We start from the raw sequence: 129,034 nt of genomic DNA, 5'->3' as shown, positions 1-129,034 counted from the left end.
TGGCGTCGACATATAGACACAAGATTACTCCCCCTCCCCCACCATAGCGATAGTACACACATTTGCCAGCTTCATTCACAACAAAGCCAGCAGATGTGAGTGTTGTGTCAAACTTCTCATGCCATTGCTTAGATGCTTACTTGAGGCCATACAAGGATTTCAACAATTTACACACCATTCCCTCCTGACCTTCTAGTACATAGTCATCTGGTTGATCCATATAGATCTCCTCTTCTAACTCTCCGTTTAGGAAAGCTGTCTTAACATCTATCTAATGGACGAGAAGACCATAAGAGGCTGCCAGAGCTAACAGTATCCTAATAGTGGTCAAGCGAGCAACTGGTGAGTAAGTATCAAAGAAGTCCTCGCCTTCCTTCTAGGTATAACCCTTGGCCACAAGCCTTGCCTTGTACTTTTCAATTGTACCATCAGGCCTAAGCTTTTTCTTGTAAACCCATTTGCATCCAACAGGCTTGCACCCATATGGACGCTCAATGATTTCCCAAGTACCACTAGACATAATAGAATCCATCTCACTGCGTACCGCATCCTTCCAATAGTCAGCGTCAGGAGATGAATATGTCTCTTCTATGGTTCTTGGAGTATCATCTATGAGATATACAATGTAGTTATCTCTAAAAGATTTTGCAATCCTTTGTCTTTTACTCTTTCGAGTATCTACAATGTTATTCTCCTCGGGATTTTCCTCAACAGTTTGATCATCGTCTTCTATCGTTTCAAAGTGTCATGGGATGCAATAGGTTCTTGACCAGAAGTTCTAGGTGTACTCTTCATAGGAAATTCATTCTCAAAAAATATAGCGTTTCTGGACTCAAAAATTGTACCTACATGCATGTCTGGTACATCAGAGTTTACTATTAAGAATCTATAACCCACGCTGTGGATAGCATAACCAAGGAACACACAGTCAACGGTTTTTGGTCCAAGTTTTCGCTTTTTGACTATAGGTACATTCACCTTTACCAAACAACTCCATGTGCGTAGGTAGGAGATATTTAACCTCTTCTTTTCCCATTCTCAAATGGTGTTACTTCCTTGTGCTTCATTGGAATTTTATTCAGGACATGACAAGCAGTCAAAATTGCCTCACCCCACCATTCCTTAGATAGTCCCGCGGTATCTAACATGGCGTTCACCATCTCAGTTAGAGTGCGGTTCTTTCTTTCGGCTACCCCGTTTGACTGGGGTGAATAGGGAGACGTCCTCTCATGAATAATTCCAATCTCTTCGCAAAAGGATGTAAATTCATTGGAAAAATATTCTCGACCTCTGTCAGACCTCAAACGTTTGATTTTCCTCTCTAGTTGGTTTTCTACCTCAGCCTTATAAATCTTAAAGTAATGCAGTGCTTCATCTTTTGATTTTAACAAATACATATAGCAAAATCTAGTGCAATCATCTATCAGTGCCATGAAGTATTTCTTTCCACCTTTAGTCAACACACCATTCATTTCACACAAATCTGAATGAACAAGTTTTAGAGGTGCCAAATTCCTCGCCTCTACTGCCTTGTGAGGCTTGCGAGGTTGTTTCGACTGAACACAAGTATGGCACTTGGAACCTTTGGCTAAAGTGAATTTTGGAATTAAACTCATGTTGGCTAAGCGCATCATACAACCTAAATTCACATGACAGAGTCGCGAATGCCACACATTGGACTCATCATTCTCACAAATATGGTTCACAACCTTATTATTACACATATCATCCAAGGAAAAGCGGAACAAGCCTCTGCTATCATAGTTTTTACCAATAAAAGTTCTATACTTAGAAACAACACATTTATTGGACTCAAACACAAGTCTAAAACCATCTCTACACAGTAGAGAGCCACTAACTAGATTCTTCTTTATCGAAAGGACATGTTGCACGTTCTTAAGTTGCACGGTCTTTCCTGAAGTAAACTTCAGATCGATCGTACCAACACCATGAATAGCCGCAAGTGACCTGTTTCCCATCAACAAGGAGGAACCTCTCCCGACCTGGTAAGAAGAAAATAGGGAAATGTTAGCACACACATGAATATTAGCACCAGTATCAATCTACCAATCAGGTGAATGAAAAACAGAAAAAACAGTAGGTGAAAGATTACCATACCCCGATGTTCCTCCGTCCTCGCTAATGACCATGTTGGCAGCCTTCTTGTCCTTACGATCAGGACAGTTCTTGGCCTAATGCCCAGGTTTCCCACACACAAAGGAGTCACCCTTGGTCTTTCCCTTGCCTTTCTTCTTAAAGGCAGTAGTGGCGTTTGGTTTGACGTCAGGTTTGACTTTCTTCTTGTTGTTGTGGGATGCATGAGGGTTTTTCTTCTACACCAAGTTGGTGCTAGAACCTCCCTCTACCTTTTTGTCTTTGCTGTCCTTTGCCCTTGCCTTCTCCTCAACACCCAAGGAGCCAATGAGATCAGTAATATTGAACTCCTGTCTTTTGTGTTTTAGAGAAGTAGCAAAATCTGACCAAGAGGGTGGCAGTTTGGCAATAATGCCATCAGCCACAAACTTGTTAGGCAATTCACAGTGGTTGTTCTCAAGTTCCTTTGCAAGCATCTGAATCTCATGAGCCTGTTCCACTATAGAACGGTCATCGACCATTTCATAGTCATAGAACTGCTCCATGACATACAGCTCGCTGCCAGCTACGGAAAGTCCGAACTTGGCCTCAAGTGCATCCCACATCTCCTTTTCCGAAGGCATGTGCATATACACGTCCACTATGTTGTCGGTCAATACACTGATCAATGACCCACGGAACAGGCAATCCGCCAACTCAAATTTGGCCTCTTCCTCAGGTGAGAACAGGTGAGAAAGGCCTTTCGGTTGGTTTGCCCCGTGAGACAAAGAAGCATTGTATGGCTGTCAACCACAACATGCTTTCCATCTCTTATATAGTTTGAACCATCAAACTATAAGAGTATGACCAACTTGGAACAAATGAAGACTACTACAACATATTACTTGTGTAGTAAAAGATAGTACAGAGGCCCGTCAAGGAAAACATACGGTCGCCATTTGGCTCTCTGTGATGCCAGAGTTAAAAAATAAATACGTAGTGTCCATTTCGTACTCCATTTTTGATGTCAAATCTTGAAAAAGTACAAACGAAAATAGCCATCTTATCTCAATCTAAAAAAGAGGCCACTGAACTAGAACTTTTTCATATATTTTTGGCTTCTCGCGTCTGCTTTGCCAAACCTAGACACACATCAAAAATATATAAAAAACAAATTATATGGTTGCACAAACTTGTAACTGGAGTTGCAGAAACTAGAGCTAAAGTATAATTGAAAATGGTAACTACAGCAATTGGGAAATTCAAGAGGTTTAGTTGCAGCAAAAATCAAAATATCGCACTAGTATTCAGGGTGAATATTAAAGAGATCACCAAAAATATCTAAATGAACCTTGGCTATTAATTGTTTAAGACATCAGAAGCAAAATATACAGGAACATAGCTTTTGCTTCTAAAAATGCACATGAAAAACGATGTAAAATGCTGATTATTCGCCAACGTCTTCAAAAGTTTACTGCAGAAAATTTGTGCGTGAGAGTTTTGGTTAAGATTTCCAGCAAGTTCTTGACTGAGACTAGTTAAATTTATGACGTAGTTGAGGATTCAATATTTTGAAGAAAATATTTATAACCGTGTACATTATGTTCAGAACACCATCCTTCAAAATAGAAGGTTCAGAACCGTGAACATTATAGGTTCAGAACCCTATCCTTCAAAAGAGATGTTCATAACCTTTAAAAGAAAAGGTTCAGAACTGTGCACATCATGTTCAGAACCTTTGAAGAAGCTTGAGATTCAGATGAAATCGTAGCAAAGTTGGCATGAAGCTTACTTCCTGCTAGTATTATTTCTACTTTCTTCTCAGCAAAGATTGACACGTGTTCATGCAAGAAATAATACTACCTCCGTCCCTAAATATTTGACGCCATTGACTTTTTAATGCACATTTGACCATCCGTTTTATTCAAAAAATTACATAATTAATAATTATTTTTATATCATTTTATTTATTGTTAAGTATACTTATATGCATATATATAACTTTACATATTTTTAAAAAAAATTGAATAAGACAAATGGTCAAACGTATATAGAAAAATCAATGACGTCAAACATTTAGGGATGGAGGGAGTACATATTAAAACGTTTCAGTGTGATAACGAAAATATATCGTTGTTGTTAATGGATGGTAGTTTCTCATGAAAAACATATGCTCATGTGGTGGAAGGGTGCATAGAATGTACTATGTATGCTTGTAATATATCTACAGTAATGTATATAGAATTATATAAAGGCCCCGTTCGGTTTGAGGGGCAGTAAGTTAACTTATTTGGCACGGAAAACGTAGTAATAGATTAGTACATAATTAATTAATTATTAAAAAAATATAAAATAGATTAATATGATTTTTTAAAACAACTTTCCTTTAGAAAAGTTTTGTAAAAAGTAGTCGTTTGCTAGTTCGGGAAGTGTGCGCGTGAAAAACGAGAGAGTTAAGTTATCGTATGGTTATGGGGAGACATTTGGTTATTTGGGACCCCAAACATTGCGCTTCACACTTTTGCCATTTGAAACATGGACTTCGTAAAAATAGAACTCCAAACATATGATACTTGATTTCAGTGTCATTTTTGTGTATTTCCTATATTTTCTCATCTCTTTATGTTGTATTTAGAACCTGAAAAGATATTTTTACGACGCATTGATCTGTACGTAACGTAACGTACGTACTGCTTGCCTTGATCCTTCTCCTTCTTGCCGGATGAAAACCTGCCCCATGATCCTCCTCCGCTTGCATTGATCTGTGTTGCGTTGATAGGTATCTGCCGCCGTCGTTTGCATCTGTACTGCTTGCATTGATCTGTACTACGTCCAAATACAGATTTACAAGAGAGAACGCTGCATCTGCCCTCACGATGCGCCGGCGGCCATGGACGGATCAATGCATCGCATCTGCGTTCTCTTTTTTTAATCGGGCAGAAAGAAAGCAGTGCGTAATGTACGTACAGATTTAGAAGAGAGAAGGGTAAATATGTCTTTTCAGGTTCCAAATATAGGAGTGAAATCAAGTATCATATGTTTGGAGTCCTATTTTTGCAAAGTCCATGTTTCAAATGGCAAAAGTGCGAAGTAATGTTTGGAGTCCCAAATAACCAAATTTCTAACCTGGTCGGGGGCAAACGCGGCCAAAGAAACCTTAGCTAATTTCTAGACCTCCTCGGTTTGCTTAAATAGTACTTCTTAACAGAATGATTCTTCTGTGTGTCTACTACTTCTATCATATTATTACTTACCTTTTGCTTAGACAGTAGATTCATTATTTATATTATATTCTTAAATATGATGGCATATTCTTCAATCGCCGCCTTACTTTGTGATAAGCAAATATGATACCCTAATACTTACAGGTAAAATGCAATAGCGGTATTCCATGCACAGGCAGATTTATTTGTGATCATATCAAATACCAACAGCTAACCGGTGCAGACTGTTACTATCTTGGTGTGGAGAGCTCTTATCAATATATTAATATTGGACTAGGGCTCCGTTCATTACTTCCTCCTATTAACAAGATTCCCTCGCTTTTACGCGCGCACATCCTAGACTACTAAACGGTGTATATTTTATGAAGATTTTCTATAGAAAAGTTGCTTTAAAATTTAGATTAATCCATTTTTCTTATTTTTTATATTTAATAATTAATTAATCATGTCCTAATTCTGCGTTGGCTTCCAGGATGCAGCTAGCAGAGGCATGGTTGTTGCGGCCCTCCTTGGAGCATTGTCACCACCAATCCGCCATTGCCCCTTGGCCCCCAAACGCCATCCTCGAGGAGGAAACTAGTGGGTGTTGGATCAGAATTGGAGGATGAAGATGAGACATCAAGGAAGGGGGGAGACAGGCCAAGCTCACTACTTTTTGAAGCCCAATCGGGATGTGTATATATTAAAGAAGGGGGAAAATTTACGAGATCCAGGTGGATCGGAGAAGAGGTAAGGGGGGAGGGAAGCAACTTTCGGCGGAGATGGTTAGACGGCTACATTACAGGAATTGGGGTGCCTTCTTGACTGTTTGTTGAGGACGCGGGCAGGCCCCTAGTTCCAGCTAAGGCCCATAGACTTGCTTCATGTGCAATACGGTCCATCAGTGCCACGGCCAAGCTCACTACTTACGGGGCACCACTCGCTTGTGCCGCTACTGGTCTAGGCTAGTGTTGCTTCCACCGTCACCTACCTCTCGCTGGTTATGTGTCTTGGAGAGAAAAGGAAAAGATAAGGAAGATACTTGGTGGGTGGTTGTGGGAGGAGATAATTAGGAAGAACGGTTGATTAATTGTTGGAAGATCGAGTCAGCTCGTTGCACAATCCGGTGGTTGAATAGCGAAGGAGATGGAGAGCTTGGCTTGCTCCACACATGGCCGCACTTGTGTGAGCATCAGGAATGTATGTACGGCCTAATTAACTGTCAGTATTGCGATCACTACAGGAGCCACAACACAAAATCTCTGTTCCTAACCACACGTTAGGGACACTACTCTACAAACCTTCGTACAAGCGGCCAAAACACATCTTTACTCGCAGGAGTGTAATCCAAATGGAATAGATTGCCTGTGAAGATGGAGCATCTTTGCAAACGGCTCGCCAGTGTCATGGAGAAATAAATAGTCTTGGCATACAACTCACCCCATGAGCCGCCTGCAAAGATCATCATCGCAGGTGACACACCCCATGAGCCGCCTAGGAGATGCATTTTTGTGGGCAGCACGTCTACCTCAACCAGTGGTAACTAATTCTTTGTAGCCTGTAGGCGGTGCTAGTGTTCACCACCTGCAAAAATGCACACCCTGCAATGCATAATTAAAATTTTCTATGTTAGGCAGTACATATATAATATCAACTGAATTGAAATAATAATAAGAGATACAAATACAGACGAAATCAGTTTGGAAAGGGAATTATTTTATATACAAATGAATAAAACACACTAATTAAATTCACTATTTATTAAATACAACCATATTACTTCGAAACATAAATTGTCCATATGAAATGTCCTATTATGAATTCGAATTCAATGGAACACTAGAAAGTCCTAGTTGATAATTCCTTTGTACTTCTATATTAGGTTTTCTCCCTACCCATAGTAGATCTAGATATCCATTCACTTTGATCTAATTTAACAGAGGAAGATGATATGTTTAGATGGAACTTTCATCAAAATGGTCATTTTTCTGTTACATCAATGTATTTAGCCTTAATTAATAATGGGTACATAGAGAGGAATAAGATTATCTGGAAGCTTAAGATGCCCCTTAAGATTAAGATTTTTATATGGTATCTGCTTAAAGGACTTGCTTTAACAAAAGACAATTTGGCTAAGAGGAATTGGAATGGTAATTTAAAATGTTGCTTTTGTACGAAAAAAGAAACAATTTACCATCTTTTCCTAGATTGTCATTGTTCTAGATTTCTTTGGAGATCAATTCAATTCTAATTTGGATTATACCCACCACAAAGTATCTCTCATATGTTTGGGAATTGGCTGGTGGGTATCAATAAAAAAGTTAAGAAAATTATTCTTGTAGGGGCTTCTGCCATATGTTGGGCTCTTTGGCTTAGCAGAAATGATATGATTTTTGATAAAACACCATCAAAATCATATTTGCAGGTACTTTTCAGGGCCAGGGGCGGATCCAGGAAAAAATCATAGGGGGGCTGAACAAACCGGCTGCCCTGTGCGGGTGCGTCACTGTCGCCCTCCGCCGTGCCACGTGTGCCGGGCTCCCTGTCACGCCACGCGCCGCTGCCGACCCCTACCGCGTGCGTAGGCCACTCGCCGCTCGGCCCGCTCATACGCACTCGCCGTCGGCTGCCAGCTGACGACCGCCTCCGCCGCTCTGTGCATCATCGTACATCGCCAGCCGCCTGAGATTGGGTGGGTGTGAGTGAGGATTAGGATATTATGGTGGGGAGGGGGTGTGGATTAGGATGAGAATGGACGGCTTGGATGGAAACGGATGAAAATGAATGGCTGAATGTTGATGGCTGTGTTCTTAGTGGGCTAGGCCAAGGAAACAAATTTACTAGCCTTCTTTTCATAACTGTCCAACTAACTTCATCTTCTACTTCCAACCACGAACTGAAGAACTCCATCCCCTATCCCATGAAACCATAGAGAAAATTTGTAAGGGGGTGTTAAGAGGGGGCTTAGGGGGATCTCCATGGGATCGACGCCGGTAGTGGGGGCTGAAGACCCCCCAGCCCCCATGCCACCTCCGCCGTTGTTCAGGGCAATATATTGGCTTCGGGGTTGGGCCCCACTGCAAAGGCATGATGATGATATCAAGTTAATAAATGATGCATGTCGTAAACTAGAGTCGACGATTATGCACCTTTTTGCCAACTTCGGATGGAGATTCTCGAATAGAATTAAGTAATTAAGGGTTCTTTTATCTTGTGTTGGTGTCTTTTAGTTTGGAGTTTCTCTGCATTACGTCAGTGTGGGTGAAATTTATTCGTATACGGATTTTGTAATAATTGGCCATAGCTCATTGAGCAATGACCGGAATGTTATTCCATTATCTAAAAAAAATCCACTTTGATCTATACTTATGCATCACTAATTGCAATAAAAATCATATATATTGAGTGAGACTACAGCAATAAAGAACATTTGCACAAAAAATCTATATGGCTTGGAAATTGACAACTACAAAATCATGAACATTTCCAATAAAATACTCCTTTCCTTTTTGTATGTATGAAGAAAAAGCTTAAATTGCATAAAAATAGGAACATCATAGGAGATAGATCATTACACTAACTTTGGAGAGTTAAATCTATTAAATGATTCGAAATGAAAACCTACCCCTTTTTTGTCTTATCTCGAAGGAGTGAAGGCCTAGAATAGAGTGAGGTCGGGATGAATAAGAGATAGTAGCTGGGGGACATCAGAGGTGGTGCATACCTTCAGCCACATGAAAAGATACATTTTTGTAGGCATCTGACGCTATGAGCGAACTACAGAAGCCTATTTACAACATCCAATTTATGCCCCTTGCACCACCTGCGTAGTTGGTTACCACCGCTAGGCAATTGTGATCTTTGTAGGTGGCCAAGAAGTAACTCACCTACGACCTACTTTTTGGTCTACGTGCAAAAAGGATTTCTAGCCTAGTGGAATCATTTCGTGTTGCCTAGCTACCTAGCTCTCGATATGCAACTATCACACGCATTGTCGTTGCCACACTAAGTTCCCATAGTTGTAGTCCTTGTTGCTATTCTATAGATGTGCCTCGATATATCAACAATTATCATGCAATATAGATTCTTGATGCATCCCAATCCCGATCAAACTACCTGACCTATCACCTATATATATGAATGTGCGTAACAATAGTGGTAATGGGCCAAGGCCCTTGGGTTCTTTAACAACCCTGTTTAACCTTTAAAAATTTTTAGGTCAAAACTCTATACAATTTTATTTTAAACTTGTTTTAAACCTAACCCTTAAATTTTATAGAAAAATGTTAGGCTTATTATCACCCATATGTATAACTTGAGACCATAGTTGAAACAAGAGTGATGTGTTATCTATGTGATATATGGTACGTAAGTATTTATATGCCCAACATCATTTTATCTCTCTACCTACACACAAAAGACAGTTCTGGTTTATTCTCTTGTTTTTAACGGAAAGTTTCCTGTTCATACGACCCAACATTCACTTTAAACGCACCCTTACGACACGTACAAAGGGCTTTCATTGTCGTCTTTATGCTGCATGCTCACTGACATGGAAGAGATACAATAGGAGAAAGAAAATGAGTTGTTTTGCATAGAGTCAACAAAACATCAACTCTTGGCGCATAAAACAAGAAGACAACTAGAAAATCTGCTTTGTACATGTGTTGACTCTAATCAGATGCGCCGATCAGTTGGAATGCTAATGAGAAATTAATTAGTCTATAATTAGGAAGACTCAGCTTGAGAGACGGTCCTTTGTACGAGGAGTTTTTTCTACTGATGTGACTTGAGATAGAGCTTATAGTGGGTTCTGCCATTGAACATGCCCTTATATGGCCCAACATATTTTTTACAATGTCTTACCTCTAGAAATATGAACGTTTTCCACTGCCATTTTATTTTCGTTCATTGAATTACTGGCAATATATGCGTTACATGTTATGATAAGAACGTTTGCCATGTAGCCGTGTCCACCCCGCACGCTGCATCCGCTCCTCGTGCCCGCAACCGCTCCCCACTCCGTCGCCTCACGCCACCAATAGGTGGGAGGACTCGATCCTCCCTACTTTGCCGATGTGCTAGTGCATCTCCACCTCAGCCGCAACCGCTGCCGCCAGCTTGACCCTTTAAAGCTGCTCCACCCTTCTCATGTCACCGCACTCGCTCCTGCTCTCACTCACGCACCCGCTCAACGTTGACATCGGTGAGCCAACGCACTCACCCCCTTCCTCTCTCCCTCCCCGCTGTGTCCTCACCGCCTTTGTGACCACGCTACTCGTGCCCGCGTCATGCCACCGCTCACATCGTCGTCATGCCACGCGTCCGTATCATGCGCTGGCCGCGCTAGTCCCACACACCCATAGTTGGTCATCGGCCACGCATCACGCCTTCACGCCATTGCCACACCGTTGAGGTTGCCTACCCATGCACGCTTTTGCGTGCCACTGCGCCTGCATCCGCTCACTGACGTCATGTATGTCGTCACCACCGCTGTGCACGCTATAGCCATGGCTCACCAGCCACCGGTTGTGCCACTGTGCGCCTCACTGCCGCGTCTACACTCCTCACAGTCATGTGTCGTCATTGGCTCGGCTTGACTATGTGCTGCCGACCGCCGTCGTCATCGTGCACTGCCGTCCACCGCCAAGTCCCACCACACCATTGTCCGCTGCCATGCCGTCATCCGTCAAGTGTGGTGCGATTGGATAGGGAGGGTTATGCAATAGTTTCTATCATGGTTCCTTTATGATGTGTCATGGTGGCACAATCGTGCACGCTAATGTGTTGTTGGGCTATGTCCTATGGCTACAATGGTACCTCTGATCGTAGTAAAATTTTTTGAATAACCGTGCCCGCGATTATGGGTGATCTACATGATTCACCATGATTAGTCTCACCTTTAATATTATGCTTCAATTGGAATTGGTGTAGTTCATATGGTGGGATGGGCGTGTTGCAACGTGATGTAACATTGAACAATGGTGAATTTAACTGTTTCCCTCATGTGCGACATGCTAAGTTGTCACGCCCAGAAATTTACACCAAATTTCTGAACAATAGCATGTATTAAATCTCGGTCCAGGCATCAGCCCGAGTACACACTATGACAAATTAATACACGGTTCCACGTCTTAAAAACAAATAAAAACAAGTATCTATCGAAATGCAGCGGAAAGAGGAAGACAAAACTAGACCATCTAATCTTCAGCTTCAGCTGGCGAAGACGGCTCCACACCACAGGCACTCTCGACGGCGGACTGAACCTTACCTCAACCTTCGGAACAACCTTCCTCTGACACAGGCTCTGGCACTTGCTCTGGTGGGGGAAAAAGTAAGCAAGGCTGAGTACAAACCACCGTACTCAACAAGTAACACCCAAGAGAGGGAGAATAATGAATGCAATAGGGTAACAAGGATAGGCTAAGGTTAAATTGCACAAAAGCTGCAGTAATTTAGCAAAACAGTAAATAAAATAGACTGAAATAAAAGTGAAGTAAACATTTAAAATAATCATCCACTGTCCAACGTTACACCACGTTGCAACAGGCCCCAGACCGCTGTCGAACGTTACACCACGTAGCGACAGGGTCAACCCTCTGTCCAACGTTAAACCACGTTGCGACAGACCCAAACCACTGCCAACGTTACACCACATTGCGCAGAGTCAAACCAGTTCCAAGATTAATAAAATTATTAAAGGGGTTCAACTAATCCCAGTGAGTCTGTCAGTTCGCCCAATAACCGCGGGCACGGCTATTCGAATAGTTTTACTCTGCAGAGGTGTACAACTTTACCCACAAGACATGGCTGCCAAGCATGTTACCATGCCCCAACGTATCACCACGATACCTCAGTACGGAAACCATGATAAGACCTTTCACCCAGCCCTCCCTAGACAATCGCACCACACTTCAGGTTTCACCCCCTCCTTTACACCAAGTCGGGCAGTCCCCTCTTGTGCCTTGGTAGATCCGGAAGCAGGAGAAGCTTTCGTTACACCACGATTGCCCGTCCATACTCCATCACGCCTACCCTTGCCTGGGTACGTCGAATAGGGACAAGCTAGATTACGAGTCTCACCGTTGCCCATTCTGGCTTGTGGTTAGTACGTGTAAGACCTTTAGGGTTTCCCGAGAACCGGTCCTTAATTGCCATGGGCACGACTCTCAAAACCATGCACCCACAGCCCACCATAAGCAATATTTTAGTTGTATTAAACCACATCGGGAAATGAATAATGATAACAACCATTGAAGGTGTACCAAAGTGCAACAATAATTAAATAATAATTGGTGAGCTAGTTGAACTAAGCATGGCTAAGCATTGACTAACCTTAATTCTAGTCAAATTAACCCTGGGATGACAATAATAAATGGGAATCAACGGATATAAAGGTAAATGCCCAATAGATAAATACAATAAATAGATTTGCATAAAACAATGCATGTTTGAATGTAAAAGCGGGGGATTTTATAATCATGGGTTCAATATGATCAAAGAAGGGTGCCACTTGCCTTGCTTAGACCCACGAGGAACTTCGGCGACGACTTCGGGAACGAACGGCGCTGCGACGGGGTCAAAACCTACGACAAACAAGGCAAAACAAACAAAACAGGCTAAAAAACTACTGAAACAGAGAAAGAAACTATTTTTAATGGATTCTTGGCATTTTTCTGGATTTAATGAAACTTGAATGGACCTAAACGGAGACTAGATGGATTACTTATGAATTTTAGAAGTTTTCTGGGTATTTTAGCTAAACAGAAAAGTCCTAAATCAATTATTGCGCAATTAATGGGGCTGCTGACGTCAGCGAGGAGAGAGGAACTGACGGCTGACAGGTGGGGACCACCTGTCAGTGAGAGAGAGGGGGAGGTGGGCGGCTGACACGCGGGCCCGGGGAGGAGAGAGAGGAAGGGGCTGGCGGGGTGGCGGCTGACGGGTGGGTCCCACTCGTCAGCGAGAGAGGACAGAGAGGAGCGAGCAGAGCGCGCGGCTCGCGGCTCGCGGCGCGACGGCGCGGCGGGCGGCGACCGGCGGACGGCGGCGCGGACCGGCGGGTATGCGGCGGACGGCGGCGATTGGCGACGGCGGCCGGGAAGCGAGGACGTCGGCGGCGCGAGCAGCGGCGCCCGAGCGCGGCGCACGACGACGACGGCACGGCGGCACGGCGACGGCTGAGGAGGAAAGGGGAGGTGGCGATGGCGATGACCGGCGGCACGAGGGCGTCGACGTCGGCGACACCGACCGGCGACCGAAGGGCGACGACGGCGTCGGCGAGGAGGAGGCAGAGACCGCGGCGGGGTGGCGCGGCTCGGAGCGGCGGCGGAGCAGAGCGGAGGGAGAGGGCGGCTGAGCGGCGGCGGAGCGGAGCGGCCAAGTGGCAGCGATAGAGGAGAGGAGAGACGGCCTCGACGGCGGCGCGGGGACAGCGACGGCCGGCGACGGCTCGACAGCAGAGCGGCGGTTGGTGGTCAGCGGAGGCGAAGGTGGTGACGAGAACGGCGACGACGAGTCGGCGCGGACGAAGACGGCAGGTGGAGGGGCGATGGCGATGGCGCCGGAATGTGGAGGCGACGGCGGGCGCAGGCAGCGAAGGCTTGGTGGCCGCGCGACGATGGTGGCGAAGGGCGGAGATGCAACGGCGAGCACCGGCAGCGCCCGACACCAAACGACGGCTCGCGGGATCGGGTGGCGGCGGAGGACGTCGGCCGACGGCGAGTGGCGGGGCGCACTTGCGGTCGCACGAAGAAACAGAGGAAGGGAGGAGAGCGGGCTCACCGGGGTGGCGCGGCGACGACGGCCGATGCGATGAGATCGGTCGGTGCCGGGCGACGGTGGCGCGACGGCGCTGCGGAGCGGCGGCGCAACCGGATGCGGCCAGAGGAGCTAGGCGGGAGCACGAGGGAGGAGTGGGGTGGAGTCGGCCAGGCAGCGACGCAGCTTGGCGGCTGAGCGGCGGACGCGACCGGAGCGGCGGCGCAACCGGAGCGGCGGCGCACGGTGACGATGGCGAACGGCACGGCAACAACGGCGTGACGGCGACGACGAGAAGGCGACAAGCGGTGACGCGGCGGACGGCGACCGGCACTTACCGTTTGCACGGGGAGGTCGGCAGCGGCGGCGAAGAGGGGAGAAAGAGGGAGAGAGGAGCGGAGCGCTCACCAGTGGCGACGAGGAGCGGCAGCAGGTCGGCGAGGATGAGGCAGAGGTGATGACGCAGACGAGCGACGGCCTGCGACGTTCGGGGGCGAGATCGGCCGACGGCGTCGAGACGACGGGGCACGGCGGCGGAAGGGACGAAGGGGCGGCGACGAAGCTCGGCGACCACCGGTGGCGACGAGGGCCGGCGGAAGGTCGGCGAGGACGAGGCGGAGGTGGTGACGCGGGTGGGCGGCGACGTCCAACGGCCGACGGGGAAAACGGCGGCTGACGGCGACGGAGGGAAGCTTCGGCGGAGAGGGGGAAAGTGGCGGCGGGGCGGCGGCGCGAGGATTTTATAGGTGGTGGCGCCGGCTAGGGCGGAGCGGAGGTTGGAGACCGAGTCGACGACGCGGCGAACTCGGCGGCGGCGGTTGCGGCGGTGGTTGCAGCGGCGGCGCGGCGGAGGACTCGGGGCGGCGGCGGACTCGGCTGGCGCGACGCGGAGGCGGGGGCGCTGGCGAAACCTGGTCGCTGACAGGTGGGCCCCACCTGTCAGTGGCGCGAGGGGAGGAGGGAGGCGAGACGGACTCGCGGCGAGCGCGGGCGCGGACGCGCGAGCGAGCTGGGCCGGGCGGCGGCCCAGGCGGAGGCGCGCGCGGGCGGAGGAGGCTGGAGCGGGAGGCCGGCTCGGCTGGGCCGGCCGGGCGGGGAGAGGTGGGCCGGCTCGGCTGGGCCGACCCGGGAAGGAGGAGAGGAAAAAGAAAAAGGAAAAAGAAAAGGAAGGGAGGAAAATTGGACTTCGGCCCAATTTGAGAAGGAAGGGAAAAAGAAAGGAAAAAGGAGGGAAAAAGGAAAACCCCACTTTTGCCGAATTTTAAATTATTTTGTTTGGCCAAATTTTATACTTCTGCAATTTGAATTTAAATCCAGTTAATCGATTTGCGAGCCTCGATTTAATTGAATTAGGTTCTTTTTAGAGGGATTTTTCCTGAGTTAATTAAGCCAATTGTTGCTTACGAATTTCTTTTTACGATTTAGGCTTGGGATAAAACCCCGGGCGTGACATAAGTACCATGGTTAGTACCTAGCTTTGCTCAATTTTCCTCTACCAGAGTTGGAGTACAAGTCAGTTGGAGGCAATTCGCAGCAGTAGGCTTCATCCTACTATCGAGACTGCCTATGGTTTGGAGTCGCCACTTTGCAAGATCAAGACTAGTCTAGATGTTTATTTTTTTTTCGCTGCATTCGCAAGACTATTTTATTTGTTTGTAAAACATGAAACTATATGTCAACTTTGCCATTCGTGTAGCCCGGCTGGTCTTGGACTAGGATTTAATACACATTTATTTTGGAAATTCCGGTTCGGAGTTTGTGGGCATAACAGTATTGCAAGTTTAGTTATCATCAAAGACAATATGATGAACATACTCCATGCATTCCATACTATAAGGCTTTTATGAGTTTGTCAAGATTCATCCATGTATCAATGTATATTTGTATGTGTGTCTATATTTGTTAGCATAAAAGTAATATAGACATGGCCAAAAAGTCTTATAATGTGGAACGAAGGGAATACATTTTAGTCAGCTAATTTGTTTAGTACAGGGACTAGTGAGAATTCTTATACAAGAAACTGTAGGTGTAGTGCAGATACTGGTGTGACTGGCCTTGGCATGCTTGTGCTACAGAAGATGGTATCCATCTCCGATGAGGTTGGGGCGATCGCTGTGTTCGTTTCGCCATGTTGAGATGAACTGCTCCTCGTTTTCCGTTAGCATGCTTTTCAAATTACATCATTTTGTGCGAAAAATTTTTATATAGAAACAATTTTAGAAGATCAAATAAATCCATTTTTCAAATTTTTAATAAGTAATACTTAATTAATCATATATTAATTACATTTATCATTTTCCGCATTGCTAATCAGCTTTTGCAACAGCCTTTTTCGAACGCAGCCGACATGTGACCCAAGTGCAGCATCAATTCCTGATGTCTCCTGTTCATAATTGTGTGATACATAGATCGATCAAATGTGTGCAATGCTACATCAGTTCAAATCAACATATCAACAATTCATCACTTGGTAGTAGACTACTAGCTAGCTTATACACTGACCGTTTTTTGGAGTGCAATGATTATATTTATTGGCTTCATAGTTACATGGCCCCGGTCTAGCTAGTACCTCTCTAATCTGCTTAGTTATGCATGTGTATTTATGAACACAGATTTGCACTACCAGTAGTTGGCAAAGGGTCAATTGTTGGCACCTTGCATCAATATACATTGTCATCCATGCATGTTACTATTATGTAGCACTGCTTCGAAAACGGTTTTTACACGTGACCAAAACACTTTTTTATAGGTAGCTGGGTAGCCACCTGCGAACATACATCTTTGCAGATGGGCAACTCATGTGCTATCTACAAAAATAGTTTTTACAGGTGGCCCGTGCCATCCACCGCCTGCAAAAATCAATTTTCACAAGTGGTGGATAAAGAGCACCGCAAGTATAATCATTTCCCACAACACAAAAAATCCAAAAATTCCAATTTTTTTTAAAAAAATCGTCTAATCCCCCATCCTAACGTCAACGTCAGTCACTGGCTCATCGTCATGATCGACGCCATCATTACCATCTTCGCCACCTTCACAGGATCCGACCTCCCCATGGTTGTCGTGACAGGATCCGACCACTGTCATTCTCACAGCCTCCACCGGACCCCACACAGCTTACCGGCTTCGTTGTCATTGCCAGATCCCTAAGCCAAGGTTGTTGAGCCACCATCCTTGCCTAGCCGTCGCGCGCCGCTGATAAGAGAGTTGTGTGGATGAGAATGCATGCAGATGTGGCTGTCATCTGATCGCTTTCTCACAATGTAATACATGTTATTTTACGCGCCACCTAAAAAATGTTTTTTTGTGGGGACCCTTTTTTGTGAGCCATAAGGAGGGCCATCCATAAAAATATAGGTAGTGCATGATGTAACCATCCTTAGATCATTTTCTGAAGGAGATTAATGATTCATCTGCCTATAACTTTCACTCCCCATTAGGTGGTCCGCCTGTAAAAAATCATTTTTATAGGTGGCCCGTAAGGTGGTCCACTTGCAAAAATCAACATGTACACGGACCACCTTATGGATCGCCTATATTTATAGGTAGTGCATGATGTAACCGTCCATGGATCATTTTTTGCAGGAGAGTGATGATTCATACATCTATAACTTTCACGTCTAGTTGTCTACAAAAATCTTTTTTTAGTAGCGTACACAGTGTAAATTGAAGTGTCAATCGGGATATCATCGTGAACATTATATTAGTCCGCTTCATGCACATTAGTATGAATGATATGAATTTTTTGAGTAAACTATATTTTCCATTGCAATTCTGTCATCTTGCATAAAATGAGTTTCCTAAAATAAAATAAGCAACCTAAATATGGTTGATGATATACATATTGGACATATCAGTTGATGGAGCAACTGATTGAATAATAATTATGGGATGATAGAGGGTGGTCATGGATGAGATTTACTAGGAGTGCGACCCTTTACATATGTCCATAATATAAGGATTGAAACAACTCTCACTCATGTTATTGGCCTATATAATTGTATCAACCATATACTCGTTGAAAAATAGGTGGAGCTTAGTATATTATCGAGTCATTACACAATACATAGATATGTAGTAATAGCTTGGGTGATGAACAAATCCCAAGACAATGTCGATGGAGTGCATTGATGGGCATATTGTAGCACGGTGAGGTGGAGTGTAATGTACGGAAATAAGGGAATGTGTTTTGTACTCTAAGTATTGCAAATACACAATTTATAGTATTTGGAGTAAATATGGGTAAACTAGTACAAGCATGTGGAGCACTATAATAAATTGTGATTCGTCGATGTCTCTTGGATTAGAGGCTATGGGAGACTTTTTGGAGTTCTTTGTCATTATACAAGTGAATAGTAGTGTTGATGTTTTGTATCGGCAATAATATATAGGGCAACACATGAGACCAAAAGGACAATGGTGCACAAGAGACAAGGGTTTACCGAGGTTTGAGCTCTCAAGTTGACATAATACACTACTTCTGCTTGTATGTAGATTGCTTCTCTAAAACCCTAGAACAGGCTTAGCAATGATCTATTAGATTATGCCCCTGAGGGACCCATGCCCCCCTTACATACTGGGGGACATGGTTACAAGAGATAGCGGCATGATTTGATAAGACTAAGCCTAAACTGACTCGTGCCCAACTGGATATGGAAACCTAGGCACAGAATACTAATCTATGCATAGACCCAGTCGTTACAACTTGGTATTTATCTTTACAACTTTTTTTATAATTCAGAACCCCCTTTCCTATACATATATGTGCAATACACGGGATACCCCATATTCGAGTATTCCACAGGTAGATTTATAAATTAATTATGGACATTTCTCATAATAAATATATTTATGAAAATGTTATATTTTGAGGCATGATGAAGTGAGATGGCCGGAAAAATATCATATGTTACATTTTTGCTATTAATGTTTCCTGAGTAGTTGTACTCACCATTGCTATTAATCCTCCTTTATAGAGGCAAATCGATCTAAGCATACCAGTGATGGTTCGGAGCAACAATATGCTTCTGAGTATATAGAGAATCAAGAAGGGGATGTCTATAAATATGATGTTGTGTATGGAGTGTTGGGATGAGTAGATGCATGCTTGGTAGCACCCTAGAATCCACTACCTCTGTTAGTGACGAAATCTTTTATTAAATAAACCATTTTAGCAAGTAATTTTATTACTAACCACCGGGCAAAATTTTTCCAAAACTGAACCTTTTGGCCACGCTAGTGCTGGTGGCCTGACAAGACAACACTGCCACGCAGCCTGGTCGGCATAGCATGGTTTGGCAGGCCATTTCGCCATGTCAATGTTGGTGACGTGGGCAAAAGGTTCATACGGTGGAAATATTTTCCCCAGAGGTTTAGTAATAAAATTATTTATTAAAAAGTTTTAAAAAATAAAAAAATCGTTAGTGACGAACCTGGCTATAATGTAATGTATCTACATACTGCTAGCTTGCTTAGTAAGTTGTAATAATGGATTAACTTGTTAACCCTGTTGGAGACCTTAGCCCTCCATAGCATGGATATGAGTAGAACCTTTATGAATTTTCTGCAGCTATCTCTAATGACGTTGGATCAGTATTCGTCTAAGGATGAATTTGGCGAATAGTAATCCGTGAGCTAGTGATGTCATTTTCTATAATGACCGCTGATATCTTTGTACTAATGCGATGCAATGGTAAAAACTTCATAATGAGGTGGCTTAGTTCATGTCTTGCTCTATAGGAGTTAATGCCATTAAGTGGGTACAACTATAGAGAGAGAATTGATTCATGAATTATATGCCTTCAGGGTAGAGGTAAATCCCCCCTAACTATGAGCTATTTAGGTCTTTAGGGAACCCCCTGCTGGTTCTGAATTGAGTTTCTAATTTCTAGCTTTTAGTTCATTTTTTTGCATTCCACATCTCCAGATTCTCAAAAGTTCAGTGTTGTTTAGAAGATCATTTGATTTCTAAAGATTACGTGAGAAGTTGCAACTGCCAGAAACTTCCTCAAACAAGCACTCAAAGCCCCAGCCACTAGAATGAATTCAGTCATAACAACACATTATTTTGTATATGGTGCATGTTCTTTCTGGTACACATTTTTCTCACTATTTCACAAAGTAACTTGGGAGAGAGGAACACTTCATGGCCCTGTGGAATAAGTTGTACTGGCGACTCAAACTAAAGATAATTAATTACAGATGCAACCTGCACATCAAACATGTGTAACATGCTAGAACGAACGGACAGTTCAGCCGGCAAGGTTTGATCACCGCAAGGCTATGGCTGATGGCTCTGCGTCCACTCTACAGGGCGTCATCACGAGCGGCTTTCCTTGCTGCATTGCCTACGAGCTCAGCGTCACTAAGCTCACACCCAACAGCAACTGCATCAAGATGCTAACCTCTACGGCCCTTGTTTTCACTGAATCAGAAATTTCTGAGACCTTCCATGCCCAGCAAGATATTTAGACAGCTGAGGCACTTACCACAGAGCACTGGCTTGCATGTTAGTGTGCCAACCATGCATATATATGAATGAGCAGGGCAGAGACATGCCCGGCCTTGCTGTCTATTAATTACTACAAGACAAGCAGCCTAATATTATCCTATCTCGATGATCATCAGGAGTTGTCCCTGATCATCGAGATGGATAATATTCGGCTACTGTAGGTCATGTGACACCGATGCTCTTCAGCCCAAACCACTACTTATCAAAACAACATACCACCGTTTACATTTAAGTGACCAAACTCGGATTTGATTCCCGTGCAATGCCTAGGCCAAGTTCGGCTGAGGGTTACATATCCGGCATGGAAAAATATAGTACTACCTCCGTTTCATAATTTAAGATGTTTAAGTTTTTTGATTATAATATTTGATCATTCGTCTTATTCAAAAATTTAGTACAAATATAAAAAATAACAAGTCGTGCTTAAAGTTCTTTTGATAATAAAGTAAGTGATATTTTCATAATTTTTTTAATAAGACAAATGATCAAACATTCCAAGAAAAAAAGTCAAACATTTTACATTATGAAACGGAGGAAGTAATAGATTTGTATATGATTAATTAATTATTAATTATTAAAAACTGTAAAATAGATTAATATGATTTTTTTAAAAAAATCAATTTTTACTATAGAAAATTTTCAAAAAATAAACTGTTTATCAGTTCGGAAAACGTGCGCGAGAAATTCTAGGTTAGTAAGGGGGAGAAGAACGTGGCCCTAGTATGACTGTAACTTAAATGGTCACACTAGAGCTATTATATCCAAATAGTATCCAAAGGATGAGATTGAATGGGACACAATTGTGATCACCTACTGTCATAACTATCTGACCACGGGCATCGATCTGCAGCAACAGACAAAATTGAACGAGCAAGATATGGAAAGGGCGTGCAAGAGATGTTGGACGCCATCTTGTTAGGATCACCGGATCAATACACATAAACATACGGTTATTGCATACTAAGTGTTCAGCCCGTTCAAGCCACACTGAATTTTTTTTGTCGACAGATAAAGGAAAGGATCTCTGACTACACGTCGTGTGCGACAAAGATAGGCAACGATAACACTTTTCATTTGCTAGGGGTGTTGGGTTCTCTCGGTATATGTTTGGTGCTTGATAGCTTGGGCTAAACTCCTTGTGTGTAGCTCCTTCTCTTGTTTGTTGCTTAAATATTGTTGCTGTTCTTAGATCTTGATAGCCACAGAGATGAATGGTATCTTCTCTAATTTCTATTGATGTAGCTCATTCTCCTGTTGCAGTGATAATGCATACATTGTTCCTGTATGATTCATCTTAAATTTTATACTTGATATCCATTAATCAAAATCACCTAATAATTTTTCATGAGCCATGTGCTGATCTATGTCTGCTACACATAATCCAGGCGGGGTTGATGGCACTGATGCTTAGGTGGACTGATCACACGAGATGGCTAGGCCTCCCCTACTCATGAAGGTCTTGGCTGCTGGCTCTTATATGTATTAATAATGTTATAACATATGTGAGGCTGTCAGCGGTTTTAATTTACCCATGGTAGGTTTTGTAACTTCTCACATGGTGATGCTGTTGCTAGTAGTAATAATACCTATACTATTCTTGGCGTGCAATGTAATGGGCATTGAAAAAGGCTTCTCCAACTTGTGTAATGTATTTCCCTATCAGATTAAGATGCATTTCTGTTATCATTTGGTTTTGTTCGTGCATGTATTTCCCTTGCTGACTGCAGGCGCGCATGCACTAGAGATTGCTTCACTAATGGAACAGAAACTTGTGAAGGGTAGATGTTGGTTTGCTGTGGGTAGGATTCATGGGTTGGCATGTGGATTTAACTTATGGGTTGGATTGGTATGGGTGGAAGGAGCATGTGGTTTGGGCTGGATTGGGTTTAGAAAATAATTTTATGGATTGGTTTGGGTTGGTAAAATAATATGATATGCTTTGGGTTGGAGTGGATGAGGGGTGGACTTCAATCCACTGGCAGGACTACTCGTGGAGGGGCGTGATTGGTGAGCCCTTATTGGCAGTTATATATTTTATTGTCTTTAACCACACTGACAATGTGCACGTCATGAAACACGTGTGTTTGGTACAGTGGGTTGCAATGCCTGCAGTACATCTACAGTAATAATGGACCAAGATTCTTAGGTCATTTTACGACCCTACTTAATACAACATACTATAAAATATAAAATTTTAGTACATCCTATTTTAAACATTTTGTTTAAATTTTACGGTCAAAAAACTTGTGTCAATTACCACCCCCCAAGTGCATCATGTCAAAGCAGCCATCCATATAGATGTGCACGGGGCCGCGGCTGCATTGCGGTGACTGGCGGCGGAGGTTGTCGATGGGCAGCATTGTAGGAAGGGGCGATGGGGCTGACAAGGTGGAGGGTGAGCACTGAGGCGACGAGCACTATCTCACTGATGACGCACGTCGACCGCCACTAGCTTAGCTCTGTTGCTGATGCTCTCAGTCACCGCCGTGAAATGAGAGATTGAGCAGCGGATGGGAGAGAGGCCCGAGGAAGTAAGCATGGCCAGAGGGAGGGAGGGATCTCAGGTTTGGGATCGGGGTGCCAGGATCAATGGAAGAGGGACTATCACAATTCGAGATAGAGGGCTGGAAGTGGATAGGGATCTCGCTCCTTTCTTCCTATGACAGGAGCTCGCTCTCTTGCTCCGGCCACGAGGATTCGATGCTAGGTGGGACTGATGAGTTAATTAGCGTGGCCCACATGGCACTCTCCTGTGGTCTAGTGCCACCCTAGTTAATACTAAGATTTTGCTCTTCAACTTAAATATTGGATTTTTTTAAGGTACACTTCTATAATTATGAGCCGTCCGTTACTTTAGATCCAACGGATCTATTTTTTTATATTATGTTGATAATAGTGTAGTAGAAATTTTATAGGGATAAAATTTAAACTAAAATATATAACATTGCAATAAATTTATGTATAAAATAGATGAATTGCTAAATATATCTTATCAAAGTTTCAAATAAAAATTTTAATATACTTATAAAAATATATGATTAGAATTAAATTTTACTACACTACTTCCTTCTAACCTAAGTACCGTAACAATGCCCTAAATATTAATACAATGTGATTTCTGTAAAATATACAATCAAGTCATGTCTTCATTTTACAATTAGCTAGGGTCAAGTTATGAAAATGAAAATGTTCATGTCAGTTACTTCTACTTGCACAAGTATCGCATCCTCTCCTGTAATTGTCTTAATTTAGTTCAGAGGGGACATTGAACTGGACGGCCAGCCCAACAAGGAGAGCTCCATCGCCGCTCGTGCACAGGACACACTGCCACTGTGCCGGCCAGGCCCGGGCTGCCCTCCCTCCGTCGCCGCAGCCGCTGGACCGCCCCACCCACCACTGCCGCCGACGCCCGATCTTGGGGCTGCCACCAGTAAGGAACGAAGGCGCTTTTATAACCGGAACAAATGAATCCTCGATCTTGTATCTCCGTCATTCAAAATGACAAAAGTTTTATTATTTTGAAGCATTTTTTGGGTAAAAATAGATCTAAACATTAGAAAAATAAAATGATAACTTTGCATTTGATATTTAGTAGTCTAGAGTAGCAAATTTCACCAAAAAGTGCATAGAACGCGGATCACCTCTCACTTTTGCCAAAAAAATGATAACTTTTACATGCCTCTAAACACCAACTTGCAAAAATATAATGCCAAAACTTTTGCCATCAAAACTTTTGTCATTTGCCATTTATCATTTCAAATGCCTCTAAACATGGCCTAAATATTCGACAGTATTCACTTTTTTATACATGTTTGACTATTCCCCTTATTTAAAAAATTTACATAATTATTAATTATTTTTATATCATTTAATTTATTGTTAAATATACTATTATGTATCTATATAGCTTTACATATTTTATAAATTTTTTTTGAATAAGACGAATAGTCAAACTGTATAAAAAAGTCAACGGCGTCGAACATCTAGGGACAAAGAGAGTATAACCCAACACAAATAGCTACATAAAAAAAAACCTGACACAAATGAGTTCCTGCCTGTTTTGTTTTGGATGTGAGACAAACTCTTATTTGTGCCAGGTATTATATATAAGGGCACAAATAGCTATTTACGAAAAGACCCAGCACAATGACTTCCCACCATTTTCTTTTTTGATGTGAAGCAATATATTTTTTGTGCCAGGTCTTGTATATAACCGGCACAAATATTTACTTGGAGAAAAGGGGCACAAATGACTTCCTACCCATTTTCTAGGATGTGAGAGATTTTATTTGTGTTGTGTATTTACTAGAATCTTTTTGTTCTGGGTAGTATGTAGAACAGGCATATATGTCCCATCATATCTGTTAGTTCTTATTTTGACACATAGAATGCCCAAGGGTGGGGGGCTATCAGTGCCGAGTTTTATCATCCGGCACTAATAGTCTTTGTGTGGTACTGTCAAAAAGCTGATTTTTAAGGGTTCTTTTTGTATTTTCCAAAAAAAATATAATTAATACGTGGGTATATATTACATTAATTACAAGTGTCACGCATGTGAAAGATGGTAAAAACACTCTAATTCAGGTAAATTAAAATGCGTCCTTCATTACGAGTATAGACATGCAAATGCAACAGCACGTCTGTATACCTGTACGTACCGGTGTACAATCATGCATCTTTCGTCACAGAAAACAACAGCACTGTTTGGTGTGATTTTGGGAGATGATCAGGCCCTATTTAGTTCTCAAAAACATCACATCAAATCTTTTGACACTTAAATAAAGCATTAAATATACATGAAGATTAAAAATAATTCAATAGTTATAGGAAAAATCATGAGATGAATCTTTTGAGCCTAATTAGTATATGATTAGCCATAAGTACTACAATAACCAGCATGTGCTAATGAGAGATTAATTAGACTCAAAAGATTCGTCTCGCGGTTTCTAGCTGAAATCTAAAATTTATTTTATAACTAGACTATATTTAATACTTCAAATATGTAACCGTACGTATCGATATGACATCTCTCGCAAAAATTTTTAGAAACTAAAATACCTTACACACATGGTGCCTAATTGACAATCCAGTCGGCAATAAAGAAAAAAAAGAAATTAGCTCGGTCCCTACGTCATATCATCGTTCCTCTCTCTACCTTTCTCTATCCTGTTTGCTGGGTTGTCGGCTGGCGGCATCAGATAGCAGTGGATGTTTTTGATCGTGGCAATATTATTGGCGTCGTCGTTGTATAGGACGGCGTCACAACATGAACATAGCATTATCACGTAGAGGACTGCGCCAATATCGTTGGCACGATAAAAAGATTCATTTGTGTAATAAATTTTTTAGAGGTATATTTATAAAATAAGTTTTTCAAAAAAACCTAAAATGTCAAAATTCCACTACGGTGGTGCATGACAGTGGGTCAGTGGCAAGTGCCGCGAAGCTTGCGCGAATGTGGTTTCAGCGGCGTTGGAGGCGGAGCTCGATGTCCACCGCCCACTGTCGATATCTCACCCAATCCTCAATCCTCGTAACGTCTTGACCTCAGCGAGATAGGTCACCATCGCCTTCTCAAAAGCAACACTGGTCTCATCTCGGAAGAAAAGAACATATCGATCTAAAGGTCACCTATGTTATTTTATTATAAATTAATTTATTAATGTAAAGACTATAAGAATGATTTATAATTTTACATATTTACATTAAAAAAATTGAATAGATCTAAGGTTAATAGCATCAACTTAAAAAATAGAGAGGGTAAAATGGACAACAAGACGCAAAATAAAGCTGTAGGAAGAGAGAACATGCCCCCGTAGCAAAAGCAAAGCAGATTGGAATCCACTGAGGTAGTATAAATCTAAGATTGGTTGCTGCAGCAGTTAGTATTTGAGATATTTTTACACCGTTGGATGAAAACAGAGGGCTCGGTTTGGTTGCTACAATGTTTATCACATTTCATGATTCCCCTCATATAAACAGTACACGTTTACAGCAATGTAGACGATCCAGATCCCAGCGAAGCAGAATTAGCAATGGCAATGAAGGAAGCTGCATGCGTACGCGGTGCAAGGGAAGAGGCAAACACATGATGAAGGTAGAAGAACTACCATTGCGTGTATATGTGCGCATCGTGTTCCTCATGCCTTCCAGGCCCAGAGCACACACCAACTTTGAGTGTATATATATATCACTATAGGAGAACCTGGCGTGCACACTACTACTGTATCTTTTAATGTAAGATGTTTCAATTTTTTGGTTGCAACATTTAATCATTCGTCTTATTCAAAAATTTAGCACAAATATAGAAAATGACAACTCGTGCTTAAAGTTATTTACATAATAAAGTAAGTCACAAGCAAAATAAATGATATTTTCATAATTTTTAAATAAGACAAATGGTTAAACATTATAAGCAAAAAAATCAAACATCTTACGTTATAAAACGGAGGGAGTAGCAAGTTAATTAAAGAGTTTTTTTTTTGCTCTTTTCTTTATGGTATGGATAGCTTTGCGAAAAACGGAACTATTTCTTGTGATTTTTTTATTTCATTTTGAATGGAAATTCTAATTTCCATGAGAAAATTATGGAGTGCGTTTTGATTTGGGCACTGCACAGTACCATATTTATAGGGGGTATTTGTAAATTTGTCACTTGTTTTATCTAAATTGCATGAATGCTACTCGAATGATAGTTCCAGTGGTATTTTTGTAATTTTCTAGTGGCAGTTTTACAATAATATTTTAAACTAGTGGCAAATTTGCAATTGTCCCTGTATAATTGTCAATATGGGCACTATGGGTACCGTCTCGTAGCTGAAGTACTAGAGGCACTGAATTTTGTGACACATAAATTATATTTATTATACTCGTATCAAAAAGTACTTTCTAATGGTTATGCCATATATTTTGAAATGGACAAAGTGTCATATGAAGCATGGTAAGATCACTTTATTTACTGCTCAACTAAGTTAAAATGTGGCCATTATAACAAGCACTCCTGACACCTGCAACTCCACCTTCTGTATACCTATACACATTGTGTTCATCTTCGGCTTCATAACTTCTTATGTAATAGAAACTTTATCAGGCAATTTTTCTTACACTTAGTTTCAGTTTTTAATATTGATATTACTCTTCTTTCTAGGGTTTTCGTATTTGCTCCTGTTTTTTTAACCAAACAAACGGGAAACCAAACAAACGGGATGCCTCTCTTTTGGATGGAAGGACTAACGGTGGTAACTCAAAGGCTAAAGTACTATTTTACCATTTCTCGGGAATTTATTTTTATCCCTGTTTTTTTAGTTATTTGTGTTGTTGCTCTCCATTCTAAATTATAGCAATATATATGCAACAACAAAAGAAATATTATTGTTAATTCATCTTTAGTTTAATATAACACCTAATTTTTTAAAAAATTGTCGATGATTTGGATGTCAGCAATATATATGGGGTGGCTAGCGAGGCGTAAAGATCGATGGTTAGGATGAAGATACAGGGTTACCCATGTTCAGGGTCTCGACTAGCAAGATAATATCCTACTCCTGCTTGGCAATTATATTGGATTGTGGACAGATCAAACTAGAAGATAGCCGATCTAAATATGACGTCTCCCATGAGGGGTGCCCCTATCCCCTTATATAGTGGGGGATAGGGCTCACAGGTAGAGTCCTAATCTGATAAGACTAAGGTCTATCCTAATTCGGTTACAACTTGGATCCGGTACGTGCGGCATGTAATCCGACAGTAACCAAACTCCGGTTGATACCATACAAATATAATCTTCTTCCTATTCGGTACTCCTACGACTGTATGAATACATGTAGTCTACAGATACACCTAGTACAGGTATTCCACAGCAGCCCCCGGAGTCGTACAAAGCCACGCAAATCGTCCGTGTAGATTGTTGATTATCAGGCGTATCTCCGTAAAGTATGCTTGACGTTATCCGAGTGCTTTCTGGGCGCTCCCCAAGTGCTTCTCGAGTGATCCTGAGTACTCTGTGATGATTGTAGAGACTGTGGATGGCTCCGAATGGAAGAAAGCAATAGGTGTATCAAAGATGCACCTATTAGGTGTAGCCCCCGACTCTATGCTTAAATGTGTAACAATTAAACATAGAGTCTTTTATGGACTATTACCCAAGAGATGTTTCTCGAAGTTTCGAGTTTTTCGACTCGAGCAATACTGTTCTGAGTGCTTCTGGACCCGAGTGGTACCCGGCTCTGGTTGCTCTCTCTGAGCTATTTGAACCCAAGTGGTTTGGAGATGGTTTTTGTGTCGTGTCTCCCAAGACATGTAATTTATAATAACATTGTGCTCGTAGGGTAGGTTATGCAGTATTGTCTAACCGTTTGAGCCGAGTAGTTAGTACCGAGTATATTCGGGTTTACCCAAAGTTTAGGCACAAGCTGAAAAGCGCAATTAAGTGCCATGGGTGATATCAAATAGTGCTTGTGTAAAAACAGTTATAGCCCTATCATACGGGCGCACCGTTGATTCCCGAAATATGAGAAATAATGAATTTTATGTCACCGTTTGGGCGAATCATAAACTTGCAATGTTCTTGTTGACATGGTGTCCACTATGCCAGCACCGAATTTTACGCATCGGTCCGCTAGGCCCACGGAGGCACATAATAACACTTAGTCAATTTTGGAGATTTGGAGCTATTGAACTGTTTTAGTTCAGCAATTTTGGAGATTTGGTGCAATAGAGCACTCATGGCGCAGTAACCGATATTAAGGCCAAACTTAAAGTAGTCAAGGCTACTCGAGACCGGTTTGCTTCTGCAGCCTTGGTAATCTTCAGGTCGTTCGAGACTATGGCGACCGGCATCAGCTCTGTGCCACCCAATAAAATCCTTGAGAGGCTTTAAAGAGGTACCCGGGCGCGTGGCCGAGGAGGTGAGGGACATGGCAATGATTGCAGCTCGTCAAGCCTTCGCCATAATAAAGTCCCTTTGCCCCTGGGTAGTCTTTTTAGCCACCGTCAAAGATTTTATAGCCAATTGCTACTCGAAGAAGGTGTTGGCACTAGTGGAGGAGGCTGAAGCTGGTGCCGACTCCATAGTTTGGACCTTTGACCTACAAATAGGAAATGTAGTTAGCAGTAACTTGTCTCTTGTAAGATTTTCGTTTGTCTATATTGTTTTGCTATTGCTTTAAGTCTTTATTTTGATTTAGATCTCGCAATCTGAAATGAACTATGTAAACTTGTGTTGTGTACCCTCCCGACAGCCCCTGAGTAGATTTAGCTAGCGCGAAGCATAGCGTATTACTCGGTTTGGTACAGTAAATAGGGCATAGCCGCGAAGTTTGTTTAGCTTTATTCAGATATTGATCTCATGATAAAAAGAGCTTTTAAATAATAGACTTTTAAAAGAACCATATGACGTGATACAGTTTAGCCCCCCGACTAGCTTGCTGAGGATGAAAACCACTCGGCGTGAGCAGTCGAAGGATAGAGAAAAAGAAAACTCGGCGTGCGTGGGCAATCGAAGGGTGACCCAACCCTACCACGGCTTAACCCCAACGACAAGCGAGCACCAGCTCATGCTGTTGCAGCCACCGATAGCCTTGGCCTACTCGCCAAGTGATCCGGATGACACCGCCCTCAGGGAGCCACTGGGTTAGTCTCTCCCTCAAAACCTTAGACCCTCCGTGCGCTTGCCACGTCTCTTGCTCCTTGCCGGCATGGACAGCGCAGCCATACTTGTGCATGTCTTGTTCCTGCCAGCTCGAGACCACCCTTCCACGTCGCCTCCTTTCCCCTAGGTGCACGGTCGCGTCCTATTGCTGTCGCCCACGGAGATTGCTACCGCTGCGTGTCGCCCCTCACTGCCATTTGGCTTATCTCCGTCACGCGTCATCGGCCGTTGATCACACCTAGGGTCAAATGCTCTAATGAACACTCCGTCGGGTATAAATTCAAAGGAAGAAGACAGAGAAGGAATATTGCATGGTTGCTAAAGTACTTGGACGGCTACCATGTCAAACAGTACTTGTGCTACAGTGTTATTTGTGGATTTTGGTAAATTGTAATAGGTTTAGAAATATAGAGATTGAGTCCCAATAGGACTAGGACTTCTACTCCTAGTTGGTGATGGAGTTTTTGGTATAAATAAATGAGGGGTTTGATGAGGACATCACTTCTATGGATACACACAAACCCACAGTACATTTCAAGTTAATATTCAAGGCTCAATCACTAGAGTTCACGTCCGCTAGTTGAATTTATAGGTGAGTTCGTTTTTAAATACTTAATTTTGAGAATATATTTACTACCTAATGATGTTATTATGCTCAGGGACATTGGAGAGGATCATAAAGTACTTAGAGAGAGGTGTGAAGTCGGAGAAAACAATCAACGACATCCAAGTAAAGCAAGCGGCGTAGTCCAACTAGAGTTTGAGTCTGCCTCATTCTCCAAGACCAGTTTGTAGTAAAACAGATGCCCAAATCACATACGGACTCTATTTTTTATCACCCACATATGCATGGAAATATAAATTTATAATCTATCCAACGGCTTTGGTTTGACATTTAATTATATCACAGTCAACGTAGATCATCGAAACAAGTGTTTAGGATCTGCCAGGGTGCTGCGACACCGTCTTCTGGGTCGTTGGGTTGTGTAACGACCTGCCCGTCCACGGGACCACATCCCGAACACCATATATTTAGTCGTCATCCCCTAATACATTAGTTTTTTGGGTTTTTCTTATATTAATCCTGCCATCCTAGTGTCACCAATATTTAGGTTTATGAAAGCCAACTCTGAGTATTGGCTCCAATTGAGTTGCTATCTTTCTTATTATTGCTTGTGTTTTTTGATTTGTATGCTGGGATTAACCTTCTTGGCATGATCAATCTTGTTTTGGCTCAGTTGATAACCAAAGAAGATGTGTTGTTGCAATTGTACGGTTTAGATTATGTTGATCGAAAGCTAGATCACGCGTGCCAGATTTCCGCCAAATCGATAGTTATCATCACTTGCCGGAAGATCGAGCACCCCGTTGCCATTAGGGTTTAGGCCCTAGGGTTAATAACTTTTGTAAGAGAGATAAAATTAGCATTTGATAGGAGTGATTTTTATGCACTTTGTAAGCGCATATTTGTGCAATAAAGTTAATCAAATATCAAGTTGTGTTCTCATGTTCTTGAGCTGTCGGACCGACAATATAAGATCAATTAATATCGATAGGTTAGTCCATCAACTTTGGGGCTCTTTTATTTTCGCTAAAAGATTTGATTGTTTTTGTACCATTCACCCCTCTTGAGTAGTCTCAGCCGTGTTTTTCGGTCCTACATCTCTTGATATCGCTGTGTTGGGGATCACTAGATGTAAGCAGTTATTGCATTGCATTACGCTGTCCAACTCGGCCACTGAACTCTCTTGTTAACAAAGAAACAAGGACAGGTGGTAGAGCACATGTTGCCAAAGCAAAAGCGTCCCAGAGAGGCAGAGAGAAAGCTGAACTAGCTAGCAACAGTAAGGCATACGTGCAAAGCAACACAAGGCGGCAAAGAGGTGAAGAAGCCCAAAGGAGCACTGTACATGTGCACATCATCTTCCCCATGCCCGATGCCTCCCACAACTAATTTGCAGCCGCACGTGGAGGATAGCATACCATCTTCATATTTACATTGCTCGTCATTGTTTCACCTCTGTGTCCACGTATATGTGTATTTATAGGTGTTTTACGGTGCTTTTTACTGGCTGTATAACCAATCAAAACCATTTATATCAGATATATTTGTACTATAACATCTACCGAAAGTAAAACACCTTTTCTACTAAACTAATACTCACTTTGTTCTATTTACTTTTCGGATTTATCTAGATTCATCCATGTATCAAATGTATATGTTTTGTTTACGTGTCTATATTTATTAGCGCACATATAAATCTAGATAATGCCATAAAGTCTTATAATATGGAACGGAGGGAATAGTTCATATTCTTCTAACGTATGCTAAGAGTAAAATACTATTAATAATAGAGAGCACTGCAGTCAAATACATGTATTTATAACTAGCTGCTGCAAACTATATATCTTTGCGTTCTTTCTGCGATGGATGAAAACAGGCACTTCAGCTAACGGCAGAAGGTAGGATTCTGTACGAGCGGACGTGTGGTACAATTTACATTAGTTTTCATGTTTGAATTAAGAAGGGAAAATAATAACCTAGGGTTATTACATATATAAGGTCAGGTCAACCAGCCCAACCTGCATCGAAGTTAACAACTTGCAATGAATGGGTGTGATGGTTATGGTATATTTGCAAAAAAAAACTAATTTATAAATAAAACTTATATAATACGTATTCTTGGTGACCTAAAAATCAAGGCTAAAAAAAACTTTAGTAAAAAAACCCTAAAATGCCAATGAAAATTAATTTAAACTTACTATTAACTTTAAGGTCGTGCAGCATTTTAATTAATTTAACCTTCATAGCTAGCGTACGGAATAACTCAATGAAAATTATTGCTAGGAATAACTCAATCGTTCTTCTCCTGCCCGACCAAGCCTCCCTTCAAAATTTAGCTATACTCATCACTACTAAAAAAAGCACTTGGCCTAAGGGGCGACGTGCAAAGTGGCCCACCTGAAAAATCCTCCTAATTTCTTCACTAGATCCTTCAAGCAATCAGTAGGAGGCCCTTGACGAAAGCACTCGAAAAGATTTCACAAGGAAGCTAAAGGCACTGCCCGAACCAAAGTTCTTTTTTGCAGCTCCGCTATGAAGGTTTCAGGGCTACCGTGGAGGATGTGGGCCACAGGTATAAATATAAATCATGAAGCCATATCCGACTACATGGAAATGAGATGGACGGACTAAATCAAATATTTCAATTTTCTTGACCACAAGGAAATGAATAGTTTATAGCCCAACGTCCTGGCCATTTCATGGAATAGGTACGGGCAAAGCTTTTAGTATGGCATGATGTTTATGATATATTCTGTCCGTTTTCAATTATAAGGTTTTTTTAACTTTATCTACATTCTGTGTCTTAATATATATATATATATATTATATGTATAATTAGTACATATATAAATATTATAATATAAAACGAAGGAAATATCGGCCACTAGCCCCCGCCCACCCCTGACCCCTACCCCGGCAAGCGGCAAGACCATGGCACGACGACGGCAACGCGGGCATGGCTTGCGGCTACGAAGAAGGGCCTTCGGGCCGAGGCCAATCAGCCACTGAGCCATGGCCCAACCCAACCCAACCCAACCTGTGCAGAGGCCCACAGCCCAATAATGGAAACTCCAGGTGGTGTGCGGACCTTTTGAAAATTGTGAAAATACACGCACATATATATGCAGCGAAAAAACAACATAATACAAACTTATAGTACAATCCATTCAAATAAAGTACGTTTGCCAGGGATGGAACAAAGCTGACACTAACCTTGCCCATTAAGCAAGCAAGACACCATGATTCCTTGTGCGCTCTAGGCTTTAGTTTGTCCCCAGCTTCTACGTAGGAAAGCTTCGTAAGCTTTATTATTCGGCTTTTTCATTGAAAAAAAAAAAATCAAATAGCATATTTACAAACAGATAAGAATAAAACTTTTATGCATGTATTCTTAGCGATCAAAATCAAAAACTGAAAAGTAAACTAGAATGAGAAAAACCTAAAATCAACTCTAAATTTATGGTTGAAATTTTAATTTTTACTTATAAGTAGCAAAAGCGAAAAGACGAGAGTGTCAATTTCTAGTGAGTCAATAAAATGCTGAATAAAGTCCCAGCCGTTTTGATTCATCTAGGATGGATAGGAATTTCTTCTTTTTATTATTTTTTGCTAGGGAGAATGGATAAATCAATTGTCTAGCGGATCACATAACATTCACTAGGACACGTCGGTCATCAGCAGCCAGAATCCAACGACACAGCGGGAAACTGTGGTCTATCACCATGCAGCCATGCCACTGTCAAGACCATATCATCAGCCAAATTTTGCAGACGAAAAGGAACAATTTTTCCAAGGGTTCTAGAGTGGCAGTTTTTTGTGTCAAATGATTAAGAGTGGCAACCTTCGAAGCAAAGTAGCTTCATTTGTTAATTTACATAATACAAAAGATTCCACTCAGCATATTATTGAATGGCCTCCTTTTTTTTATTCCCTTTGTTTTCTGCTGCTCCTCCAATCCAGCCCCTCTTTTCTAGTCTTCTTTAGTTCTTCTCCATCCAAAACAGTTGGTCTTGGCATGCACACCCATCATCCATGATTAGACGAGATCAGTTCCTCTCCTTTTTGTAGATACATGCACATATGCATGCACACCATCTGATCTTAAATAGTGAAGATACCATGACTGGTAGTTGTAATATGTAGTAGCGGCGAACCTAGAATTTTAATACCCATGTTAAAATTGTCATATACAATTTGGTAAAATTTATTTTAGCAAATCGATAATAATTATAAAATTGACAACATGATTCAGTAATATACACTAAATAATATGTATTTGTATTTACATGAGATTTTTAGAAATACGTATATATATCGAATATGGAGGGCAGGGTATGCTAAGTACCATCTAGCTTCCCCCTGGCTCGTAGCACCTCATCCATCATCCCTGCTTTTCTCCTTTTTTGCCATGTTGATGTCCACTTAATTCTTCCACACTAAAGCTGGCCTTCCAACCCTTTTCCTCTCTTTTTCTTTTTCACTTTTGCTATTGATCAAACGTTTAATTTTTTGTTTTTCTGTCAAGCACGCGCGTAATACATGGGGACTGTGAGGGGAGGACGTGTATGATATTTTTAACTTGCGTGCATGCCTTTAAATTATCATCTAACAATAGTGACTGGATTTGATTAATAAAAATAAAATTTTTAAACATTTGATCCCTATCCGGACCCTTTCTTTTTTCTTCTCTGCTCTTTGTTGAGTAGTATGTTTTTTGCCCTATCCTCAGCAGCACACACTTCTTCTACTGAATTGCAAAAGAAAATTAATCAAAGTGACACTTTTGCTGCTCACTGCCTCCCACTCATGATCACCTCCTCATGGCCATGGGCGCGGCCTCACTGCCCTGCCCTTCGTCCTCCTCCTCACCTCACAGCTAGCGGTCGCATGCACCCAGTGTTCCATCGCCGACAATGGCGACGGCGTCCTCCTTGCCGGGGTACGAGGTGTCCGGCGGCGCGGCGGTGGCCGCTCGGCGCGCCCACCACCACGGCGCCGGCGCGGGGTCGGTCGGCGCGTTCTTGGCCGTGCTCGCCGCCGTGGTGGCGCTGACCGTCGTGTCCTGCGTCGTCGGCCGGGCGTGCGCGGCGCGGGCTGAGGGGCCCGACGAGCGGTACCACTGCGCGGGGCTGGCCGGCCGGGGATGCTGGCGGTGGCGGTGGCGGCGGGAAGCTCGCCGGCCGGCGGAGGAGGCGAAGCAGCCGGCCCCGCTGCCTTCGCCGGAGCCGAGCGACGAGTGACGGGACACCAGGCACGGCGCTCTACTGCTTCTTGCAAGGTTAGTAACTTAGTATGCATGGTAGGACACAAAATGAAAGCAATTCGCATTTCAAAGACACGTGTATATGATATATAAAATATAATAGCCTTGTGATACATATTGTAACACCTTTTCACGTCCATTTGAGACCTGTTTTCTTTTAATGGTTTAAGCTTGATTTGGCCACAAGTTCACGTTCGCTCACCCACCTTTTCGTTTATGCTTATATTTTTAAGTAAAAAATTGGATTTAACCTTAAATTTAGAATTTATTTTTCGGTCTTAGCTTCTAGGGTCGTTAAGAACACATATATAATTTTTTTTATTTACAAATTATGTTTTATTTTTTGTTTCCACTGAAAAGCCAAAAGATGGCCTTCATTGTTTGTTAAATACTCCATCCGTTTTATAATGTAAAATGTTTGACTTTTTTGTTTATGATGTTAGAACATTTGTCTTATTTAAAAAAATTATGAAAATATCATTTATTTTGCTTATGATTTACTTTATTATCAAAAGAACTTTAAACAGGACTTGTCATTTTTTATATTTATATTAAATTTTTTAATAAGGCGAATAGTCAAAAGTTATAAAAAAAATCAAACATCTTACATTATAAAATTATAAAACGGAGTTAGTAGCAGTTAGTCATGTTTATTTCTGAAAAGAGAATTGGTGCGTATGTCAGAAGGTTGGCTTCATTCAATCAATGAATTCATTTGTGTGAACGCCAATTTCCTTTCCATCACTATTTGCATGTTTTAATAAGCTATCTTGGTAACATAAGAACAAGCACACTGCCCTGCACAGATGAATGAAAAGAAAAAAACAACACATGAATAGCTGCTTTAAGTCTCATCAGATACCAACATACAAAGCAAATGTAACATCAGAATGCCCAAATCCACACGTTTATTTCAACATACTTCCATGTACGATCCATTCCAATTAAAGACTGGAGGCAGTCATTATTTCATCACAATCCTTACCACTATTTGTTTACAATACACTTGAGGGATAGCAGGTAAGGGGGAGTAAAAAAGGCATAAAACAAAATGAAATTCTACCATCAAGTTACATACATCTAGAGGTATGAAAGAAAAGAAAATAATACACCACCCTAAATTTAAACTTTACATCAGGTGCTCTCTTGGTCATCCTGTGGTCTATCTACGAAATATTCAGGCCTTGCTCTGTCTACACTAAAACTCCACAAACATCACAGAAGCAACAATCCAAGAATGTCCCCGAGTTCCAATTAGTCATTTTTCAGGACAACAACATCCTATAAGCTGTACAAGGACACAAAATCTAAAGGGAAGAAAAAATTATCCCTGAACTTGTAATTCGGTTTCCTTCGTTATTTGCATAGCCTTGCCATCACGGCGAGCAGAGATGCCAACCATCCTCTGGTGTGACGATGTCCGGTGTCGCGATGACAATTGTCTTGCCACCTCTGGATCTTCAGCCTTCCCCAAGTATCTTTTCCATTGAATCTTGTTATGGAACATAGGGAAGAAGCGGATCTGGATTGCGGCATAGCTAAAGTAAGGGATGAGTGTTGCCATCACAGCAAAAAGTGTCACCAACCAATATGAAAGTGCTGGAGCCATTTGTTCAATGAAGACCATGTAGGCTGATTTTGAGAACCTCGGGTCCACAGCACCATAGGCCAAGAGGAAGAGGTACCATACAGCAATGCTGCCCCATATGAATATGTGCTGGATTATTGTGAAGTAGTTCACAGAGAGTGCCATTTGGCAGTTCACTACCCATACCACACAAGTGTACATCAGAACTCCTAGGGCATCCAAGCCAGCGACTTGGCCATCCTGACGGAATGCCTGGATCCCGTAGGCAGTAGTGCAGAAGTAAAAGATTAAGATGGCATTGATTATGCCATTAAGCATCCAGCCAAGTATCCGGCACCAACTGAACAATATATTCTGCACACCTTCTTGGTAGAGCCCTGGATACTGCAAATTAACAGGCAGAACAGATGTTAATAGAAAAGGCTTAGTAAAGTCAGTGGTTTCTGGGATAAACGTTCTTGTAAGACTAATTTATCTCCTACGTGTTGAGACAGATAGCAAATAAATGTACTATAAGATCTAAATTATCATCTGGTTTTAGTTGTATGTATAACTGCATGATCAAGTAGCCCACCTAACATATGATCCTGACCCACCCCACCTATGTTATAAAGGGTTAATTAGATTCATGCCTTATAAATTTATCTATTTAAAAAATATCATTACTATTCGACTAAATGGAAAGATGTCATTACAATTTCAGAACTATTCCAGATATGCCACTGCGTAGCCATTCGGTACACTAAAAAAATTGGACCATATTGTTCTCTGTGTTGTTCACCACTCCCTCTGGAAGATTGTTGTAAGTGCAGAGGGCAATTTGATCCAAAAAATTTCTAAATGCACCGAAGGGGTACACAGTGGCATATCTCAAATAGTTGGGATATTGTAATGGCATACTTCCAATTATTTGAATAATAATGGTATTTTTCAAAACAGACAAATTTATAATGGCATGAATCCAATTAACCCTTGTATTATAAATGTCTAAATATATAACCACAAAAGATCTCCTTGACTAAGGTTGGGGATCATTATCGACCCTATCATTTCCTTTTATAGGAGAAACACCACCATCACGTAATCATATCAAATAAATGTATTACCTTACTATATGACCATTTTTACTAACAAAGAGGAATGTACTTAGAATAACTTTATTGTGTAAGCTGGATCTGAACTAGACTTTTTTGCCAATTTCATCAAAAATTTAAAGATAGTAGCTTTTATCTCAAATATTTTGACATTAAGGTACCTGCAGACACAGCCTTTGAGACACATCTTGGTCAAATACTCCCAACGCAATGACAGGGAGAGAAGTGAAAATGACATTGTATAGTGATAAAAACCAGTCATTATAAGCTGGCTTCCCTGAGAAAGATGCAAATGCTTCGTAGAGAAAGATAGTGACTCCAAAAGTCACATTCTTGTAGAAGAAATAGCATATCTGCACCCAAAAAAAAAAAGATCAACATGATGCTTGAATTTCAAAAGCAAATTTTAAACAATAATGAAAGCATACCATCACTGAAATGCGACGATAACACCAATGCCCATGAACAAGCAGCAACCTTTCCAGGAAGCGGAATTGAGCAATTGCAAAATCACTTGCCATGACAGCCTAAAACGTTGTCAACACGAACAGCATGTCAATAAAATAAGCATTATAGTGGCACAGGTACATTGACAAGATTCAGAGAGTATCAAATTTGTAACCTGCATTCCCTCAACACCACTAATGCCAACACCTATATCAGCTTCCTGGAGCATGCCAACATCATTAGCCCCATCACCAATTGCTAATGTCACTTTATCTGTACGTTTAACCAGTCTTGTAACCTGCAGTCATTACCAAATCATCTTCACATGCATACTTCTAGAATAGTAGATTAATATGAACTTCAGAAAATAAAACACTGACCAATGCCTTCTGCTTTGGTGAAGATCGACAACAAATAACAGAGGCACACTTCAAAGCAAGATCCAAGAACTTAAATTTGACATCATCTTCCAAGGCATATGTTAATGATTTACCATCAATGATCAGTGCGAAGGATTCAGTACTTAACTGACTTGGGGGTGGAATTTGTTTGATTCCATCCTCTATTTGATCCATTACCCTTTGCTTTGATTCCTGGAGAGCCGATAAAGAGTAGCAACTATCAGGATTTTTATTTTCTACTATTAACATGTATAAATAAATGTGAGTACATATTTCACTGCACCTACAACTTTTTATAACATTTGGGAACTATCAGCGACAATAGTATTGTTCCAAAATTACAGTTCATCTATAAACAGAACACTTCATATCTAATGATTAAAAAAAAAGGGTAATGCAATCATTTACTCACTTTTGCAATTGAATACTTGTCTCCAGTTTTCTCCAATGCAATTATGTCAGGTGCTTCCAGCGTAACAATTGTTTGTGTCATCCCTTGTCTAAGTAAGCTACATGCAAAGCTGAAGATGAAGAACCACATGAATCAGAACAGAAAATAGCCATGTTGTACTAAAAAATTTGTGCTACACAGTCCACACACAAGAAAAGAAATAGACATACCCAATATTGATAGCTGTCTCCATTTTGTCACCTGTCAGGACCCATATCTTGATTCCAGCTTGTGCAAGTTTGTCTATGCATTCAGGTACCTGAATATATATGTGCATGCACATAAACAAAAATATTAGCTTTCACTTGAATGAATCTGAATAGAAAATATGGCAGGAAAAGATAGCCTGGTCAGAAAAGGGCATACCCCTTTCTGGAGCTTATCTTCAACAGCAGTGGCACCGAGAAGAAGCAAGTTCTGCTCGATGCTGTCAGCAGCCTCCTCAACTTTTTCATCTCTGTCAGCACTTACAGATGTTCTGGCAGTGTTGAATTTATCACTGAATTGCATGTACTCGTTCTCATCCAAGACACGGTACGCAAGAACCAAGGTTCTTAAGCCTGAGTCAGAATACTCATTTATGTGCCTTTTAGTCTCTTCCTCAAATTTTCTTCCAGATGGTGCAAGCCTCTTGAACATAACACTGTTTAAATGGAGAAGACAATTAAGAATCCTTGGACAACAAATTAAAGATTACTGTAATAAAAGCTGCAGAAATTTAGAATAAATGGAATACTGACCTATCAGCGCCCTTGCTGAGAAGTAATATCCTTCCCTCTGGTTCCTTGACTATCACAGACATCCGTTTCCGTGAACTAGTGAATTCCAATACATTCAGGAGCTCATACTTTCTGTAAAAAATATGCTAAAGGTCTCAAGCTTGGCTAATTAGAATTATCTAACAGGGAAACAAAGAAATTTGACTTACCTATCTTTTACAGTATTTGTAATCAGATCATGCTCACGAACAGTTATACTTGACTGTGTCCTACGATAAAACTCAAACCCCAACTCTCTTGCTGCAATTACAAATGCAGCTTCATCAGGGGACTCAGCTTCATATGACACCTTATTAGTTTCTTCATCCACTTCAGGTATACATGTATGACAGATGGCTAGCAGACGGAAAAAGTCCCTAATCATATCACTATTCGGCTCACGAATCCAGTTTCCATCCATAATACGTGGATCCTTGAAATTAAATCCTTTAACATGAGTAATTTCACTTTTGTCAGTTATTTTTTCTATGTTCTCTGCTTTTATATCATCATTCTGTATATCATCACCTAACATGGCCCCTTTCCTTAGAGCCATAGCTTTCTCAACTTCTGTGACACCCTTACCATAGGCAATGCCAGCAATCGAACACTTAATGAACTCCATCGTATTACATGTCAATGTCCCAGTCTTATCAGAAAGAATTGTATCAACTTGACCCAGTTCCTCATTTAGATTCGAAGTACGAGCATGGGTTGGCTTATCTGATTCTTCATGATACATTTCAATGTCCGAGTTGATGAATAGAGCCTGCAATATCTTGACCATCTCAATAGATATGTACAAAGAGATTGGGATGAAGTAGCTGTACAACATCAAGGCTGTCAACAAATGGAAGAAAGAAGCCAGAGCTGCTCGCTTTGGATCAAAGAAGACAGACGAACGATCTGGCCGAAGATACCACCGTTTCATCTCGCCATTCATTAAGTCTTCTTTGGTCCAGATACCAAACAATACTGAACCAAGTAATGCAATTAAGAGTAGTGAAGACATCAGCAGATAAATGATTTCATCCATTTTCTTCTCAATTTTGCTTCTTTTCGATGGTGGGTCAGTTGCATTTTGCATTACTTTTGTATCATGGCCTGTGAAGATCACAGCACCATATATGTAATCTGTGTTCCTTAGTTTCGAGTCTCGAAGAAGAAGTTGGTGTGGTGACAGATTGTACTGCTTGTCTCTCCATTCCATAGTACCGATAAAAGAATAGAGATTTGCATTTGGATCTTCGCATTTAATCGTCTGTCTAAAATTTATGAAACTACTGTCCTCTTCCAAATGCAATGTCACCTCAAGAGCTTGCTTAATTTTCAAATTCGTCTCACCATCAAGGTTCATAGTCTCTACATAACAGATTCCATCCGGATAGTTAGATGAAAGTAGAATCAAGTCGGCAGGAAAAAAATTATCCTTCTCCACCTTTATTACATCACCAACTTTGATATCCTTCCATTTTGTCTCTTCAAAATTCCCATTGCCTCTATGCACCTTTACTATCCGATTATTGAGTTCATGATCCTGGGTGAAGTAATTACATATATCCAATTAACATATACCAATAGCACTTAAAATATACACGAATATCCAAGCTAACTAAATCTTGATAGGCTTGGCAATAAAATTTAAGATACACATGTCAGCATGAAGACTATCACTCTTCGGAGATTTGAACCATATAAACAAAAAGAAGTTGATTATAAATTTACCCCAAGTTATAACATAACATCCAAATGAGCTCAATATTGATCCAGTACAGTTTTTTTTTTTCTAAAGTGAAGTCATAAGCTACAACTTATATTACAAGTGTTTGGTAATTCAATTCACCAGCTGCCTTCTAAGATGATCAAATTGATTTTACAATCACCATAACCAAAGTTGTTGTTCTGCTTTCAGCATAGGATTCTTACATTAAGTTATCAGTGGTCTATTACGCAAATCAGAATTTAATCATGTAGTACAAAAAAACAAATTCATATTTTTTTCTGCATATTGATAACCATAACTTGTTGGTTTATAAAGAAAGCCCATTTAGCAACTTTGTCACATCCCTAATCATGCAATAATGCAACATCATTTACCTTTAGTGATGCCAAACTAGATGTGTATAGGAGCTGGGAAAAAATATTAGCAAAAAGCCAGATGACAAAACTGTTTGAACTCACCAAGTAATTCATGAAAGATCATTGTTATAGAAGATTATGTTTATAAGGCCAGTTAAGTTCTTAGGCGACACAAATCAAAACTCATATCCACATGAATCAAAACAAAACTGAACTACCTGCTGTTTCCTCCGCCAATCCTCGACGCCTTCTTTCCCCATTGTCGCCGCGATCACAATACACAGCGGCAGGAGAGCGCTGACCGCGGTGTACGGCGCCAGCGGGGTCAAGGCGAGGATGCCCGAGACCAGGAAGTAGAAGTTGGCCACCCTCCTGAACTGCTCAAAGAGGGACTTGGGAATGAAAGTCACCAGACTGTACTTGGTCGTCGACACCTCGTTTGGGTGGTATCTCAAGCCCTCCTCTTCATGCCTCTCGGGCTCGTTGACATAGACAACTCTGGAGAACCCCGCCGTCCCAATCCGCGAAGAATGGTCCTCGGTGGATCCCTTGCTGCACAGCGCAAAGGCGTACAATTCGCTGAGCTTCAGCTTCCTGCTCCTCCTCCTCCTCCCAGCCATCTCCCAAAACTGGCAGGCCAAATAACTGCTACACCAAGACCGCTTCTGCACACACACCCCAAGGAGCTCGCCTCGAACAACAAGGAGACAAAACACGATCTTTGACGCCCCCAAATTGCTCCAAGATGGTTGAATTTGTGTGGGGTGGGGGCAAGACAGGAGCACGAAGTAACTGAACCACCTCAAATTGGTACTGGGCTCTTCGTTCGTCTGAGCAAGAACAAGTCAGATTCAGGCAAGAACAATCCCCTCTCCTCCTCCTCCTCCTCCTTTACCGAGGAGGAGACAAGCTCGCAATAAATTGCGAGGCCCTCCTGCCACCCAACTCCACTCCACCCACACACACCCACCTACCCAGAAAGAAAGAAAGCAAGCAGGCAGCTGCACACACAGCTGCGCAAGAAGCTGGGAGCTGTAGCACTGAACCAAGAAGAGAGAAAGGAAGAGAGAGAGAGAGAGAAGGAAATCCTCAGAGAAAGCGGGTCGGAGATCCCGGCGCTCCGGCGACGGCGCGCGGGTCCCAGAACCCCAAGAACCGCAGCTCGTCGAGGCGGCGGAGGCGGCGGCACCTCCAGCGGAGACCCTGATCCATGCGGCGCGGACGGCCTCCCCTCCCCTCCTCTCCTCCCAAAGAACTTAACTTGGCGCGCGGGGCGGGGCGGGGCGAGACGCGTGGCGGGAAGGAGAAAAAAGCGCAAGCGCTCGCGCGCGCACACACACACGCACGGACGGAATCCGGGGGCGGCGGCGGCAGGCAATGCGCGGGGCAAGGAAACCCCGAAGGCGAATCGCGGTGGACGCGTGGTGTGCAAGAAGAAGAAGAGGAGGAGGAAGGAAGAAGAAGAAGGTGGTGGTGGTTTCGGGGGAAGGAAAGAAAGAATGGAATGGGAGGAAAAAATTCGAAGCTTTGCGGGTCGTCAATGGAGTAGGCGTAGGCGACGGGGGATGCGATGCGAGCGAGTCGAGTCGACCTGTGCGGCGGGTTGGGTTTTTCTTGGTTGTTGGCTTGTTGCTGCCTCCTCTCCTCCTGCTGCTGCTGCTGCCATGTCGCCTCTGCTTTGCTCTGTTTTTCTGTCATCAATAAAAACTTTTGCTCTGTTCCTGTCATCAATAAAAACCCTTCACTTATGTTTTGGTTCGTAAACCAAAATTTAAATTTTATAATTTAAATTTAGAGTTAATTTTAAGTTTTTTATAGTTTATTTTTTGTGTTTACCTTCGATCAATAAGACCACATTTATAAAAGTTTTGCCAACAAGTTACTTTTTAAATTATTAATAACTTGTTTCGTGTATACTTAATTTCAGTGACACAGTCACGTATATAAAAAATTTAAGAAGGTAATTTTAAGTGGTGTGCAGTGTGGTGGGGTGGATGGGGAGTGATGCCTAGGAATCTAGTAAAAATTATATTTAACGACAATTCGCTCATTTTTATTATATGTATACCCTTGATATCGAAACATTAATTCTTTTTGCGGATTTGGGGTTGCGTTGCCGAAGAATTGAGGGGGACAACAAGAATAAACTAAGGTGTTTTTTTTTGGATGTCCATCTCATGTAATGTATGTGTCTGTTTTTTTTTATGCTAGCATTGTATGATTCATTTTGTCTTGACGTGTTGTCATAGAGAAGACATAATCTAGCTTGACAAATTCAGGTCGTTGTACCTGTTTCAGTTCAACCGGTTTAACATGTCCAAGGACTCGTTGGTAGGCGTTGAAAATAAGTTCACAAAATTATTAAAAATACCTGGTCTGTTCTTTTACTTGCTGCTGAAGGAGATCCACATGGTAACACGTTTCATCATTGCTTTTCCCCAGTGGTATATTAAGAAAAACTATTTAAAACATAGCATCATGAAAGTTTTCTTTCCTTGGTGAATCTGCAAACATCATATTCACATGTTAAATCTTTAAGATTTCAATATATTAGTTGATTAAGATTTCAAAGTTTAATTGTAAGTTTCTTTTAAAGAAAAGATTATCTATTTAAGACATATACACCGATAAGTACTGCAGCCAAGACAGCGGCTACAGATATAGATAATGAGCAAGGTTGTTGATTTAGTGGGTAAGGTAAGAGCCTTGTGGAACTAGGGCTTCTTTAAGATATGAAAAAACAATATTCAGGTTAGTTAAAGTGATGCAAGGTCACATAAACACGACACATGCGTCTCCAAATTTCTTTCAATTGCCCTTCAAAAAGAAAAATCTTTCAATTGTTTGCGTCTATGCGTCTGATACGGAAAATACAAATGGCATGCAACAGGTTCAGCTTCTAGAACCTGCCAGAATATATTTCTAAGCATATTTGGGCCGCATTCGTCAGTGGCACAGGTTAACTAACCTCCCTCGCGTTTTCTCGTTTTCTGTATGCACGCTTTCCGAACTATTAAATGGTATATTTTTTAAAAAAATTTCTATAGGAAAGTTGTTTTAAAAAATCATATTAATCTATTTTATATTTTTTAAAAAAAATTAATAATTAATTAATCATGTACTAATCTATTACTACGTTTTCCGTGCCGGTTAACTTATCAACTCTACAGCCGAAGGCGGCCTTGGAGCTTCTAGGAAGCTCCCATGACATAACAGAAAAAAAGAAAAAAGAGGTGCATATGGGAGTGAAAAGAAGCATATTTATCTTTCTTGTATAGATAGCCCTACTCTTTTTCTTGTTGAACATTTCAGTCGAGATTCTAGATTTCATCCTTTTTTATCTTCTCCTTTTGGGATGCGAAAAATGCCTTTGTTATGCTCCCAATTTGATTTGCTGTTGTTAACCTTGCAACTTGCAAAAGAAAGTTACCCACCAAATGTCAGTTACAGCTAACAAACTGCATTGCCGCACATAGTAAACACACATTACCGATGTGTCTAGTTTCCAACCATAACTGAATAATTAATTAATCATCTCAAGCTTTTGTTTGGTGAGATCGCAAATTATGCTTTAAAAATGTTAAGGGCTTACTTTTTCACAGGAATCAGTATATTTCCAGAATGGATAAAAAATTCTGATTCTATCAGGTGCCTAAACTTTCACCATCACTTAGCTCCATTTTAATCTAATGGGGGGAGATCTAAGATGAAAACTAGAGTTCTTTTCCAGTAGTTCAAATTAAAAGAATTGAATTGTTTTTCAAGATCTTGAAAAGTAATGAGCCTGGGTAAAAGCATGGAATATATATATATATATATATATATATATATATATATATATATATTTCTGTTATAGGGTGATCATTTGGTTTATTCAAAGAAAAAGTCAAATGGCATATTTGTAAATAAATTTTTTATATATGTGTTCGTCGCAATCTAAAAGCCAAGACTGTAAAATAAACTACGATGAAAAATCCCATGGTTTACTCTAAATTTAAGAATAAAAATTTAAATTTTAGGTTATAAGCACGAGCACAGACAAAAGAGAAAAGATGGAGCTGATAAACTGCCAATCAATGAGACATCCCCTTTTGACATCAATTTTGTCAAGTGGCACAGAGAGTGACAATCTTTGGTGAGGCAAATCCAAAAGATGATGGATTACTTCCATTACATTACATACATTCAACAAGTCCCCTGTACCTATCATGGGCATAACTTGTAGTATCTAAGTCAAGCATTATACTTGTCCCTTATGAATTGATTTTTTCTTCTCTTCTTTTTATAGGCAAAGATTATTCAGAATTCTGACCTTGGGACATGCTCCTAATAATTTCCTAGTTGCCATGTTGACAAGAACTAGGTGGCAAAGTTTATCCCAAAAATTCAAGGTTGATATATGGAGCTTTCTGTACGAAAATTAGGCGGCCTTATGCTTTCTATCAATCCACTGTCAAGTTAGACGTCTCAACCTGTTCTTTCACTCTCAATAAATTCAAAAAGAGAAAGGTTGATATAATTTTTTTTTTGTTCTTTTGGGAGGGAAATGATCTATAATTTGGGAGGTGGTGGGTAAAGGGGTAATTTGCGGTAACTACGTACCTTTATGGTTTAACCAGATTATTTATCGTTCAATTTAAGCAGTTAATAATTGATTGTCTTCAAATTAAGCCAGTGATTTGCTGCTTTGACTTTTTAAGTAAAAAATGATATTTACGATGAGATTTATCAGTAAAATATTTTGAACAAGTTACTGGAAATGACGTAACAAACCACTTTGATTTAATTGTGAAGTGGAAAAATTTCTAAGAGAAACTACCTCAGAAACAGCCCAGAAAGTCAGTAATATGTAAATTGAACAGAAATTTCATGAGGTTCACGAAAAAAACAACTCTCTTTGGAACAACCCTAAGTTTCATCTTTCAATGGCCTAAAGGATCAGGAAAACATGCTCCTATATTTTAAATATGGCCTAGGAAGTATTTTACGAAGTTTTGACACAAGTTTTCATGGCTGCAAAGTGCTAAAACATTTTTTTTCCAAATTATAGGGTAAAGACACACGCACATGCGCACACACACGTAACACATACCCATGAGTGTGCCTACCAGAGGACAGTCCAATGATAAATCCTTGAACTTGACGAAGGTATTGTTGATTTTTCTTTCCTTATGTATGCACCATTATCCTTTTACTTTTATTTATGTTTATAAATCAATTTTAAATTTTCAATCAAAGTTTTTTCATCATAGTTTATCGTTGATTTTAGATTGCTAAAAACATACATATAAATATTTTATTTATAAATTATTTTTATTTATAAATATGTCGTTAGGCCTTCTTTCGAAAAAGGCAAAAGATGGCAGCACTGATATTTTTATGGACTTGACCTCATACCCAGGTCTTTAACATCTCGGCTTGATTCTACAAGAATCATAGAGGAAGCACCCGGACTGCATAATAAAGTAAGGCGGCAGCGGCCTTAGTTAAATTATCACCCCTCATTTTCCACACGCATGCTTCTTAAACTTCTAAACGATATATTTTTTACAAAAATTTTCTATAAAAACGTTGTTTTAAAAAATCATATTAATCTATTTTATATTTTTTTAATAATTATTAATTAATTAATTATATTTTAATCTATTGCTACGTTTTTCGTGCCAAGGCATAAGTTAACTTATGCCATATCCGAACGCGGCCTAACTGCACGCAGACCGACTGAACTTGTAAACTTGCCAGGCTCAGTTGGGAGAGCAAGCTCGTTGACTAGACCCGGCAAGTCGTGAAAGAAGCACTAAATGAAATTCATGGTGAAATTTAGCTCGACCAGTTTCTCCTGACCCTACAAATTGTTCGAATAATCTCTTCCATCTAATGGAGAATATTACTGTCACATCGATCCTAGATGCACAATCTTATCCGCATTTTGACGGCAAGAATGTTCACTTTTCGTTTTTGGTGATTAATTAACAAACCAACGACACTGATAGCGACCACGGAACCATGGACGAAAATCAGTTCAGATGCAACCGGTAAACTAAAATTATCGTACCAAAATTTAATCGAGCCGCTGTTTTTTTTTTGTTTGTTTTGTTTTCTAAACTGACATTGTAATATTTAGTAGAATTTGTTAATTTAGTGGGGGGAAATGGAAAGGCCGATCAAATTCTTCGCTTTCATAAGAAGTGAAGTAATATATGATGCCTCTCGAAAAGTTTTGGCAGTTGGCCCCAATTAAGATCGATATGATTCTGAGATTCTCCCCTCTCCATGTAACATATCGGACGACACTGACGTATAATATATGGTACTCCTTACAAATACAGGAGCATTAAGGAATAATAACAAGTTTATAAATTATCCTTGGACATTGCACACAATATTCTAATGCATCTTTCAGTCCTAGAGCAGGTACAATAGCAGACCATAAGCCAAGCCAGCTATAAGTATATTTTAAAGAGATAAGAGAGGAGAGAGAAGAGAAATTTTATAGTCAGCTGTGCACGGACTCCAAGACACAATGTGTGTATGACATGTGGAACATGGTAGTATATGTTTTATACGTAACTACTGTAAGAGTTGGCTATTAGATTGACTATAGATGAATTAGAGCCAGTAGTTGGTTATACTATTAAACTTGCTCGTAGAGGAATAAATGAGTAAACATTTTTTTTCAATAAAGGGGCCACGTACCTAATCCCTTCACACAACCACATCAATCGGATAGATAATGCACGCACTCTGGTAAAAAAAAAAAGTGGTCATATGCTTGTTTTAACAACACTACGGTCTATTTTTTTAAAAAAGGACAAATAGTGTAGGGTTTTCTAATATAGACAAAATAAAACTGCATACGTGTATCCTCTTAGAAATTGCACTAAAAACAAAGATATAAGTCTGATTAAAGCTAATACAGTTAGCGATTCAATTTTAATTTGTCAATGTTTTGTGAAACATTAGATTTTGCATTAATTGTGCAAAATAACATGGCTAACTGATAAAACAAAACTACACTTTACTGCGGTTCTTCTTTAACTTCTACAGATTAGACATGTTACCTTTTTAATTATAATATACTCCCATTTTTTTCTTGTTAGCTTTATTCTACATTTTTTTTTCTTCAAAGGGTGACAATTTATCCAGAAAAAAAACCTGATCCTTTTGGGTATCTGAGACTCTATGAAGGATGTTGCTGCTAACACACGTGATTATCGACAACTCCGATAGTTTTGTCCATCAACAGTCCCACACACAAGTGGAATTCTATCTCTTGTATATATTTTCTAGGAGATATCAACACAATATTAAATAAAACAAGTTACTACAATACTCCTGGAAAAGTACAGCTGTTATGCTGATATTTTAATGGGATGTGAAATGCCCAATGAAAATGTCTCCTTGGGAGTTACTAAACTAATTGAAATTAGCTCCTGGAGGACAATGAAACTTGTCCTGTAATTCAGCTTGCCGGCCTTTGCCTGCAGTGACTGTAAGAGTACAGTGACCATGTCCAGCAAAGAAAATGCCTATGCATGGATGGGGATGGGATGGAATTGGTGCACAAAATGGCTAGAGAACAATGGGACAATAATCTCAGAAGTTCCAATAATTGTGATGGTGATCCTAGTGCTTAAATTATGTGTGCCTTTAAAAGCCGGCATTATGGATTGCCTGGTCAACTTGCTAACTGGTTTGCAATTAACTGGGAAATGAAGATCCAAAGTTGGGTTTTAACTGCGAAGGCTTAAGCTGGGAATATTGGAAGTATTGCCCATATTTTGCAGAGGTTTGCTCTGTTTCACACCGTTTGGATGTATCAATAGTTTGTGTTAGAAATATATTATGCATCAACATTGCTGCCACACGCATTATGAAGCTTTCCTTTGAGATATGTATGTACAGTGATCCCAAGGCCAACCTTATAAAAGTCATGCTTCATGTGAATTTCTGACCTGACCTTAGTATCTGTTTTGCGATTCATGCTCCGATGACCCTAGCTCCCTCTTCTCTATATCTAGTAAGGGGGTTCCACGGGTTTAGAGTGATGGTTGTGGATGGTGGTATCCCGTATATGGGCGATAGAATAGACAGGTGGCAAGGCAACCTCGCCAACAAAGCCGTGGGGTTTGAAGTCGATGATAGGCTAGTTTTGGGGAGAGGCGGTCACTGATCCGCAAGGAGTTGTCGGGGATAAGGAAGATAGTAGGGGAGAGGCACTCTTTGTCCGCAGCTAGGGGAGGAGGCTAGCTAGTCGAGGGTAGGGGGATTTGCCAGTATTATTGACTCTTTGTATGATTATCGAGACCGGGTGGTGGCAACATCGAAGGAGGCAAGTTGCTTCGCTCGGGTGTGTGCCTGCATCATACGAAAATGGTTAGGGATAATGTTATTGTCCACACAAATCTCAAAGCAGATCCAATGGTCCAAAATTTGCAGATGCAAGGTAAGATTTTATGTTATGTGTTATATAGACAGCAGTTTCAGTAATAAATAGCATTGAGATAAACAATCAATTTATCTGAAAGTTTTGTTTTAAAGCAAATGGTCCCTAAAGCACAAAGGTCACTGAAGCAAAGGGGGAGATGGGTCGGATTGTTGAGCTACTTGGCCTAGCTAGGGCAAAAACTAGACAGTTCACCTCTTCACTAAAACATTATATGTCTCTTGTTTAATCATAATTATTTTGTCCTATCACAACCCTCCAAGGCCATATGCCACACAGCTAAGTGATCGATCCTACATTGATACCAAGCCCCAAATCTAACACATACATTCTACATGTTGCACAGCTGGCTAGGAATATCCCAAAGCTAACTAAAGGAGGACCAACAAAAAATAAAGAGAGAGAGAGATGAGTCCTGAGTCCTGTGAGTAGTGTGGGTGATGAGAAAGAACAGGTACAGTACCTGATAGGAGGCCGGGTTTCTTGGATCTTGACTGACGATGGTAGCATGCATGCAACATGTCACCATCACTGGATCTTGCAAGCGTGCGTACTGCAGAAAGCTTGGAGATCTACTATGGTAGCAGTGCTCAAAATTTCATTGCATTTCTCATTATATATTTATATATGAGCTCTTCTTAGTATTCTTGGACTAATAAGGCCGGTTCTAATATCTAATTTCACTGGACAGTTTTTAAAATAGCTAACTCGATCAAACGATACATGAAACGACTACTCACGGTGCAATTGCACCATTTTCAAAGCTAAAGATCATATGCACCAACCTAGGCGAGCATGTGTTTGATTGGATGAAACACCTCAAGCCTCTCAATGTGAGTTTCACTGCGTTACCGAGAACTTGGTAACAGTGTTCAAATATTTCATGACCATGAACGAATTCATTCTCTCTCTTCTCATAATTTCATATAAATATTTTCTTTTATGATGATATGTTACCTAATTAATGTGCATGACATCTCTATGAAATCTTCACTGAGACTGGCCTAATGGATGGTTTGACCGTGCAGCCACTGGAGACTTAGCGCTCCAGACTCCAGGTTTAGCTTTCTTCCTTTGCCAAAAAAAAAACAGCTTTCTTCCTCCTAGCTAGTAGCTAGCAGGAGTAAAAGACATGTTAGCGGACGGAGATTCAATGCATTTATTTCGTTGAAAAAAAGACTCATTTAAACGGCGTCAATTTCAGCTTAAGAAGCAAGTTAATTAATTAAGATCGCGGTGAAAATAATGAGCTAATTAGCACATGCACGGTATTCCCTCCAGTTTCATAACGGGTAGACTCTAGTAACGAGTAAATCACAGACACATGAATATATATATATATATAAATAAATGAAGGTCACAAATTACATTCCTATCTATATTAATTAGACCTATTAGGTAAGGTAGAGTCATATGTCCATAATTTTGGCAACACACGAAAAGTGCTTTCTTGCATGGTTAAAGCTTTGACACCCCTAACTTCAAGATTTGTTAACTAATTAATCAAGCAAAATGATGTGATAACCAAACCCTTGTGCATGAATTCTTCTTTTCCTAAATACATCTAGCACGGGTGTCATGAATGCTCCCTCCTCCGTGCACTTCTATAAGTGGTACTTTGATTTTTAAAGAACAAATTTAATTAATTATAGAGTTTGATAAACAATAATTAGTCAAATTAACATCAGCATTAACTCATAGATATGATTTATTCTATTCTAAACCAAAATATTCACATGATATTAATAGTCTTATGGTTATAAGAATATTTCTTAGAGAAATCAATATTACTCAATGTTAGAAACGCTCTGCAAAATGATACACGTACAAAAGAATTCTTACAAACTACTTACATCTTACAAGAACTGTTGTGGTATTTTGTGATTGCAACGGTTGAGATGATTAATTAGGTGCTATCACTTCTACAGAGACATGGATATACAGGTGTTTGTTGGGAATCTAACATAATTAAGTACGTGCTGATGATTTTCCAACCAAGACCACACAGGAGGTACCTATGAGAGGAATTATACGCGTTGGTTTCTATATATACTGGCACCTTTGAGGTTCCACGAATGACAAACAGAAGCCAACTTGATTCAAGATGATGCTTCAAGCGGCCTCCTATCGTCCCCATCTCAGTTGACACAATCAACAATTCAACACCATCCATAAATTCTGAAACACACACACATCAAGAATCATTTAAACTACCGACAAGATTTGAAACACACAAATCCACATGATTTGAACATTTGAAGCACCTACAAATCCATAAAATTTGAAGCAATTTGAATCCATCCACGAGGGAGATGTTGAATTAGTCCTCGCCGCCACTCCCACGAGGGAGCCATCACCGTTGTGGAGAGAAAGGCGTCGCCATAGCAGCTTGCACTTGGAGGGGGATGACAGAGGGGTGGTCGAGCATTCCCCCACTCATTCTGCTGTATTGCCATCTAGATTGAAGAAGAAGACGTGGCCATCACTCTGATGGAGAGGAAGGCTCCTTCCACATGTCATCAAGTGTTGTCATGGGGGGAGAGGATGGCGAGTTCGTCACCACTGTGGAGAGAAAGAAGCGGCTAGGGGATAATTAAAGACTCAATGAGAGAGAAAGATAGGTGAAAGGGTGGAGAGGACTAGGGATGGCTTAAGTAGTGCTATAGCAGAGCTGAACCAGAGGGGACAAGGGCTAAGTGGAAGAATAGGGAGGAGAGGATAAGAAGATCAATGACTCGGTATCCCCTATAAAATGTTAAAGTATTAATTTCTTAAAAAATGGTTTCTAAAATATTATAGTGTCGTTTAAAAAAAATCAGTACCTATATAATATACTAGGTGTCTTTTTTATTTTTTTAAACACCATGAAGACGACAAATGTCCCATATCTGTCCATTATATACCAACCGGTAGCAATAGAGCTGTTAGGTTTTCATATCCATGTTTGGTTGAGATGTTTGCTGATATTTGTTTGATTTTTCTTAAGTTATTAACAAAGGTAGATTAAATTTATTTTATCATCAAGTCTGCACAGAGGCCTACTTGTTTTCTGATTATTGGCCACGACTTGATAACACGCTTACACATTTCTCTACAACTTTTCTACATCAGCATTACTTTTTTAAGACCTTGTTACTCTATGTGACAAAAAATGAACTAGTTTTCAATATGGCAAAAATGAAACACATTTATTTTACCTGAAATAACATAATCGTGATATTAATGTTTACATCAGTTTTACATGTGTCCTTTCGTGTATTCAAACTATACATATGACCATACTATCTTTGATGCTACATGTGTGACAAACTAGCACACAAAAAAAAAGGAACAATTCAGAATCGTACACTGAACACATTTTCTTTTTATATAGTTTGTACTATATGATGAAAAACTGTAAATTGTAAATGATCGAACTCAATCAGGAGTAGTCACTACAAAGCAATAAAATTTCAAGTTTCCTGTACATCACCTATCACTACCTGCAAATTACTAGAAGATTCCATGTCCAAGTGACACGAAGAACTCATATCATCATGATTTTCATGCTGGTTACCATGTAGCTAGACTACAAGCAATAAAGGTGACGATATTTACGGTGATTGCTGATGATGGATATATAGATAGGGACCATACGTGTAGTACAAAGATGCTAGTACATACCATTGATAGCCTTGCAGAATTATGAAGAGGACCACAACCAAGTCTACCACTTGAAAACAAAAAAATGGTATTCACTTTGTCCACGAAGGCTTTATTTAGAAACAATATCGACAAACTAGTGGTTAGAGTAAAAGACCAATATGCCTCTTATTCATGGAGAATGCTAAAGTACCTTTTACTTATAACAGTGGTAGTATAGTAAAATTTATATCTAACTATATATTTTTATAAGTATATTAAATATTTTTATTTCAAACTTTGGTAAAATACATTTATCAGTTTATCTATTTTAAAATGATATATGGTACACAATTTTATCCCCAAAGTTATATATCTTAATTCTAATTTTATCCTTATAGAAATTTTACTGTATTACTAGCAGGTGTAGTATAACAAAATCAGATCCGTTGGATCTAAGATAATGGACGGCTCACTACCTTAAAAAAATCCCTCGTTAATACGAAGAGAAGAAAGTAGCGTTGTGAAGTGTAGATAGGAGTGTTAAGAAATGTAACTTTCTGATTTACGAACCAGAGAGAGTAAAAAGATAGATGTAAAGTCATTCGTAGGATAAATGAGGTTGGAGGGCTAGAAATAATGGTAATTTGGATGGAGGGAGTATATTCCTCGACAAACATGAAACCTCAGCGGGAGGTATGAATGAACGGCTTCCGAACTAAAATTTCACTTGACGTACGTGTGATGTCCTGAAAGCTACGGCCCCAGTGCTCTAAGATAATTCAGATCAATTCTTTCTTCAGTGATGATATGTATACATTTCCAAAAAGAATGCTATAAAAAGATCATTATATTTTCTTCTCACGAAAATTATTAACCGATCGACCATAAAAAAGCTTATATATATATATATATAGGATTTGATAGCGAAATAACTTATTCTTTGATTTTTGATGTAGAAGCAAAAGTAAGGCATAGAATAAAATATTGTTTATGGTACTATTATGTGGCATTAATAATCAAAATGAACGGCTAAAATACATGCTGTCCTAATTAAGGACTGGGAACTGATCACACAATCCCTCTGTGGTGTAATTTTATCTTCGACAGGTATATTCAATTATTACCACTGCCTGCATGTACTCTACCTGAATTGAGATTAATTAGGTGTAGTCGTTGCTATAACTACACCTTAGGAATACGTGTATTTTCAGCCATTCATATTGATTATTAATGCTGAAAATTCACTACTACAGTAACATCACAACAGTACCACTTTATTTTACCTGACTGTTGCTACAGTGCCCAGCTCATCTATGACATTCAGTTTGGACCCAATGTTAGCGGCTACAACTAATAAAGTTGTTGTCAATACTACAACTCCACCAGATTTGGATTAAATCTAGCTATAGATCGAGTAGCCAAGATAGCACAGCAGTTAATAGGAGAAAATAATTAACCAGCAAGCTATGACTTGATATCATTTTTTTTAACTGAATGAGGCATTGAAATGAGAGCATACCTAGACATGCATGTTGCAAAGTGGATTGGGTTTATTAGTTGTGTGCAGATATGTCACATTAAAAAGTTAATAAATCACATTCTAAAAGATATCAACATCACTAGCGATGTATCAAAAATGTTGGGCAAATTGTGGCATGTACACATGTCGATCGGGGCCCTTCTAGATTGGAAACCATGCATGCATGTCACTATGACTAGTCCATGTGGGAGATCCCATATGGCTGGATGGATGTTTGACAATGTACAAGTTTTTAAATCTAGAGCAAAAATTGGTAGAACTGAAATTCAAAAATCCTCCTGTTATCTATCAAATTCTTGTTCTTGGCACAAAGAAATCGATCTACCAATTAAAATGCCTTGGGGAGTGGAGGATCAGTCGGCATTTGAGATTGAGTACAGTTGTTGAGAAGGGGCAGGAACTACCACATTCTAGTGAATTTTGGTACCTCCGAGTATATTCTTATTGGTGAAATATTAGGAGTACCATAAAGTGACAATGAAATTTGTTTACCTCCTCAATGAACTAAAATCACTATTGGCATTTACAGTAAATTCAATGATATGTTAACTCATCAACTCTTTCCTATCAAAAAAAAGATGAAAACTCTACAACTCTTTACCTGGTGATGTGATTAAATTCTTGGTATACCATATTATTATTATAGTTTCCATGCCACATTGGCAAAAGGATTTATTAAAACAAGTTGGGTGCAGATTTTATTTTTAATATTTTATTTATGAAAAATGTTTAAAATTTTAAAACTACTAAAATAAGTAGCTTGCGGATATCTACTAGCATGAAATATCGAGAATTGCAAATTGCTAGTAATTCTTTCATGACAAACTTTTCGTATCAAATATACAGATGACATAATTAATTACCTAATCAATCAACTACTACCAGTACCATCACTGCAACATGGAATAGGTGAAACGTAACGATCACCTGGAGTCCTTGTCTGTTTTGCTCTCTATATTCTGCACTACTAGTTATTATATCTCTTTAAGTGATGCTATAGTTAATCCTACAATTAGAAGGAAAAAAGACAGTGGTAATTGTGAACTTGGACATAAGAACAATTTTAACTAGTAATTTACATAGAAGAGGAAACTAAAAGCCATATATCCCAAACTAACTATTCCATCCGTTTCACGTTATAAGATTTTCTAGTCTTATTTAGATTCATATATATGCTAATGAACTTAAACACATATATAAAAATATATATTTATATGTAGATGAATCTAGTCAAACCCAAAAAATCTGAAGTAGATCATACATATGTGCATGTGCACGTAGTAAAATTGTATTGCTGCTATACATGTGAATTTGCATCTTTAGTACTAATTAATTTGACTCTGAGCCACATGATCTAGCAGCCAAGACAAGCTAGCCTCACATGGTCCAACAGAATAAAGCATAGGACGTCAATTATTATTTGATGAGGACTATCTGACTTAGCACATTTGCGTAGAGATTAACTTTAGGTTTGGACTATATATACCTACTTGTTTGCTGCTCCTTGGCAAAAAAAAAAAAAAAAACAAGAAGAAGAAGAAGAAAAGAAAGAAAGAGAAAACTTGTTTGCTGTTTGATTCCAAATTTTCAATAATTGACGGCATATATAGGTTCTTTTACACTATAATTTATGCTTCCAACCCAACTCTTTTTCCAGGTGGTTTAACAAACTTGCAACTAACTAATTGCTGCATATATATTCAATATGACTCTCTGGATATTGCAAACCTACACACATCAGAGTGTGTGTCATGGTTGTATAGTGGAGGACCATGTCGTCATCACATCGACTGTTAGGTGTGGAATTAACTAATATAAAACGCATGCCACGTAGGTAATTAAGCAAAAGTGATTGAGCCGGCCCTAAAGTCAAAACATGAATTTGTTAAGTCGTTGAGGGCACGTAGGAGCTGCAGCCGTTGATGAACAAGTAGAGCCATTTCTGTTTGGAATTGCACACATATATACGTACAGCAGTACAAAGACTGCTGAGGTGCGTAATTTGACTTTACTGCCATGTTGCCATTCATGTGTAGCAGTGGAGTTGTGTAGTGCATGATCCTGCGCACCTTATGGTTTAAATCATGATATCTATAATTAAGTAATTGGCTTAAAAAGACTTCTATTATGTAAAAAAATCATGCTGCTATAGAAAAGGGGGCAACCAAATTTTTCAAAGAAAAGCTAAAAGTTCCTCTTGGCTTCGTTGCTCATTTTCTTTTACTTGAAACCTTGTCGAAAGGGGCTTACAAATTTACCACTAGTTTTTTCTAAATTGCAAAGATACCACTCGAAATAATAGTTCCAGTGGTATTTTTGTAATTTTCTAGTGGTAGTTTTACAATAATATTTTAAATCGGTGGCAAATTTGCAATAGTCCCTTGTCAAAAATACAGGTTTGTGTGCGAGAATTTCTTCATGGTCATAGCTTATTTTTCGAAGAAATATGATCAAAATAAAACAAACTACCTGCAACTTTTATATTCGTGCTCTTACTGACATAAAAGACTGACATAAAAGCCAAAGTAAGTGATTGAGGAAAACACGAAATCAATTCTAAAATCAGATCCTAAAATTAAATCCACGAAAATCAATTAATAGTAAATACAGAATTGTTGAAATCCATTCTCTTTTTTCACATAATCGCATAATAATAAGAGAAACAATTCCCTTTCATCTCCCTTGGCAACGGTTGATTTGTTGTCGAATCCATTGTGACGTGCCTTTCTTATTCAAGGCGGAGTTGGTGGCCACCGGGGCGAGGTTAGGTTAACCTGTTCCTTTGTGTGCGCCGATGATTGGGAGTTGACCCAGAAACCTCACTCTCCAAGCTCTCCCATCTCATCTTCTTGATGGCTTGGTTAATTTTGTTTAAGGTTTAATCATGCAGGCCCAACTGGCAGTGGCTCTTGATTCTAAATGTAGGGCAACAGATTAAACGTGAGTCCATTTCAACGATGCTCACGAAAGCAAGATCTTTACACGCACAGTACATGCAAATTGCTGTCGGCATACAAACACAAGAAGAAAAACACTCCGCCAGAAAAACTGTGCACAAGATTTCGCCCCCCTACGGAACTTACGGACAGTGGCACTAAAAACCACCTTGAATTTCCTGCATCCACGACAGTTTCATTTGTAAGTTCGGTCAGGACTAACAACAACCCATGGCACAGCACATATTTCGACAAGCACCCTACTAAGCGTCTAAATTGGAGATGGCTTGGTTAAAAGAAAGTTCATGCTTGAGAGTGTGGCAAGGAAACCGACAAATAATCCTTGGTTGTTTTCTCTCAGCAATGCGGTTGACACTCCATCTTCGCGGCAAGGCAATGGCTGTCAGTCACCACCGTGGTGGCGAAGAGGACGACGTCGACGGGCCACCTCTCCTTGCCTTGCCATGCCATGGCCAATTTGCGATTGACAAAAGGTAAGAGTTGCCATGGGAGGAAGGAACATCCATGGGCCCAGCCTAAAGCGACACATGCTCTCTCTCGTCTCTCCCCAGGCAAAACAGCGATATCCACAGCTCCCAGCTTTTTTGCACATGAGAGACACATCTAAAAGAATCTTTTCAAGGTGGGTTTTAAGGGGAAAAGGGTTACTCACTCGGCTCGTATTGACATCACCTGTGGGCTTCGATTCCGGTGAAAACAGTGACTGCAACACGAAAGTGGCCGCTTTTGTAGTCTTGGGGAGAATCTTGTTAGCTTCTCATGATCACACAGTGCTGCACTGTCTTGAATGGATGTTGATGTGGGTGGGGTAGGGATGCTTCCAGCTTCAGCAGATCCAGAACCCAGCTCTGGTGGTTTATTTCTGACCAGGTCATATTTGATGAATACAAACTGTACCAAGCAGAAAAAACATGGGCCTTCAGCAGGCTCTTCAACATGATTGCACTAATTCTAACAGCCCAGTGTGGTACTAGTATTTACATACGATCATTTAGTTTTTACAGTCTTCCATAGATGTCATCTGTAATATGTATTAACAAGACAAACATTAAGAAGCCCAGCCGAACAGGCATTATGAGTTGATGACAATCCCAACATCTAAAGCATCCTTCCAACACCAGTTCTCTGTCCTATAATGTAAGAAGCTTCCAGGCAGTTTTGGTGGACCATTAGATAGCAATGAGGACTTCATAATAATAACATGTAACTGCAGCAATATTAAAAAAAAACTGGCGTACATTAGTTCTTATGTCCTAACACAAGTGCCATAAAATTAACTAAAAAGGAATTATTAAATGCATACATCTGAAATGTACATAGAACCAGAGAAGGAAAACAAGGAAACAAAAAGGAAATAAGCAGAGTTGCGCAGCTAAGCACAAAAATTCTAACAAAATATGATAGATACTTCCTTTTTATTACAACACTATGTATCACAGGTTAAAAATACACTAACAAATTAACAATCTTAAATTAACAATTTTCTCAACCAAGCGCCACACTGTCAAACTCAGCATGTGTTGCGGAGTAACAGAACTTGCTCATTCTAAAGAAGTTACATATATCAGGAGGTTTCAAATCCTACCAACTGCAGCAACATGGCATCCTGTAGATTTACAGCTCAGTGGGAGCAATCCTAGTATGTCAACATTCTATGGTTGCACATCTATGTACAGAACCAACCAGACCATGGGGCATTATGAAGTACATTGCAGAAGAGAAAAAGAAGGGCTGCACATAAGGATTAGAAGAAACTATTAAGAAAATGCTGGTATAAAGTACTTACTGAAAATTATCAACCTCAAAAGTCACCAGATCTGCCTCACCAAATACTTTACCTGAATTTCCATGATTCAAGATTTGTTACTCTACTGATTTTTCCCTCACGTTTTTGTAGCTATCACCAATAAACGTTTTGTAGGAATATTTCCTCAACGTTTGTGGTGTCTAGAACGTCTTCTGGATCTGTCCTTATCAGATGAACGCCGACTACTGGATTTATGTCTTTCCTCATATTCATGATCACTAGAATCAGTATCAGGAATGCGAGTCTGGTGACGCTTTTTCTCACGGCGTTTCCTTTTAGTATGCTGGCTGTCACTGGAAGAATCAGCATAAGGACTTTTACTCCTGCGTGTTCTATGACTTGAATGTGACTTTCTTTTCTTACTCCTACGACGCTCAACAGAAGAATCAGAATCTGGACTTCCACTTCGGATTTGATGGCGTGATCTCCTTTTCCTACTCCTATGCTGATCAGAGGTTGAATCTGAATCTAGACCAACACTTTGGGTTTGACGATGCGAATAGTGTAAACTTCCTTTCTCAGCTCTATGCTCCTGCTTCTCATATTTCAAATCAAGCCTTTCAGCATTATCTGAAGGAGCATCTGCACTGGCATTGGCAACTACTGCCTTGTGAAGAGAACTCTTGTTCTCCTTTATTTCCTGAGAAGTAGTTGCCTTTCCATTTCTAGATATGCTACTTGCATTAGCTGTTGAAGGCATTTCTGGTCTAAATAAGACATTGGGTGGTGTAGGCTTTTCTGGTGGAACATCCAACCCCAGTTCTTTACCCAACGATTCTAGGAAGTCCTCGGCAACAAGACGATTGAGAACCATATTAGCATCTTCACTGGTCTTTACTGGATCAACTGGTTGATTAGTAAGAGGTTCATCCATATCATCATCTGAGTCATCAGAAAAGATAGCCTTCATGGAACAACAAATACATTGTCAAGACCCTCAAGTGTGCCAAAATATATTTTCAGACGATAAGGGGAGAGTAAGACCATTTATTCAGAAGTATAATGCTCCAAAGACTTAGGATATTTTAAGAATGAAATGTTTTGAAAGACTAACAAGATAGCTGAAGCTTTTATACCTATTACAGAATGTGCTCGCCACTTTAATATTCTATAGAAAGCAGCAGATGTAATTTAGCAATTCCATAGTTCTGGAAATAAGATACTAAACCAGAAACATCTGGTGGCATGAAAATAAGCAAACAACTAGTTTACTAAGTATCATGAAATTTTAAACAAGGTGATAGAAAAATTGAGATCAGTTACTCGAACGAACAAACTCAAGTTCTCTGACCTGTATGCAGGTATCTCACAAATTGTTTGAACCAATGCTGTAAATTTACTATTTTTTCAACGTTAATGGACTTTTACTTTACCCATGTTTTTTTTAAAAAAAAATACTATCATCCATTTCTTTAGGCATTTCTTATACAAAATGAGAAAAAATCATGACTACATTCCATGCCATATAAAGAGTGCCCTTCACCAGCACATGGCATCGCATTTCATGTTTGTCAGCCTGCAGGAGGCATGGTACATTGGTAGTACTTTCTACATTTTGAAATTAAAGTCAAAGACCAACATAAGTACAAAGGAGGACGCAGCAAATCTGCAGAAGTATTAATTACATGGCACATACACACTCAACCTCTTTTAGGTCTCCTAAAAGCGTAGATGATGGAATTTTTCTCTGTGCATAAAATTTGTGATATAGTGCAGTGGTAGGAGCAGATACAAGCATAAAGCACTTCAATTCCATTTTAATGTTCAACATAAGGCATACAAATTTACCAAACTGACCAGTCAATTTTCTATCCAATTGTTTAGTGGAAGAACTTGTGTATTGCTTGAGAGGAGCCAATGTGAATGCTCTTGATCATTTTTAGTATGAGATGAAATTAAAGGGCTTGATTATGTCATTTTATGGAGATGACAGGAGCCAATTCAATTTAACATTTGTCTGATTTCATTTGACTTTCTGGCCAATGTTGCCATATAGAACATCTATAGTGAGATGTTACCTTGTAAAGATCAACAGGCTTCTGCATACTGCTGGACCCAATATCAGGGTCAGTTGCACTCCCCTTTGCTTCTATCTCTGTTGTTCCTGGCTCAGAAGTATGTTGTGAAGCAATACTTGAACTTTCCTCTTTGTCATTTGTCCTCGTAGAGGATTCTGACATAAATATAAGGCTATCCATCTTGCTTCGTGGCCTTTGAACATACATTGGCTGCACATACATAATACATGATCAGTGCCCCATCTCTCATGAATGCTATTAAGAACATGTCAACACAAGAATATCAATTCCAATTGAAGTCAAATGATTAATGTCTGGAGCAAAAATGGCAGAAATGGAGAAAACCATGCCAAATAAAAGAAAATCCATTCAGTTCAAAATAAGAAATATAATAGTACTGTAAATTTAACTCTTTTTATGGTTGTTAAATAACAGAGGTAAAGTACGTATTTCACCCCAGAACTAAAGAATTGACTTTGAGAAGTGTTCAAGGGCATAGTCATAGGAAAAGCCGTCCCCGTCTCAAGAACGCAGGGGCATTTTCATTCCTACGGTCTTACCTTGTAAAAACCTCTCCCAGGTGTACCACAGATCAGTGCATTAGGGATAGTCCGTAGTTGAGTAGATGGGGAAAATTGTTCAGGAAAAAAACATAAAAGAAGGGAAACTTTGACCGATCCTTATGTCTATTATATACAAAAAGGGAGACCTTGCAAGAGTACAAATGCAGTTGGCTGACAGGATCATTACTTTTGTAAGTACCTAGAATGTTTTAGGTTATTCCATGCAATAAGTCTTTTACAACATTTATCCAGAGGGTATTATTAATAAGTTTATAGAAAGCAATAAACAACAATTCATATTTACCTTTCCCATGAAAGGATCAACGATGTCAAAACGCTTGCATAGTATTGGTGATGGCCGCCATTCAAACTCCTCCCTCCGTGGATAGATTGATTTCTCATCTTGTGCTGGTATCAATTTCTGAAAAAATATCAAGGTAACAACGGTGGATATATGAAAGATATGAAATTATTGATTGGTCTTTATATGTTAAAATACCTCTGATTCAGTAGATGATACAAATCGTTGCTCATTTATTCCAGTTAAACCCAACAATGATAAAGGATCCAGAGCCTTTTTTTCCTTGCCCTTTTCAATTGTCTCAGCAGCAGCCTCAAAATCTAGTCTTTCACGGGCACGGTCAGCATCTGACATAGTACTTGTAGGTATAAGATTTGCAGCGCGAAGGCCTCCTTGGTATTTGTCCTTAAGAAACTGCTCAAACCTTGCCTGCTTTGCAGGATCATTTCTGAAAGGCTTTTCATACTCTGGTAGGCCATCCTATTGTCAAACATGAATAATACAATCATAATTACACCAAGCTTAGACGATTCATATAATCAATGTCAAGTTGATAGTGAGAAAACAAATAAATAGTACAAAATCCATTTCACAAACTCACAAGCGATATTGGCTTCACAAATGTGTCACCAAGATTGGACTGCAGTTGAATTGTCTCCTTTGCAGGTAAGGATGAGCTAGATGGTTTAGTGCTTCTATCAAGGGGCTTTTCACCAAGAATCTTTCCACGATTTTCAGCAGTCAACTTATCAGAAGAAGTCTTGGATTTCACAGTATCAGGTCTTCGTTGATCAATATACTTCTGCTGATACTCCCATAACTTCCTTGAATAGTAGCTACAACCATCTCCTTCATTAAGGAAATTAAACTGTGTATTTGTTTTGCTTTTCTCTTTGTAAAAATCCTCAATATGTTTTCCACAACGAGCAACCATAGCGGCACAACCCTCAATCAATAATCTCAAGCTAGTGTCTTCTGGAGGAGGAACCTCAGGAGGGGCCAAATCAGAAAAGTTATTAACAGCCTGGAGTGGAGTTAGAAACTTGTGGCGACCATCAAAATTAGCTGGGATGTCAGGAGGATCAAATCTGGAAAGTCAAAATACCACCAAACCACACAATGACATACAACGTGCATATATAGTGGGTGAAATACACAACTGAATCAATTAAAATTGCAGCAGCAATGCTTATTGTTCATTCCTTCTGCATGTATACGGTATTTGGGGGCTTAAGCTATCATTACATTAATAGCACAGAATACATAACAGCTTCATGTTAAAAGGACTAAAGAAGTAATATATTCATAACTGCATGTCCATAATTGCACTCAAGTTATGTTATGATTCATGTAACACTTATCAGTGATTTGGTACAAAAATATAGGACTCGACTAAATAATCGTAGAACATAGCATGATAGCATTATGTAATCAGAAAGCTCAGAAAAAAGAATATAAGTGCACCTAAATATAAGGAAAATGATTCAGTTTCTTTCAGTTTAAATAAGTATGCTCATAAATCAAAATAAAGAATTAAAATGGAAAATTCAGTCAAAAAATCAAATAGAAAAAATATCATATAATGTGAATTAAAAAACAAGCATCACCTTTCAAGTTTGTACTCAGAACTTGAGGCGATTTTAAAAGCCAGGAAGACACCTCTTTTCCTGTCTTCAAGTTTATAATTACTATCGTTGGCTGTCTTTGGAGGCTCAATATCAACTTCCATTTGCTCATATGCAAAACCTAAAGACGAGTATAGGGTTAGAATAGCAAGTCAGGCAAGAAATCAAGTGTCAGAAGGCTTCATTCAGCTGACTATACAATTATGAAGATTAATGCACAAAAGCATTTCAGCAGGTCCTTGTGCACATGAAACTGTCATATGCTATGTTAATGCAAATAAGGTAGAAAATTGACTTGATTATTTAATTACCTGATGCATAAATATCCTCATCTTCAACACCTAGATCCTCGAGTGCTCCAATCCCAAAGCCAGGAGCATATTGTCCTGCTGATGATCCAAACAATAGATAAGGTTTCTTCTTTTCCGAATATTCAAGCAATGTCAATAGGAAAAAAAATGAACACACAGAAAGAACTATAATTTATTCACTGAAGGCACCCAAATTCAAGTTGAAGGTGACTCAAAATTGGGTTTTGAGGGGGTCCACAAACACCTTCCCACTGACTGAACTAGGGTCGGTACCCTTAATATCATTAACAGAATAAGTGGTGCAGAAGAACTATGATGCGTCGTACAGTTTGAAATCAGAAGACTTCCCCTCATTGAAACACCACTTCTATTGCAGTCCCTAGCTGACTTCTGCAATCTTTTCCTATCTACAAAACAAACAAATGTGAGATCATTCTAAGGAAAAAAAAATCCTGTGTGTATCTTGTACGAATAAAGTACCTTTAAACTCAGGAGCATGCTTGAATGGGTCAAAACCTAACCCATGCAAATCTTGCTTGGGATGAAGAACATATACCTAAAATATTTATGCATTATCAGAAAGATCAGTAGATTTGTACTTCTTCATGAATACCACTAATGTACCATGCAACTATATGTATGGAAAATAATTCTAAGTTGTTGATAATTTCTTAGAGCCTTCAAGCTATAATACTCACAATTAAGCGAAAAGAAACAGTGTATTCTTAGGAACTACGAAGTAGAATAACTTAATTTAATAATAGTAATTAATACTGTTCCAATTTAGCCAACCAAAACATGCAAAAGTACACTGTATGTATTCTGAAGCAGTGGTTAAAAAACAGAGCTACAACATACAAGGTTTCAATCCATCATGTACATCATAACAAATCAGGAAGAGAAATGTATCCATTTGGACTTATGATGCAAAATAATATTTGTTCTACTCAGTACTTACCGGGGTATTTCCCGTAGAATGTAACCCCTCAAGTGATTCTGTGGCCTTTTCATCCTTATCAGACTTGTGTGAATCAATTTGTAGTTTTTCACCATCAGTATTTATACCAGAGAGTGCAAGGAAAGCTTTTCTCGCTTCCCTGCGTGATTCTGCACATCAGCAATAAATATTTAAAAAGTAGATTATCAACTTAGAAACAATTGGTACTACTGAACCATTTCAAAAGCACAAATAAAATTTGGGATAAATAATGTTTATGGACAAAGGGTAACTTCTGAACTCAGATTCTCAGAATATGGTATAGCAGGCTAGAGTGCAGTATATTGTAAATTTCATTCCAAATGATACGCTGCAATATGGGTAGGAATGGCAAAATTTATATGTACAAGATACTTAAGAGAACATGGGATTTTTAATAGAGCAGATGAACAGTCCAAAATTCGAGTGGTAGCTATGAAATGTATACCATATAAGGAGTCAGTATGTGCATCTCTGATTGAACGTCCTTGGCGCCAGCCCATTTTCATTAATAACTTCACCCCTGCTCAAATGATGTGAAGCTGTCATCTCATCGCAAGTGGTACATACGAATTCTCACCATGGTTTAGATGTTATAAGAATAGAAAATAACAGACCAATTGAAGTAGTAGCAGGGACCACCAGCTCATCAGGAATAGGTCCAGGTATAGCGGATGGTCTGCACATATTGAAGTAAGATGGATATGTAAAGAACACAAATGCTAGTTCAAGTCAGTACATTTAGACTGCAGTGGCATTCGAGTTAAAACGCCTAGCTGTAATAATATAAATAGATAAAGAACATGCAACGCTAGAAACTAACATGCACATAGCCAGTCAAATTCTACTTCCTCCATATAAAAATATAGGCATCCTTACGTCAACATTTGTAATATTTGACTAATTACTAAACTAACCATATATATCTTTACTGTTGCATATGTGATCATTATATTCATATTTGAAACTACTTTCATATGATGTGCATTTCGTAGTTGTTGATAGTAACATCATAGAAGTAATTAATAGTCAGTATATGATTGGAGACTGTAATATCCTGAACACCTTATATTTTTCATATAGAGGGTGTAGCATACAGCATATCAGATGTGCATAGCTGATATTTTTTTTGTTCCTTTCTTTTTCTTTTCTTGTTCAATTTCGCATTTTAGGGAGTTCGATGCTTCCACATTGAGAGGCTATTCTCCAGAAAAGTTGATAGGGACCAAGATATTTATAAATCATGTTGGTAATACAGCTAAAATAAATGGATAAAACTATCAAACCTCTCTTTCTGTTCCTTGGATGCTTGCTTTCGGGCATATTCTGTAGCTGTCAAACCAAATGTATCATACTGCTGAGATGTTTCCAACGCGTTGCCACCCATATCCTGCATGTTTTCCTGAGTTGTTAATACATTGATGCACATTCTTATGACAAAAATCAGCCATTTAGAGGTCAGGAAGAGTTAAATAAGTCTTTATTTGATGTCAGATCGAGAAGCACTGGTCAGAGGTTCGAATCCTACTTGGGGAGATTTAATTCATAGACATAGAATGGTGAAGTTTTGTTAACTTTCTACGTTAAATAACCAGCAAGGACTACAAGGTTAAGTATCTTTTGCTTATGTAATGCAGCCCTAGAGGTACCTTTATGCAAGTATATGTAAGAGGAACAATCAGTCAGTATCAACTGCTTCAAGAAAATCATAAGCTCATCATTTCCCTAATAATCAAATAAAAATTTGTAGATATTGAAAATTAAAATCTACTTATTTATTATTGTACTACCTACATTGCAAAGCAATTAATTGACCCAAGATACTAAGGTTCGGATGAAAAATGGTATCTTCACTTTTAATGCAAATATTAACAAAAAAATTGCAAGCAGGCATCTTAAGACAGTTTGCTGCATGTGTAGATGATACTGTTTCTTTATCATCGAATATAGAACAGAGCCATGACCACCTTGATAGAACTGCCTAAGATAACTTGTGAGGTACTAGAGGTAACATAAATTAAAAGAAATGTCAATCTTTGATTGCTTTTAACTGGAGATACCTATCATAACTTCAAAAAAAGCATATAACTTCCAAGGCATTGATATTTAATTAAAAGGAAGTAACATGGGTACTTCTCAACCATAAAATTAAAAAAAACTGCAGAACTGGATCTATGGATGTGTCAGTTCCCTGCCAGGTGGTCAGGATTAGTTTTCCAATGGTTAGTTTCAATAAGTAAAACCTTAAGTCTAAAATTGACTGGTTCCATCCAAAATCATTACCAATGTGAACTTAATATTTTAAATATGAAAATCTAAGGCTAGAACTTTCTTCTGTTACAAGATTTAGTTAGATAAAGGAGCATAAATAACTAGACGTTCATACCCCAATCAAGGGGCAATATTTCTAATAAGCCAAATTTTGCCTGTCAAAGAGACAAGTTCAAAGATTGAAGTGTTTGAATGCACTTGTTTCTTCCTCAGTACAATGTGGTGTGTCTGTTTGTAGTAGAGGCCAGGCCAGCATGTTTAGCAGTTTGAGATGTAGGATCTTGATTTGAAAGACAAAAACACGGTCCCATTGTTGCAAATTGCAGAACAAAAGAAAAACCGTATATGCTTTGCATTTTCACCTCAGCTCTAAAAACACTGACCCTTAAATAATTAGGGGTGCAAAAAAAAGTTATGTACCTTTATGTCCTCCTCATCAAGAAAACTGTATACGCTTTGCTTTTTCACCTCAGCCCTATTTTTCCGTGATGATGTGAATGTTTGTGGAGTCCATCCTGGAGTAAACCACATTGGTTTTATTACAATATATTCTCATCCAATTCATCAGGGTTTCTCTTTCATATAAGAAGCACATGCTTATGACAGCATACCCTCTTTTGTGCCAACGGTATTGTAATAGCCAGCTGAGAAACCTCCAGTAAATGCGCCATGGAATCTTCTTCGCCCTTCCTCATCCCTCACCTGCAGGCCAATTACCGTCTCAACTCTTAATCATATTATCATTACTTGAAGTGAATCATCCACCACATAACTTTATGGCAATGACATGGAGTTTAGAACCTAAAAATGTAGCCATAGAAGAAGTTAAGACTTATCCCGTACACTAGCACCACAAACCCTAGGCTGAAGGGTACATGGCGAAATGCATTGCGACTCCACAAAAAAAAACATCAGAGAAGTTCAACGGCTCACATACGTACAACCCTAAAACGGACCAGAATCTCCTGCTGGCTTTCCTCTCAAAGCCCCAAACTACGAGCAAGCCTGTGGCCGTAAGCTGGAATCAACCAAGCAACCACCCACCACGGCAGCCATCAGCTCAGCTTCAGAGGACAAACTACGGATGTGGAGAGAGCTCTACCTCCTGCTTCCAGGCGGGGAGGGCGCGGAGCTGGCCGGCCTCGGCGACGGCCCGGCGCTTGCGGGCGGAGGTGTCCTCCTCCCGCTCGATGGGCGTCCCGTAGACCACGAGGTCGTCGTCGTCGTTGTCGTCGAACCCCATGGTGGCGGGGTCGGGGGGGCGTACGCCGGCCCGGGGCAGGAAGCCCTAGCCCGCCGCGCCGGATGCGGGATGCCGGCGCCGCGGAGGGGGTGCGGCGACGTCGGTCGGGGTTTCTGGAAGACGAGGGCGAGGGCGGTGGACGGACTAGAAGCGTGGGTGGGCCAAATTTTGTTAGGCCCAGAAAGGAATGGGCCCATCCTGATCCATTGTTATTTTTTTGGGAAAAGAGGGGGAAGAAAAGCCCAGGCAACAATCTAAATCTAAATCTATCTAGGCCGCGTGTTTCCAGTTAGCTAACTTATCTCTCTCTTTTTTCGCGCGGACATTTCCCAAATTGTTAAACGGTGTATTTTTTATAAAATTTTTCTATAGAAAAGTTGTCTTAAAAAATCATATTAACCTATTTTATATTTTTTAATAATTAATTAATCATGTACAAATCTATTTCTACGTTTTACGTACCAGGGATAAGTTAACTTATCCTCCCCACTTCAAACGCGGCCCTAATCTAATCTAAAATCTTAAAGCCTGCCCGGTTTTGAGGCCTTCTCAGCGTTTTGGCTGTCGTGGACGGTCGGTCATGGCAACGCATGTCCCCTGGTTGCTTGTGCCGCTCTGTGCGCTGCGTGCACGGTGCGCCGTCTCGCTGCAGGGTGGGGTCGGCTCGACCGCTTTGTGCATGCTACTTGCTGCGGCTCAAGCATGTTTGCTCTGTCCATAGATTGCTTCCTCTATTGCTGGGAACGTGCGCATGGCCAGCTGTGCCATGGGACCACCTGGCGTCAGCATGCATGCGCGTCCTATCGGTGGGCCCGCATGGCGTCGCTCGCGTGTGTCGCCCGGCTCACCATGTTATACTTCTGTGTACTTTTGACTGGTTTTGCACCTTCTGGTGGACCGGTGGACTTGGTCTTTCCTCTGCTGCCAGAGACCAGCCATCGTTGTGTTGCACCTTTTTCTTACGCCTGGTTTAGTGGTCCACAACCAATTTTCCCCTGCCAGAGGCGTCGGTCTTCGCACGGTTGTGGCAGCCATCCTTGTGGGGGGCATGTTTGACGCGCCGACACGTTGCCGTGCATGGTGTTGGTCCCTTCTTCGGATTTCCTGCGCTCATTTTTTCCTGTTACTTCTTGTGTGTCCTGGGTTAGCCTGTCTGGCCAACATTGGTGGGTTCTCGCTGGTCATAGTACAGAGAGACCAGGTTATCCTTTGCCTTTTTGGAGGCATGTCTGAGAGCAAGTTCAGTAGTATAGCCAACTATTGGCTCTAATTCATTTATATCCAATCTAATAGCCAATTCATACAATACTTACCTATAAAACATCAATATATGGTCTCACATGTTATACACATATTTTGTCTTGGATTCCGTGTGTATCTGACTACAAATTAGTAGTTCACCTCTTTTCTTTCTCCTCTCATATCTTTAAAATATATTTATAGTTGGCTTATAGCCCTACTATTGTACCTACTCTGGCCATTCACAGCGGGGTTCACCCTCACATGGCACGAAACTCCCTAGAGACACACCAGGCTACTTAAAAGTGGGGCCCATAGTATTTTGTAATTTACACTCTCTCTCCACATTTCCCTATTCTCACCACCCCGCCCTCTCTCAGCTCTCTCACCGAGTGGGCGCCGGCGGGCCTCGGCCGGCGCGGGTCTCGCCGGTGCCGGCAGGGCTCAGCCATGGAGGCCGTGGGCGGCAGAGGCGGCCGGCGTGGAGCGGCCGAGGAGTCGGTCGGCCGACGGCGGCAGCGGCTGTGGCGCTCGGCGTCGGTCGTGCGGCAGCGTCGAGGCAGAGCTTGGGGCGGCGGGCAGTCGGGGCGGGCGCTGCGACTGCGGAGGCCGGCACGGTTTCGTGCAGCCTCCTTCTCCGTTTTTCCTCTTTTCCATCTGAACCTTGACCACTCACGCTCTTCGTTCCTTTTCCTCATGTTTGGTTTCCGTTATTGCAATCTACGCTGCATCTGTATTTCGTTTTCCCTGTCATGGCCTGGTAACTTTTCCCCATTATCTGTGTTCTTTCCCGATCTATGCTCTCTATGTGCTAACGAAACTAAAGACTTTCTCTTCTGGTCATGTGTCTTCTTTATATATTGTTGTAGGCCAGTCGATTTAGGTGCATCTTCTTCCCTGTACAAGAAGAGTTCGTGAGCTTGCTGCCTGCCTATGTCTATCAACGTTTGCTAGGTAATACTATTTCGATTTGCCTAATATTTATTTCCATACGTATCAGTTTGGTCTGTTCCTTTGGTGAGTTTTGATTACGTGTTGCTGATATTAGTTCCTTCGATGGTGCAGGGCCCTGTTTCTTTTGGTTGCAGCCGTTTTTCTTTGGTTTTCTGCATTGGCCAGCTCCTCGTGTAGCAGCTTGGTGTGCTGGTGTTTTTGCTCCCGTTGTGTGTGTTGTCTATTCAGAGCTTGGTTTGCTCCCTACAAGGTATATCATATTTTCCCTCTTCTTTATTTTCCTGTCCTTTTTCCAGTGTGCTGCATTGCTGCGTGTGTTTTCTTGACTTGCATACCATCTTCAGGTCTGCACGGTTTGTTCCTTCTACTTCTACCAAAAACAGAAACAGATTCCTGCCCACATTTACATCCATTTAGTAGCAGCACAATCAAAAAACTACACCCGGATCGAATGTTCCAACTATATATAACTATGTATGATCAGCATGTTTAGCAGAGCTCATGTTGTTAGTTACGATCTCCAAGGGACCGATCCACACTGTGCCACCTCATTCCCTGATCCCCACCGCCGATCATCGCCGACAGCACGAGGGAAGTCCGCTAGCCGCCGCCGACGCGCGCGGACCACCAACCTCCGTCGCCTGTCATTGACGGGGCCGAGCGGGAGAGAGAAGGGGAGACGCAAGCGTGTTGGTCCGGGCGCCCTGCGGAGCCTTCGCCCAGGTCCACCCGCGAGCAGAAGAAGTTCAAGGAAAACAAACTCCAGCTCTTTGTATTAACCTATGTAAGAATTTCTCTTTTCTCTCCATGGACATGTTTTATACGGTCTATCATGCCTCTTCTAGCAGCAAAACCAAAGGAAAGACGGGGATATTTTCTTGCTACTAATTCTGCTTTAACTTGAAGGCCAGCTAATAACCAATTCAGGCGAACCACTAATCTAGGTAAATATCCATAATAGTTTTTGTATGGATTTCATCCTCTCCTGATCTAGAAATTTTATTTTTTCGGAGAAGCTAGAAGGACAGCAAAGGAGCTGTTGACGGTGGGGGAGATGTTTAGGTGCCTGGCCATCAACAGGTAGATTTTTTAGCCCCTTTGCAGATCAGCGTAAGGCATATCTTGTATTTTCTTCCAGGGTCATATTGCCAACCATCTTAGGTGTGAGAAGTGACCAAATTGATGTCTGGTGTCCTACGAAAAGTGAGCTACGAATTAATCTGGACCACCGATTATATCTAAAACAATAATCTATGCAGGCTTATAGTTCGTAGTTCCTAAATGTATAATTTTGGCATTTCATGAGAAGTATGGCAGAGAGTTGGCGAATACAATCATTCAATGATAGATTTGGATATGCTGCTGACTTGCAGTGCAATTTTAATTTGTGTTGTGTATGGTCTGGCACTCTGGCATTATTTGAGTTGACATGAATAATAGATGTGAGGTAACTATGAAACCATCTAATGTGTCAGGCGATTGCATGGTTGCAAAAGCCTATAAAAGCCTATACTTTTTATGTGGTTTGTTTTTAACAACCAAATCTCTTAAAGAATGTTAAGAAATAAACACCATTTTCCTCTCTTCCGCTGAGCAGCATACCATAGGGTAGATTCTAGGACTAAAAAGTTGGCATTTTAATATTAACGATGAATATGCAACTATTTTTCTGAAATAAATTTAGAAAAATAAGGTTTTATTACTTTTGTGACAATTCAAATTTTATGGTTTAACCAGTTGTAATAGGTTCCCTAATCTACCGAACATCAATGAGCTACCATCTTAAAATGAATATATATGGCTATTGCTCTGTGAATAATATGAGAAACCAAAAGAAAAGGCAATGAATTTGCACGGCATCGGCTAGCCTCTTCAACCCCAAGCCACTGCCACGGGGATCTCCTCCTACCCACCAGCCTCCGCCACGCCGCCAACCGATTCTTCCCTCCACGCTCGCGCACCACAACCACTCTGTGACATGGAAATGGTGGAGTGCTCCTTGTCCTCCGCCCGGCCCCGCCGCCGCCGAAGACGACGATGGCAGCGTCAGAAGGCGACGGCTGTCGCGCTGCGCTGGGGAAAGCGCCTGCGGGGCTCGCCGCGGCGGCCATGGTGTCACTGACCGAGTTCGCCGTGGAGCCCCTCCCGCCACCGTCTCCATGGCACACTCACCGCTTGAGTGGTAATTTGTTCGCTTTGATCATACTATCTCTCGTTGGTGTTTGCATTACCCTGTTTTGACCCAAAAAGTGCAGCGTGGAGATGGTCTTACAATTCATTATAACACCTTACATGAGATATATTCGTGCATCACTTGCCAAATATTATTGGCTGACACTGGCAAACAATTCCATGTAATGTTTATTTGATTACTTAATGATCTACCATACTGTTAGATTAGATGGCTCATTAAGTGTACCATTGTTTGGGATGATTGTGTGCTATTTTTACATGAACATTCTTATATATTTGCTTCATTATTTGCAATTTGGGATTTTTTAGGCAATATGCTGCCAAAATTTTGTAAAAAAACAAACAAAACTATGTCAATTTTGTTACCACAATTTTTTTAAAATTTATTCAAATTTTAATCTTAGTCAAATTTATCAAACTTCAGTCAAATATCAATCAAAACCGACCCAAATATGTTAAAAACAAGTTAAATATTATAACTATTTCTTACCGTACATGTGCAAAAACAGGGCTAAATATGCAAATAATACTAACAAAACATGATCAAATGTACAAGGGTAAAGACGTCCACTTTTTTCTCACTTAACACCATTAACCCAACTTAACGGAGTGGGGCCAAACGTGAGCTTCAATTTTGAAAACCGAGGCCAAATCTGCAAAGTGAAAAAAACATGGCTAAATCTGTAATTTGACTCTAAAGTAGGACCAGTTATACAATTGCCCCTTTTTTTCTACCTATCTATTACTTATTTGTTCTTGAGATTTAGTTTTTGATTCATCTTTAATTATTGAGATTCATAAATTTATCTGTTTCACTTCTATGCAGCTCTCACTGATTAGTCACCAAGAGTGCTCCACAGCTCAGCCTGAACGGCACCCTCGGGTTTTGTTTGCATCAATCATGTTTGAGGCAATTGAGCACTCACGTTACTTTTAATGCATAAAATGTATTTGGCAATATTTTTTAGTGTAATTTGGATTGTGCTAACAAGAACTATCAGCACACAAAATGGTCTTGTATGCGATGATGAATTGATGATACCATTAAAGGTTGTGTGTTTGTTAATGTAAAGTGAGAAGCTATGATTTTGTCATTGCCATTTCTAGATGAAGATTAGCACATATAATATATAGCATCATTATAGGTTACATTCCACTTGTATTATCAATCTTGCTAATTACATTCACATATTCACATTCATCAGCACAAGAAGCTAACAAAACAATAAACTAACTTCCTCAAGGATATCCAATGATTTACAATCCTGTATGATTAGAAAGAAGTAAGGGCTACATTATTCAGAATGCTAGCTTAATTAACCCACCAGTATATATTTAGATGATAAAATTACATATGGCAAATGTATTACTGATTAGCACTTCAGCCTTCTTCAGTAATATGCAGACAATCATGCATGTACATTGTATTTTGTTGTACGGATAATATACAATGACAACCTTCCATGTTTCGGATTTTGGAAAATATAATCCATAAAATTACTTTACACTATATTTCCCAGCAACACTAGGTAGATTTTCTGGTAGGGCGCGCGTAGCACGCCATCCTTCCTAGTATGCAAAATGCTTCCTGTCTGCTCTAGTTTTGTCTCGTCTTTTTGCTCTCGCTTAGAGTTATATTTATAAATTATATTATAAACTGATTTTGATATTTTTATGTTGTCATTTATTTTTAAACTTAATTTGAAGTCTTTTGCTTTTGTTTTTCATAAGCATAAGGGAAACGTGGTATTATGGTCGATTCAAATATAATTTGTAGTTTAATTAAAAGTCTCAGCATTCGTCAACTTTTCCTTCCTCCGGATTTATTTTCCTCCGCCACACTTCCTTTTTCGTTTTAAGTATGGCAAGAAGGAAGCAGAGGAGAGCAAACGGCAATTTAGTGTGCTAACCAAATTCTCTATAAATCCATCTTGTATCCATTTTTTTACCTTTTCACACATTTTTAATAAATAGTTTTATTACTAAACCTTTAACAAAAATATTTTCACGGTATAAACCTTTTGGCCACGCTAATGGCAGTGGAATTGTAAGACAACACTACCACAGCAGAATGTTTGGCATGTCAGGCTTGTCACGCCAGTGATACTGTCATAACAAGACAACACTATCATGCTAGTGTCGGTGGCGTGCCAAGCAGCTTGCGTGACAGTTTCTCTCGTCAAGCTACCAACACCGGCGTGGTCAAAGATTTATACGGTAAAAATATTTTCCTTCGAGATTTAGTAATAAAATTATTGATTAAAAAGGTTTTTAAAATAAAAAAAGTCTCTTGTATCTGACTGCCTTCGTCTCACAAAGACTCTATTTTTAGTTTCTCTTACTTGTCCCCCAAAGACTTTATTTCTCGAGCAATTACTGTACAGGAGTTTGGTAAAGCGGGAGATAAATACATTGGAATTTGAAAAGTTGAGGACAAATGCATTGGGATTTGAGAAAGTGAAGGGCTTTTTAGTTTGGGATAGAGGGAGTATTTGTATTTTGTGATTCATGCACCGCATAAATTTAGCATACGGATCCTTTTCGCTCTCTCGATTTTTTAAATATATTTTTTGTCAGTTTTATGAGTACGTACACATGTGCTAAATAAATTGCAAAAATATACATTTACTGTCCCCGACGTGGCCCCATGTCGGTACCATATTTCCACCGAACGGCACCGCGTTCCCACGTAGCAGTGGTGTTTAAGGGTGTTTTTTTATCCATTTCAAAATCCCGAGGTGAAAAACAGTCAGTTTTATCCATTGTTGAAAAATGGACTTTGAGCAAAGTCTAAGACCTAATAATGGGCTTTACCCTACGCATTGATTAACGGTTTACATTTAAAAGAGTCCACATTAGTTGCAACTTTGTTAATCATTAATTCAGAATTGAGATAGTAAGTAAATTGCATACTAAATTGAGAATGCAAAATGGATGTAACAACATATTTATTAATTCAAAATTTTGATTTGTTTACTTAATTTTTAAAAAGAGTTCATAATATTTTCTAGTTGAATGTTTTATTTAACAAAAACTCTTAATACAATGTGTCCCCTTGATAATACAATCTGTCAATCTCCCTCGGATTGTCCAATTAATATGATTACTAGCACAATGCACATGCTTCATCATGATGATAAAAATAATCATTAGTACCGGGCCATGGACACTGTCGCTATGGACTGCATGGTCAAGCATTACTAGGCTAGTAGGCTATGTGGGTGCACCATTGTGGGAGGAGCAGAAGTTCACACAGGAGGCATCGGGGTAGCTCGATGGTTGCGTGTGGCCACCACCGTCCTACACATGCAGCTTCTGCCTATGAGAGTTCTGGACATTGCTTAAATCTCACTCTCTTCCCATGCATCCATACGAGCATATGCCCATATCTCAGCACGCGACAACCAAAACATTACAATTCTTAGTCAGGTACATGTCATGACATGTTCTTAATCATGTCACCTAGCTTATATGCAGTGTTATCATCTAAATCCACCTCCCAAGTTAATCCTTGAAATTACACAATATTTGCTTGAGAGCTTAAGCTCCATAGGCTGGGGCAGCCATGGGGCCAGCATGGTGTTGTTCTTGATGTTGATGTCATCGAGTTTATTTGTCCTAGTAGTCGGTCGGATTCAGTGTCGCGCTGATGTTTGTGTTTGCGGTGGTCTGATTCATCTCGCTCGCGCTCATGGTGTTCGCCGTCCGCTGCTGCCACAATGGTGGCAATGGCAATGGCAATAGCAACGCTGGCTACTCCTACTCATGTGCCATCTTCGTCGCCTCCCTTCTCCTCCTGTCTTCATGGTCACCTCCATGTAAACTATTTCTCCTCTCGCAGCAAGAACCTTGCATATGTTCCTGGTGATTTTCCTCTCTACTAATGACCGCACTGTTGCAAAATTGAGTGTGTTGTGTTGCATGACAATGACAGGCAGGACAAGTTCCATTGGAGGACGACGATGACGCTACAGTTCATCATGAATTAGTTGGAAAGCATGGTGGCCAACCCGAGAGGGTTCACTAGGTTACTCGACACGACAAATGCGATGGCCATGGAGAAGGTCTCCCTCCTGCCGACCTCCAAGGGAAGATTGATGACGTCGTGCGCACGATGGACGCGTCCGCCGATGAGATCCCCCCATGCCTAGGAACTCATGCAAGATCCACACAGCGCTGGAGACCATGTATGCACACGCTCAATAATTTCTCCTTTTTTTATTGGATCGGTCCAGTGCGGGGGCATGGCCCAATGACGTGGGGGTGAAGTCGGCCTAGGCAGTGCGTAGACGCGGATGTAGGCCAATGGCCTATGTGAAGGCCCACGACGTAGCAAGATAGAAATATTCGTATTTTTAAATAGTAGTGATTACATAGATACTTAGAAAAGTTTGGCTTCAAAACAAAGTATAACATGGTAATTATTAACTGTTGAGTTTGGAATCAATTTGAATTATGAACAACAAAATTATGTAATTGAGATGATAAACCAGGTACAACTTTATATTTGTCAATTCCATAATTTAGAACAATGAAATTATTAATATAAAAGGTAACAAACAAAGTAATAGTGCTAATCATGCACAAATTATTCTAGTCACCCATTTTGAATTTTATTACATATAACTCCCAATAAAAAAAGTCCATGTGAATGTGAAGTCAGCTAGTAGTACAGACAATTTTACCTACTTCTGATGCACGTTGTCGTAGGATGAACCCTTCCGGCGGGAGATCATGGGGTCTCACCTCTGAGTTCGGCTCAGGGAGCACAAGAGACACTACCGATTCATTTGCGATGAAAGCATTAGCGCATCAAGGAAAGATATAAACAAAGCAAGTATAAATGCTAGTGTCCTACTCATGCAATGTTCTTATGTTTTTATTTTTTTGAATGAATGTTCTTATGTTTTTAGCTGAGTGCAAATGCTAGATCTTCGATCCAAGTTCCAAGGGGCCCTCCCCTCTCTACCGGAATGGAATACCATGGAGCCTCAAAGGGGATGGCTATCAGGTGGCGATGGAACCAATGATGCTAAATGTAGATGGACTACTCAATGGGGTCCGTGTGATCCATGTGGACCGCATGATGATAAAGTAGATGTGCTGCCAGTTATTGGAAGTCATTTTGTTGTAGCTCTGAGAGTGATGATATGCATGTGATTGACGGGAGAATGAGGGTGTGTCCATATTTTTCCATACCTACCCACGGAGTAACAGGGGGCCATCTTATCTCAATAAATGTTGTGGTGTAGGGCAGAACATGCCAAGTTGTCATGCACGTCTGATGTCAAGTACACGTTGGATTAAATACTATATGTAGAGAGGGTTCTTTGCTCCGAAGCATTCCTTCAAGGGGCCCCACGCCTCAGTGCATTAACGCTTATCTGCCTTTAGAGTAGAGGGATCAAGGCAGCTTGAACCCCCCCTTTTTTTACTTAGCCTGGCTAGCGTAGTTTGACTAAATATTTCATCATCTTGTTTGCTTGATGAACAACTTTCTGCTAATCCTTCTAGGGCACCACAAGCCACCTACGGTGAGGGGTCCTTGATTCCTACATCACTGGCATACGTATAATTATTAAAAGATAGAAAGCTAGTACCACCTTTGGTTTTTAATAGATGATATTATTGGCTTTTAAAAATACATTTGTAGGTTTTCAATAGACTATATTGTTGCACTTTTAGAAATACATTTGACAAATTATCTTATTAAAAAACTTGCATAGTTATTATTTTTTATTTTGATTTTAATATATCAGTAAATGCATTCTCAACATAGCTTATCTATATTTGCATAAATATTTAAATAAGATGAATGATCGATGTATGCTAAAACAGAGGGAGTATTTAAATTTTACTCCAGAAACCAAATTTGTTTGCTAAAACAAATTCAATGTATTCATAGCGACCTAAAAGCTAAAACAAGAAAATAAACTTCGATTATGCTTATAAGAGCAAGTACAATAAGCTGGCTTAGCTGGCTATAAAACTATGCCACATCAGCTTATTCCTATGTGGAGGGGAGAGAAAAGAAGAGAGAGAATAAAACGGGTGACTATTCTATAGCTAGGCGAAAGCGAATTTTTTAGGCGGTATGGATCGCTTTCAACTAGCCCTAGAGAGTAAAAACAGATTATGGGCCCACACAAGCACAGTCGATCCATGCCTCCATCTCCCTCACGCATCGCACACCCTCCCTGTTCCCGTTTGCATCGCACTCCCCTCCAAATCGTGTTCTTCTCTCCTAGCGCCGCCACCCTCCCCTCGACTACCAGCGCGAATCGTGAATCCTCCCCTCGACTCCCGCACTTCTTCTCTCCTCCCTCCCACGCTTCTTCTTCCCTCTCTCCCATGTGGCTCCCGCCCTTCTCCTCTTCTTCCCATGCTCTCTTTATGACAGAGAAGATTGTCGTTGCCCTGTTTTGTGGTTTCCGATTTCCCTCTTCCGCCGGCCAATGAATCGATGACCGCCTCGACCACAATCGCGCTCCTATTCCACCTTGTATAATCTCTCCTGCCCCCGCGAGAAATTTATGCCTAAAAACCCTAGTTCCCCATCACCAACACCATGTCTCATCGGATGAAGAGGGAGGTGGCGCCGCTTCCTCATGCTGTCGTGAGCTCTACTGGTCCTATCTCGGTTCCTACACCGCTCGCAGCACCGTATGCATATGGAGGTCTCTGGTTCCCGCCGCCACCGACAGCTTGGCTTGCTTCGCCACAATCGCAAGCTAGGCCTAACTCTACTGCTTTCTATCTCTGAGCATGGCTGTGTGAACACAAAATTAAGTTAAACATGTTCCAAACAGGATATTGTTTGTCTTTTTAATTAAAAAACCTATAGATTATGGAATAATTAACTTTTTGCTACCGTTAGAAATGATGCTAACATATTTGCCACTGGGCCCACATGTCATAGACACATGAGGGCCCACATGTCATAAACAGCGGATGGCAAATATGTTAGGTGCCATTTTTAAGAGTGGTAAAAAGTTAAATGCCCCATAGATTATTGGGCTTTCGCGGTTAGCTCTTTGTATTGGATGAGCGCATGTTTTTTAACGCTATATAGAACACCATTTATAAACCGAACAACCATTTTCTTGCCATCTCATACATCTGTCTTTTGTTTTTCAGCGAGATGATGTTATTTCAGGCAATGGTCATATGATGCAATGGTTCAGTCCAGGGTTTATCATGGATTAGATGAAGAAATCGTTATCTCAACTGTTGGACAACTTATTTATGTATTTTGCTTAATGTCAAATTCTTTGAGTGATTTTTGGATCTGTAAACCATTAAGTATGTTTTGCTTTATCCTCAGCAGCACTCGTCGGTTATTTAGACATGCAGTACCCTGTCGTTCTGTTTAGACCTGTATTAGACCTAGAATGACATTATCCATTAATCTACTTAATCTACTTAGTTGTTATGGTATTTCAATTATCTGCTATTGGTGCGCTGTATTTTTTATACTGCAAAGAACTACTCTTGTTCATCTCAAAACACAAACTTGGTTGATGTGATCTGGAGCGTATGCTCGCTGTTAGCTCTTTGTGACTAGTTGTAATAAACAAATGTTAATGCCACAACAAAATGAGTACAATGATACACTTCACTCTTGATCATATACATTGACATGTGCTAGTTATACTTAATTATTTAATTTATGAGATGTAGCTAGCCAACAGGTAACCTATTGTATCAGTAGTTGGCTTTAGCACTGGCTATAAAATAAGCTATGGCCAGCAACGGACTATACTATTAGCCTTACTCTAAACCAAAATTTAGAGTTAATTTAAAGATTTTTTTTACCGATATATCAAGTTCTTAGAGAAATACTAGGGGCGTTTGTTTCTAGGGACTTATTTTTAGTCCCTAGTCATATCGGATGTTTGGACATTTATTATAAATAGTAAATGTAGACTATTAATAAAACCCATCCATAATCTTGGACTAATTCGCGAGACGAATCTAATGAGCATAATTAATCTATGATTAGCATATGTGATGCTACAGTAAACATTTGCTAATTATGGATTAATTAGACTTAAAAAATTCGTCTTATGGATTAGCTCTCATTTATAAAGTTAGTTTTTTTATTAGTCTATGTTTAATACTTCAAATTAGTGTCCAAACATTCGATATGACATGGGGCTAAAAAGTTGCCCCATCTAAACAACCCCTGGGTTCCTGTAACTCTAGATACTACTAGATTCTTAAAAACATTTGACTTCTTAGAGCAAGTTCAATAATATAGCCAACTACTAGCTCTAATTTATCTATAGTCAATTTAATAGTCAATTCATACAATAATTATCTACAAAACATCAATACATAGTCTCACATGTCATACACATATTTTGTGTTGGAGCCCGTGTGCAGCTGGCTACAAATTAATAGCCCATCACTCTTCTCTCTCCCTGCTTATCTCTTTAAAATATGTTTATAACTAGTTTATAGCCTGCTATTGTACCTGCTCCTAAGAGCAAGGTCAATAGTATAGCTAGTTGCTGGCTCTAAAAATTTTCCATGTCATCAACAACTATCTTATAGTTAACTTTATACAATAAGCTATCATTAGTGAAATCACTCAAATATTTAATATTTGCATGAAGAAATCATCTGTTGCGATCGATACTAGGAGTTATCTTTGTAGCCATTTTGTTACACCACAAATGCACAGAGTGATTGGAGAGGGGAAGACACACCAGATCGCATGGAGAGAATATCACACTAGATCTAATAGGGCTGCTGTGGGGTCCATAAAATATGTTTCCTAGAGCTACTGGCTACAAGCTAGCTGCAATGCCTCTGCTATCTATGGGCGATATATTAGTTGCTCACTCCATTTTCTCTCTCCTCAGTTCTCTCCCCGACAGATAGAATATTAAAAAACACGTGAGAAGCTGGCAGAAGCTCCCAAACAAGCCCCGAAACCCTTGCCATTCCCGCAATCCACTGGTTCCTTCTCTTCCACGCTACACCCCGCCCAAAACCCCCCGGAACCTATCGATCCCACTCCGTCCCGCCGCATCGATCGCCGGCGGTTGGGCCGCCTGCCATGGCCTCGCCGGCGCCGCCAAGCGCCAGCCATCGGCGCCGCTCCCTACCGCCCTCACCGGCGGCCTCCTCGGTGGGGTCTTCGCCTGCATTCCCGCCCCAAAAACGGCACAGGTCCGGGCGTCCGCCGCCCCTCCTCGGGTTGGTCTGCGACGACGGCTTCTACCCCGCCCTGGACCACCACCCCTCCTACAAGCCCGCTGTCGCCGTCGCTCGCAAGGCTGATTTCGAGTTCCACTTCGTGCCGGACGTGCCGGATAGGTCGTGGGGCTGGCTCCCCCTCGACACCCGGGACGGTCGTGTCCTCCTCCGGTCCAAGTTCTCCGAGTTGGACGATGATATCGACGACGACGTCGTCCCAAATCCTCGCTTCCACAACTACGCCGTCTGCGATCCCTTATTCAAGCGATACGTGCTGCTCCCATCCATACCCGACAACCTCACTGCCAATGAAGAAGGGAGCCTTGTTGATTTTGGGCACTGCCTTGCTGCTTCTCATGAGGATGAGGAGGATACTTCATTCAGGGTGATATGCGTGGCTAGGTACACCACCAAACTGGTGGCTTTCGTCTTCTCTTCCGTCACTAGGCAATGGAGAATCGCTGCATCTTCCAGCTGGAGTGCTTTGGGCGCAGAAGAGCCCCCTAACCGCTATGGCCTGGATTGCTTCGACTGTGTTGATGGCTGCTTCTACTGGACGGTGCCATGGGTGGACAAAATTCTCGTGCTTGATGGCCTCAAGATGGAGTTCTCCATTATCAACTATGCTCACCGTGTGGAAGACGGCTTGCGGGCTTGCGTTGCAGTTGATAGAGAAGGAAAACCTGGGATGCTCACAGTCGGTGAATACATGGGGAATGGAAAGTTTCGCCTCTCTCGCATCGCAAAACAAAGTGACAGTGAATCTCCCAATGAACGCCTGTCGGAGAACATTATAGAATTGCCCAGCTACTACAATGAGTACTTCACCTTAGGTGCAGCTGAGGGATTTATATTCCTTCGAGGCATTCCTGGAGATTAGAAAAGAGAAGATTCTTCGTCGGAGGATTTTTACATAGAGCCAGAAGAAATCAAATATTATTCACTGGATGTCAAGACTGCTGAATTTGAGATGATCTGTGCTATGGACATGGACAAGTGCTACTTTGATGTTTGCCTGTACTTCCGCTTTGCACCACCATCAGCAAAACTATGTGTTTGAGGTGGTAAGCTTGCTGTCATAATGCTTATCAATGTGGGGTTCTTTTATATTTATTTTATTTATGTTACCAGTAGTTTGCTATCTAGTTGTTCATGTAGAAGTTGGTTACTAATTTTGGGGTGCACTCAGTTTATGCCATCCTCAATGTTGCAATGTGGCTTGTATGCTGATGCCTGTCTGGCAATTTGCTAGTGGTATATGTTATGCATTTTTAGATGGTCTTCTAGCTGTTAATCATCCTGTTCTAGTATGCTACTGCTGCCTGTTTTGTTCTTTCTGTCACAGCATCTAGTTTCCATGCATGTCATCCTGCCAAGACAACCAGGCAAATAGAAGACATCAATTATTCAATTTTGTTATAGGAAAGGTTGTTTATCCATTTTCTGCTTTGGGATAACATGCTCCCAAGTCAGTTAACTGGAAAATGAATATTTTGTATCCAGAAATTGATTGAAGATAAAAATAAGTTAGAACTGTCATTAGTGTCTTGAAGGACGTGAACCTGCATCTTTAGCTGGAAAACTTTGTTCTTGCAAAGTATAACAAACAGAAAACTTCTGCATTCTGCTTGCTGTTCAGTACCTGCCTCTTTTATAAATAAACTGCAACGTAGAAATTTTATCATAGGTCACAGTGCCATTCCATTCCCAAACCTCCGAGTAGTCTTCCACATTATAGCACGTACACTTGTACAGTTGTACATCCTTTTTCTACTTTACCCATTTTATTTTGGTGTATCTTTTGTTGCTATTTCTTCTATAAACCTTTACCATCTATCTGTTGTGAGCTCCAGGTTTTGTCTACTTGATCATATCCTACCGTCCTATGGTTATCTCAATATAGAAAATAATTTTATTAGAAGTTAAAAGCGCAAGAGATATGTTGGTTTCTTTGAGTTGGTGCCTGTTCTTGTGTAGACTTCCATCTTACCAATTTCAAGTTTGTCTGTAACTCAGGCTCATGGTCTGTTTATTACCAATTTCTATTTTGTTACTATTGTTTAGTGGCGAACTGAAAACATGTGGCTTATAGTGAGCTAGTAGTACCTTATTTAAATCAATCTTCATCTTACCTCGAGCTGAATTAGCAGGCTTGCCGAAGCTCAACCTGATACCTTGCAAATGATCCCGGTAACTAGACCCCTTGGATTTGGGTTGGGACCCTTTTGAGATTTCCTGTAAAATCTTGGCAACATATATCTTTGAAAAATATATAGGACATTTATGGTACGGTGAGTGGATTTATCAGGCATTAGGTGAAAGTGTGAATTTTGTAAAATTCCTTTTTGCATCCACGGCTGTTGTCTGTAAGTTCTAATTAAATTTGTCTGCAGGGATGAAACCGTTGCTTTTGGGCCCATACTCGTGCCATGCATCTGTACCAGTGAGGGGAAGTGCAGGAGGGTCAAAATGGTGCCTGCAGTTCTGCTGACTGGACGTTCTCGAGCATTGGGCTATATTTATCTGAAACTAATCAATAATGTAGGTTGGTATGCACGGTATTAGGTTGATATAAGCAAGACATGTTGCTAGCAACCTGACTTTCTGGAACACTAATATGTTAGTGCTCTAGGACTAGGAGTATTATTCTGTACTGGACAAGTAATATGTTAGTGCCGTACTGTTATTTTGTGCTTAAATGTGCGACACTGTGATATGGAAATGTGGTGTGTTGCGTATGGCGTCAAGATCCTCTGCCTCAAGTCATTTTTTTTTCTCGCTTTCTCTAAATGGCCATGCACAACTTATTTTTTTTAAAGATGTATGCAGCGCTTATTGACTGGGCAGAAGCAGAGCGACAGGAGGAGAGCTGCGGACAGGGTTCAGGATCCCGCGATGGTTACCACGGTTACCGTCTCTCCGCGGGGGCTCGGTTTCGGTTAGGCGCGGTAACCATCTGTAAATTTGAGACAAATTTTAAAAAAATAAGTATATTTGTGGAAAAAATATATGATATAGAAATTGATTTGTAATGATGTTTGGTGAAAAAAATGATGAAAAAACTAAATTTATGAATCAATGAAACCGCACAGCTTTAACCTGAAACCGCGCGGTAACTGTATATTTTAAATTTAAATTTTTTAGATTCAAATTTATCATGGTTTTCATGGTTTTTGCAGTAACCGCGGGTGCGCGGCGCTGTGATTTTCTTGAGTTGCACGGTAAGTAAAACCTGCCTGCGGACAGAAGAGCTTTTGCTGATCCATTTTGTCCGAAGATATACCATCCGTTGGATTTTTGGGCAAACGATCCAGATTTTTAGCCAGAGTGGAGAAGATCCGAGTCCAACCCTGCGCGGCTGCGCTGCTGGTTTGAGATCTGCGGCTCTTCCCGACCATCGCAAATGCGCAATCCACATGGCGTGCCGTACGCAGTCAATCCAGGCCGTCCGTTTTGTGCATCGACGTGCGGAGAAGCAAGCGCACTGGGTAGCAACCAAGCTCAAGTGCGTGCGTGACCCACGACGCCACGTCACACGCATCTCCGCTGCGGCCGCCTCGCTCTCCGCCGGCCGGCCGCCGCCCGCCATGTACAGCTCCTACTCCTCCGCCGCCGCCCTCGCGCTCAGGGCCACCGCCAAGCCATCCTCCTACGCCCATTCCACTTGCCACCACCACCACCACCACCGCCACGGCGACGGCGAGTGCCACCAGCAGGAGCTGCTCCCGCTGAACCCTCGTGCGGTGGTGGGGCCCCGGTTTATTCTCGATGGCTACCTCCTCCGCCACTCGGCTCACCTCCTCCTCCTCTCCGCGCGGCTCCGGCCCCCACCCCCGCCGCATCCGCCCCCGCCCTGTTGCCGCCGCCGGAGTGTACCGGCCCGCGGCTGCTGCTGCTGCGGCGGCGGGAGGTCCATTGTTGGGCACGTTTCGTGGCGATTGGATCCGCGGGGGTGCCGGCGGAGCGGGCACGGCGCTGGGGGCTCGGATCTCGGAGGCGTTTACCGTCGACTGGAGGCGCGTGGGTGCTGCTGCGGCGGCGGCGGAAGGTTGGATCTCGGAGCGAGCTGTGGGCGGCGGGGTGCGCCGAGGCTGGTGGGGAGGGCGGTGCGGCAGGAGGTGTGGGAGTACGAGGGTGGCGAGTGGCCGCACGCAAGTTGTTCGGTGGAATGCCACGCTGACTGGGAAGACGAAGAGGAGGATTGTGGTCTTGTTCGGTGGGAGGCGCCGAGGAGGTTCCATTCCAGTAGAAGAAGATGGGAAGAGGACGGCGGTGATAGATGTAGGGATTGTCATCGGAGGAAGGATGCAGAAAGCGATCACTATGGTGAAGATGAGTATAGTGGCCGACGAGGGGAGAGGAGGAATACGAATGAGAGGCATGGTAGGTTTAGAGATTCTGACCAGAGGAGGAGGGATCAGAGGGACTACCATGATGATGATGATTATCTTGAATTCAGGCGATGGAAGGAGAGGATGGAAAGGAGAGACGCTGAATTTAATGATACGGTTACCAGGAGGCGAGTTGAAGATGGAAGATATACCGAGGATGACAGGGGATATGATCAGAGAAGAGAAAGGAGGGATTTTGGATATGAGGGTCCAGTTGATGTCAGGAGACAAGGAGCTGGTAGGTACACAGAGAATAACCAGAGGTCTGATGGGAGAACAGAGAATAGGGATTATGAAGTTGATGTGAGGAGAGAAGGAAGGCACCGTAGAAATGATGATCAAAGATTTGTTACACAACACCAGCAGAGAACTGATGATACAGAGGAGGAAGATGCTTCACTGTTGGAATCACGTCGTTGGCATGATGAAGAGTATGATTATGATGATCATCGAGACATTGCTGAGAGGAGGTACTACTCTGGGAATAGGTCCCAGAAATCTGCAAGAACATCTGCATTGCATAATGATGAATCTAACAGGGCTTCGAGCTCAAGGAACACATTTGATACATGGGTTACAAGAAACAAGACAAATTCAGCCTCGAGGGTGCGGTGGCATGATAATGAGGACAGTCGAGCTGCGCGGACATCTGAAGAGAGAGACCAACGGTATTCTTCCTCAGTGGGTCGATCGTATGATGAGAAACATGATTTTAACCAAGACGATGCGCAGCTTGTCAGAGTAAGAGAATCTAGGACAGGAACACGAGATGTCAGGGTTGTAACTGAAGATGATACCAATTTGGCCTCTAGTTCAAAGAACACCTTAGTATCAAAGCACCGTAGCACTGTAGATCATAAATCAACAGTACGGAAGGATGACTCAAGGAAGAGCACGGAGCTATCAGAAGTCAGAGGTACCAACACTGAACATGATTCAAGAACACAAAACTATCACCAGGAAGATAGTCAAAGGTACATTGAAAACATGGGTAGTGACACTAGAACACAGCTTGATCAACATGATGAGGTGGATCAACAGATGGTTGCACTCACTGACTCACGGAGAAGGTCTGAAAAGCTCACAGATATAAAAATGGATAATACTTGCGATGTTAGCAGGACCTCTCTCACACAGAGAAATTATGATGAAGTGAACCAGATGGATATTGATGACAGATCTACTTCCGTTCACAATATAACTCATATTACAAGAGACAAGAAGAGGTATGTAAATGAGCAGGTAATACATGAAACAGACATAGATATGCAGAATGTTAGGCATGTTGATGTTTCCAAAGTTCAAGCTAGTGATATTTCTGTATCTAGGAATTCACAAAATGCTTTGGAAACTAGATCTGATATCGCAAATAGCCAGCTAGAACAGATCCATGCTAGCAATAGTCCTATGGTTGGAGACCCACAAAGTTATCTGGAGGCTGCACTGCACAACCAGGTACAGTCAACTTCAGCTACCAATATTGTTAACACGACAGCAGAGAAGCATGGACAAGTTGAATTTACTAAAGGTAGTACCAATAATGCTGTTATAGTAAGTATGTCTGAAAGTCATATGCAAACAAGAATAAAAGATGAACTTCAGTCAACTTCACCTGTAAATACTATTAGCAGTGTGCAAGAGCAGATTGATCTTACTAAAATCCATACTAGTGATTCCACAGTTATTAGAAGTTCCCATGGTCTTGATACTACAAGTGGTCAAGTTAGTAGAACTTCAGCTACAAATTTTGTTGACAGGACAAGCAAGAGCCAAGATAAGAGGGATCAGCAAAGGACACAAGTTTCAAGTCTAGACAGAAATGATCAGTTAAGATCCAAATTTTATGAATCATCCAAGGACACTAGAGAAAGTCTAGCAAGATTGAAAGAGACTGGGAGATTGATGGAACAAAATGTGGGTTTGAACTGGCATCAGGGAGGGTCAAGCAGAATTTCTGATGACACAGATATTGCTACTTTGGAAATACAGAACACTGAAGATGGAGACAGATCATCTATGGTAACTGTTGACGTGGAGAAAATACCAATGATGATTGGAGGAAGTGAACAAGAAGTAACGAGTGATACTACTGCAGGAAGCAGCATACCGAGTGGGTCGAGTGCAAGACAGCCTGTGAATGATAGCGTATTAGAATCAGCTGCGCGATTGGAGAAATCATCTACGTTTCATGTTGGACAGTTTGTTGGTGAGGTCCGCAAAGGAGTCTCAGATGCAGGTACTACTTTAACAAGGAAAAGTGACAAGTCCATAATGGAAGGAACAAGATCATCATCTAGATCTAGAATGAGGGGGCCATCAGATGAGATGTGGGATGTCCAAAGTGCTACTTCTCAAGAGACCTTTAAGACTGCTGATAAGGAGGAAGGTTCCTCAGTTGATGGAGGTACTACCTCGACTTCTCAGACACCCATGAATGAAATTGCTCTTGCTAGAAAAGTTCACAAGTCGCTCTGGGCTTATGTTGCAGATATAGTCCGTCTTGGTTGGATTCAACGTGGGGAATCTCATGACTCTAGCAGCAACAGATCAGTTAAGAAAAGTTCATCAAGTAATTCTCAGAATACCGATGGTTGGGTTTCTAGCCAGGAACGTGATAATGAAGGCATACAAAAGAAAAATGAAAATCCTAAATCAAAAGATCAGTATCTGATGAAGTCACGCACTGGAGAATCACTAAAGAGAGAAAGCTTACCTACTGGTTCACAAAGTTTCCAAATATCAGAAGCTGGCAATGTACCTCAAATAGATACATCTGAAGGAAACTTTATATCCAGAACTTCTAAAGACGATGTACACATGACAGCAGAAAGAGAAAAACAGTCAGATGTGGCTGCATCAACAAAACAAAATTTGGTTGGAGGCTTTCCTGAGGACAGCACAACAACATTAGATGTTATGCGAGAAAAAATTCTTGAACATGAAGCTGCTAGTTCATCCGTGATCATGACAAAGGGTTCTACTGACAATGACACTGGTAAAGGTGCGATTGCTGGCAGCACCTCTTCAATGCCCATCAGCGCAGAGAGAGTTGGTTGGACCGCAGGTTCAGATGACTGGAGATACTATCCTTCAGGTGCTATGGCCCCATATCGTCATCCTCATACCCAGGTAATGAAGCCTCATGAAGATACCTCAGCTTTTACCCTAGAATCACCAGAGTTGCCTACTGGTGGTCCCACAAGGTTTGAAGAGAAGATTATTGTAGAAGAGAATCCTGAAATTATCAGAACTGAAGGGAAAGATGCGGAATTTAAGAGGAGAAAATTTCAGAGAAATAAGCAGGTAATGAAGGAGACCTTTGATGAATGGGAAGAAGCATACCAGCGAGATGCTGAACGGAGAAAGACTGATGAGTTATTCATGAGGGAAGCGTTGCATGAAGCTCAGAGGGCTGCAGATATGTGGGAGGTGCCAGTTGGAGCAGTGCTAGTACAGAATGGAGAAATTATTGCTCGTGGATGTAATCTGTAAGTAGTACTATCATATTCTGTAGCTAAATACAGGTTAAATGAGTCAATTTTCTTATGTCTTGTCTCTTTCGTGTTTTCAGAGTTGAAGATCTCAGGGATTCAACTGCACATGCTGAAATTGTTTGCATTAGAGAAGCTTCTAACAAACTTAAGACATGGCGCCTAGCGGTATAATTTTTTACATCCTATGAATTTGTTTTCTGGTTCATAATTCGGAAGCTTTGAAATAATTGAATGACCTCTTTTTTTTTTTAATGTTTCCTTTCTAAACATTATCCTGTTAGTTTCTTTCTCATGAAAAATGATCACAAATTGGATATTTGGTATGAGGATGGATAATTGATAATGCATAAATACTTCTATTCACTAATTAGCTTGTTCTTCAGACTTGCCTAGTTCTCTTTTAAAAAAAGAAGTATATGTGCACAATCACATATACTTCTTTTTTTAAAAGAGAACTAGTAAAGATTACTGCTTCCCTTCCCAATTCGCTTTTTTTTTGAAGTATAAGCTATCCTTTTTGTGAGGATTCCTCAGATCCTTTTTAAATGAAAGGTTTTCATGTACTTTATGATTATTAAATGGATTAACATTTTGGGGTCCAGTTCATTAGAAAATCTGATTAAATTTATTTCAGGATACAACGCTTTATGTAACACTGGAGCCTTGTGCCATGTGTGCTGGTGCTATTCTTCAAGCTAGAGTTGATACGGTTGTATGGGGAGCCCCAAACAAACTTCTTGGAGCTGATGGCAGCTGGGTTAGGTATGGGTATTCAGTTTGCTGTGAAACTTCATAATGAATCATTTTCGAAGTTCTTTTTCCAATTATTCTGATTCAAAATCTTGATATAGTATTGAACTTTAGACCACACAGCTAGTCATTTAGAGGAATAACTGAATATTTTTCAAACTGGTGCAAAACATGTCTTTATTCTGCAATTTGGAGCGGTTTAATGGGCTACATGGCATTCTATTCTTCTGGCATTCAACTGTGCGATGTATTTTCCTGAAATATCTCTGAACTGTTCCCACATGCTGCAACCCTTCTATACTCTACAGGGAAGAGCTGCCCAAGGAGGTGGAAAATTCCCTTCCATGCTCTCCTCCCTGGCCTGGCAGTTCTAGGTCTCTCTTGTGTCAAAGCCAGTAATATCTCAGCATCCCACAGTAGGCTACAGTATCGTTACATCCAATAATAGCCACACCACCATGGCTAGCTCGTCCTACACTCTTATACCTCTGTTATGTACTCCATCCGGTCAAAAATATTTGTCATTTAGGACAAGATTTGATCAAACTAATAAAATCCTAACAAACAATTTTATGTTAAATTAAATTTATAAAACCTAATATGTTTATGATATTATGATAGTATTCTTCGAGGAGAATCTATGTATATTATTTGTTTTGTATTAAACTAAGCAGTTAAGAAATAATAGCATGTCGAAATTTTAAAAGTTTGACCAAATCTTGTCCTAAATGACAAATATTTTTGACTGGAGGAAGTACTCTGGTTTTCAAGCATGCTAGTAGGGGTATGGAGGGGAAGTCAAGATAATGCTTTTGTGAAAACGACACGCCAAAGTTCTTTTGTGTTTGCTTCGCTGGGTTAAATGTCAACATCACCTCATAATTTAGCATGTGGCTACCCTACCCCTAAAATACCAGCTGTGATTATAATTTCACTGGATGTAAGCTGCTGCATGTTATGATATAGGGGTTTATATGCAAATTTGTGAAAGTAAAACAGAGGGTTGGGGGGGGGGGGGGGAGGTGTCAATTGGTTTCTCCTTCTCATAAACACGAAATATGGTACATAAAAGCTAGCTTCTGTGCGGCTGTTTTATGAAGAAATTGGTTTGATGATACGTAGGTAGTTCAATTAAAAATGGTGAAGCTTGTTACTCTTATGACATGCTTCTGGCTGTTTGGGTTGTTAAGCATTTCAGCATTCTTTTGTACAATAAGAATTCAAGTGAAAATCATTTTCCACTTGTCCAAGCAATTCATGAACACATTTAAATTCTTAGTATTCAATGTAAAACTTTATTTACATATGCTTATATTATTTAGAAGAGTATTTAGAAATGGCTGCCTATGTTCTTCAACGAAGGACAGTAGGAGAGGCCTGTAAGATACACATATTGAAATAGAAAAAGAAATACCTAGTTACATTTCATGGCACCTCTCAAAGATTTTGGAATTATTGTTGGGTACTCCAGCCAAGACAAGAATACTCTCAACTACAGGCGGTTAATTAGGTTGTAGAATTTTTAGCAGGCTGACTTGTAACATGTGAGAACTTCCAAGTGGCGAGGGAAACTTCTCAGTCCCATATACTTCATTCCCCACAAGTAGATCAGAAAACTAAGTCAATTGTTTTCTTTTTCACTTGTTTTATAGGCTTTTCCCTGGTGATGTTCAAACAAGCACTTTGGATTCAGCAAACCCAAACCAGGATTCTGGACCTGTCCACCCTTTCCATCCAAAGATATCCATAAGGCGTGGCGTTCTCTCCACCGAGTGCTCAGAGATAATGCAGCAATTCTTCCATTTGAGGAGGAAGAAAAAACCTAAGCCGGAGTCCCCACCTCATGCACACCAGCCAGGGCGCAATCATCCAGTCAAGTTCTTCAGTAAGATGCATCACATGTTTGGCACAATCTTCTGTATTTAGAAGCATTTCCTTTTCCTTCTAAATTAATTTGTCACGTTAATTTCAGTCCCCTTTGTTTTGTGTGTGCTCTTTTTCCCCCCTGTTTCTCCTTGGTGCACTGAGTTTGCTGTATAATGTTAGATGGGCGGTAATTTGGGCCGAGGAAACCACCATCAGTTTTCGCTGGCTTCGTGTGGTACTGTGGTTGGTTGGTTAGACTGTAGTTGTACATTAATATTCCACTCTGTAAGCACCGATTCTGTGGTGGTGGTTTTCCATTTTATTTCTCTTATCTTTTTGGGAGGACAGAGGAAGGAAATAAATTGTGAATAACAGGCCGGCATATGCAGTCTGCTTACTTGGAGATTGTTTATTTAGTTAGTTGCATCATCGAAGCTGATAAATAGCTTTTGGCCTTGCAGTGGATGCATATCTGAACTTACGCGTTTCTTGCATCGATAACTGACTCTTGCTTAAACTTGGATTCATGCGTCTTCCGCTGTTAACAACATGTACTCCCTCCTCTGTCCCTAAATATTTGTCGTCTAAATATTTGTCGTCATTGATATTTATACATGTTTGACTATTCGTCTTATTTAAAAAACTACATAATTATTAATAATTTTTATATTATTTTATTTATTATTAAATATATTTATATATAGCTTTATATATATTTTTTAAAAATTTGACTAAGACGAATAAATAAACATGTATAAAAAGTTAATAGTGTCAAAAAAAAAAAAGTAGTGACGGAGGAAAGGGAGTACTACATTGTGATATACTGTTTATTCTTCCCAGCAAACTGCCAATCCCTTTGCTAATGGCGATCGTGCGTGAATTCCCAGGCAAATCTAGCATGACAAATTGGTGATAAGAGCATGTTCAAGACATATCTAAAATTGATCTCTAAAACCAAATTTTGAGAATTAGACTAGAAAATATATCTTTAATAGGTTACTAAATGTATTCATAATATTTACTCATGTCTAGATTTAGACTTGTATGGTTTCTAACGTAAGTTATTCATTTTTAGATTTTTATTGGAGGAGTGTGTAATTTTATGTCCAGTAATTTTTTAAGATGAAGCAAAATATTACTATTATCGTGAAGATGCTCTGACTCGGAGTGGTGATTGGCCGATTTTCTTAAGCGGTGGTTAACCAGTGCCATACTGCCGTGCACGTCTCTGCCTACGTCCGTGAAGTCGACAAACATGCTACAAGCAGCAGATCATATAAGCATCTGCATAGAAGAGCATCTTTGATAGATGATTAAAAAATAAATCCCAAAATTTATTAGAGTCCTAAATAATAATATTTCTAAAAATTACCTTCCACTTCAATAGAGACCTAAAAGTTAGGTTGTTGGATTGTTCCTCTTCTCTCCTTCCTCATGGATTTGTTCACCATCCATTGAATCTAGTATATATCGTACATGGTCCGTGGATGGTCGTATGTGTTTAAGAAATTAGCAATAAACCACTCTTGAAGCTTTCTACAAGAATTAATATATTGCTTGGGAAGTCCCGGCAACTAGTTTCTCGTCGACAGCAACTAATAGAAAGTTCGCCATTGCCTTGAAATCACCCTATCTACCCTTATGGCTAGTGAGTACACTATTAGCCATAATTGGGGTCAAAGGTGTCATCATACTTCTCAATCATAGTTGGCTAGTTGACCTGGCTTAGGTTCTTCATGAAAGCTAAGACTCCGTCGCCAAAATTGCCATTCAAGTTTTGGGAGATGCTCCGTGCTGTGAGGAACAATGTCTGTGGTATGCCTACACGCTCGATTGGTCATCGCTCATGCTGCAGCTACTCGAGTATTCGATGTAGATCATATTCAACGTTATGGCGTAGAAGTTCTTGCTTAGCCTGTAGTCGTTGTTTCTCTCTTTCTCTAGTCGGCGTTGTACACATACATACATTGTTGCTTGTCCTCAAGTTTGCGCCTAACATCAAAGCTGATCGGTTGTCATTCTGAGTGGTTTGAACTCGGGGTCTTTCTCCTAGTCGGCACCCTCAATCGGGGGGATCTGGAGGATAGGGCTTCCGACCAGGCTACAATGTTGTTGTACCAGGACTACAGGATCGTCATTGTCGTCAACATTTCCTTCGTCTTTTTGCACTGATTGGACCATAGAGTTATAGGAGTTGCTCCATATGGTGTCTAGCAATGCAGCTGCCGCATCCACGTTGTGCTTGGGTGTCTTGAAAACGTCGTGGCCATCAACTTGTGTTCGAAGAATGTCGCGCTGCACTCTGCATGGCATGTTCCTCAAGTCAGTGTGAGTCTAGGCCTCACGACTCCTTCGATCTTCCTCTTCTCAATGGACACACTCCTCTTGACGCTTCTCCTCTTCTAGTCGGGCAACTTCATCTTCTCTTCGGTTCCTCTTGGTTTCCCAAACAGGGATGGCCCGAGAAGTAACAAAGATCTCTTTGGGGTGATAAAACTTCATGTACTATTGTTGTTGCTGATGTGTTAAAGTGGACGGTCTTATGGGCATCATCTTCGTATCAAGCGGTTCTGAGCCTAACTCGATGGACCGAAATCTAGATTGCATCGATGCTTGATCTAGCTTTGAAGAAACTTGATGAGAAACCTCCTCATTCGACTGGTCTAATTTTGAGTTGGTGAAAGAAAGTGCCCTGAACTTGTTGGCTTGCAAGCATATCCCGCCGAAGTTGGAAGTCTATCTAGGGGTGAACTTCGTCGTCATAATCTTGGAATTGGTATCGTATCAATCTTTAGTGATGAATTCTCACTCAACCCCTATGTGGCACACCAACTGACAATGTTCTGGGTCTGCGGTAAATATATGGGTTGGTAATAGAGGACTTGAAGATTGATGGTACACAAGGAACATGCTAGATTATTTGGTTAAAACCCTAGAAAGGCTTTGTAGTGAATACATTGTGTGAATTAGTAAAACCATCATTCTTAAACGACACCCCTACATCTCCTTATATACCGAGGATAGGGTTACAAGAGATGGGTACCGAATAGAATACGATCCAACATCTACCATAAGAAAACTAATCACACCCGACTGGTTATGGAAACCCAGACAAAGAATACTAAGCTTTGCCATATACCTAGTCAGACAACACACGGATTGCTATCTTTACATCTATCTCTGTCTATCGGAACCCCATGTCCTATATAAATATATACTCCCTCTGTCCCAATATACTTGACGTTCTCCGTCTCCTCCCTTGTCCCAGAAAGGATGACGCCCTACGATTTCCAGGTACCGAGCGAACCAACGTGTGGGAGAAACTATGCTGCATGTGGGCCCAAGCTACTGTGTGTGTGGGCCTGTCTGTCCCCCTCTCTCTCTCAGGTCTGCCATTTCACAGATTAAATGACGTTGCTGCTGGAATGATTTGGGGGCAAATTTGTAATGTTCACTTGGGCTTATTTTGCCTTCACCATCCTAGAAACGTCAAGTATAATGGGACAGAGGGAGTACAACACACATTTATACCTCTGATCGTATATCCCACATATATACAATACACATGTATACAACTATATGCATATTAAATTGATAATAGATTCAAGAATTCAACGAAATTTAAGCAATAGGTAGGTTTATAAACCATAATAAAACGAAATACATAAATAGAAAGTGCGTAACATAGAGCAATACATAAGAGACACTAGACAACACTAGTCATAGCCCTTGTCACGTCGTGGGAGTAGGAATTATAGTTGAGTATTTTGTTTTTGGGTTGGGCGTGGGGCTTGTAAGAAAAAAATGGTATTTTTTCATATTCATAAACAGTAGTTAGTAGAATAATACTGTCTACCAACAAAACGGTCGGTAAATAGCAAAACTATTTCTATACTATTTACCATTTCTGCCAACTCATTTTTATTTACTTCGGTCAATGATATTTGGAAACGATATGAGATAATTTCCATTACCACTTTCACCCCTTTTATCTATCCCAAGATTCCCAACTAGAGGCATGATGTCCACCAAGACAAAGAAAAGGAGCGACAGCCAACCATACTATATCAAGATATACACGTTTATTTCTTCACTTTTATTCTTTGTTGGAACCACACGCATAGACACGATCGACGGGTGGAGGAGATCGAGGCGATAGGAGCGATAGGCAGACAGCACTAGGTAGAGATGAGTGAATGGATCCATCATAGGGCGTCAGGCATAGTACTTGACGATGCTGGTGTAGTTGGTGAGCTTGTCGTAGTAGCGGTCCCAGATCATGAAGCCGCCGTAGTTGTCGGCCTTCTGGGTGGACGGGGCCACGTCGTAGTACACGTTCTTCGGGTGCACCCACCCGTTCGTCGTCTCCGACGCCGTCATCCCCACGTAGAACCGCGTCGCCGGGTACGCCGCCGTCCACTTGCCCCACGCCAGGTGCCAGTACGCCTCGCAGTCGCCGTCGTCGTAGATCCGGAGGTGGATCCGCTCGAAGATCCCCGTCGCCACCGCGCGCCCCAGGTAGCCGCTGCCCGGGAACGCGCACCGCGGCGTCGCCGTCAGGTGCAGCGGCTTCCCGGGCCCGCCGCGGATGTTGTGCTTCGCGAGCTCCAGCGCCAGCACGTCGTACCGGTCCGCCGCCGTGCCGTGCTCCAGGAACAGGTCGACGCCGTCGAGCCACGCGTCGCCGAAGGGGCGGTGGACGCCCGCCCTGGACCCGCCGAGGTAGGCGTCCCAGAGGTAGTCGAAGAGGTCCAGCGCCGAGCGGTTGGACGGCAGCGAGTAGCCGCTGCCGAAGCCGCCGATGGAGAGCGACACCGGGACGCCGATGTACTGGCAGTGCTTGATGTCGTCGCCGACGCCGGCGATGGGGTGGCCGGAGAGGTCGAGGCTGTACTTGCCGTGGCCGTAGACGTTGAGGAAGGACATGATGACCATGGTGTAGAGCCCCGAGTCGCAGGCCTCGCGGAGGGAGCCCTCGTCCTTGTTCCGGCCCCAGAAGACGGTCACCTGGCCGGTCTTTCCGGCGGCTCCGGCCGGGTCGGCGAGCAGCAGGACGGCTCCAAGAGCCGCCACGGTCAGGAGGGAGCTTGCGAGCGCCATTGCTGACCTTGACTGATCGATCGTGTGTGAAGCTACTACACTCAACTCCGCTAGTTATATATAGATTTTGAGGAATGGAGAGAAGTGGAATTCATAATGCAACAGATAGTTGAACGGTTTTTTTTTTTTTCCTGAGCTAGCTTTTGCTGCTGGTGGTGGATAGTGGTAGCTAGCTTCCTTTTGCACCTCGCTGTTGTGCTCAAATATTTCAGTCTAAATAAGACGGTTTATTAATAATTTAAATGCGATTTTTATACGTTGTTAGAGATCCAGAAAGAATGAAAAATAATCTTTAACTAAAAGAATCTTAAAATTAACTTCTAATTAAAATTTTCAAATTTAAAATGCTGTTTTTGGCTTACAACGAAATCAAGGATGGGTGCCAATGAGAATTGAGCGGTGCTTGGTTGGTTAGCCACGTGGGCGCGCAAGCAAACCACACACGAGTTCAATTCCTGGGATCGCAACTCGCGCATCTCACCCGAGGATTTTTCCCCTCACACGTGTGCGCACCCTAAAATTCTAGATGTGTAGTAGCGACGCGTATGCGTGTGTGTACGTGCGTTGTAGTATGTGTTCGTGTGTGTCCCGAGTTATACCCTTCCAAAAAAATAGGGTTACGATAAATCAGACGACTGAGCATGTTTATCTAATATCCATGACGTGCGTGGATATCATCGGTGACAGCTCACCAGGCTAATATGCCGAAGCGAAAAAATGACGTCCATTATTTCTTTAATATATTAAAAAATGAGTAAAATATCTCCAATCTTTGCACATGGTACATCCAGCCAAAAGATGTACTAGCATGGACTGTACTGGTAGTAGCGAAAATGAGATGTGTACGCGTTCAATATATGCGGCGCCTTTTGATTCTTTTGTCGGTGATGCCAATATTCGACTACGTGCAGGTGTCTTTCTGCCCCTCTTGCATTATCCACCGGTTGACCAGGCGTGTACGTGACATAGCAGCCATCGGCATTTAGCTTTAGTTTGCACAGCTTTAAATTATCGGCCAAGCTAACAGCCCCACGTGCCCTTGTTATGACTAATTATAGATATAATTACAGACTATAAGTCAGTTATAAATATATTTTAAAGAGATAAAAAATAAGAAAAAAGAAGAACAAGTTATAGGTTTTATAGCCAGCTATAGCACGGACTCCAAGATATACTGTATGCATGATAGGTGGGACTATATATTAATAGTATAGTATATGTTTATAGGTAACTATTGTATAAATTGCCTATTAGATTGACTATAGATGATTTGAAGTTAGTAGTTGGCTATACTATTGAACTTGCTCTAAGGAGGTGACTGTTTGGCTGTATATTTGCATACCAGAAATAATTTATAAATAATTTTTTTTTATATAAGTGTTCTTAGGGATCTAACAGAAAATACTGAAAAGTAACCTATGACGAAAAAAAAATCTCAAAATCAACTCCGAATTAAGTATAAGAATTCAAATTTTATCGTAGACACATAGCAGAAGAGAAAAGATGAGAAGTAAGTTTGTCAACCCAAACATTAGACAGTGAGATGACAACCTTTTCCTTCTATAGATTAAGGCCGCGTTCGTTTGAGCGCCAGTAAGTTAATTTACCCGGCACGAAAAACGTAGTAATATATTAGTATATGATTAATTATTAATTATGGAAAAAATATAAAATAGATTAATATGATTTTTTAAAACAACTTTCCTATAGATTTTTTTTTTAAAAAATACACCGTCCGAAAAGCGTGCGCACGAAAAATGAGAGAGATAAGTTAACTAACAGAGGGACCGAACGCGACCTAAGTTTTATTATCTTTACCTCTCATTTAATGCCCCTATCTCTTTGCTTCTGTTTATGTTTACATGTCAAAATTTAAAATTTTCAAACATAAATTTGCTTGCAGTTGGTATCAGTGTTTTTTCATCATAGTATGTATACATACAGGGGTGGACAGAAAACTCGTAGCTCGTTAGCTCGCTCGACTCGTGATAAACTTGGCTCGGCTCATTTCATTTTTCTAACGAGCCGAGCTGGTATTTTAGCTCGTTAGAGATAACGAGCCAACTCGAGGTAGCTCGCGTCGTGAGCCATAATGAGCCAAAGTCTAGCCCAAATTCCCAATTTCCACAAGACCCACCATCCATTCCCATACAAAGGCCCAAAGCCTAATAGCCAAGATTCCAAACCCTAGTCAAAGGGTTATGTACTTTTTTTGAAAGAAAAAGGGTGATATAGCAGTACTACGTATTGTGCGTGGGTTGGTCTTGTGCCTAACAACATGAGTGCCTCCGTTGCTGCCGCTGAAGAACCAAAGCTGCTAGCCGTTGCCTGCCACCTGGCCTCGGTAGATCGGCCACCGCGACGCGCTCCCTCACCGCTGCTGAAGAACCCAAGGTGTTGGCCACCCCATGCTCCCACCTCCGCCGTCGCCTCTCATTGCAGCCTGCAGGCAGCCGACCCACCGCTCCCAGGCCCAGCACCTCCACCGCATGCTCCACCTCCGTCCCCATCGACGGCCGGCTGGCCGGCCTCCCAAGTCCCACCTCCCACTGCCGTTGGCCCGCCACCAGGCTCCAACCGGTGCTCCACGAATGCGACAATGGTGGATGTTGAACGGTCACGCCGCCGCCGCCCAAGGTCTTGCAGCCGGGTGCCGGCCTCCCTGACCATCGATGCCTCGATATCTACGACCGACACCTCCGTCAGAGCATTGGCTCGCAAGCCAAACGAGCCGGCTCGAGCTTTTAAACGAGTTGAGCCGAGCTGGATTTTTAGCTCGTTAAGATAACAAGCCGAGCTGAGCCAGCTTGTTATCTTAATGAGCTAGACCGAGCCGAGCCGAGCCGGCTTGATATCCACTCCTATATCATATATGTATGCATCTAAGTTTTATATATATACACATACATACATTTATATGTATATATAGATGTAAGGAAGCAATAATGACGGCAGTAATTCAGTTGCACATCTCTTGAACAATGAACACTAGTGTAGTATTCGCAGTTCGCTCTAGATTTTTATAGTAATCATGGAACGATTAACATAACTTCAATTCACTTTGCATGAATATGTTTATCTAAAATCAAAACTTTTGAAGGTTCATATAGGCACAGGAGATAATATTTTCAGAAGTAGAGTGTTTTGTCTGAGATGAGATTTACATGTGAATACAGTGATCAACGAGTAGTATCTGCCCTGAATCTTATTCCTTTCAAAATATCATCTAAAAATCTGTAAGAATTCCAGGTCTAACAGGCCAGCACATAATACACACCACAAGGTCAAACCTTTACATAAGTTCTCAGTTACATTTCAAGAATGCCAATGCCATCCAAATGGCTATGAATGGTACAAAAAGTCAAATATCACACTTATGGAAGTATTTTGGCAACTATGGATATGCATCTGGTCGTGGCATAACACAATTATCACTACGTATATACACCTTGAAAAGGCCAGTGTTCGGATCTTTCTTGAAGAGAAGCTCAGGCCAAAGCTCATGTAAGTAGGGTGGGAATGGGCCAAGGCCCGTGGGTTTTTTCACAACCCTATTTAATTATTAAAAATTTTAGCTCAAAACTCTATACAATTTTATTTTCAATCCGTTTTGAACCGGACCCTTAAATTTTGTAGGCAAAATAGTTATGCCCATTACCACCCCTACATGTAAGCAATGTTTTATGACTTCTCAGTGTTGATATTAATTCACACCAACCTATTAAAGCATAAACTAGAAAAATAGAAAAAAAGGAGAGATTTGCATAAATTTGTTCTCATGCACTTGATCTAACATATATAAATAAAGAATAAGTTTTTAAAACAAAAATTAAACCATAAATATTTAATGTATTATAATTTTAGTTTTCCTGCTCTTACGGCAAATTGCTAGCTAGTACACATACAAAACGTACATCTATACATGTACACTTTCATCACAAGTGTCACATCAGTTTTCTTTTTGTCAAATTTGATGGATGAAATAACCTCTCTCAGTGCATAGTTTTATGTCACATTTTCATAGTCTAGCCACAGCATTACATATTTGCATGAGTTTGTGATCAAATTGTGTAGTTATTTGTATATAACATGCACTACTACAGATCCCTATAAATATGACGGTCCAATCGTGACGGAGCCCAAGAGCCCGGTAGTAGAAAAGCCATCTATGACGGGCCGTTATAGGGCCTGTCACAAATGGCTTCATTGGTTTGGCCCGTCACCGCTGATAAGTAATACGTGACTGAGGCAAATTTTGGCCCGTCACCAAAAGTTATTGCTGGCCTTAGTGCAACCCATTACCGGGGCACACGATCTGTGACGGGCACTGAGAATAGGCCCGTCGCAGATGTATCATCTCCGATGGGCCAAAGGTTAAGGACCGTCAAAGAAAACTTTTCCGTGACGGGCATATGATGACGGCCCGTCAGAGATGTTCTTTCGGTGACGGGCCTCGAAGTAAGGCCCGTCAAAGATGTTTGTTCCGTGACGGGCTTTAGATTAATGCTCGTCACGGATGTTTTGACCTATGACAGGCAGATGTTTAAGGCCCGTTAAAGAAGTGTTGGACTGGCCTAAGGGTTCACTATATATATATGTATCAATTTCGATCGCATTACCTATCCCACTATTCATATTTCTGGTAGGAGGCTGGAGGGGGCGAGTTGTTGATCCAAATTTTAATTGGGAAAAAGTGTGGTAATATACTCAAGGATACATAGCAATAAATATTAAATAATTTCGAAACAAGTAGTATGTCTAAATTTCTATTTTTCATGGATTGCAGTGTTCCGTTCTTGTTATTTTAAAGCTGAAGTATGGAGAAGCATATATTTTACAACGGTAAGAGAAAATAAAATATAAACAAATGATATACACTAATAACAGTATATTTATAACAATTTTTTTCCTGTAGGTTTGGCCATGGATAGAAATTGGATGTATGGAGTCGACCGGCTGAGCGAAGAGTACAGAAGTGGAGTCCAGGACTTCTTAAACATTGCCGAGGACCACATGAAAGGAAAGAATAAAAAATATATGACATGTCCATGCATTGATTGCAAAAATGAGAAGATGTTTGCCGATCGAGTACAAGTACAGTCACATCTGATTCGTCGAGGATTCATTAAGGGTTACACATGTTGGACAAGTCATGGAGAGGAGGAGTCACTTAGTACCGTTGGACATGGAGAGACGGGTGAAAAAATTGAAGAACAAGAAGAAGATGACATGTTTGTTGCATCTCCTTTAGGCGGTGACATGATCGATATGGAGAATAATAGTCTTAATGCAATGTTGCGGGATGTTGAGGATGCCGGTTATAACCAAAAGGACTATGAGAAATTCACAAGATTGGTGAGCGATTCGGAGACACCGCTATATGATGGATGCAAAAGCAAGTATACAAAATTATCTGCAACCTTAGATCTAATGAAGTTGAAAGCAAGCAATGGTTGGTCTGACAAGAGCTTTACGCAACTACTGAGTTTATTGAAGGACATGCTCCCAGAGGATAACACCATACGGAAGATGACGTACGAAGTACAAAGCAAAGCAAGTGTTGTGTCCCCTGGGTTTGGAGGTTAGAAGGATTCATGCATGCCATAATGATTGCATACTGTACTACAAAGAGTATGCTAACTTAGATACATGTCCAATATGCAAGGCTTCATAGTTCAAATGTAAAGATAAAATTAACGAAGGGAAGAAGTCGAAGAGAGGTGGACCAGCAAAGGTTGTTTGGTATTTGCCGATCGCTGCTCGTTTTAAGTGGAACCTGCTAATCCTAAGGAAGCTGAGTTACTCCGTTGGCATGTGGAAGGTCGGAAGTCTGACGGTATGCTAAGACATCCTATTGATTCAATGCAGTGGAGAAACAGGGACTTTGGATGATTTGCCATCCTCCTGGATGACGCATTCCCAAATGCCACTTTTTTCGTGAACTTTAACTATTTGCCACTGATCTCATAGGTTTTGTTGATTCAATGCCACTTTTGCCTAGTTTTGTAGGATTATAGCTATACATGATCTTTTATCTGGATAATAATAATTTTTAATTGTTAATTTGAATTTAAATTTTTCTAAATTATGTTTTTACATGGAACTCATTTACCTATATTCTAAATTATACTTGTTCATAAAATATTTCTACATAATATTTAATTTATATTTTAAATTCTAGATACTTCTAAATTGTATTTATATATTGACCTTTTCTCTTAATTTACACATGGACCCTTTTTTATTTTTAAATCTTAAATTATATTTCTAATCTGATTCATTGAAATTTTAGTTGTTTACAAATTGTATTTATAGATGGATTCTTCCCTCAATATCAATTTTAATATCAATTGTTTTATTTGTAATAATTTTCAATATATAAATACAATTTATAAGTATCTGGAATTTGAATTATAAATTAAATATTATGTAGAAAATAGTTTATGAACAAGTACAATTTAGAATATTGGTAAATGATTTCCATGTAAAAATATAATTATAAAATTTTAAATTCAAATTAACAATTAGAAAATAATTATTATTAAGATAAGAGATCATATATAGCTATAATCCTACAAAACTAGGTAAAAGTGACACTGAATCAACAAAATCTATAGGATGAGTGGCAAATAGTTAAAGTTCACGAAGAAAGTGGCATTTGGGAATGCGCCATCCGGGAGGATGGCAAATCATCCAAAGACCCGGAGAAACATTGACAGGATCTATCCACAGTTTGCAGAGGACTCGAGAAACATGAGGGTGTGCTTGTGTACAGATGGAATGAACCCGTTTGGAGATATGAGTAGCCGCCACAACACTTGGCCTGTTCTCATCGCAAACTACAACTTGCCATTGTGGTTGTGATTCAAAAGGAAGTACATCATGTTGTGCTTGCTAATACAAGAACCGAGACAACCGGGGAATGATATAGATGTGTTTTTAGAGCCAGTTGTCGATGACCTAGAGATCCTTTGGAATGAAGGGGGTTCAAATATGGGATTCGTATGGGCGGGAACAGTTTAATCTTCGTGTTCTACTGTTCGGCACAATTAATGTCTGGCCTGCTCTTGGTAACCTATCTGGTCAGTCAATTAAGGGGAAGAACGCCTGCATTGACTGTAAAAAAACACACGGAGTTTGTGGCTTAAGCATTCTAGGAAGATGGTTTACTTGGGTCATAGAAGATGGCTACCAATCTGACATCAGTACACGAGAATGAAAAGAAGTTTCAACAGAAAGAATGAGCTCTTACCTGCTCCCAAGATTTTGACTGGAAAAGAGGTTTACAATACGGTCCAAGACATGCGTAACGAGTTCAGAAAGAAGAGGAAACCATCCACCCAAAAGGACAAGCCGTTATGGAAGAAGAAGTCCATATTTTGGTGATACCGTACTGGAAGAACCTAGAGGTCCGACATTTCATTGATCTTATGCATGTTGAGAAGAATGTTTGCGAGAGCTTGACCGGTTTACTACTGAATGTTGCTGGGAAGACAAAAGATGGCTTGAATGCACGACGTGATTTAGAAGACTTGAACATTCGTACAGAATTTGCACCTGTTACCATTCCAAAGACAGGCAAAGTGTTGCTTCCTCCAGCGTGCCACACATTGTCCAAAGAGGAGAAGATATCGATGCTGACATACTTGAAGAATATTAAAGTCCCTTCGGGTTATTCTTCAAGGATCAGTAGGTTCGTGTCATTAGAGGACCTAAAGTTAGTGGGAATGAAGTCTCATGATTGTCATGTACTAATCACACAGTTGCTTCCGGTCGCGATTCGTAATATTCTCCTGGTTGATGTCTGTCACACGATTATGAGTTTGTGTGCCTTCTTTGATTCCATTGGACAAAAGGTTATCGATCCAGAAAGGCTTGACGATCTTCAGGCAGACATTGTGAAAACTCTGTGCCACATGGAGATGCAGTTCCCACCCTCTTTCTTTGATATCATGGTTCATCTTCTTGTCCATCTTGTGAAGCAAACCAAAGCATGTGGTCCATGTTTTCTACGGGAGATGTATCCGTTTGAAAGGTACATGGGCAATGTGCGTGCTTGTCGCCTGCACTGGAGTTGGTTTCTTCTATAAGTGAATGATACAGAGTTTCCTCACGAAGTCATCATTAATTACCCTATAATTACTACCTTTTCCAGTACTTAGGTTAGATTAGAGGTGTTCGTTACATCTTATTCGTGATGTGTTCTTAACGTATACACGTTGAGCAATGGTTTTATGTTTCCGCCTTTATTATTAGGAAAACTCACAGGACAGACAAGCCGACTGTGTCCGAAATGGCCGACCAACAGCCACAACCGTCCTCACCCACTAGTGCAACCACATCAGGTCGGAACCGTAGGTCGTAGAACAAACTTCCTAAGACCAAGTACACCATCACCGAGATCGATGGGACTGGAACACCCACAGCACCTAAAATCACGGCGAAGAAGTTTGCTAGTATTTGCGGCATTATAGGCCGGCGATACTTTAGCATAATCCACAAACACGTGGACTAGGTCACTCTGGCGAAGAAAAATGAGGCCTGGGAAAGGTTCAAGGGATGTTATGACTTGTCCGAAGAAGCTGAGAGCCCTGAAGGAAAGATTGATGCAGAAGATGGGTACGGCTTGGAAGAACCTGAAGTATAAGCTACACTCTGAGTACGTGCTCAACCCCAACAACCCAACCCCATTTGATGATTACCCGCACATCACACCCGAAGTTTGAGAAGAATTTAAACAATTGAAGAGCACACCGGAGCTCTAAGCCATTATTTCAGCTCACAAGGAGCTGCAAGCTAGGAATGAACATCCGCACCAGTTAGGAATGAGAGGATACATAGGGAGAATGGACCAATGACACAGGGAGGATGAGGCCGCCTGAGAGTCTAACATCCCGGCTCCTTTTGCCGACATCCCGAATGAGCGCACGAGAAATTGGGCACGAGCATGCGCGAAATCCAATGCCGATGGGACAGTTTCCTTCCCAAACCCCGCGGATGCCCAAGTGTACCAAAATATAGTGAGTTTGCAATTTGATTAGCATCACATCCTCATAGACATGCGTCGTCGAACTCCCATTATCTAACCAAACTTGTCTTGTGTAGGTTACTCTACTTACGGACCTAGAGTCCTCGCCAAGCGAGGTCCAATCTAAGCGGAGGGAGGATGACCTACTCACCAAAGCGCTTGGAAACCCTGAGCATCGAGGCCACACAAGAGGAATTGGTTCGACCGTTCCTTGGAAAATTGGCCTTGCTCAATATAGCTGGCAGTACAAGAAAAGGAAAATAAGCAAGGCTGACAAGGAAATCCGCTTAAAGGAGCAAATACGAGAGGAGTTGCGGGAGGAATTTAGTCAAGAGCTTAATGCAAAGATGGTTGAGGTCGAGGCAAGGATAAGGCATCAGCTTGAATAGAGACAGATGGTCGTAGTTGACGAACCACCTCCCACCGTTGTAGAAGAAGTATGCCCTTCACAGCGGAGAAGCAGCTGCGCGTCAGTAGAAGTTAGGGACGTAGTGTCACGCCGCGACCCTAGGAACCCCCCTAGGCCGGGCCCGTGCTCTAGGAGATCAAGACTTCCCTCACACAACCAACACATGTCTTTTCTACACACTTTGTCCTCACTCATGCACACCTGGGAATGACTTCCCGATCAGTCACTCATCCCAAGATTGCTCCAGGCCAAGCACGCTTAACCTTGGAGTTCTCTCGAGATAAGCTTATGGAAAAGAAATTGCAACTTGTTGGATGTTGCATTCACCCACCCTCAAAGGACTCGACGTCCCCGTCGGTCCAACATACCCACACTTGGGCAAACAACCAGGAACGTTCCCCTCTTGGTCACGTCCGTGTGTCCAGGTTCGGCCCATGTGCCATGCCGTGTCCCCGCAGGGCCCACGCGTCATGCGCAACATGCCCGCGCCCCTGCGCCCACACGCGCCCGTGAAACCGCGAGGGTCGGCTCTAATACCATTCTGTCATGCCCCGACTCTAGGAACCCCCACACTTTGTCCTCACTCATGCGCACCCGGGAATGACTTCTTGGTCGGTCACCCATCCCAAGATTGCTCTAGGCCAAGCACGCTTAACCTTGGAGTTCTCTCGAGATAAGCTTCCGGAAAAGAAATTGCAACTTGTTGGTATGAGTATTCTATCATGTCCTAATAAGCCTTGGGCTGGGATGTTACACGTAGCTCCTGCGGTGCCAGCCACAGTTGATCACATTCAAGTAAGTAGCGACCTATTCGAAACTTGATCATTTTTCAATATGTACATACATCCTTACATTAAATACATGATTTCAATGCACGTAGGATACCGCCATGTGCATCTTACGAGTAAGGGTGACACCCACCTTGTGCTGTGATGCTACGGAGGGCCAAGCGTACAAGCCAACTAATACCACGAAGGTGCACGACGCGGACTTGGTTGCTGGACACGCAAAGGTTCAAGTGGACATGGTTAAGGACGACTGGCTGACATGGCCGTTACAAATCCCTCCCAACGACGAGATCATGACACTAGGGGCGGCTCTTGGGAGTTTCATCCAATGGCCCAAGGACCTAATTGTCATTATGTTGGCTCCTAGATCTACTAAGCCATCGGCAAAGCCTGCTGCTCCATCTTGCCCATCACCTTCAGCTCCCACCGCTGTACAACAACTGCAGACGCAAGCCACAGTGGAAGCTAACATTGATTTTGGCCCTATATCCATGGCCGACTATCGTAAGAAAACCCATGCTCAATCGTCGCCTCCAATGGTTGCTTCTAGAAATGGCCGTGTAAAGGGAAAAGGGAAGGGGAAGGTGCCAGGGTCGTTAGCTCCCAAGAAGCTTAACCTTGATATTGTAGTGGCTAATCCACATCAATTCAAGTTAGGCATGCCTTTGGTTGCAGACAACGTCCTTGGCAAAATGGGGCCTTATTCCCGACAACTACATGGGTACTACATGGAGAGGACCAACGTGTCAAGGAAAAACAAAGATGCATCCATAGTTGGTACCATGGTCCTGAGCCATTCCTGTCGTCACCCGCGTACTTTGTAGTGGGATTCGACGATTTATGCGACCTTTTTCGACAACGAGCGATCGACTCAGGGTTGTTGAAGTGCTACTCCTTGTAAGTATCGATACCCTTAGTACAGATTAATTATGCGAGTACAATGCACCGTCCAATGCTAATTGTAGCTTCTTTACTTTTAGATTATGTTGGAAAGAGTCACGACGGACAATAAGCCAAGTAGACTTTCTAGACCCTCAGCAGATTAATGACACGCAGCTGAACAATGCTTTGGAAGCGGCTATCGAATATCTTAAAAACTGGTTGTGGGCACACCAAGACAAAGACTTCATTGTGTATGCACACAACCAATAGTAAGTACTCCATCCATAGTTAGAAACTATTTCAAAACATTTATCCTCGATTCCTAACTAGAAAATACGTTACAAATGCAGATATCATTGGATTTTGGTGTGTATTGTCCCTAAGTGGAGTAGGGTTTACTACCTCAACTCTCAAAAAAGTGACAAGTACAACTTCTCTCCTCTAACCTCTGCCTTGGACTCTGCATGAGACCAGTATGTCCTAAAGGGGGGCAAGCATCAAGGAGGAAAAGCAAACCTACACCACCACCTTGACTTCCTTATCCAACAACAGGTTGGTGCCACCATATGCGAAATCTTATTATGCAGGTGAAGAATTCAGATCTTGAGGTTTGTGTAATGTTCCATTACTATGAGTTTACTTATAGTATTCTAACCACGTTATGTAACTTTCTAATGTTTCGTCACCATCTCTATTACAGGCAAATACAAATAATATTGCCCCCCACAACTTCCGCAATATTAGAGAAGAATTGGCTTCCTTATTGCTTTCGGAAGTTATATCACCAAAAGGATCTTTTCATTCCACTTCGATGCCATCCTAAACAATTTTCCCTCTAGCTTGTGGTGTAAAGCTAAACAATTTTTTCGAGTAGCTGTGTGTGCTATAAAGTGTAACAATTTTAATTCCCTGTAGCTTGCGGTGCAAAGCTAAACAATTTTTCCGTACCTTTCAACTAACTATGTGTTTACAAATATTTGCCGCTGCTGTACATCATGTGTTTTTGTATATAATTACATGATGATTGCCAACGAAGTACAATACTTGCAGTGCACAAATATTAGTATATATCTATATTGCTCACCTAATACAACTGTTGCGACCAAATATTTGTATTTATCTCTTCTGGGATTATATATTTATGTGTGTATTCCAGAGGGCATGGCTAGCAGTCCAGAGGCTAGCCGAAATACCAATTTTATTTTTTTATTTTATTATAAGTTATGGGCCGTAATAAAAGCGCGTCGCTATTGCATTATTCGTGATGGGCTTAGAACCTATCAATGACGGGCTGTAATTTTAGCCCGTCAAAGATAAGTTCATACCCGTCCTACGTAATCGCTTGGATGCCTATCGGTGACGGGCTATAAAATAAGCCCGTCACAGATGACTAGTATCTTTGACGTGCTCTATTTCAAGCCTATCACGAATATGTTATCCATGATGGCTGTAACGCATTCCGTGACGGGCCAACTTTGAGGCCCGTCAGAGAAGCCTATGATCAGTGATGGGATTTTGTCCGTAAGTAATGTATCGGCCTCATCAGTTACCACTCAACATTGACCATGCCAGCGTCCGTCACCAAAAGGCCTTTAGGCCCGTCACAGATGTCAGGTTCCGGTGTAGTGATGATATGTATTTGGTTTCTCCACACGGGACCGCAAAAAAGAAGGGTCAGATGGGCCGGCTGATGTTCGACGTGCCGTATCACGGTCATGCTCACGCCGGTCGAGGTGACACCGACTGGCCGACGACCTACTCGTTGCTCCTCGCATCAGGCCTCAGCTGTTTTGCGCCGTCGCGCAGCCCGGTGTCGTCGCCGGCCGGCCTGGCGGGTGGCAGCTGCATGTCCCCGATGTCCGATGAGACGACGACCGTCACACCCTGAGTTTTACCCAAGCCAAGAATGAATTAAATAATGCATTAAAAATAAATTGTTTAATTAAAGTACAAGAGAAATCCCAGTGTATAAATTAATTTAATTTAATTGGAAGCTTTTTGGATGTTCTAAAATGTCCCGAAAGCATTTTAACTTATTAACAGGATTTAAACTTGAATTACAGTCAATAAAATTGGCTCAAATAAACTTAATAAAAATCGGTAAAATTGGAGGCAATTTCTTTTTTTCCCTCCTTTCTTGTTCCTTTCTTTTCCTAATTTCTTTCTCCTATTTTTTCCTTCTCTTTTTCTCTTTTCCTTTTTTCCCTCCTGGCCGAACCCCTCCTCTCCCCCTTCCCCTTGTACGACTTCCCCCCAGTGGTCGAACTCCATCTCCTCCTTCCCCTATTTGTGCGATCTCCCTCTCATTCCTAGTGCCGCACTCCTCCTTCCCCCTTCCTGTGTTGTTCGATCCCCTCTCCCTCCCCCTGTGTACTCCTCTCCCCTCCCTGCGAGCAACAATTGCAATCTGTCGCTGATCTCTCCAGCAAATATCAGGTTCGCATACGTTTTACTCATGCGAATCAATCTATTTTGGATCTACCGTGTAATTGCTTAGATCTACAGTGCACACTTTAATCTCGTATGTCTAGGTTTATTTTACGTTAAAGTCGTTTAGTTTCCCTGTTTAGTGAGTCGTTAAATCTCGATTTAACGGGTCGTTAAAATCTCGTCGTTATTCCGCTAAGAGTTCACGGTTTCACGTATCGGATCTAATTCGTCGTGCGAATCTCTGATTCGTGCACGATTTGGTTCTGTCGTGCGAATCCGTGTACTGTCCTCAATTTCCCGAGCCGTGTCCCAACCCGCACTCAAAGTCCCCATCGCCTCTTCTCTCCTTCCCTTCCGCTGGGCCAGCCTATCAGTCGCGGCCCGCTCCGCTCTCCTCCGCCTCCTCCCCGCGATCCAGCAAGCCGACCCAACTCTCCCCATCGCCCTCTCTCTCGCACGCAAGCACCGACCCAGGCTGCGGCCCGCACGTCGCGCCGATAGGTGGGGCCCGTCGCCCAACCTCTCCTCCCTCTTTCGGCCGCCGACAGGTGGGCGCCACCTGTCGGGGTCATCCCCTTCCTCCGGCAATGCGCGTTCGCCTCGCTAGGTCATGCCGTCGCATCCAGCCGCTCGCCCGTGTCGCGTCATGGGTTCACCGCCGCGCCCAGTTGCGTCGCGCCCTCACTGCCCCAGACGCGCCGTGCCAGCGCTCGCCCTCTCCCATGCGCCGCGTCGTCGCTCTGTTGAGCCGCCGTCCATCGCCGTGCCGCTCGTGCACCACCGACCATCGCCTTCCTCGATCCCGACCACTGCTAGTCGTGCCGCCGTGTTTGTACGCCCCGGCGCTGGCTGCCCCGAATCCGTGCCGACGCCGCTTGCCGTCTCCGTGCACACAAGCCGCGCTGCCGGCCGTTCGTCACCTGCACCCCCTCCTTCGCCATCCTGCGCACGCATCCTCACCTCGCGCCGCGCCGCTAACCGCCGCGCTGCCACCCTCACCTGCATGCACGCCGCGCTGCCTTGCCATCACGTCAGCCGCACTCGCGCCACGCTCGTGCTCACGCCGTGTTCGCGCCGCCCAACCGTCACGTGCACTGGCCGCTGCTCCGCCCGCGCCCAACGCCAACAACCTGCCCGCCTCGTCCGCGAACACGGATCGCAACCGACGCCCGCAACCACCGGCGGCAACCCGCGCGTCACCGCTGCGCCGCCTCCCCTTTAAAGCCCCCTAGGCCGCCACCGCCGCCCCCTTCGCTCCCTGTCATGCTTGCCTCTCACCGCCATGCTTCGACATCGCCGCTACCGCCGTCGCCGATCGCCACAGCCGAGCGTCGCGCTCAACACTCCTCGTCCTCGCCATCGTCAACGCCCTACCCGATGAGCGCGCTCTCCTCCCATCCTCGACACCGCTGCCTCTCCCCTTCCTCGCCTCGCGCGGCGGCAGGCTGGTGCTCGTCACTGCCGCCCGTTCACCGCCGCGGTCGTCGCCTCCTCTCCCCGTCGGCTCCGTTTCCTCTTCTCGTCGTCGTTGCCGCTCGTCGCGCTGCGCCACCGCATGTCGTCCTGTGTCGTGTTGCCATCGCTGGCCGCCGCCGTTGGGCACCGTCCCCGTGCCACCACCTCTCTCTCCCTCGGCTGTCGCCACCACCTGTTCCTGCCGCTCGTCGCCGCTCCGAGCCGCGCAACCCTGTCGCCACCTCCGCCTCCTCCACGCCAACTCACTGCCACCGTTCTCTTCGCCGGTGAGCCGCTCTGATGTCACGCCGGTCACCGGCCGTCGCTGCCTGCGCACCGCCGTCAAGGCCGCCGCCTCTCCTCTCCTCTGTCGCCGTCGCTTGGCCACTCCGTTCACCTTCGTCGTCGCCGGTCACCGGCCGTCGCCGGGCGTCCTCCGCTGCTGGTCGCCAGACCCTGCTGCCATCGCCGTTCGCCGACCGTCACCGTGCGCCACGCTCGGCCGCCACTCATCTCACTGCTCCGCTCCTTTAGCGCCGCCTCTTGCCGCGCCGTTAGTCATCGCCGCCGTTCGTTGCCGCCGCGCTGCCGTTGCCGCTGCTCCCCGGCCATCGTCGGCCTTCGCTCCCGCTGCCGCCGGCGCTGTCACCGCCCCTCTCTGTTTCGGCCGAGCCGATCTCCCCTCCCTCTCCTCTGTCTTGGGCCACTGGCTAGTGGGGCCCGCCTGTCGGCGACTGCTCCCCACTGACCAGTGGGGCCCATCTATCAGGCGCTAGCTCCCTCTCTCTCCCGCGCGGGCCCTGCGTGTCTACTTCCCCTCTCCCTCTCTCTCACCGCCATGTGGGTCCCACCTGTCAGCACACCCTCTCTCTCCCTGCTGACATCACCACCTCCAATTAATTGCGCAATTAATTCATTAAGGTTTTTCTGTTTAGTTTAAAAACGCAGCTAATCTTTTAAAATTCATAACTAATTCATCTAGTCTCCGTTTGGGCCCATTTAAGTTTCCTTAAATCCAGAAAATTGCCAAGAATCCATTAAAAATATTTTGTTTCTCTGTTTCAGTAGTTTTATAGTCTGTTTTTTTGTTTTGCCTTGTTTGATGTAGGTTTTGACCCCGTCGCAGCGCCTTTCCTTCCCGAAGGTGTCGCCGAAGTTCCTCGTTGGTCTGAGCAAGGCAAGTGACACCCTTCTTTGATCATATTGATCGCATGATTATAAAATCTCTGCTTTACATTCAAACATGTATCGTTTTATGCAAATCTATTTATTGTACTTATCAATTGGGCAATTACCCTTATATCCATCGATTCCCACACATTATTATTATCATCCCAGGGTTAATTTGACTAGAAGTAAGCTTAGATAATGCTTAGCCATGCTTAGTTCAACTAGCTCACCAATTATCATTTAATTATTGATCAGACTTGATAGACCCTTAATGGTTGTGATCATTATTAATTTCCCGATGTGGATTAAATACAACTAAATATTTCTTATGGTGGACTATGGGTGTATGATTTTGAGAGTCGTGCCCATGACAATTAAGGACCGGTTCTCAGGAAACCCTGGAAGTCTTACACATACTAACCACAAGCCAGAGTAGGCAACAGTGAGACTTGTAGTCTAGCTTGTCCCTATTTGACGTACCCAGGCAAGGGTGGGCGTGATGGAGTATGGATGGGAATCGTGGTATAACGATGGTCCTATGCAGCTTCCGGATTCACCTAGGCACAAGAGGAGGCTGCCCGACTTGGTGTAAAGGAGGGGGTGAAACCTGAAGTGTGGTGCGATTGTCTAGGGAGGGTTAGGTGAAAGGCCTTATTATGGTTTCCGTACTGAGGTATCATGGTGATACGTTGGGGCATGGTAACATGCTTGGGAGCCATGTCTTGTGGATAAAGTTGTACATCTCTGCAGAGTAAAACTATTCGAATAGCCGTGCCCATGGTTATGGGGCGAACTGACAGATTAACTGGGATTAGTTGAACCATTAATATCTTGATTAATTTTGGAACTGGTTTGACCCTGCTCAATGTGGTGTAACGTTGGCCGTGGTTCGGGTCTGTCATAACGTGGTTTAACGTTGGGCAGAAGGTTAACCTTGTCGCTACATGGTGTAACGTTCGACAATGGTTTGGGTCTATTGCAATGTGATGTAACGTTGGACAGTGATTGCTTATTTTAAATCTTTACTTTACTTCTTTTCAGTCTATTTTATTTACTGTTTTGCTAAATTACTACAGCTTTTGTTCAATTTAACCTTAGCCTATCCTTGTACCCTATTGCATTCATGATTCTCCTCTCTTGGGTGTTACTTGCTGAGTACGGTGGTTTGTACTCAGCCTTGCTTAATTTTTCCCCACCAGAGCAAGTGTCAGAGTTCCAGTCAGAAGGCTGTTCCTAAGGTTGAACTGAGATTCAGTCTGCCGTCAAGAATGCCTGTGGTGTGGAGCCGTCCTCGCCAGCAGAAGCTGAAGATTAGATGGTTTAGTTTATTTTCACTTTCCACTGCATTTCGATAGATAATTGTTTTTATTTGTTTTTAAGTCGTAGAATTGTGTATTAATTTGTCATAGTGTGTACTCGGGCTGATTCGTGGACTGAGATTTAATACATGGTATTGTTCAGAAATTTGGTGTAAATTTCTGGGCGTGGCAACGACCTGCTCCTGTGCTACATTGCTCGGTGGCGCCTCGACTTTCGGCCAGCCCGGCAACCGCATGCCGCTCCGAACTGTGCCGCTATCCGGTGCCTACGGGCTCCGGACCTCCTCCGCCCTTCGCCGCTCTACGCACACCTGCCGGGCCGCCGACTGTTGGCCGCCGCAATCCGCAGTTCCCCACCGCCCAGCGCCCGCCCCAGCCTCCACTGAGCCAGCCGCTGCCACCAACAGCCGCATCCTAAACCTCTCCACACAACCATATTTAGGGTTAGGCAATATTGGACCATGGGCTCTAGTGAGGTGGTAGGACATGGGCCAAATAAGAAAAATGGCCCACTAAGCTTATTTTTGGTCTGTTTAGGTTGAACTATGTTTTTCTTTATATTTTATTTATTGAATACACATATGTATACATATTATATATATGATTTTATTTTGCCAAGAATCTTGGGTATACATCAAAATACCTTTGAAATATGGTGGGCCCTCCCCTGTTCCTGATGAAACCCACATGAAACAAATCTTCTCTCTCCTATTAATTTCGTTGCCATGTCATTCATTTTGCTTATGCGATACCCTACTAAATGTGGATGAAATCACTACTAAGACTGGCCTTAGAAACAATGTGGCATGGTTAGGCCAACATGCCAGTAATACTTAATAGACGAAAAGTCGGTAGCACTCGTGGCATCACACACCTTTCTGTTGCCATGTCGTTTGATTCCATGACGATTGGGAAGTATTAATGTTAAGAGGAACCCTATGACTGAGAAAATGGAGGAACAGAAAATCAAGGAATTTTAATAGAAAAGCAAAGGATATTTGTCAAGAGGAAAGCTCATGCTAACTTTTATTCAAAATTTACATATATATTATTGAGCTATTCATTAGAAATTTTATAGGTCTCGGAAAGTTCCAATCCTTTATTTCAAAGGGCCAAATAGGAAAATTTTATAGGATTTGAATGCTATAGAATTCCTTTATATACCTTAATAATGTTTCAAGGGAGGTTTTAACTGGTCACAGTTCTATATATGATTATAGAGTCGTGGACAACAAACATATTTATAATGTTTATGACACTAATTAAAAAGTTGTTTTTAAATTTGTCATCAAATCATCAAAATAGTTGCACCTACCACTCATTTATTTAGCAAGGCCTACAAATATAAGTTGCCAACACCTCTATCCGCACTGGTCAATCAACCATGTTAGATGATCATGAGCTGCATGCACCAAGGGCTTGGGAGGCAACAGGATCACGATTCCTTCGAATAAATCAACGGCACCAGGGTTTCATGGAAAGTCTAGCTTACCATTGATGGATAGGTTCACATACATCAAGCTCTGAGGCGGCAGCTACATGATGTGCCTGCCTTTTCTCTTCACACTGTCGGTGCATCCAAAAGTTAGTCTCCATGCACCATACCCCGATCCAGGCCAGGTTGCCAGCAGGCATATCTCTGCAGTTCGTCACATTCTGTTTACATCTAGCCGGTGATCCACGGCCAGATACGGGCCAATCAGTGAGGTATCGTTGAGAATCATCTCGCGGATTGCATTTCTCTCTAGGCCAGGGTTTACAGGATTAGAGTTATGGTAATAACCTCGATCTCTATGTAATTTCCAATGACCTCTGTAGTTTTCAAGGATTATAGCTGGACTCGACGACACTTACGATACAATATATTGACATTATCAGTACATACTGTAGGTATAAATGAGCAAATAATATAGATTGATTTACCTATCCACTTAAATAGATTGTAGTGTATTTTTTAAAAAGGTAAATTAATTAGTGTTTCTATGTTATTGTGTGTGGTGCAATCAAGTAAATTAATCTTTGTGCTATAGTAGGAGCTTTGGAGGGAGGTGGGACGCTGAGATGTTGCAGATGTGGGAATAGGGAAACAATTGTGCTGCCACCGTATATGTCTTCATCTCAATACAACAAATCCTTATTTGAGGCGGGTCAATAACTGCACCTCTGTTGGAATACCCGTTGATCAATAATGAGGGGTCACTGCTACGAAATCATACCTCTGATGGTTGCGACGCCCATCACTGGTAACAATACTTGTGTGGGCGTTGAAAGTGTATCTAGGCTCCTAATTTATTTGGTGATTAATGACAATCAAATGATGATGACTAATTATGTGTGTGAGAATGTGAAGGTATATTTAGTCCTCATGAGAAAAGCTATTATTGCGCCACCCACATGAAAAGAGAAGAAAATCAGTATATTCGTGTTGGCGTGTGCATTTATTTTTGAGTTTGAGGAATGCCATACTATAAAGAGGGGTGCACAAATGAATTCTAGGAATGAATCCGGTACTCGGAAATATATTTGAAGTGCATCTTTTGCTATCTTTTTAAACTTGTGCTGGAATTTACGAAAGTTCCGAAGGTAGGTAAGGAACTTTCGAAGAGGTCAAATTTGGTTATGTAAGATTCACGGAAGTTTCGATGAGAGCTTCGGAAGTTCCAAAGGTAGCAGAATTTGGCTCTGTAAGATTCATGGAAGTTCCGAAGAGAACCTTCGGAAGTTCCGAAGAAATCAATTTCGGTTCTGTGAGATTCATGGAAGTTCCAAAGGTTGTGACCGGAACTTCCTAAGACTTGATTTTTCGCAGTTGACTTTGAATTTTTCTAAGTGTTGGGGGCTGCAATTTTGAACTGACCGAAAGTTCCGAAGAGGACCTTCGAAAGTTCCGAAGAGAGCATCTTTTTCCCCAACGGGCAGTAAATGAGTGAGGGGTATAAATACCCCCTCCCACCCCCAAACTAGGGTGGCTGCTCACATTGCATACTCATTTGGCCCTTGGCTTGATTTTTTGAGATTCACTTTGAGCCTTGCTTTCTCACTTCCACCACTCCACGGATCTAATTGTGTTTGGATTTTGTGTGTGTGAGGGTTGGTTGATTTAAGTTGGTTTGAGTGCTTGGTGTTGACTTCGTGAGAAATTTCTTGAGCACTAGATTCATCCCCAAGAACTCGTTGCGAGCTTGTTACTCTTGGTGTTTGAGGACACCTGGACGGCTAGGCGTCGTTCCTTGAGCCACAAAATTTCTTGTGCCAGGAAAAGTCTGTGAAGGTTGGCTCTCACCTTCGAAAGGGAAGAGACACCTCGAGTGAGGGGGAGTGCACGAGTGTAACTCCGAGGAAAGGGTTGTAGAACCTGGCTCAAGCTTGAGCTCCTTAATAGAGAGTACAATCCCATCAAGAATTGGAACTTCGGTAAAAAGTCTCCGTCTCTACTTGTAGTGAAATCTCTCTAACTTGTGTTTTGAGCTTTGCTTTTGGTTGTCGCACGTACTCTGGTTGCTGATTGTGCAAAACTTGGAGGTGGTTTGATTATTTAAGTTTTAGTTGGCTAGATCTACTCATTTCTCGTTCTAGATCTAGTGCTGTAGGAAGTTCCAAAGATCAATGGAACTTCCGATGGCCGGAAGTTCCGAAGCCCTGACCAGAACTTCTGAAAGTTTCAACTTCTGCTTTGTAGGTTTATTTTTAAATCGCTTATTCACCCCCCTCTAGACCGTGATATACTCTTTCAGGCGCTACACCTATAGCCAATCACAGGTAGGACTCCCCCGCGGACCACCAAACTGTAGGATCGAAACAGAGTTAAACAGACCTACCAGAGGGGGGTGAATGGTAGAGAAAACCAAAACCCAAAAATCTTTCGCGGAATAAAAGATTACCTCTGGTTAGCCGCTCCTGCGATTACCTCTGGTAACGCCGTCCTATGCCGCCAATCTGGTTACGCCGCTCCTGAAATTAACTTGATCGCGTTGCTCCTGTGCCGTCAATCAGATCGTCGAGATCCAGAGAAATACCGTTAGATGAAAGCAGAATCTGTAGATTGAATGCTCTCAACTTTATTGCTTCAACTAGTATTTACAAAGTGCAACAACAGCACTCCTCTCAAAATTGTTGATCTAGAATCAACAACTATTCAACTCTAATTTTCTAATTCTAAATCTCCAAAAGCATACCGAGGACATACCCCTCGGTACCTATTTATATCAACAAAATCTATCTCTGACTAGGAATCAGACTCCTGATCCTAGTAGGACTCATCTCCAAAATTATCTCTAATTAGAATCCAAAAGCAAACCTCGGTGCTACAGTACCCGCGTGCTACAGTGTCCGAACATGAACAGTGCGCGGTCGCTACAGTAGTCCGACTCTGCTACAGTAATCCGGGCTCGCTACAGTAACCCGCACGGCTACAGTAACCCGCATGGCTACAGTACCCGACCAACTCCTTTTCGCTTTTTCTCATCCGATCTTGATCCGATTTAATTCGCGATTTTTCCGATGCTTACACATGCAACATGTGAAGCCCGTTACGACTCCATCCCACACAGTGTTCCTCGCCATGTGCCATCTCGTATTCAACACTGTCACTCGGCATCCTTGATCGTCCGGACCTCAGCTCCTCCCTGAGCTTAGTCACGATCCCACCGCCGGTGACCGGTATTGACCTCCGAGAATCACGACTCTATTCCAACCATGTCACATGGCATTCCGACCATCCAGACCTCGGTTCCTCCCTGAACTTAGTCATGGTCCGCATCCCGACCATCCAGACCTTAGTTCCTCTTTGAACCTAGTCATGGTCCTCACCAGCCATTGACCACAGTTGACCTCAAGTCACCTGCACACACAGAGACAAACCAACCGCTTCCGGGCACAGATATCGCAACCTGACCCACATTAGTCACACACACTCACACCAACACAATAACTGTTTACAAACTAAATCTATCAATTTACAAGCCAATTGTTCATCACAAAATATAGATCATGACTATGATCTTACACAAACTTGACCATCTCCTCCGCGATGGGCCAGTAGAGCAGCACATCTACACATGTCATGTATACGTTAACTTTGCTGGGTTAGTAGTGACCACCCATCACAGATGGCTTTACCTATGACGGGTTATAGTTACCACCTATGATGGATTTAATAAAAATATAATTCGATTATATCGACTAGCATCACGTATTGCCAGCCATGCCCTTTGAAGTGGAATACTCACACACACACATAAAGAAATCACAAGTGCATTGACATCATCCAGATTTCTCATCCACACATATATATACATCCATATGTACATTATTTCACATAGCATCCATCACAAACAACCATAAATCTTCTGAAATATAATATAGCAAACGATTAGCTCAAGTTACATAGTAATTGGATAATATAAAAATGAGTAAATGGAAAATAAGACATACAGGGAGTTAGTTATGTATATGAACTAAACTTTTGTGGAAAAATAAAGATGGTTTTGCCAAAAGCGAATAAACTAATTAAAATAGGAAAGGTCTGTTTGTATTGAGTAATCATAGACCAACTTGATATGAAAACATCATTTCTCTTGTGCATCAGTTGGCCACTTGGGCAAGCAGGAAAAGACAGCAACTTCCCCTCCAATGGTGGCCAAGTCGATCTGCCTCGGTCTCTAAATGTTTTTCTATAACGTAAGAATATAGTTAGAATAGTGTGTGAAAATTTAGAACTGGATTTATAAGGTATCATATTTTATTAGGTTCTAACCTCTGGGATAAATATAGTCACTTATGTCATCAATGTTTTCGTATGATGGCACACACGAAAACCACAAGTATTGCGAACTTGTTCTACCGGGGGTGATCCAACTTGATAGTTTTTCTTTTGACGAGGCCAAGTGCTTCAAGTCCATCTTCATGTTTAGATTGCGGAGCTCCATTGGACTTGTCTCGGACATGTAGTCCACACATAACTCAATCACTTCCTTCTGGACACGGCCGGTTCTACTCGTAACCCTTCAAATGTCAATGTACATCTTTCATAGGGATACATCTGCCTCGTTGATCTCTTACTTTGATGAAGGCTATAAGATCTCTTGTACCGGGAAGCTTTGCATTTAGCACACCCATCCAGGTTGGCATGTTGTTTGTAGTATAAAATGTAGTCGTTTATGTATGTGTGAATTATTTTGACCTCTAGCCCCAAGGAACTTAATACTTTCTTCGTTTCATAAGTTGTCTTCGATCTTGTTTGGCTCAGAAAATTAGAAGATCGATGAAACTTATGACTAACTGTTACTTACCTTCAGCCTTATCAAATCTAGGACAATAAATAGCTTTGTATGCTTCGGATTTCACCAACATATATCAGTGTTTTAATGCAAACTCTTTCTCAATTCTACAGTCCAGGCACGAACATAATTCGTCAAATTGTCATAATCTGCGGCCTTCACAAATTAATCAACTCTGATCCTAACCTCCTGACGAAGATGGCTTGTACTGTACATCCAACTATGGTCCATCTACAATTAATATCAAACGCATTGATTATTTGTTAAAAAACGGTATAATTCTAATGCAAATATTTATTGTTTTAAAATATAATCTCATATTGTGGAGAAAATATTGCCTCCAACTCACCCACCACAACCATGAATAGTGCGCTAGGTGGGAAGGAAGGAAAACAATTACCGTGGGGCTTATATAGGGGAGACATCTCTCAGATGGTCTCGAACAAAAGGCTGTCAGAGGTGACCCCACTCACATATGATTATTCTTAGGTCAGGAGCATCACATATTAGTACATACCGTAAAGCCCATACTACATAGCTGTCAGAGTGAACTGGGATGTCACCTCTAAGGGCCTTTGGTCTAAGTCCGTCGAAGGTGAGGCACCTCCAAGTCCACCCCCAACTCGCCTAACATCACCTGTGATGGTCGATATTGTGGCATGTCATTGATGTGTAGGCTGCGATGAACCACTACTGGGTCGTCAGAGATGGGCTATCTTACTTGAGCAGGTGTGGCAGAGTGGTTGAGTAATACAAAATAGAGCATCCTAAAGATCATTGTAAATGTTCTCATATATAATTATATAAGTCATACCATCCTGGCTACACAGAGTTAGCCAACCACATTGGATATATGCTTAGGGGGTGATTGTACCTTTGGCTTACTCAGCGACAAAACCAAATTAATAATATATTCACAAATCAAAAATAGTTTATAAATAAAAACTTATATATACATGTTCTTAGAGATCTAAAAACTAAGATCGTAAAATAGACTACGGTGCAAAACCCCCTAGATATACTGTTAGGATTGAGAGGCATGAGATTCGTACATTGTCCAGCAAGCATGAGCACATGCATGCTGTCTCAGTTCATGCATACTTGCGCTCTTGATCAGGCCGTCTTTTTCGCATTTGGCACCGTACGTAAATTCAAGGAATAAATTAAACTAATTAACATCGAGTTGTTCTCTCTGTCCCGCGACTAATTTTTTGGTGTTGGATCAACATGATCCATGCTCATCTCTGGGTATTCTTTATCTTATTCACAGTACTAGGTACGACTCCAATGAATCATACGGGTGCGAACGTGTACTGATTTGTATCCAGACGGACCTGAGTACACTAAATTTTGAGCAAGCTCCGACATAAGATGCTTGAGCTTCAGAACACCGATGAGCGTGAAGAACTGTGGCAGCTCAAAGATACTATATGCAGATAAATTTTGAGCTGCCTATATATCATTATTGTCGCTCCAATTGGCTTGTCTATGTTGAATGTACAGAAATATATACCTTTTGTTGATAGAAGCGGACAATTAAATGCATATTGATTATATATACGAGGCTCTATTTCCGTGCCTTAGGAGAGCTAATCACACACATGGATCACCCTTTCTGTAAGAGCAAATTTTACAAAGCAATCGTTTTTGGGTATCGTGCTCACTGAAACATTATTACGCAACTGTTTAAACTTTCTAGGGTAACATGTGTGGTATTAGCTCCATCGTAAAATATAAGCATTTCTACGCCAATACACAACATCTCATTTGTCACGGGTCAAAAGCCCTCATTTATAATGAATAAATGGGTATTGGTTCCATTACGGATGAAGGGTTAATGCTATCACGGTCACCGCTAACAATTTCTACGCTAATATACAACATCTTATTTGTTACGGGTCAAAAACCCTCATCTATAGTGGACTAATTGGTATTGGTCCCGTTACAGATGAAGGGTTAATGCTATCAAAGTCACCGCTAACCGATGAACCCCTGTAACGGATGACATATGTGTAACATGTCATAATTGTGAAATATTACAGAAATGTCATTTATAATAGGTCATAATTATAAACTGTTACGGATGACATTTTATGATTATATATTTTTAAATACACTAAAATACCCCAAAATATAATTTTTTAGTTTTAGCCACGTAGCTATGCTTAAGAACCATCTGCCATCTTTTTTAGTCATATTCATACACACACATATATATAACACACTAGAAAAACACCTGTGCGTTCCACTGGGTCAAGTTAATTTTAATTATCCAAATTAAAATAATTTTTAAAAATAAAATACACCTCGACTTGTCGTGTAAGTTCGATGATTTGTGCTTCTGACGACTATGATAGAAGTGAGGTTTCTCTCTAATTAAGGTGGACTTGGTCGTGTGGTCATAGATTTGAACGGAATGATGCACGAAAGAATCAATTATTATTATTATTATTATTATTATTATTATTATTATTATTATTATTATTATTATTATTGTTATTATTGTTGTTGTAGCAGTATAAAGGTATTATTTTTTAAATATTAAAAAACTATATTTTTATAAAGTTATACATATCTATATCCAACCCCTACAGGAGGATATTTTAGAAAAAGCGCAGAGACATTTCACGTGACGTGACATATGGTTATTGGAAACATAAAATTGAACTCCTATTATGTTTCAAGATTGAGAATGACCGAAAAAAAATCTATAAATTCCTAACTTGTTTCAAAAACTTAGGAATTAATGTAGGAATAAAAAACATAAATTTTAACACTTAAATATTATCTATAGAGAAAAACACAAAGAAATTTGAGATCGCGTAGAAAACACATAAAAAGATGAGGATGTGTAGGAAAAAATACAAAAAATTCCTCACAAATTATTTAGTGTAGAGAAAAGTACAAAAAAATAAATTTGAGATTGGGTGGAAAAGAACTCAAAAAAAGAAATTGTGTAAAAAATACAAAAAAATAAGAATGAATGTGTAAAAAAAGACGAAAATGTGTAAAAGAAATTCTTAGTGCAGGTCTCTAACCAGAGGAAATCCAATAGAGTGTGCAGGCTTGGGTCGAACCCAAAAAGCTTATCTTATCTTTGAAGGAAGTCGCCTAATCCTATACGTTTCAAAGGATTTTGGAAACAAATATGAGTCAGATTGTAAATATAAGACATCATTCACTTTTATAATAGTAGTATTATAATAGTAGTAGAGAGTGAACTTAAATTTTTGACTTTCTACTTGAAATTAGATATATGAAAAAATTCATCGATAAACTTTCTACATAAACAAAATATTTTTCTATTCGTAAATACGATACATAAATAAAATAATTTCATTCATAAACTTTTTACATAAATATACATAAACTTTACCCGTAGATAAAATATTTCTTCTTATCGAATTTATGCATAGGTATTCATAAACTTTAAACATAAATAAAATATTTCTATTCATAAACTTTATAATAAATAAAATAATTATATGAAGAAATATATTTGCTCCTCAACTTTGTACAACAATCAAAATTAAGTACCATAGAAATCTCAATAATAATGCTTTTATTTGAGAATTTATTTAGATGTCAAAAGTTTGGTGTTAAATTTGCAATCTATTGTTTGATATATTTGATAATAAAATATTATAAAAAACAATACTGTATATTATGGCTAGGCCCCAGACCAGGCTAGCTAGCACGATGCCAGAAAATAGTAACGCTCGGCGATGCTTCCCCGGTTCCCGGTGGAGCACCTTAGATCATGCACAGTGCGCCGACATGGCGAGGGGCCCAGCCCACCACGTCAGCGCATTGGAGCCAGCTAGCCATGGACCGCACTCTCACGGGGCTACTCGTGTCCTGCAGAGAGGACGACGTCCTCGTCAGGATTGGCAGCTTTGCCAAGGGAAAAGTACTACTAGTACCTGAGATCCATCGCCTCTAGCCCGAGCTCCACCAGGACACGGCCGCCGCCGGCCTCCGCCGCCTCTCGACATGGCGACCTCCATCGCCCCGACTTGCCGACCTCCGCTGCCGCTCGGACGTGGCCCCCAACGTGCCACCGTCACGGCCGCCGCCTACCTCCGTCGCCAAAACGTGCCGCCGTCGGAGCCGACCTCCGCCGCTAGCTGCACCCCCGCCCAAACGTTGCTGCCGCCGCCGCCCGGACGTGGCTGCCGCCGACCTCCATCGCCCCTGACGTGCCACCACCGGCGCCGCCCAGCGCCACTACCCCATCACAGGCACCACGCATTGCTGCTAGCCCCGTCGCCGTGAAGATTGGTGAGGGGAGAGAGAAGGCCAGCAGAGGGGGAGGGAAAGAGGGGAAAGAGAGGAGAGGGACAGTGGAGAGAAAGAGAGGAGAGAGAGAGAGAGGGGGAGGTAAGATTAAAAAATGTGTAATTTTTTTTGTGTGAGAAGTATCCACTGCACCGACAAGTTGAATCGAGTGTAGTTGAGATGATATAATATGTGATTCAATGGATGGACGAGGAAACATTATTCCTTTTGATAATAGGTAATTATATGTATGTATATATAGTTGACAAGATTCTAACCCATGATCTGCGCCTTCACACGAAGCACCCTAACCATCTTACCTACGAAGCACTTTAGATTGCTTCTTCTATTTTATTTTTTTACCATTACTTTTCAAACCATGTAATATACATTTGAATCTCTATGTGATTTTAAATTAAAAAGTTTGCACGAGTTCGTTCAAAAGTTTTAACTATGTGTTTTGAAAATATATCCAATAATTATAACATATATTTGGGAACAAAGAAATTTCAAACAAAAGTATTGTCAATTATAAAGTTGTATATAATCATCTACAACTTTGATGTAAAGAATATCTTCATCTGAGGTCATTTGAAAAATCATGTATTTCAAATTGATCAAATCAACAAGAAATTCAAATATGCACATGTAAACAACATCAAATGAAAAAATTAATTACAAAGTTGTGGATCTGGTCGAGAACTACATCTTTTCTATAGAGCATCTATCTATTCGATATTTTTTGGAAAATTTAAAATTTGTTTTTCAAAATGGATCTCATCCTTGGTAACGCATATTGGAGCAAATAAAAATCTCAAATAAAAATTGTAGGGGTATTTTCTTATCTGCAACGGGTAGTAATTATGACCCATTACAGATAATTAAGGTCAGTCGTCCATAACGGGTCATTTGACTACACCCGTTATCAATTTATTCTCATTCATAATAGGTCATTGTTATGTCTCGTTTGTAATTACGACCGGTTACAGATAACCTTGCATCTATAATGGGTCATTCCTACTGCGCATATCTAAAATGGGCTATATTTTAAGCTGTTATAGTAGAGTCATCTGTGACCGACTCTATTTATCCATGGTAAATGAGCCGTTACCGATGGGGTGTTCTGTACTGGTGCTAGTTTGATTAGCATAGACTATGAAACTAAAAGATTCCCTTTTAGTCACCTCGCTGGTCATTTGTTGAATTTGAATTAATTACATTTTCTTTCCAAACATTTGATTGGCTCAGGAATCATTGTAATGATTGAAATCATGAAAACTAG

At 41.4% G+C, this 129,034-nt stretch overlaps 4 protein-coding genes, 1 long non-coding RNA gene and 1 pseudogene across 12 annotated transcripts; 3 read left to right on the top strand and 3 right to left on the bottom strand.

The window, feature by feature from the left end:
- Window positions 1–36,915: 36,915 nt before the first annotated feature.
- On the bottom strand, window positions 36,916–44,132 carry LOC102700438 (putative phospholipid-transporting ATPase 9). Its single transcript, XM_006656035.3, has 11 exons — window positions 43,061–44,132; window positions 40,934–42,300; window positions 40,746–40,856; window positions 40,372–40,648; window positions 40,176–40,264; window positions 39,967–40,075; window positions 39,534–39,746; window positions 39,329–39,451; window positions 39,135–39,233; window positions 38,868–39,059; window positions 36,916–37,996 (listed from the first exon to the last, which is right to left on the bottom strand). Exons 1-11 carry the CDS (start codon window positions 43,460–43,462, stop codon window positions 37,349–37,351), a joined length of 3,630 nt encoding a protein of 1,209 aa, XP_006656098.1. The 5' UTR covers window positions 43,463–44,132; the 3' UTR covers window positions 36,916–37,348.
- A 14,908-nt stretch (window positions 44,133–59,040) lies between these two features.
- LOC102700718 (G patch domain-containing protein TGH homolog) lies at window positions 59,041–70,643 on the bottom strand. Of its 5 annotated transcripts, XR_001550569.2 has the most exons (18): window positions 70,384–70,643; window positions 69,893–69,983; window positions 69,702–69,796; window positions 68,297–68,400; window positions 67,628–67,689; window positions 67,459–67,533; window positions 66,993–67,141; window positions 66,515–66,590; window positions 66,361–66,441; window positions 66,035–66,112; window positions 65,706–65,844; window positions 64,700–65,186; window positions 64,297–64,578; window positions 64,102–64,218; window positions 63,235–63,444; window positions 61,196–62,120; window positions 60,062–60,616; window positions 59,043–59,567 (listed from the first exon to the last, which is right to left on the bottom strand). XR_001550569.2 is itself a non-coding variant. In XM_006656036.3 (16 exons), the coding sequence occupies exons 1-16, from the start codon at window positions 70,522–70,524 to the stop codon at window positions 61,341–61,343; spliced, it is 2,967 nt and encodes a 988-aa protein (XP_006656099.1). In that variant the 5' UTR covers window positions 70,525–70,643; the 3' UTR covers window positions 60,857–61,340. The 5 variants fall into 5 exon arrangements, 1 of the variants encoding a protein (XP_006656099.1); XR_423601.3 differs by having other exon boundaries at window positions 59,041–60,616; XR_001550570.2 differs by having other exon boundaries at window positions 59,041–60,616; window positions 61,248–62,120.
- Window positions 70,644–72,255: 1,612 nt separating this feature from the next.
- Window positions 72,256–75,983, top strand: LOC107304389. Of its 4 annotated transcripts, none has more exons than XR_001550459.2 (6): window positions 72,256–72,523; window positions 72,633–72,717; window positions 72,829–72,967; window positions 73,062–73,661; window positions 73,738–74,899; window positions 75,737–75,983. It is a non-coding gene; the product is annotated as an uncharacterized LOC107304389 (long non-coding RNA). The 4 variants fall into 4 exon arrangements; XR_001550458.2 differs by having other exon boundaries at window positions 73,734–74,899; XR_001550460.2 differs by having other exon boundaries at window positions 73,731–74,899.
- Window positions 75,984–83,974: 7,991 nt separating this feature from the next.
- Window positions 83,975–86,851, top strand: LOC102706487 (annotated as a pseudogene).
- Window positions 86,852–87,652: 801 nt separating this feature from the next.
- On the top strand, window positions 87,653–95,093 carry LOC102706765 (tRNA(adenine(34)) deaminase, chloroplastic). The gene is made up of 4 exons (XM_040524842.1): window positions 87,653–91,993; window positions 92,077–92,164; window positions 92,634–92,761; window positions 94,402–95,093. The coding sequence occupies exons 1-4, from the start codon at window positions 87,702–87,704 to the stop codon at window positions 94,673–94,675; spliced, it is 4,782 nt and encodes a 1,593-aa protein (XP_040380776.1). The 5' UTR covers window positions 87,653–87,701; the 3' UTR covers window positions 94,676–95,093.
- Window positions 95,094–98,349: 3,256 nt separating this feature from the next.
- LOC102707042 (xylanase inhibitor protein 1-like) lies at window positions 98,350–99,887 on the bottom strand. Its single transcript, XM_015838100.2, has one exon. The coding sequence runs from the start codon at window positions 99,713–99,715 to the stop codon at window positions 98,831–98,833; it is 885 nt and encodes a 294-aa protein (XP_015693586.2). The 5' UTR covers window positions 99,716–99,887; the 3' UTR covers window positions 98,350–98,830.
- Between the last annotated feature and the right edge of the window lie 29,147 nt (window positions 99,888–129,034).

The sequence above is a fragment of the Oryza brachyantha genome, chromosome 6 (genome assembly GCF_000231095.2).
Source record: "Oryza brachyantha chromosome 6, ObraRS2, whole genome shotgun sequence".
NCBI classification, from domain to species: Eukaryota; Viridiplantae; Streptophyta; class Magnoliopsida; order Poales; family Poaceae; genus Oryza; species Oryza brachyantha.
This window is presented reverse-complemented; position numbering and strand designations above follow the sequence as displayed.

Excerpts from the sequence above, each read along its gene's own strand:
- LOC102700438 (XM_006656035.3), bottom strand. The coding sequence starts at position 43,462 with ATGGCTGGGAGGAGGAGGAGGAGCAGGAAGCTGAAGCTCAGCGAATTG. Across the intron at positions 40,857-40,933 it reads ACAAATACTGTAAAAGATAG|AAAGTATGAGCTCCTGAATG; the intron begins GTAAGTCAAATT and ends TATTTTTTACAG. Across the intron at positions 39,452-39,533 it reads CACCAAAGCAGAAGGCATTG|GTTACAAGACTGGTTAAACG; the intron begins GTCAGTGTTTTA and ends TAATGACTGCAG.
- LOC102700718 (XM_006656036.3), bottom strand. The coding sequence starts at position 70,524 with ATGGGGTTCGACGACAACGACGACGACGACCTCGTGGTCTACGGGACG. Across the intron at positions 69,797-69,892 it reads TACCGTTGGCACAAAAGAGG|GATGGACTCCACAAACATTC; the intron begins GTATGCTGTCAT and ends GGTTTACTCCAG. Across the intron at positions 65,845-66,034 it reads TGAGGATATTTATGCATCAG|GTTTTGCATATGAGCAAATG; the intron begins GTAATTAAATAA and ends ACTCGTCTTTAG.
- LOC102706765 (XM_040524842.1), top strand. The coding sequence starts at position 87,702 with ATGTACAGCTCCTACTCCTCCGCCGCCGCCCTCGCGCTCAGGGCCACC. Across the intron at positions 91,994-92,076 it reads ATTGCTCGTGGATGTAATCT|AGTTGAAGATCTCAGGGATT; the intron begins GTAAGTAGTACT and ends TCGTGTTTTCAG. Across the intron at positions 92,762-94,401 it reads GCTGATGGCAGCTGGGTTAG|GCTTTTCCCTGGTGATGTTC; the intron begins GTATGGGTATTC and ends CTTGTTTTATAG.
- LOC102707042 (XM_015838100.2), bottom strand. The coding sequence starts at position 99,715 with ATGGCGCTCGCAAGCTCCCTCCTGACCGTGGCGGCTCTTGGAGCCGTC.